The sequence below is a fragment of the Cupressus sempervirens genome, chromosome 5 (genome assembly GCF_028749045.1).
Source record: "Cupressus sempervirens isolate cs-2001-9-10 chromosome 5, ASM2874904v1, whole genome shotgun sequence".
Lineage (NCBI taxonomy): Eukaryota > Viridiplantae > Streptophyta > Pinopsida > Cupressales > Cupressaceae > Cupressus > Cupressus sempervirens.
Window position 1 is genome coordinate 931,834,768 of NC_143122.1, and position 144,179 is coordinate 931,978,946.

At 33.1% G+C, this 144,179-nt stretch overlaps 1 protein-coding gene across 10 annotated transcripts; it reads right to left on the minus strand.

Annotated features, from left to right (window-relative positions):
• Nucleotides 1-60,656: 60,656 nt before the first annotated feature.
• Nucleotides 60,657-96,954, minus strand: LOC149559009 (uncharacterized). 10 transcript variants are annotated; one of them, XR_016365104.1, is made up of 5 exons: nucleotides 96,793-96,954; nucleotides 83,813-83,899; nucleotides 62,420-62,488; nucleotides 61,493-61,657; nucleotides 60,657-60,955 (listed from the first exon to the last, which is right to left on the minus strand). XR_016365104.1 is itself a non-coding variant. In XM_089832961.1 (4 exons), the coding sequence occupies exons 3-4, from the start codon at nucleotides 61,625-61,627 to the stop codon at nucleotides 60,815-60,817; spliced, it is 276 nt and encodes a 91-aa protein (XP_089689087.1). In that variant the 5' UTR covers nucleotides 61,628-61,657; nucleotides 62,420-62,488; nucleotides 96,793-96,954; the 3' UTR covers nucleotides 60,657-60,814. The 10 variants fall into 10 exon arrangements, 8 of the variants coding, with proteins under 8 accessions (XP_089689087.1, XP_089689088.1, XP_089689084.1 ...); XM_089832961.1 differs by lacking the exon at nucleotides 83,813-83,899; XM_089832958.1 differs by lacking the exon at nucleotides 60,657-60,955 and having other exon boundaries at nucleotides 61,132-61,657.
• Nucleotides 96,955-144,179: the final 47,225 nt, after the last annotated feature.

Sequence of the window (144,179 nt, forward strand, 5' to 3'; positions counted from 1 at the left end):
GATAATATTCTTAGTTTCATTCTAATTCTAAGTAATGAGAACTCCCTCTATTAGTGTGAACTCCCTCCATCATCAATCTTTGATTTCAATTACTGCAATATCAAACTCTTTCTCTCTAATATCAACTCAAGTTCATTATCTCTCTTTGACATCTCTAACATATATAAGAAAATTATAAAATTATATATGACAAAAAACTCTCCCTATTAGACATAAAATTTATTTGAATAAAATTTCTCCAATGTATGACAACAATCTCTCCCTCTTTTATATCTTATGCCAAATATAGAATTTAATGAACTTCCATATATCTGATGTACCAATTCATATGCAATCTACCCTATACAATACTATATCAATTTGATTGATCTTCAACATGATTGGTTGATGCATCACTAAAATCTGATTAGTGAATTTTAGATAGGGGAATGACCTCTAGCTTACCTCTTAGATACAAAAATGCATCCTTAGGTAATGCCTTGGTGAATATGTCTACAAGATGTTATTTTGTATTTAAATATTCCAATCTTACTTCCTTTTCTTGAAACAATTATCTCAAGAAATTATACTTAATTGCAATGTGTGTGGTTTTAGTATGCATCACAAGATTCTTGCACTACTGTTATTACAGAAAACAACAACTGGATCCTTGATTTCTTCCTTTAGACCTGTCAAAAGTTGTTTGAACCAAACAATTGACTACTACAACAACATATTCTACTTCTAACATAGACTAAGAAATACAATTCTTCTTCTTTCTTGTCCAAGATACTAGTCTCTTTCCAAGAAATAATGCTCCACTACTAGTTCTCTTTGTATCATCAATGCTTCCTACCTAATCAACATCAGTGAGTGCTTTTGATTCAAAGTTGCCTCCTTTCTTTTACCACAAACCATAATCTTTAGTACCCTTTAGACACCTCATGATTCTTTTGATTGCCAACATATGATTTTCTTTAGGATTAATAGAGAATTTAGCCACCATTCCAATTGCTAGTGCTATATTAGGTCTTGTATGCACTAGATACTGATGTTTTCTAATCATTGAATTATATGTAGTCTAATCTACCTCTTTTGAATCACCATCTTTGGAAATCTTATGTCCAATAGACATAGATGTTCCATTAAGGGGTTTAGAATCCTCCATTCCAAACTTCTTCAGTATCTCCTTGATGTATTTAGATTGAATAATGTAGATACCATATTTCTTCTATTGAATCTACAAGCCAAAAAAGAATTTGATCTCTCCAAATATTGACATTTTAAATTCCTTACTCATTTCATCAGAGAAGGATTTGGATAGACCATCATTTCTAGTAAATAATGTATCATCCACAAAGATTTATGCCAATGCAATCTTCTTATCTAGTCCTTCTTTTATGTATAAATTGTTCTTATCATTAGTTCTTTGAAAACCAATCTTTATGAGATAATTGTGTAACCTTTTATACTATGCTCTAGGGTCTTGTTTGAGACCATACAAAGTTTTGTGTAGTCTATACACCATGTCCCTTTTGCTAGGATCGATGAAACCTTCTGGCTTCTCTATTTAGACTTCCTCTTCTAAGATTATAGTCAAGAATGTTGATTTCACATCCATATGATAGACTTTGGATCCTTTGTGTTTTGCATATGCAAGGAGTGTTCTAACACCTACAAGTCTAGCAACATGATAAAAAGCTTCTCCATATTCAATACCTTCCTCTTGAGCATAACCCTTGCAAACTAGCCTTGCCTTGTTTCTTGAAACTTCTCCATTCTCATTCAACTTATTTTTGAATACCAATTTTGTGCCAATTACATTGTTATCCTTGGGTCTAGGAACAAGAGTCCAAGTTTCATTCCTTTCTATCTGATCCATTTTTTCATTCATTTCTTCAATCCAACTTTCATTTTCTCATGCATCTTTTTCAGATCTAGGTTCAAATTTAGTAAGAAAACATGTACCTTTTAATCTGTTCCTTTTCATTGTACCAACTAAGTAATCTTCAATGATTTTCTTAGCTCCATTATGCCTTTTGATATATCCAGCAAGTTTCGGATCCTTCTTTTTGAAATTACTAGATTCACCATGATCTTCTAAATCATGCTTGGATACCACTAACTATGACATAGGTCCCATTAGAGTATGACTCAGTTTCCACTTGTTGAAACTCAGGTCCTTCTGATGACCAGGGTTGCATTGGTTGCAACTCGAGTTCAATAGGAGATTTTGGGGACTCAGATGGTTAATACTACTGACTCTCAATTGCATTGGATAAAGTATCGGGTTCATAGAAGATAAAATTTATGCATTTTTCAGGTTCCTTACTACTTTTTTCTTCACTCTTTTATGCAAATTCATCAATCTTCACATGTGCACTTTCTATAACTTTATGAGTAGATAGATTTAGACATTCATATGCTTTACTCTTATTGGAATATCCTAGAAATATTCCTTCATCACCTTTCACATCAAATTTTCCTTTTCTTGACTCCTTCTAAATATAACATTTTCTTCCAAATACTTTGAAGTAACAAACAATAGGTTTATATCCCTATCATAAGTCAGAAGATGTTTTCTTTGAATCTTTCTTCAACTATACTTAGTTCAAGGTATCAAATGCAATGTTGATTGCTTCTTTCTAGTATTTGGAAACAAAATTCTTCTCTATCATCAAGGTCCTTGACTAATCCATGATTGATCTATTCCTTATTTCAGCTATGTCATTCTACAAAGGTGTACTAGTTGCAGATACTTGTCTTCTAATTCCTCTTTTATTGCAGAATTCAGTGAATTCATTAGAAATTAATTCTCCTCCTTTGTCTGATCTTAAACATTTCAATTTCTTTCCTATTTGTTTCTCCACTCTAGCCAGATGCCATTTGAATTTTTGAAAAGCTTTTGATTTATCCTTCAAGTATATTACTATCATCATTCTAAAATAATCATCAATAAATAAAATAAAATACTTATCTCCATAGTATCTTTCTGTGCCAATAGGTCCACACAGTTTGTATGAACCAACTCCAACACTTCTTCAGAATGATTTTTTTTAAAAAAAAATTAAACTTGTCTTTCCCATCTTACCAATTTGACAATTTTTGCACATGCCCATGTCAAATTTATTGAGATTTGGAATGCCTCTAACCCTTTTTCTCTTTCTTATATTTACCAAGTTATCAAAGTTCACATGACATAACCTTTTATGCCATAACCAGTTTTCTTCTACTTGAGAAATGAAACACTAACTTTCATTTAGATCTAGGTAGAATAGATTACCTTTAGTTTTCTTGCCAATCCCAACTAGATTTACATTCTCATCTAGCAGATTGGCCTTTCCATTCATGAATTCTACCTTGAATCTAGTGTTACTAAATTGAGCCACACTAAGTAGATTATTCTTCAGTCCTTCAACCCAATAAGAATTATAACATTTGAGATTATTGGTTAGTGCAATACAATCTTTTCCTTTCACATGGGTAAATGCACAAACCTGTGTCACCTTTTATAAAGGAAAGTGATATCAGAATTTAAACTCTTCAACTTTAATGACATAAAAGCGGCATTTGTGTTTAGAATTTGAAGATGATATAAACTAACGAAATATGTAAAATTGGATGAAGTTTATGTCTGTAATTTTTATTTTTTAAATTGAATGAAAATTTTATTTATTTTTGAATTTTTAAAGTCTATTTTTAATTTTTTTAAATGCTAAAAATATAGAGTTTTTTCCTGTCAAACAAATATATGCATATGGTCATATTTTGGTTTGATTATGGAATATGTTAGAGTTGACATTTATACCTAGTGCACCAAAAAAGAAAAATTGAAATTTAGCTAATATTTTTCATGTTATAATTGGCCAAAGTCAAAGTTATCCAAAATTGATTTTTTTTCTCCCGTCAAACTTTTTCCATCAAATCTAAATATTTTTTTTTAAAAATTACGTATTCTTAGAGAAGACTCTCTCCTTTAGTGCAACATTAAAAATAATAATTTTTGAACATGATTTACTATTTTTTTTCTATTTTTGAATAGACATCTTCCTAAATCATAAAATACCTACTTGTAATATTTTCAAATTATATAAAATTATCCATAATCAAAATAATAAAAAAAATTATATGATCATAATCTTGACTCTGAGACCTACAGAAGTATATTTTTAGTTTTAAAAAAAAAAAAAAAAATTCATTTTAGTAGGTCAAATTGGCCTTCAAAGTGAGATGTTTATAGAAGTTTTTATTTTTTCTTGTGTGGCTACCACTTAGGATGCCACATAGATAATTATGCCCAAAACTATTTTGATCGTATCCCTTTTGGCCAAAAGGCTTTCGGCCATAACCCCCATCGGCTTATCAAATTGTCAGTGGTTAATTTGGAAGTTTGATATAAAATAAAATTTGTTTTTTCTTTATTTTCAATAAATATAGAAAACAATGAAAAATAAAAAAGCATTTTCAGAAGCCAATAATTTTTGAAGCCATTCTCAGTAATTATTTCACAGATTTAATCAGAACTGCAAAGGATTGAATATTTTTAAGGTGTTTTTTCCCATCTACTTATTTTTATGTATTTTATATTGAAGCATTAGCTGGTATTTAGTGAAATCTAAATTAAATTTTTTATTTCTATAGATTAAAGTATTCAATGGGTAGTCAAAGGAAAAGATAAAGGAAATATGATAGAATAAGAGATGACAAAATGAAAGGTCATACAAAATGTAACCAAAACCAACCTGCTAAAATTCTTGAAGAGGATCAGATTTAGAGAGAATGGAAGTAATAAAGAGGAAGAAATTAGCACTTCTAATAATAGAAAAAAATTAGAAGGCATAGCAAATTTGATGGATTAGATGAGGAACTACTTTTTAATCAAATTCCATCTAAAGATATGATAAATGATAACACTATTAGAAAGCATTGTCAAAACAAGTGGGATGAATATTTCAAAGATAAAAGTATATTTGGACAAGCATAATTATTTGACAAGTTATTTAGAAGAAAAGATATGAGACCTATTTTGGAGTTGTTGGGTGTTGATAACAGGAAAAACCATGTGCATAATATTAATAAAACAATAATTAAAAACTTGCAAAATGCTTATAACAAAATTGACAACACAACTCGAGGAGGTGATTTAGGTAATGCATGTAGAGCATTGATGGCTACTATATCTAGTAGAAAATTGACACATAGAAAATAGGTATGTGCAATTTTTGATGTACTACATATATCTAGAAGAACTGTTTAGAGATACATCAAGAGGAGAAATATGCTAGATGATAACATTGAGAATAATTGGGTCAATATTTGTAGAGTTCCTCAAAAAGATAGAATTTTTGAAGATGTAAAAAGACAAGTTATTGAATTTTGGACCACATGTTCTTTTGTTTCTTCCAATAGATGTGATACTATAGAAATTAAAGATCAAGAGACAGTGGCCAAAATTGAAAATCCAAAATATTTCATAGATATAACTCAAAGTGAATTATTTCAAACATTCAAGCAAGAATTTTCAAATGTCAAAATATGTCAAAGAATGTTTGAGAGTTTGCATCCTTCCCTTGTACACATAAATAAGATGCATGAAACTTGTTATCAAAATCATGTTGAATTTGGTCTACACTTGCAATCATATACAAAAGTTATGGCAGTACTTGATCCTAATTTGGTCATCCCTAGTAGTACAACACAATTTGTGAAGTCCATATTATGTGATAAATTAGAAGAGTTAGATGATTTCAAAGTCTAATGCATCAAAAATTAGTGTGAAGATTGTGGAGATTTACGTAAATTTTCAATGCAAATTGAGAATATTAATGAATTGACACCAATTTCATGGATGAGATATGAATATGAGACATACCAAAATAAGAAAGGAGATGAATCCAAAAAATTTGTATTGAAGGGGAGTGAATTGAGTTATGATGAGTTTATGACCAAGTTCCATCCATTGATATATCCACATATCCAACATTGTCATGGTGCATAATGGCAAGCTAAATAGTTTTGTGATTCCAAAAATTGTTTTCCACCTAATTGTATACTTTTAGTTGTAAATTTTTTTGAGAATTATACATTTGCACCTCAAATAGAGCTTTAAGGGAAATATTATCATTCTGAACAAGTTGCAATATTTGTGCAAGTGACCTATCAACATGCACAATTTGAGGTGGATGAGATAGAAAGGTTGGATGAAAATGAATGCATCATCATGAAAAGGGTTCATTTCTATATTTGTGATGATAGAGTTCATGGTAGGAGTTATGTGGCTCATTATTTTGCAATATTTTCTGAAGATCTTAGAAATCATGGAATAAATCTTTCAGAGCACTACATTTGGTCTGATGGATGTGCAGGTTGGTATACATGAACTCACACATTTATTTAACTAAATATTTTAACTTATATTTATTTGTACATGCCTATTTTGATTTGATACATGTACACAAATAATTGTTTCTACTTATCATTTCATGTTTATAGGACAATTCAAATCTACAAAAGAATTTAATTGGTTAGCAATGCAACATGCTAGAACCAATGTTAGGTTTTTATGAAATTTCTTTGAAATTGGACATGGAAAAGGGGAGCATGATGGACCAGGAGCATGTATAAAGTGTGTTCTTTGACAAAATGAACTTGCACATAAATATGAATTTAATGTGCATATATAATACTAGTAGCATATATTTTAAAGTATATATATGCATGTTGTATGTACATACAGGGAATAGGATAGAGAATGCAAATCAAATTGTTGAATGGAGAAAAGTTCATTTTGCTATTCGAGATACTGAATACAATAAGCGTTACTTTTGGGAAGTGAAAGGTGAACTTTATGTTTATTTTTAATGTATTTTTCAAATTCTTGAGTTTTTTATTAAATATTTGTTTTGAAATATGACAATTACTTTTCGTATTTGTAACAAATATAGATCTATCTGATCCTTAAAATTATCAAACAATTCCTAGTATTAGAATTTTACATTAAGTGATGACTATAGGAAACCATAAACCTCCAATAATGAAAGTAAGAGAGAAAACATGTTTTTGTGATGACTGCATTAAGAACAATCTAGTGAGTGTATGTGAAAATATTGTGAATGGATATGTTTCACATTGGGATTTGAAGGAGATAGTTAGAAAGCCTCCTTTTGAAGATGTTGACATTAACATTAGCATTCATGATCTTGTATATTCACCTAATTATGAGTGCATTTCTAATTTAGTTATGGCAGGTTTGTATGCATATACATATATATCTATATACACACACACACACACACACACACACACACACATGTATATTCATTCTAAAATTAATTTATATTTATCGACTTTTATATACATGTAGGAGATATTTTTGCAATTCAAGCCTTATTAGATTATGCAAAAAATGTGGACTATTATCTTTTAAGATGTACAAAAGCAAAATACGAGTTGCTACAAGGAACTATAGATGCTGATGAAAAATCATATCCAATTGGATCAGTTGTTATTGAAGCAACATATCATCAACAAACAAGGGTAATGGATAGTGTTATTGAATTTATTGAATATAAGCCTGGAGGGAAAGTTTTACATTACACTAACCATGTTATAGCAACAAAATTACAATTTGAAGCAATACAAAGAAGAGGACATCATGGAAATCAAAAATGGAAACTGTATATTAAAGAACATGAAAAACTTCTAGAGATAATAAAAGCTAGAGAGGATCCTAACAATACAATGTTTGTGGAGCTCTAGTTTACCTATGTACTTATTGTGGAGCTCTAATTCAGCTATGTCTATATAGCTCTTATACTTTCACATTTAGTGTTGATAGGATATTTGTTTTATAAATTTTTATACATTGGATCATTTATCTGGGATATGCAAAATTAGACATGTTTCAAGTTATTTTTATTCAATATTAGACATGGATATCTCATTTAAGACAACCTCTTAGGACCTCCTCTTAGGACTACCTATTACCTAACCTCCCCTTAAGACTGCCTATTAGAACATCCCCTTAGTACCACCTTTTAAGACAACCCCTTCTGTATGTGTATGTATTTATGTACATTGTTTATGTTTTCTTATGATTGTTAATGTTCTTATGTATTATGTAGATAATCTTAATGTTATTATATGTATTAACTTTTATTAATTAACTATTGTAACATGCATTCTTTAGGTCATACTCCTTATATGTTCTTATCTACATGTATATGTTATATTCTTACCTGTGCATTAATCTACATTCTTATATATGTATAATTTAGGATCTCCCCTTAAGACATGTCATTAAATATAGTTAATTATACTTAAATTAAGGCATTTTAAAAGACAATAGCATATACATAAACATGAATATTGAAAACATACATGTCTACATTTAACATGAACATATTTACATACATCTATGAAATACAATATACATTAATCTACATTCTTATGTATAATTTAGGATCTCCCCTTAAGATATGTCATTAAATATAGTTAATTAGACTTAGATTAAGACATCAAGATGAATAACATATACATATGCATGAATATTGAAAACATGAATTTAAGGCATTAAGATGAATAGCATATACATGAATAACACATACATAAACATAAAAGATTAAGACATTAAAAGATCAATAACATGTACATAAATATTAATAAAAATATGAATATTGAAAATATGTATTACATTCTTTATGTTTGTATATATTCTTTGTGTTCTTATATGTATTAGATTTAGTGATTAAATGTTGTAGTTCACATCATGTATTCTTTACTAGTACTCTTTATGTTCTTAAATATGTATTCTATAATAGCACATATTACATTCTTCATGTTTGTATGTATTCTTTGTGTTCATATATGTATTAAATTTAGTGATTAAATGTTGTCATTCACATCATGTATTCTTTAGTACTAGTATTCTTTATGTTATAATTTAAGACAAGCTCTTAGGACCTCCCCTTAAGACAACCTTTTAGGACTTCCCCTTAGGACTACCTATTACCTAACCTCCCTTTAAGACCACCTATTAAGACATCCCCTTAGTACCACCTTTTAGGACCTCTCCTTAAGACAACCCCTTTAGTATTTGTATGTATTTATATACATTATTTATGTTTTCTTATGATTGTTAATGCTCTTATTGATTTATATATATATAATTTTTATGTTCTTATATGATATATTCTTTATGTTTGTATATAATCATTATGTTCATATATGTATTAACTTTTATTAATTAAATGTTGTAGCAAGCATTATTTAAGTCATACTCTTTATATGTTCTTATGTACATGTATATGATATATTCTTACCTATGCATTAATCTACATTCTTATATATGTATAATTTAGGATCTCCCCTTAAGACATGTCATTAAATATAGTTAATTATACTTAGATTAAGGCATTAAAAACAATAACATATACATAAACATGAATATTGAAAACATACATGTTTAATTTTAACATGAACATATATACATATACATCTATGAAATAAAAAATACATTTTAATCTACATTCTTATGTATAATTTAGGATCTCCCCTTAAGACATGTCATTAAATATAGTTAATTACACTTAGATTAAGGCATTAAGATGAATAACATATACAAAAACATGAATAACACATACATAAACATAAAATATTAAGACATTAAAAGATAAATTTAACATGTACATAAGACATTAACTAGTAATTTTTATGTTCTTAACTATGTATTAAATTTATTGATTAAATATTGTAACACATACATTACAAAATAACACATGATCTATGAAATAAAAATATAAATATTGAAAACATACATATATTCAACATGAACATAAGACATGAACATAATATGTACATCTATGTAAAATAACACATCTATGAAATAATGTATGTACACATGTAAAATGTATCCAAAATACCATTTAAAATGTCTCCAAAATACCACATCAAATGTCTCTGAGATACCACATATATCAAATGTATCTAAAATAACATGTACATCCATATAAAATTTTTTGAAATAATCTACATGTATCTGAAATAACATACATATCCATATAAAAGTATCTAAAATAATACATGTATCTGAAATAACATACATCTCCAAATCGAAGTATCTAAAATGACATGTGTGTGTGTGTGTGTGTGTGTGTATAATATCCCAACATCAATGAAATAGACATGTGTAAACCAAGATCAACCACATCCCCCTCCTGATCCCTAACCCCAAAAGGCTCTATGATCTAGATTTGAACCCTATGTCAAATGAAAGAAATTTGTAAAATTATAAAATTATACATGTATACATGCATGTATTATATCATATGTACAATATATATATATATATATATATATATATATATATATATATATATATATATCAAGTATATAATAAAAAATACATAACATACCTGTGACTCATGTCGTGCAGGATCTGTTGGGGTTAGAAGATCTCCAAAATGTAATAGACTATCACTAAGACCCTATAGAATACACATGTACATGTACACAACTTAAATTGAATCACTCAAGAATATGTATGTATAGACCTAAGTACATACATATAAAAGATCTTGAGTAGGCTAAATAAATTGTATACATGTGTAAATTATAGTAACAAATAAATGTAAACATATATAAATTTACAATATTTACCGTAGCATCATATAATGCTCTACCAATCTGACTAATATATAAATCATTTAGTGATAGAGTAATATCTAAATCACAAAATGTAGGTTCTCTAAGGCCAGGCTATGTAGGAGCAGGTGTTGCTACATGATCCTAAGTAGGTGTGGGGATAGGTGTTGTGGGGATAGTTGTTGTATGACCCTTTGTAGGGGCAAGTGTTGTAGAATGTGTAGGGATATCCTTCTATCTCTATGAGGGTTATGATCCTACTGTGCATGACAAAATATGGCAGATGTGTCCACCAATGTCATGAAGAGGAATCCCCATGACTGTCAAGAAGGCCTGATATGAACCAAGAAGATTAGATGCTAAATAAGATGCCATATGATGCAATGCATCCACATATAATATAGCTGAAACCTCTAGTGGCGATGGTATATCTACTACCTCATATAGATCATCAGCTCTTGTGCTAAAGGATGCACTTGTCAAAATGGGACCATGAGATCATAACATATACCTGCCACATCTATTTAAAGATATCTCCTATAAGTGTGTGGCAATTGTGGCAATGCTAGAAAATATCTTACTCCTGATTGTATCATTAAGAATAGTTAAACTCACAATAGTCATCTGTGGACCTCTCGGCATGACCAAAATGTTTGGACCCACCATTGCCCATTTATTAATGGGCATAGGGGTGTCCATAGGTCTAAATCTCTCTAACATTCGATCGAGGCCCTATCCAGCATGACCTAGAAAACTTGTATAATCAACATCATGATGTAAATGAAATTTTGCAAACAATTATTTGCATAAATAAAGAGGAAACTCATCATTCTATGGCCGCTTGTGATGTGCAACTAACAATTGAGGATATATAAATAGAGAAATGATCTGATCTATACACTTCATCATGTAATAACCTCTAGCCCTAGACCTATCTATATAAAAGAGAGACATAGTCTTCACCATAGTAGTGGAGACCTCACCATGAATCTATGTATACTTCATAGTGCTAGTGACACTATGAGAAAGGGAAGAGTAAAATGTCTCAATACTAATAACATAAAATGGGTTGTATGTAGAGATCTCCTTGATCATTTGGCACAACTCATCTCAAATAGAAATAATCTTCACCCTATTAAGGAAAGTGGTAGAAGCCAACAGTGTAGAATCAAGATAGTCAAGAGCATGAGATAACCTAGCAGTAGTATCTACAAACAAACATTGTCTCTTAGAGGATTATGTCAGTCTATGTGCTATGCCTAACTTAGCACTACAACCCCCTCCTTCAACACTAGCCTCCCCTAAGGACGTAGGTGCTCCACTAGTACTAGATGCCATAATGATATATGTAAAGATCTCTAGCTATAAATGCAGAGTCAAGATATACATACATAAGTACATATAAAACTAAAATTTAAATTTAATTTAAAACATGTATGTATATAAATATGTACAAATTCAAATGTAACTAAAAATGTGCACATGTTATTTAGTACATCTAGCTCATGTATGTGAGCAAAAAATATGCATGTATGTTATTTAGTACATATAGGTTTAATATGTTAATGTTTTTAGCTATCTTGAGGTCTTAACAAGTTTTCAAAGTTTCATGTACATGTTATTATAGTTTCCAAGTTTTCTAAGTTTGAAGTTGGTTAAATTTTAAGTTTTCAAGATTGAACAACTAGAACTTATTATAGTTTAGTTCTACCTAATGTTTCAAGTTACATGTTAGTTATCTATATAGGTTTGTACTATGTTAATGTTTTATCAAGTGTAATTACTTTAGTTATCTAAGTCTCAACTTGAATTTTCTATGTTTGATCATGTAAAATCTACATTTGTGATTAAATGTACATATTTAATTTAAAAATACTATATAATTTTTTTTATCTTTAACATATCAAGATCTAACTAGATAAAGAAAATTAACTAGTCTAAATAATCAACTACTAAAAAACACTTAAAATATAATTAATTTAATTACTAAAACACTTTAAAACAATTAATTTAATTAGTGCTAACATGTAATAACTTAAAAATATAAAAAATAATAATAATAATAAATGCACTTAACTATTACAGTCAAAACACTCTAACTACTTGAAAACCATTGCAGTGAAGTAACCATGACAAGCAATTTTTTGGGTTTTATAAATCCACCAGGGTTATGGCCAAAACAATTTTGGCTGAAAGGGTTTCATCTATAACCCCCCCTGCTATGTCAGTGTGGAAAAGCACCATGTCTAGACAGTCATACATGTTTCAATCAAAACCATTATGATCGAAAGGGTTTTAGCCATAACCCTGTTGGATATCGCAAACATTGACACAATTTTGTGCTTTTACCCACATAAAATGGTTTTTCATTGCTAAATCTAACATTTTCACCATCATAATGTACCAAGTTCTTAAATTTAGATTTGTCACCAATAATAAGGTGAGAAAAACCACTATAAACAATCCATGTATCATTCTTATTCACATGTGAGATAAGTGTCATCTTATCATTCTCATCATCTAACTCATCCTTAATATCAATGTAGACCATTTCATCTTCATCACTACTATTAGAATCTTGAGCAATGTAACAAGATTTCTTACCTTTTTCTTTGTAGTCCTTGTAGGCATTGAAGTCCTTCTTGCCCTTGTACTTGTCATGCTGCTTTTCTTCTTTGCCTTCTATGTTTGGACACCTTGAGCAATGTGACCAACTTCTTTACAAGAAAAGAAGATCAAATGAATTTTTCCTTTGTACTTCCCTTTGCCCTTGGGAAATCATCTTCCAAGTAATGCTTCAATGAATTCAAGATCTTCATTAGAACTAGTTTCATCTTCACTATCAAATTTCCTTTTAGATTTTGTAACTTTCTTTTTGAGTGATAGCTTGGCTTGAAATGTAGACTCAAGATTGCTAGAGTTAGGAACGAAGTTATCATATTTATCTAACTCAAATGTAGTCAACCTTCATGCTAGTTCATCCAATGATATATCATTCTTGGGATTGCATTTCATCTATTGAATTGTTGAAACTATAATTTCATATATAGGAAGAAGTGTTCTGAGTACCTTGCAAACCATTTTCTCATCATCTATCTTTCCTTCCAAGGCTCTAATTTCACACACATTGGCTTTGATCCTTTCATAGCATTTTGAAATATTTTCATCTTCTCTCATCTTCATCTAATCAAATTTACCTCTGAGACTTTCTACCTTAGTTCTTCTTTCATTGTCATCTCCTCCATAGATGGCTTTGATCTTGATCCATATCTCATAAGCAGTACCACAATCTTTGACTTCATCAAATTTAGCATAGTTGAGACTTGAGGCAATATCAATCATCATAATGTTACGATTAGATTTTTTTTGTGATTTCTTCAATAGTCATAGTTCTAGCAGGTGCAACATACTTAGTTTTTAGGTACTATAAGCCAGAATCTCTAATGGTTGCCAAATGTAATCTCATGAGTTCTTTTCATCCCTTGAAGTTATCTCTGTTCAGCTTAGTGATCTCCCTTCTGTAAGACATCTTGATCTTTAGCTTATGTCCTTGAAACCTTCTCTACAACCACTAAAATATTTGATACCAATTTTTGGAAATATAAAAGGAGTAACTGAGATGGGAGGGGTGAATCATTTACCACAAAATTAAATCCTAGATCTCTTAGATGTCAATACATATCAAAACCAAACTCTACTAAAACTGAAATACTATTGTAACTCGATTAGCACTGAATCAACTTAGCAAACACTACGAATTATTTTTACTCGATAATTACTGAAGTAAATACTTCTTAAGATGTTTAATGAGATTAACCTTAATTAACTCATTTATAGAATCATAAATAAAATAACATTAAAATGTATGGCACCAGGATTTAATGTCAAAAGCCAATTTGGGAAAATCTAGCAATTGCAACTAGTTATTGTTTTCACTCTTCTGAAGTGAGCCCTATTAGGATCCAACCCTATTAAAGGTTGCAAAACACACTATTAGGTGTGGCCCTATTAAAGGATTTAATTTACCCTATTAGGATTGGCCTTGTTAGAGGTTTTCAAACACTTTAATCAAGAAAAGCCACCTTGTTAGAGGATTTCGCAAATAGCTATTAAGCTAACCAAATAGCTATTAAGCTAACTCTGTTAAGAAATTTGATACACTACTACAATTATTAAAGAGTATCAATGATATGACCTGATTGCTGATGCAACTATATTGTTGATTTTATATCTTTTTTCTAGCTTGAATACTTGATCCTCCTTGATTAGATAAAACTTTATAGCTCTGTCAGCTCAAGATACTCTACTATCCTTCCAATTCACTTCCTTGGTTTATCTTTTCAATCCCATGCTTCTATTTAATCCCACAACTTGAGCTTGTACTTATATCATTTACCTTGTGAAGTTGACTTGAATATACTTTCAAATATTCAATATTCAACATTTAAGTTAGATAGACTTAAGAAATAAATTCATTAAACTAAATATGCTGACTCAAGAAAATCCTTCATTAGCTAGCCCAACTCGGTTAACACTAATTCAGAAAAGACTTTCTTCATACTTTCTTTGTTAACCATGTGAACTTGGTTAAATCTACATCCTAAACTAAATTCCCTTTGTTAACCAAGTGAGCTCGGTTAACACTGCTTCCTTGCCAGCTTCTCTTTGGTGCCCGAGTGATCTTGTGAGACATTGTCTTCATGTAAACTTTCTTTGGTGCCCAAGTGAGCTTGGTTCTCAATTGACTGCTCAACAAATACGAGAAACTATCTTCATCGCCTAAGTGAGCTTGGCCGACACTAACTGGTAAAAACTTGACATTTTGTGTGACATCAAATACAATATACAATTGAACAATTATTTTCAACATTATCTAGTTGTGCTTTCCATTTTCTTGTATAGGACCAAGGTGAATATTGCATGATGAGATATACTTTTGTGAGCTTAGGGTAAGTTATCTATGTGTATGTTAGGAAGAGGCTTGCAATAGAGGCCAGATCCCTAAAGGGGTTGTAGTGCCTGCCCCTAGTTCATATTTTTTTATCATTGCTGAACTCTTTTAGGGCTAGATTTATGTTGTTGGTTAGCAGCAATCTTTTGAGATTATTAGATATTGTGCTATGGATTCAGTTTTTTATGTGATGAGATAACTTAGACTTTATATTTCATGTATACATGATGATTATTACATTGCTTTTAGTTGTTAATGATGATTAGTTAGATGGTTTATTATCATATGCATTTTATTATGGATACTTACCCCATACTTGCATGTGTATGGTGTGCATGTTTGCTTTGCGTGTTTGCTTTTGTATGGCGTGTCTGATGTGGTTAAGGAAGGGAGTCGTAGTCACCTGCTAGTCGGGATCTACACAATGCACCACTTCTTGCCATTGCCTGTTTATCTTGGTATATATTGTGCTTGTACATGCATGATTTTTATACAGGTTGCAGGTATTGGGTATCGACTTCCCTGAATTTCCAGGATGAGCATACCCTATCACACTATCTCAATGATAAGAGAGGGGAGATAAATTCTCAAGTCCAAATCCCAACCCTTTAAGCCATTTGTTCTAATTGGAAAATTAGGACAAGTACCCGAGTTGAGTACCCTCTGAATACATTGGATAACGTAATTCATGATATAAACCCTTGGTTTGATTTTGTATGTATTTTTGGCTATGATGGATTTTCATATTTTTACCTTGTGAGTCTTTGATGTATTTTCTATTAATTAAGCCTAATTAAAAGATTTAATTAATGGTTTAATTTAATGAAAAATTAATATAGTATTTTAATATTTATTTTATTTAATTAATTGAAAAATTAATTAAATAAAATAATTAAATTTGAAAATAAAAAGCTAAAAGTTTAAATTTGGAATGTGACAATATTTATTTTAATAATAAAATATTTGGGATTCATTTTTAAATAAATGACTAAATAATATTATGATTAAAGCTAATAAATATTTTAGCAATTAAGTTTTGGAAAATGAAATTTAAAAGTGGAAAATATATTTAAAATTATTAAAAGATTCTAGATCTCATGCGATTAAAATATGAATATATTAAGATTGAAAAGTGGAATTATTAAAGTTAGTGCATGAGATTTAATAAATTAATTAATTAAATTGGAAGAAGTAAATTAAATATTATTTTAATATTTTCTCACATAGGAGTTGGCAAATTCTTGGGAGTTGTCATGTAGACAACACTGGAGTTTGCACTCTAAGAATGCACTAGTTGTCTACACTTAGAAGTTAGCATTTTATTTGAGCACATGGTGTCTACAACCTTAAGACTTATCTAGAAGGTTGGAGAAGACTCATGCTTGGTTGTCATGCTTATCTTCTAGTTGTTTCTAGAGACACTGTAGATGCATCTTAGAGGCCTTTAAATAGAGGCTCTCCTAGTGTGTTTTGGGAAAGCTTAATGGAAGCTTAATTGAAGCTACAAGCTTCAAGCTTACATGCTCATAGTCTTCTTTATGCTCATATATTTCTACATGCTCATATATTTTCTATATGCTTCTATGTTTCTATAAGCACCTCTAGTCACTGGGAGGATTCATTTGGCTGGATCTTGGAGGAATTGCGAATGATAGAGAAGGAAGGGATTTTCTATGGACTTCTGAGGCATGGCAAAATTAGCATCAGTGTCCAGGTGCACTCGTGATAATCGCATATTCTCTTTGCACTATTTCTCTTCCTGTCTTTATCATGTCTATGTGTCTGAATACTCTTGTGATTGAATCTATAATTGAAAATTGGTATCTAGATATTCTATTTGGTTGCAAAGTAAACAATAGAAAATTCTAGATTCAATTAAGGAAGAAATTAGATCTAAACGGGTTTGGGTTCGAATTAGAATCAAATTGAAATAGATTTGAAAATGGTTTCAAAATTTATGGCCAAATCCATTAGTGAAATTATTGGATAAATTTAGAGAACAATTACCTTTAAGAGAAAATTTTTAATTCATCACAAAATTGTCCTGTCACTGCCCCTTGGATAGATCCGAACTCAGTCATTCATAATTTTTTATCAGGATCAAATTTATTCGATCGCTTCGGTCAGAATTAGCGCAACTTGGCCCTCTCCAACATATTTAAATTTCAGCCCGATCCAATAGTTCATTGGGGAGATATGGCTGTCGTACTGAGACTTTTTTATTCAATGACAAATATTTCTCCATTTTCCCATAACCAAGAGTTCTTTATGCTTAAATTTCACAAAAATAATATATCAAAGTATGAAATGAATTAAAGATATTATTGCAATCTTTCCTTATTAAAATCTTATTAATATGCATTAGTTTTATATGGTCTATTATCTAATCTAATTAAATCAAATTTAATTAAGATTAATTAATAGTAGAAGAAATATAGTTAATTATTAATCAATCTAAGTAAATGGATTAAAAGAAAAGAGATTTGAATATAGTTTATATAGTGAACTTTTTATAATGTATATTGAATACTATTAAACAGTTTTAGAGTTGTTTAATGAAGATGATAATGTTAAGAATTTGAAGATTATTCATGTTAAAATCTACAATGAGTCTTATTAGTTTGTGATAGGGATCTTTTTCAACAAATTTTATATAGACAAAATATTATTAAAACAATTAAAAAATGGAGTCTAATGGTTGATTTTAATATTGATTAAATAATTGTAAGATGATAATTTATATTATGTTGATTTAAATTTAGAAAATTCTAAATGATATTGGATTAAGATTGAATTATTATCTTATTGGTTAATACATTTGAATACCTTAATGGTATTAAGAGTTAGCTAATGAAGTTCTATGTAAAAGTTCTCTAGATTGATTATTTATAGTTGTGATAAGCTTATTATTTACTAATGTTTGTTTGGTCTAACAAACTATTAATAAATAATAGTGTAAATATTTTAAATAGTTATCAACTAATACGAACAGAGTTACTCTAAAGGAGATTAGTTAATGATTGAAGTACTGTAAAAGATATTAATCAAATTGAATTGGTTAATAATTTGGAGGAGTATTAATTAATTGAATCAACGTACATAGGGAAAACTTATTTGAGATAATAATACTTGGTATTGAGGATTTATTATAACTTGTTATTATTAAAATGTAAATGAGAACATTGTTGCAGAGTGATGTATGTGATCATTAAAGATTTAGTAGTAAGATTTCCAATATAGCTTGTCATTGAATATTAGCAAGTTATTATTATTATTGAACTATGAATATGAATATTTGTGTATGGCTAACTTTTAGTTATTAGTCAATTAATATTCATTGGGTTGATGGTTTGGTTGTGAAATTATTAATTAAATCAATTAACCAAAGTTAATTAGATTTAATTAATATTTAAGTTATGTAATGAAGATTTAATTCTTTTAATAAGATTGTAGATTATCTATATTGAAGTTGATAGGTCTTATTCTTATGACTTGAATTATGACTTTAGATATTATATGGTTGTCAACGATGATAACGATTAAATTAAAATAATCAAACTTTAGTAATACCTAATTAAGTTTCTAATTGAAAACTATTAGAATGTCAATAGGTCATGGAATTGTGTACCTATGTTAATTGATTGATTTAATTGATCATTTTAATAAAGTTATAATCTTCTTACTCGAAGATTGATAGTTGGCTTTCTTATAATTTAGACGAATAATGATCCTTGGGTTATGTTAAAAACTAAAGTAACATTATAGGAAAGTTAATCAAAGAGAACAAGTTGATTAAGGGTCAATGATGATCAGTTTAGTGAATATTTATCCTTAAGTTATTCTTAGAATGTAATTCTTAATAATGGAAGGATAATGCTATCGGGGAACAAATGGGTTGACATGTAGGTCAAATAATGAAACTTAGACACTTGAGGTATACTTGCAAATAGAAAACTGGAAAACCCTACACATTATTCAACTATGTGAATTTAGTAAACCAAAACATGTGTCTGCATCATGTAATTCTCTATGCTTCTTGTTTTGGGTTTTGGGTTGACTAGTGTTGACCAGTCCTAGGTTGTTACCAAAGGCTCGGGGGTTATGAGATGTGTTGGCATGTTGATCTTATTTGGTCTCGATCTTTATAAACCCAACCATGGTAATGTGATCGTATACTCTATGATATGTTTGTTATTGTTCATCAGTCTTCATGTGTGAAGCTGAGATGTATATATATCTGAGACACTTGAGCTAATCATTTTTGAGTCATCGATCAGTTATCCTTGGATTATTTTTTAATTTCCATGATGGGACTATAATGTAGATTTATTTTTTGATGATGTCATGTTGTGACATGTTTTGACTCAACCATTTTGGAGTCTTCGATCAGTATGATTTTGAGATATTATTGGTTGCTTGTTGAGAACCAATGGATATTGTGATTTATTTTGAGATATATTTTGGTTATTGAGAACCAATGGATACTTATGATTATCAGTGATGCCTTCAGTTGCCAATAGAGAGCTGTTATGGTCATGATTTTCTATGGATGTTGCTCATGGAGATTTGATGCTTTTATGCATATTTGATGCTTTTATCATGGATATTTGATGATTCTTATTGTGGAAATTTGATGATTCTTTTTATAGATTATCTTTTGGATTTTCTTTACAGTCGCTTGTACAAGACTGTGGTGATTTATGATTCCATGAGCTTTAGGGTAGGTTATCTACTTGTAGTGTCGAGAAGTGACTTGCAATGGGGGTCGGGGCCCTAAGTGGCTTCCAGGGTAACTCATTGTAAGTTTGGTTAATAAGTGATAACATTTACACACTAAATGGGGATTAAATAAACCTAAAAAGATAATTGTTTTGGTTCTCGCCCATGCCTTGAGTGCTTGTACAGGCTAGGATGGGAGTAGTGAGATGCATGGTTGCGACCTTGCATTCCATAGTATGCCTCGTCAGTATTAGAGGATACTAGTGGCCGCATGAGATCTGTATGGACCCATGGAGTTTAGCTAACTACCAGGGTAACTTGTACGAGATAAATGCGATGACACTTTTCCGCTTGCAGAGTAGGTTTCCTACATGTCATTGTGTGCCTCTGAGAATTAGAAGTCGATTTTGTGTGAATGGAACCTTTGAGTTAGTATACTTTTAGGATTCCTGGACTATAGAGATTTGTGCTATGTGATTTGGATAGCCTGTTTGGGACTTGAGATTATCTCCTCAGCATGGTGAGAGTGGACCATTTAGGTTCCACACGGTCGGGTGGTAGTGTTTTATCACTCTTATCATTTGAGATTCGTCCGAGACACCGTGGCTGGAGTATTCTTGGTTGGTATTTATCTTCATTATGTTCTTGGATCATTATGATTGATGAGATAACTTATGATGGATGTATTTACTAGTATGTTCTTGTATTGATGATTTGCATATGTTAGATGATGATATCTTATGTTTTACTTTGCATGTCAGTAGGATGTTTTTAGGAGTGACATTCCTACTATCTTAATAGCCGATGATCTCTTCGGTGCTTTGGAATGTTACGCACGGAGGGATGGCTAGGATCCATGCTGGTCTAATGATGCTATTTACGGTTGGGAGGAATCGTGCACTTAGTTATTTATGTTTGTGATATATGGTTATCTTTTATGATGAATGTCTATATCTTTTGTGATGATGTATCATGTATAATATGTGGTTTCATTTACTTTTAATTGCATCATGGATTAATGTTGGATGATGATGTACTTTATTTACATGGATGTTTATTCTTTTAAGCTTTTCATATCTTGTAACATGTATGGTGGATGATTGAGCAATCTAAAATGTAGTTACTAAAAGGACACTTGTATATTGTTTAAGAACATTGGATGTATCCTTGTTATTTCATTGTTAAGGATGTAATGTTAGATGAATAAGTTATGATTAGAAGTAATTCAACATTAAGGGATCTTAAATAATGTAATATGTTATGTTTACTTTCAATTGGATGTTACTATTGCTTCTACAAATGTTATGAATGGTTTATCTTTCATGTTTAAAAAAAAAATTGTTTGGTAAACTTAGTGAAATTCTTTGGATCCCTTGGCAGGGCATTACAGAGGTTGTCTGGGTAACCCATTGTAAGTTGTATTAATAAGTGATAACATTTCATTAATGGGGTAACTGAGTCATCTCTTTCCATAGTAAAAATATATATAATATTCAGAATAATAAAGACATTTTAATTATATATTATTATTTCAATAGTTTATTTCATTAGTTATTTAAATATTTTTAAATTATCTATTTAAATAGTTTGATTAAATGTGTGTATATTAATGTTTTGAATTATTAAATATGGAAGGCACTATTTCTATATTATTCATCAGAAATTTTCATTATATTATATGAAATAATAAAATTGTTTTACTCATTTATATTGTTTTCAATAGTTTCATATATTAATAATTTTTTATTGACTATTAATAATTTTTTAGATTAATAATTTATATTGATAGTCAGTTATTTCTAAGATTGTGGATTTATATTGATTTCTAATAGTTTTGTAGGTGTTTTGCATAATCATATGTTCTAGTAGATGATTGTTTACAATTATATTCAACAGATAGATGGAGATATATTTATTTTTTGTAATCATATAGAAGAAATTATATGCAATGCATCTTATAACTAGCAAAATGTTGAGGTTTTTTCTGATCAGGATAAATTTTAGGGTTTCTATGAGTAAAAGAACAAATCTGTGTCACCCTTTTACAAAGAACAAGGCTAACAAAAGTATAATTATTCACCTTCAATGACATAAAACTAGTAGTATTATTTAGAATTTCAAAATGAAGTAAACTAAATAGATTAAGTTTAGGATTATAATTATTAATAATTATTTGGAATAAGTATATATATTTTTTCCTAATTATTAAAGTCAATATTGTAACTGCAAAAAAATGCTGAAAATTGTACTCAAGATTGAGAAAAAGAGTCCTAGAACATAGAAAAATATATTATTAGATGTAACTCAATGTGACATATACATGAAATTTTGAGGTCATAATTCTTTGTCAATATTATAAACAAATATTGTAGATGTACATGAAATTGAATAGGTATTTGAAACATTTTAATTATAATCACCATACTAAATTTGATATTCATTTAGAGGTCATGTATAAGAAAAGAGAATAATCTAAGGATGCAATGTACCTCATAAATAGGTTAATCAATTGAAATAAAGTATTTTGAGGAATTTTTATTTTTTTTTAAATAATCCCATAAAAATTTGATGTGATATCCATAGTAGAATTGAGCAAGGGCTATGGTTTATATATTACTAAGATTCAAAATCTATATCTTCAAATCCAAATCCAAATGTCATTTAAAGTCATTAACAACATCATAAAATAAGACATTGTCTTTTGAAGAGGAAGAAGCTCTATGCCAGTTTCCTTAGATGTACATGGCATATAATTTAGGATTTGATAAATTTGATTGACAATTAATTAATTAGTTTGAAGTGATGCTAGACTATGTAGGCTTTCCCTTATTTTGTGAAAATATTGTATTTGATTTAATAGTTTATATACATAAAGTTTATGAAATATACTATGTATTTTTCTCATTTCTAATTAAGAATCTTTTAAAGTCTTTTTATAAGATAGAAGAGCTTTTATAACATGTAGGCTCAAGTTTGGCCTATTTTATTGTCATGACAAAAAAATTGGTTGTAAATTTCTATAATAATATTTATGAGATCCTAGTAGTTTATGGTCTTTAAATGATTTATTTAAATAAAATTCAAGTTTAGATTGTATGGTTGATGAATAGAATAAGTACACAAAGTACATCTAGCCATTCACAAATAAGAGAGCCCACTTTTCCAACTACTCAAAGAGGAAATCAAGATCCTATTATGAATAGATATGCACATGAGCAACAAAAATCCTCTTTTTCTAACATCACAAGGAACTTTTCCAACTACTCAAATAGGAAATCAAGATCTAGTTGTGAACGAGTATGCATATGAGCAACAACAATCCTCTTTTCTAACAACACAAGGAACTTTTCCAACTCCTCAAGGACGAAATCAAGATCTTATTGTGAAGCAATATGCATATGAGCAACAAAAATCCTCTTTTCCAACAACACAAGGAGGAAATCCAAATCTTCATATGAATGAGTATGCAGTAGTCTCAACATTTGAGCAACAACAACTTTCTTTTCCAACTTCACAAGGAAGAAATCTAGATCATCATGTGAATGGATTTGCAATAGTACAAACATCTAAGAAGTAATATAAAATAGCTATTTGTCATGAAAATGAATAGATTCTTAAGAGATGTGTTCTCAAAAATCTATTTATTTTTATGAGAAAATGGTTCTAAATCTTAATTACACAAAGCTGAATCACTAGTAAATTTGAACTCAATTTCGATGAAATGTGGTCAAAATTTTGACCATGTGGTTTTTGGAAAATTTTCTTATCAAAATTTTGACTAACTTGCATGTTGGTCAAAATTTTGACGAATACATTTGTCAAAACTTTTGTCTCTGCTAACTCTAATTTGCGATTTTTGGTCAAAAAATGTCAATAAATGGTTAAAATTTTGACCAATTCTTGGTCAAAAACTTTCAAGAATTGGTCAAAATTTCAACCAATTTTTGGTCAAAAACTGCCAAGAATTGGTCCTTGAAATTTCCACTAATGTTTGGTCAAAAACTTTCAAGAATTGGTGGAAATTTCAATAAATTCTTGGTGGAAATCCATGAGGTGATGGTCAAAATTTTGACCAAACTAAGTTGTTTTAAAAAAAATAGAGTGGGTGAATCCCCTAATGAATGCCTACCCATGGACTCTCTTTTAGATCATATGGAATATAATGGTTATGGAGATATGTCAAAGATAGAATAGTGGACACATATTTGGGATTAGGCTCTCACTAATCTAATTCAAGATTGTTATAATCACCATTTAATCATTTGAATAACACTCTTGTGAACAAAGAGGGTTAGTGATAATCTTAAATAATAGTTAATGACAATCTTGACTAACAGCTCTTGTGAACAAAGAGGGCAGCAATTAGCATACATTGACAATCTTAAATAACAATTAATGAAGGAAAGGTTTTTCACCATTCATTCAACATGTACTAACATCTTCCAACATGAACCCTAGAAACCATGTTGAATGAATGGTGAAAAACCTAATAGCAGAGTAATTGGCTATGTGTCCAAGATCACTAACATGGAAATTAAAATCGGGCATAGAAAATAGCAATCAATTGTGAGAAAAAGAAGAGAAACTAGTATCTCAATGAATTAAATACAATTAAAAATATAACTTATATACTATCAATGTTGTATCATAGTTAATGATAAAAATAAAAATATGGTGATCTAAGAACATTAGCAAGACAATCATAAATATAGTGTAAATTATGAAAACAATCATGTGAAGAATATAGTGATTCAATCTGGTTGGTCAATACAGCAACCCAAGCTCTACCTCAGTTTAGTGAAAAACTAGATGCTACATATTGAACACAAAGACCTATTTAAAAGGCCATTCCTATTTCCAAAAACCAATAAGGAGATAGCTACTTCAAGTGCAAAGTTTAATACCTATTAGTTTTTGTGTTTGAAGAATTAAATAAAAACAAGAGCATTGTAAGTGTTGAATGCACTATGCACTATTCAATTATTACTTGATTTACCTTAATAAGAAATAATAGTGGAAAAAATAGTTTTCTATCAGAATATTGTAAGTTTTTTGTAATTTTCCCTCTATTGTGTGAAGTCTGGATGATTAAGATTTTTAATTTGTAGTTTTAAAAGGAAATATTATAGATATCTCTCAATTATGTACGTTTAAGATTTCTTGATTTCAGCAATGTAAGCAATTTCACCACTTTCAATTCATCATCATTCCCAATTCAAGAAATATTCCACAATTTCAACATTATTTAAGATTTTTTAATTTAGGTTTGGACCATTAAAGATTTCAGCTCAATACTTTAGCTACCAACTTCTTTTTGCAAATATCTCTTACCTATCAACCAATCTAATACATTCACATATTCAAATTGGGCTCTCAACAGTGTATTAAAGCCACACTCTTGATTGTGTGGGTGGCAGCATCCATAGAATTCTTTGCCACCTACACCAACTCAATTGAAAATTTCAAATCAAAAATTACTGTGAAGGAAGGAGCATTACAAGTATTAATAGAAGAGATGAAACAATGTGTGGATTAAATAAACGAGGCCCAAGGTTCATTGAATGGAAATCAAAAGGAGTAGAACAAAACATTGGATTGGTGAAAATGTGTTATTATTCTCAAAAAGAAAATCTAGGTTTCTTATTATTACAATATTATCCCCAAACTAATCTGTCATCAAGATCACACACCCAATACTTCAAACCAAGGTTGCACAAGGATAGGGCTACTTGGTTACTTGGTGCAAGAGCATCAAGAGATGCCATGAAGGATTTGAATACATCAAGGAAAGAAGGAGTGATATTGGGTTTGGAGGACCTAACTATGAAATACTAAGGCCTATGTGGCTATGGATTGTAATGAATTCAAGAATGTAATCAAATGTCCTAATGGTCTTGGTAAGGACCATAGGACCAAAAGTTGTCATGTGGAACCTAAGATGCCAAATGGGATAAAATGGATGTAACAAGTCCTAAATAATGGAATAAGGTAATTTTTATCATAGGTAAATTGGTAGGAGTCTAGGGGTTTACATTTTAGAAGTTCACAAATTTTAAATTCAAATTCCTAATAGTTAGGTATTGGAGGGCATAAACAAATCTATTGTTTTTCAAATTGTAATGATCAGAACCAACTAGAATTGGCTAAGGAAGGTTGGAACAGGGTCTATAAATCTCCTAAAATGTGTTTAATGTAAGAGAGAGACAGAGATCTAAAGAGTTATACAAGAGATACATAGTGAAGTCAATAATAAATAATTTTCTTGAAAATTTAAGTTTGTCGCATGATTTATTGATTCATTTGAGTAATCAAACATTTTGATGTAGTTGCGAATTAATCTGAGATTTTAATACTAAATTGAATGTTCTACTAACAAAGTTCCATCAGAATTTCCATTTTGTGTTGCTGACAGATTCATTTCATGCTACTGCTTTTTTTGATTCGAAATGATTTTGATGGTAACTAGGGACATTCTATGAATGTTGTCTCTATTACACCTAGAATGGGCCATCTATAACATAAATGAGATATTACTAACCTAATATATGTAGGAAGTGTGGTTTGACTGGTGTACACCAAGAGAATTGACAAGTAAAGCTAATGAATTTGAAGCCAAGTAGCCTTAATAAGGGGTTTGTTTCATGTTGGAAGATGTCAGTACATGTTGAATGAATGGTGAAAAACATGATAGCAGAGTAATTGGCCTTTTTTATTGATGTAGACAAGCTTTTACCACAAACATGTTGAGTCTTTGCAAAAAACTTGGTGAGGTTTTAGGCATACTCTGTCAATGAAACAAATAAGTATGCCTAGGGGTAGTCCCACTAAATAACAGGATCTGATAGCACTAAATCAGCATGATATATTCTTTGCAATAATAGTACTAGGGAAACTTAATATATATGTGAAAGAAGTTATCCAACAAACCAAAAAATAGAAGATTAGCACTTTTCCAAAAATTCAGACTATTGGTAAAATTAAATCATGTTCATGTAAAAACTTTTGCACAAATAAATTTGTGCTAAATTCAAACAGTTGAGGAAACATCCAGTTCAAGAGAACTCTAGACTTAGTAGCAATGATGGTGGATTGTCCCAACAATTTGAATATAGGCTTTGAAAAAATGTTTGGTATAAACAAGAGAACTGCAGTTGTTGAAAGTATCACAATAGATTGTTGTATGTAAATGCCAAGCATATTGAATTATCTTGTTCCAAAAGCCTATCCACAAAATGTTCCTAGAATAGTTCCTATTCCTAGCTAGCCTCCCAGGATTGGTAAAACCATAGACAATGAAATGTCTGATTACACTTAGTCTATAGTCCATAGGCTAATAATCTTTAGCAAAAATGATAACTATCTCTTACTTCAGTCTCAAACTGTACAAACCTCTTAATAAATTGATGAAAATATGATGCCCATGTTGAACAATTTTCAAAAGGTAATGTCCATCTACTTGGAGCACACATAAATCACATCTAATTCATATTTCCTTTCATATCTTACTAAAGAGCATATATTTCCTGAAGAAAAACATTGCTATACATTAATATATTTTGATCTTTTATTCATCTTCATTAGTTGATGCATTAATCACATTAGTCATTGCTATCAGGATTAGTCAAGGCATGTTACTCATAGTACCTAAGTAACTTTCACCTTGTGACATCTCTTTGAGGAATTTTGAAAATAATTAAGATACTTTGTCTATAACTCCACATTTTGCAAACATCTAGGCCTTCTAGAAATTATAAGATCATTTTGGCTACATTTGAAAACATTAATCAACAACTTTCATATGTGCAAATATAAACATTAACTACAACATCCAATTTATTTATAGATATATTTTTCTATGAAGAAAGACCATGCCTAACAATATGAACATAGAACAAAATAATGAGACAATGGTTGCATTTTGGTCTCACTTCCAAAGAAAACCTGATAAATGTTATTGTCCTTGCAAAAAGTATAAGTGCTTAAAGAATCAAATAAGTCTAATCACAACAGCCTAGAGTCATTGTAGGCAACATGGTCACATTGAAGGGGGCCACAATTTTTGTCCATTACTAGATTTGGATTTCCTACTGGAGGACCATGGTAGTGTGAATATCAAAGCTGAGGATAACACTCCCACAAAAGAAGATGATAATGTGCTAGAGGACATGATTAAAGAAGATGGTATTGGAGCAGGTGATGAAGAGGCTCATAATGATGGTACTATCAAATCTAATAATGATGATGAAGATGGTCTTGATATACTTTTACTTGAGAAGGCACACAAGCCCTTATACAAAGGCTCCCAAACAACTCTACTCTTGACTATAGTGTTTTTGGTGAACTTAAAGGTTATGAATGGTTTACCCAATGTAGCAATGTCACGTATGCTAAGGTATGCCATTTTTTTCATCTTCAATGTTAGGATACAATTTCTATTTATTAAATTAACAATGCATATTTTTTGTTGTAGGTTGATAGGTGAGTTTTTGTTACCACTATCAAACATTTTTTCTCATTCATTCCAAGAACTATCTACCATTATGAATCAGATTGGAATGAAGTGTCAAATAATACATGCATGTCCCAATGATCACATTCTATATCATAATCAATATGAATTCACAATAGAATTCCCTAATTGTCATATTAGTAGATATTGATCAGATCAAATAACAAAAAAGGTGCCTCACAAGGTTCTTCGGTACATTCCCATTATTCCATGTCTTTAACTATTATTCAAGTGCACTAGCTTGGCACAATTTATGGATTACTATTCATGCAATAGAAGTCAAGATGACATTATGTGAATGACTATTGTTAGTTCTGCATTTAAAGAGATAGAAGAAACATGGTCACACTTTAAAGAAGAACCCCATAATCTGAAGCTTTCATTTGCAATGGACGGTGTCAATCCATATGGAGATATTAGATATGTTTACTCATTGTAGCCTATTTTTGTTATTAACAATAATATTCCTCCTTGGATGTCCATAAAGAGGGAGCACATAGTGTTGTCAATGATTATGCCAAGTTTTTTTTAATTTAATTGTTATTTAAATTAATTTATAAATAGTGCATGAAAATGATCATAATAATTATTTAATGTTTATGTTCATTCAATTACTAGGTAAGTACCAAATTAAAGATATGAAAATGTATATTGAGCTCCTAATTGATGAGTTGTTGAAGTTATGAAATGGCATCACTATGTATGACATCTATAGACCAATAGGACACCGACAATTTCAATTCCATGCAATGCTTGTATGGATAATACATGATGCCCCTAGGCTAACTCATTTTTGTGATATTTTATATTGTTAACATCACATATTTTTGGTCTATTATAGAGCTTACACATTACTATTGTATGCTTAAGTTACGCGTGATAATTGTACATGATCTTTTAGGTCTTTAAGGAAAGAGAAAATTTGTATGTCCAATTTGTGGTCCAAAGATGAAATCTTATCATTCGAGAAGTTTAGGAAAGTAGATGTTTGATGAGTTTAGGCACTTTCTCCACACTAATCATAGGTATCAAATTGTTAAAAAACATCTTTTCAATGGGAAAGAAGAGACATCATCAAGGCCACAAAGAATGAAACCTCATCTATGGAAGTTGGAATATAATCAACTAAATTGTCAAAGTAATGTCCAATTTGTCATCCAAAGTTTAAAATTTATATTTTGATATTGTCTTATATTTAGTAATGTTATAACTGATGCTCATGAAGGTCGTCAAGGCATCAATGACCAACTTCTTAGAGGAATGAAAAGTTATCCTAATCAATTTAGTAGGTTATCGTACTACAAGAATCTCTCAATCATGCATTTATTTGATGCTATACATATTGAAAAGAATGTAACAAAGACACTATGGAAAATGTTAGATGGAAGGCATGATTAAGAACAAATTGCCAAAAAAAAAATTGACATTCATAAATCCAATCATACACTAAAAGATTTCATTGAATCAAATAGTAATGGAGACCGTATAAATACAAGTGCCCTTCTTTGGTTATTAATAGAGCAACAAAGTGATGCATTCAAAAAAGTCATAAAAAAAGAAAAAATTCCAATAGGATTTGTTGCAAATATAAGCACTCTCTTATTAAAGAAAGATGATTTTGGGTCAAGGTTGAAAACACATGATTGGCATACCTTCGTCAAGGTAAGTCATGTTCTCTATTTATAGTATATTTGTAAAATTGAATGTACTACCTATTGCATTCTTTAATAATATAGTCCCTTCCAGACTAGTTCGACACCAGTATTAAACAAGTTATATATGATCTTGGAAAATACATGAGGTTAGAAGTGCTTTTTCTTAGATTTGTAGCTTTTTATTTGAAATCTATTGTATAATTTTATTTGAGGAGATTGAATTGTGTTGACCTATACAAACTAGGTCAATGTGGATGGTTGAGAGGCACTTGAAATTTATGAAGAGCTTGATTTGACAAAAAGCATATCTTGAGGGTTCTATGGTAGAGGGATATATGGTATACTAGACCATGGTGTACATTAGTGAATATCTTACAAAGTTTGTAGCAAATATCCATTTAGATCTCATTTGGGATCCCAACTCTAATGACAAATTCGAAGGGGAGTACCTGATGGGGAAAGGTAGATTGAGGAGAGTGAGAGGTAATTATAAATTATTATTTTTGTATTTTAATAATTCTTATCCATCATCAATATATATAAGTTGTTTCTAACTAGTGTAATTATTTTCTTTATAGTTGGTAATGAGTGGGATGCACTGCATTTGTATATTGTAAATAATTTTGATTAGATGATGGTATTTATTGAACAATCTCAAGAAAATGGTCACTCATTAAAATGGGATGGTGTTGCATCATTGGTTAAAGAAGCTCATCGTAATGGAGATCCTAATGTTATGTCAATGGTACTTGATCTAGTATATGGCTTAAGAGATACAAAGGTACGCATAAGATTACTAATCATGACACATAAGTTTAATATCAACTCACAGATCAATGCAAATAATCTTGACATGTTTGAATAATTGTAGGTCAAACATCAAAAAGCTATATACTACCATGGCTATAAATTTTGCACAAAAAAGTTAGATGAAATGAAAAAAACATGTGATTCCGAGATAAGTGTTGTCTTTTTTATCAACAATGTTTTGTCTAGAACTGACATACATCCTCAACAATCTAAAAATTGATATTATGACATTTTGGATGATGTACTTGAGTGTGAATTTAATTCATTAAAAATAGTTCTATTTTTTGTCAAATGGTACAAGCTACAGTTGAATCGAAATGATCTTGGTAGGATTGTTATTGAACATGATAGTGTATTTACTATGATTAATACAAGGTTATTTGAGCTAGTCAGAGATGAGCCCTATGTGCTTCCAAGCCAATGTGAGCTAAGAGGAAGGCCAATCAAGTATAATGTGATGGAATAAGAAGATATTGAAGAAGAACAAGATGAAGTAAATGATTATCAAAAATGACAATTACCTAGTGATGAAGAAGAAGAAGATGGTGATGATTTTGGTCATGCTGATGATAATGGTGATAATAATGATGATGATGTTGATGATGATCACGATCATGGTGATGAAGATGGTGATGATTATGGTGATGATGGTCATGATGATGCTAATGATTGGTCCACCTCATAATAGGTGTAACATAGTCATGCTCTAGGCCATGCTTAAGAATAGTATATTCAAACAAAGGACTATTTTTCCCACTTATAAGATGCATTTAATCTTTTCAACCTAGGGATGTATACTTGAAATGGTTGGCACAATATGTGCATTAGGTCTCTTCATAAGTCACTAAGCTTATGTTGCAACAAAGTAAAATGCAAGGAAAAGAACTTACACTGTTGTTACAAGAAACTAACACACTTAACTCTATGAATACTAGAAATAAAATGAAAGGCTAAAAAATATTCCAAGTTAGTTCATCCACTATAACTGTTCTCACATATGCTACAGGAACATTCATGAAGTGTGATGCTACAGGAAGGAACTTACAACTTCTACTTATGATACTAAGAATGCTTGGAAATAAATCTATACTAACCTAATCTAATCCACCTTCCAAGTGGGCCCCCTTGTTTGGCTTCACTAAAATACTAACACAAAATAGAAGCCAAAAACTATTTCATTACATTTCAAAAATTCATTACATAACATAGAACTATAAAAACACAACTCACTATAAAAGTTAACAATCTATTCTCATAAACTCTTTCTTCTAATTGGCTAAACTAACACAGTTGGGTTGATTTCTATATATAGGATATCAACACTTATTCCCATAATAGAAAAGTAAATAACCTAGCTTTAAATCCATAGGAGAGAAAGAAGGAAAACAACAACTCAAGGCGAGAAGAAGAAATAATGGCTTAAGGCGGGAATAATAAAGTCTAAACATACGCTTGCCATAGGAATAAATGTAGAGAAGGCAATAAGTCTTCATAGCTCCTCCATACTTTCTGTCATGTCTTTTGGAACCATTACAACTTTCTTCCACTGTGGCTTCTCCTTAGCATTCTCTTCTCCTTGAATGTTGTTGGCACTCATCTTTGAATTCTTCCAATCATCTTTCAGCTTCATTGCTAATAGGTTAGTTACTATGCAGAGACATGTTTGCAAATAATCATTTATCAAATTAAATTCAAATATAAGAACACACATCTTGATAATTATATGAAATAAATGTAATACTAGCAAAAGATGGCATAGTATCTACCCATAGGTTTATCATAGGTTCGGTAAACATAGGTCCTCAAATGTTTTGACAAAGATAAAATAGAGTATCAACAAAGTGTTTAAAAACTATCATGAAATAAAGGCAATATTTGGCCTCATCAGTGATGAAGATGATGATGATGGCGATGAAGATGGTGGTGGTGATGATGATGATCAAAGTGACAAGTATGATGATGGTGATGATGATGATGATGATGATGATGATCACATGGATGAAGATCATGATGATCAATGAAATTTCTAGGTAGGATCAATGTCAACTATGATGGGGTCATGTATGACCAAATTTTTCTTTCCAAACCATATGTGCAGATATAAACATTAAGTAGAACATGTCAAATATTTTTTTAGATATACACATTAGTTACACCAAATTTTTGGCTAACTTAAGACAAATGATTCACATATGCAATCTACTTTATTATTAATATATTTTTTTGGTAAGTCTATTACTTTAATTTTTCTACTGATTTCTAAGACTTACTAATCTTTTTCACAGAGTGACATGGATGCACCACCATGCACATGTAGGGATGCAACATCTCACACACCTTTAGTGGAGGTAAACATTAATTATTATAATTTTTAATGTTAATATAGAAATAAATGTTGTATTATTATGTTCTTTTCTTTATTGCTTTGGAGTTATTTTGATGAAATTTTATTGATATTTGATGTCACAAATGATACAAAAAAGCTAGAATGACAATTGATGAAATGCAATCTAAAATACAGGCATCATTTCTACATGACATCACCCTTAGTGTTGACCCTATGTTCATAGCCTAGATACTCAAACAAAGATACACCAATGAAATTTTTAACATTATAATTGAGGGTGACACAAGTGAGGAGGAAGAGGCACTGAGAAAAGAATTGGACTGTAGGGTCTAATCTTTGAAGGTAAGTAGTAATTCGACTAAAGCAATAATAGAAGTTCAATAGATGTTAGTATTTTATAGTATCTTATGAATCATGATCTCTAATTTTATGTGTGTTTGTATAGAAATATGTGATAGTTGTGACATCACATGGTGAACATAGTGAGGTTTGTAGCACACAACCTTCGTGTAAGTAACACTTTCTTTGTTTGTTTTCATCAACATTATAACACTTACATTTTTTTTTGGACACTTATAGCTAGTATCCCATTTGATCTTTATCCATTGCAAATATCTTTTCTAAAAATATTGCATTCTTTAGCTCATGATGAAGTCTAGACACCTCCTTTGGTTGACGGTCTAGTATTGCCTTGTACATTGTCGACAACAAGGATCATGCAAACATCCTCATCTATGCCCACTACAACTAGTGAAACCTTGTTTTGTTATATTTTGTAATGTGCTAATCATGCATTTTTTTTTGTTGGATGAATTTTGTACTCATGTACCTAAACGTACTAGAGTACAAAATTTGGTGATTAGTACTCTGGTAAATGTGGTTGATCTATTTCTTGGAGTAGCTTGTATGATTAATACTTTAGTTCCACCACCAATGAATAATTCCTTGTCACTGTCATTTTCAGCCTTATGTCTATATCACTATGTATAACTATAGATAAGAGGTTGGGGTGAATTGTATTGAAGACATTAGGATTTGTAAACCTGAGCTATTAAGCCTTGCATGTAAAACATACTTCTTTGGCTTTTCATTTGTATCTTTAATGGAAGCTTCTGTTTATGCATTTAAAATCCTATTGAAATTTTGTAAGCCTATAGATCATTGATTCTTTCCACTACCTGATAGTATGGATATCAACACATATTAAACTACTTTCTTTCACATGCACACTATTAGTCAAATCTATCTACTAGAAAAAAAACATACATACCAGAGTAGGTTCCTCCCAACATTATTAGTATTGGATGCTAACAAAAGAAAAGATAGTCAAAAACATTAAGGTACAGTGAAATTCACCATAAGTTGTGTGTTATATCTGCACTCTAGTTACAAACTAGAGAGAACAGTGATGCTTAAAGGATGTTTCTCGGGGACCCAAGTACTCTAGATGCAGTGTAAATCAACTATTTCAATTGTTGAAAAGTCATATTAAATGAAACATTAAATATGTTGTCTCCTATAGTGACATGCTTGAGGTATAAAACTCAAATGATGTGAAACTCTTTCTAGGGAAAATTGTATATGCTTTTTGAATCAACTTTTACCTTCTTGGCGATGGATCATTGACTACAAACCAAAAAATCGATTCAAAATACATATTCAAGTTTTTCTATGAAACTCTTGCACATACTATATGAACTGTGGAAAGCTCATGCCCATTATTAAAATGATGATTTATATTCACCCATTTGTGTACTACCGTCTATTGTTCTTGTAATGATAGATTTTGTATTCCATGACCTATGTGAATTGCTAGACATGTTCAATTGAGCAGTTCAAAATAATTTTACTACTATTCCATGTACAGGGGGTACGCAAAACATTATTTTACATGACTATTGTATACTTGTAAATAGTAACAAATGCCTCAATTAGAGAAATTGACAATGGATTGTCAGTGCACGTACTCTATCATTGGCACTTCATTGCTTTGTGTAAATGTTAAAGTGTACACTTGATGAGGTCAATTAACATTACAAGTATTTAATCCCATAGTAAGTGTCTCATGTCCAATGATCTATCACAAACCTCTACTAACAAAACCATCACAGAATCAGTTGCCATTTACTTATGGAAAAAACTATTATCACACACATAAAATAGAAGTTAAAAACAAAACCATTATATGTTATTGTATGTGTAAACCAAACTATGTCAATATCAAGTCTAGAATTGTTATACTGCATGCATCCACCAATGCCAATATGTGATCAATCACAATCTTTATCAACTCTAGCTCTACCTATATCACTACTCTGACCACTCATGCTAAAATATTCAATTCTAATATAATGTTGCAAATAAAAACACAACTTAATTGAGCGCTCCAAAGTTTAACTGCCAACTAACATAAAAGCTCTTGACCAAGGGCTTTCCAGAGGATATTACATGCTATGCTACCACGATGTGCAGCTCAATGCTAACCACTCTAATAGAACAATAAAACCTACAGAAGCCACATATTACATCATAAATAATCATAATTATGTATTAATATGAAAAAAATCAGTTTGTAAAAACCACAAAGTAGTGATTTCTAAATCATTGCCACCATAAAAATGAATTTGCAAAGAACATACTCATTGGATAGCCCATTTTCAACCTACATCCATTTTAGCTAGTCTCGTAACTTCCACTCACCTAGACTACTAATAAAACATAGAATTAAGCTACTTCATCAAGTTGCTCTGATCTCCTCATAGATTAAATTATTCCACTATTGTAAGGACCATTTCATTTAGTATTTTTTACTCACAAAAAATTACCAACTTCAAAATAATTCAGACTAGGACTACATCATAAGTATAAATCAAATATTTTTCAAAGAGTAGTCCTGACACAACTTTCCAATAATGTACATAGAGATGACTTTGACATTTCCTTTAATCTATATTCCATCAACAAAACATGTATCAAAAACTTTACAGAGTTCAAGTGGTATATGCACTAGTTTTAGTTCTCGGTGCTTCATTCTATTTACAAAGGCATTTTGTTCGTAACAATTAGAATTTATTATATATGATGTGTATACAACTTCTAGGGCACTCAATTCCACTTTAAGGCTAATTCAATGTGAACAAAATAAAATATTTACTTATGAGTATCTTTTTCTATTTATAAAGGCATTTTGTTTGTAGCAATCGAACTTTATTGTATATGAAATGTTTTAGACAACTGCTAGGGATCCAATTCCATTTTAAGGCTCATTCAATGTCAATAAAGAAAAATATTTTTTTTTCTAATTTCTTCATTTCTATTTACAAAGGGATTTTTTTCGTAGCAATCAAACTTTGTTGAATATAAAATTTTCATATAACTTCTAGGGCATTCTATTCCACTTTAAGGGTCATTAGATGTCAATAAAGTAAAATATTTTAAATCTTCAAACTCGTCATGAAGAATGGTAGTAAAAGAATAGTACAGTCTGTAAATGTCTTCCCTAATTCATCAGCAGATGTAACTAGTGATAAAATATATGCCAGATAGATCTTATTGTAGTCCTATTTTGTGCACTAATACATAGAGCTTTAGTTGATAGAGCAATAGAGAGTAGTAGTACTAAAGTTGATCCATTTCTTGGAGTAGTCAATGTGATTAGTATTGGTTCATATGTAGGGACATTGTTGCTGAACAAGAAAATTATATTTTTGTTAAAATTACGAAAGCTTCCAAGTGCTTTAAAATTGCTATTATTTAAAGTGTAAATTTAGTTTACTTTTACATTACTCGTTTTGGAATGATAATCCCTTTATGTTTTTGTAGGTAATAATATTTTCTTTGATCATCTTTTTGATATGACATTGAGACTATTTGGACCCACCATACGTAAAAGGTATGTAGTTTCATATCATTACTACATAATTTTTCTTTTCTTCCATTTATTGTACTATATTAAAGTTATTGATCTAATGATCTAATTTTTTTTTTAAAGTGAAATTTACAAGCTATGGAATTTTAAAATTAGTTGATTACATCTTTTGAGGAGAAATTAGGAAAAAACATTTTTGACAATGGCCTACTTCTAAAAAGAGCATCAAAGCATATAAAGATTGTGTGGGATCAATATAGAAGGGGTTTTAAGGAGAACCCAAAGTACGACCATCCTCTTATGATTCCATCAATGGAGTGGAATGAAATAATAGAAGATGCAAAGGAGAAAAGGCTATGTGAAAATAGAGTAAATGTAGTAGCACAGGGCAAAAAAAGGTATGTCATGATAGTATTAAGTAAATTGTAATCATGCACTAATCAGTGATATTTGTAAATATATAATCTAAGATGTTTTAAATTGTTCATAGACTGTAGGACACATCTGTGGCTACAAAAGCAAGACTACAAAAGGTTGGCCAACACAAACTTGGCTCTGGTGGCTATATGAATCTTCAGTCTCAACTTGTAAGTAGGAGCAATGAAATTTCATAGTTATTTTTTATATAAATAAATAATTTTGTTTAATGAAACCATACATGGAAAACTGACGATATTAAGGAAAAAATACAGGGCACAGAATTCAATGTGGAGCTCCTAGATGAAGATAGAAAAATTGTCTTGGAGGAAGGCTATAAAGTCATGGCTACACACCTGTGCGAAGAATATAAAAGCCTTGCTCAAGAATCCAGTGCACCAAATGATATCTCACAAGTAAATTGGTCAGATAAAAAGTAAATAAAATTTTAGTTTTAAACGTAAATTGACTGCATAACAATGTGCATAACATTTTACTACAGCCTTCATATCCTATCATAGAACCTACTCATGATGAAGGCCATGATGTACATTATAGTGTTGGTGGTATTAATTTTCTATTGGAAATTAATTATGCAATTATGAATACAATTTAATATCTTCAATTGCAATTTGACACATATCCTTTTTTTGAATATTTTAGAGCATGTTGAACATCATGGTAATTTGAGCCCCCTTTAGTGTAGTAGCCTCCTACTCCTCCAAAGAGAAGGAGCCATCATAATTTGACATTACATCTGCCAAAAGAGGAGGAGATTGAGGAAGATACGGATGCTCTTATGAGCATTTTTCTTAAGAGAGCTAAGAAAAACAAAAAGAAGAAATGATGTTTTAAAACTGCTCTTTGATAAACCTTGTTGGATAATGAAAGAACATTTTAAAGTAATTATCTATGAATGATGCATATTAATATTGATTTTTATTTTATTTTAATGAATATTGTTATGTGTTAATGAAGTCTTAATTAGTATTGTGTATTATTGAATTTTATATCATATTAATGAATGTTATGTGATTGTATTAATTGAATGTTGTAGTTCATAAATGGATGAATGAATGAATGAAGTATGTAATTAGATGATAATGGGTAATTTAGATTGATGTTAGGGAGAGGGGGGTGAGGCCAAATGAGCTTCCACCTTCACATGGTTGGCCTTGTTAAGTAGAGAATATTATAGTATTCTTGAAACCAAGTGAAGCTCAAACTAACATAACAAGGAATCGCAAAACCCAAATCCATCTACCTCTCATCTTCTCATCCCAATAAGTCATCTTTTCTGCCACTTTTATTTGGAAGGGCCTAAAGCCTAATCTATTCATCATCTACATATCCTAAAAACATAATGCTCCAAAGAAAAGAATGATGTGGTTGAATAACGCACACTATTTCTTTCACCCACTTTATTTGGATGCCAATTTCTTGCATCACCAAGTTGGGGTAGTGTAACTTGTAAGGTGTCCAAAATATGTGCTCATGTCTCTCCTCAACTAATGTAGAGTCTATAGCCTTAATCCACCAAAATCTTCTTAAGTGCCTAGTAGCACCCAACCCACTACAAGATGCCAAGCAAGGTTGCTAGTCTTTACCCAATGTTGACCTCTATCTCTCCAAGTGGACTCCACTTCTCTAAGGTCTTACCCCCTCTCTAGGGATCTTAGAAAACTTGGGTCAAATTAAGGCTTTAGGGACACTGGCCCTCAACTAGGCCAAATATGGAAAATTAGGAAAAATGCTTTCAAGGCTTCAAACAAAGACTAGTTTTGTCATTCCTAGTCCTATATGCCTTAGTTTTTATTGAATACAAATACAAGAACTCCACCACTTAACCTTTGATTCAAATATGACCCCATTTTCTAATAAGATTATCTAATATGAATTCTAAATCTCTTCCCACGATAGTGATTGGCTTTGACATAATTTTTGCTAAGTTCATTTTTGTGTATACAGGTTGGAATGGAGCATTGGGCTCACTAGGTTCACTAAAAATTTTGGCATGGTGCTCTCTAGAATATCCATGAGGTATGAAATTAATGCTATTGTAGTTTCAGCTAAAGTGGATGAAAAAATGATCTTCAACCCTAAAATTCCACTATAACAAAAAACAAAAAATTACTTACTCTATTCTTAAAACAATCACTTGGTTTTGCAATCTCATCACAAGCCTAGAGATGGACCTTTTGAAATGAACAATATGTTTACCATCCTCAATTCCATCCTTGTGAATGTCTTACTAACATACGGACTCTACTACAAAGTCCTTGTGCGGAGTCTTTGTTTTGGTGTTGTATGGATTGCCCCTTACCTTGACTTCTATATTTTTATGAATTTAATCTTGGAAAATAGTGCAATAATGATTTGGGTCACTGTATATTCCATCATTAGGATAAATGATGAACAATACATTGTTGAAAATTTACTTAATTCTTATGTTTACATCTGAAGTGTTTTAATGGGTCTAAAAAAATTTCCCAGGGCATAGGAATCACCATTGGTGGGGTTGTGTATATACTAGTCCACGATGGCCTTATTGATAGACATTTTCTTATTGGGCCACTCGACGATATTCCATACCTTCGAAAAGTAGTAGTGGCACATTAGGTTTGTGTTATAAACCCTCTTCTTATAGCCGGTTTAGTTTGGTACATGCCTTTTTAAAATCTTCAATTCATTCATAAGTCGAAATGTATATATTTGGGCAAAAAAGAAATATAACAAATTTGTGTTGATGCCACTACAGATTCTTCATGTAGATAAGTTTAATGGTATACCATTTGGTATCTTACTTGGACCTTCACTGGGTTTCTTTTTCCTTTCGGACTACATTCATGATTTTTTCTTTGGACCTTTCACTAGCCACTAATTACTAACCAAAGATAATGTTCTCAAAAATCTTATTAAATTGGGGTATGTAATGTTTATACACAATATTATACAATATATTTTTATCAATTATAACATTTTTTCTCAATATCTTTAACAATATTATTTCCTAATTACTTATTTCTAAAGATAAGTATTCTAAAATGTTTAGTAATTTACTAGTGTTGAGATTTTGGAATTTTAGGTTTATGAATAATTGATCTTATTTGATTTCATGTTATAAGTAAAGAAACATCTATTCTAGATACAATATTTGTAGAACACACATGCACACATGCATGTGTGACCCAATTTTTTGAGTTACTAGAGGAGATTCTTTTTTACTTTAAGGTTTAAACATAATGTAGAAACATAACTGGTGCATAAATAATAATAAGTTGATTTTAAATTTACATTATACAAACCAGAAACTATAATGAAATTAATTATATTATTTAGAGCATCTTTTGAATAAGCATATCACCTTTGTCTTTCTTGAATTTGATTTTTTGAGAAAACATTTAACCCCTTTTAGTCAAATAGAGGAGCAAGGTTCCTATAATTCTGCCATGGTATACTTCAATTTTGTTTGCTCTTGATTGTAGTTTTTTCCTATTTACTAAATGTATTTGTACTTATTTGTAATATAAATATTTTGTGTTTTGTTTGTTTGGATCTCTACTTTGGCAGCAATTTTCTTTAGCAGGAGTAGCTTTGTGTGGAGCTTTGTATCCTCTTGGTGGCTTTGATGGCCGACAATACTTGAAGTAAGTTCACATTTGCAATTTTTAAGTTGCATATATGTACATCCAAATAAGGTGATTTTGTAATCAATTTACATATCTTTGATGTGTTAGTGTTATTATATTCAGTCTAGCTATTTACTTTAGCTAGAAAGATATTGCTTTGTTGAAATTTAGAGGGAGTTATTCTCTGTAGTAATTTTTATGCAAAGCTTAGGAGGTGAGAGCTAAAGAAAATATTTATTCTATTTCAAGTCCCAGATATAACTGTACCAGATTCAACCAATTTGTAGTTAATGTGTCATCCATTTTTTAGCTCAAACTCTCCAGACATGGATCAAAATGCAAATTTCAAATCATGAAAGAAAATTAAAATTCATTGGTAGTTTTGGCCAACTCATATTGGAATTGAATGATGGAACTTTAGAATTTCCCAACACTCACACCAAACCCTTGGACTTTCTCAATTTGCATAAACATAAAGACAAAATAATGAATCGACTTCTTGCAAGGAATGCACTTTTATAACATTTTAGAGCCAGAGCTTATTCTTCACAAAAAATGCCATGTAGATTATTGGTTACACTTTTCACTTAAAAGACTTCATTTCTCATAAGGAAAATTTATGCTATATTTCATAGTTGAAAAATAATAGAGTCACTTTATTATTTTGTATGCTTCTTCCATGATAAGACATGAATTTTCATCTAAGTTCTTGACAATTGCCACATTTCCATCACCTAAGACATCTAAACTGGCAAACTGCCTAGTTTCTTTAGTAAACTTGTCATTATCATCTACAGGAGACAGTACTAGAATCTTATATTTCATGCCAATCAAAAAATCTTCTTGGCTATGGCCTGGGGCAGTATGAACCAGCCCTGTTCTAGATTCCATCGTTATGTAATCTCCACCCACAACAATAGGGCATTCCCTATTTTCTAAAGGATGGATATAACTACAATGTTCAAGATCTAAACCACAAAATGTTCCCAACACATCAAGCTCAACCCTCCATTTCAATTGTAGAGTACTAACTAAATCTACTACAACAATAATATGTTGGCTGCTTTCAAAAATAGGCTTTTTGACATCTTCTATAGTAGTATCTATAGATGATTTTTTTCTTACTTGGACTACTACATAAAGAAGCTAACCATTGACTACAATATTAACATTTCTACAAATTCTCCATGGGGTTATAGTCTAGATAGCTAAACCCAATCTGGGTAGAAGTCCTTTGTGAAAATCAAGAGCTATGTCTGCTAATTAATTAGCCACTTCGAAAATAGCATAAACACTTCTTGATATTTGTCACTCTAGATACTCCAACTTAGCCTCAGCCAAAGCCATGCCAGATGAGAGACTCCAATGAATCAGTTTCTAGCCTCTATGAATGTGGCCCTACAAAAACATTTACCCAAATACTTCAATCTGTGCAGCTTCATATTCTAGAGCAAGTGTCAGATAGGGATTGTCCCACTCTCCCCAACTCAGCCTCAATCAAAGTTGTGCTAGATGAGGGACTCCAATGAATCAGTTTTGGGCCTCTATAAATGTGGCCTTGTAAAAACATTTACCCAAATACTTCAATCTATAAAACTTCATATTCTAGAGCAAGTGTCACTTGGGATTGTCCCACTCTCCCCATATTCCATATCTCCTAAATGATTTCCTTTGAGCATCAACAATTTTCTCAACAAATTGAGCAACTCAATTTTTAGTTTAATATTGCCATTTTATGGAGTTTATGAGTTATTTAATTACTTAAATTCAATTGAATATCTTGATGATTATAGAATATATAAGGGGTCATGTTTGCATCTAATATATTCATGTCAAAGCATTTAATTTATCTACCAATGGGATGCCAACTTTGGGATAAAGAAACAAAACCATTTAATATTTAATGATTTAAAAAGCCATACAAGGCATTGCTTTTTGGTATGCACATAAAATAATGAAAGTAAATTACATTAATTTAATTAGATGGGAAAAAATTTCTATAGTCCATGCATAGTAATACCACTTTTAAATATAAGTGTGCATAATGTTAAGACTAATAGTAAACGCAGCCTCCTTATCTTGGTGTCATTATAATATTCATTAGCATGTTTAGTTTATTTTGTTTTAAAATTATTACCTTTTTTTCATGTTCTAAATCTATTATGTAGCAGCATAGCTATATTTAAGTTCTATGTAATGGCAGGTGGGTATTCTATTAAATAGAATGAAGTATCAAATGTTGTTTGGACAGGACATTGCAAAAGTTAAGGAATATAGAGAAACCAAAACACTTGATCATAAGATATTTTCTAACCAAATACTTGTCAACAAGGCTAGTTGATGCATTCCATCCAAAGTTTCTACCTAAAATTAGTAAGTTACAATCAACCGAGTACAGCATATTGACAAAAATATTATTAAATATCTACCTATTTCCCCTAAAACATTAGATCTAGCTTAAAACTCATCAACAGCTACTCCATCTCGAAGCACCTCATATGCATCTCTTGGCCTCGACTTTTTCATGCTGCAATAAAATGCACCTTATTTGATTGTGGGCTTTCTACTAAAATTGTGGTAACTTTAACCCATAAGACTACTTTGGTTTTCATTCCTTCAATTCCTGTTAATTTTCCTCTCAGCAAAATGCCTAACTCTCTTGTAGCATATATCACAACTAACGATAAAGGTATATAGAAAATAAGTTTTTCTCTCACTTCATCAAAATAATAATTGGTAGCATTTTTGGAGAATAGTCTTAGGGGAAGATTATAATCCTATAATAACTCTAGCAATGGTTTTTGCATTTTTCCTGCAAAATATAGATTGAATTTATATTTAAGCCTAGAGCTATACCAACATACAAATACAAAAGAATGTTCCAAAATAATCAAACACAATTGCATCTTATGATATATTACTAGTGATGCACTTGAAGTACAAATATTTTCAACCAAATTGAAGCAAATAATAGAGCTTTAACACTGACACATTATTAAGCAATTAAGATTCATGAAGGCATCTACTAAGCTTGCTTCTATTCGTAGATTTGTCTCCAATGTTTCAAGGGAATGATGGGATGTCATATCATTTTTGGTCTAAACTTGTTGCGACACAAGAAAAATGGCAACCTAAGGGTTTCAGTTTGGCTTGATTAAATCATTTTGTTAAGCTTATTGCACTGAACTAAGGATATTCAAATGAACACAAAATCTTTGTTGTTTTCATATGTTTGAATGGAATATATATATATATATATATATATATATATATATATATATATATATATGTATTTATGTATGTATGTATGTATGTATGTATGTATATGTATATGTATATGTATATGTATATGTATATGTATGTGTATGTGTATATGTATAGATATATATATACATATATATATACATACATATGTGTATATGTATGTATATATATATGTATATATATATATATACATATATATATGTATATGTATGTATATATATATGTATATACATATATACATATATATATGTACATATATATGTGTATATATATGTACATATATATACATATATATATGTACATATATATGTGTATATATATGTATATATATATATATATATATATATATGTGGTTTTCTATATATATATATATATATATATATATATATATGTGGTTTTCTTATGGTGCTTGAGATTGACTCCACTATTACATACATTTGGTAAACACTTTTTTTAGCATTTGTACGCTAATCAATTGAAATTGTAGAAGCTACTATGAACTTTGGAATATTTGATTGAGCTTAGTCTTTATTGTAGTCATATCCTTCTAGGCCAAAAGAAGTAGCCAACAACCTATTTCCTCCTAGGGCTATACATGTAACAGTTAAAGAGGATGCAATGCTACCCCTAATTGTTGAACATTGAAGAATTTCTCGGTCCATATAACTTAAATAAACAATGTTGACCAAGTTAAGATTAGAAACCTTATTCAACATGCTTTCACTTATTTTTTCCACTTCGGCTTCTACATCTTCACTCACATAGGAGATAGGAGCCCTCAACAAAGATGAAGATTGCCAGTTTGTGGTGCAAGTTAATCAATGAGGAGTTCTTAAAACATATTGTGCAATCAAAAAATATGAAGTGCCTCACACCCTTGTAAGTATTTCAATATTCTTAGCTTCTTTGAGGCATTCTATAAAACATTTCACATGCCTTACCTATGATTTGACATTTTGCATACATCCTACACTCTCTCATCTAGCTGATGATGGATTATAGAGAGTGATCTGAAATGATTATGCTAAAAAAACACACAATCAAATCCAAAACAAACTTGTATTACAAATGGATTGTGAAAATCTGATATTGTTAATTTTGCATGCATGTCTATCAGGAAAATCACAACTTAAACATATATATATGTATGTATGTATGTATAGTCAGTGTCCAAAAAGATTCCTAGATGACTATGTCCATTATAGATACTCACCCATATAGAAAGCATCAACATTTAGTCTAGACAAACAATAGTGCTCTGTTACACTGGACTGATGCACTCTTGCATCATCTACTCTAATGTAGGAAGAGGCATAATGCCTAGCATACCTCACAAATACTCAAAAGTCTCTTTGGGAAGAGGCTTAGTGAAAATACATGCAATCTACTCTTTGGTACTTACATACTCCAATCTAATCTCCTTTTCTACAACTTTTTATCTCACCATGTGATACTTGATAGAAATGTGCTTAGTCTTAGAATGCAACAGTGGATTCTTTGACATATTTACTAGGCTTGTGTTGTCACAATGTATGACAATAGGTTCACTGAATTCTATCCTTATATCCTTCAGCATCTACTTGATGCAAACAACTTGATTACAATTATTTGCTGCTACAACATATTCTGCTTCTGATGTACTTTGTGAGGTATAGTCCTGCTTCTTGCTTAGCCAAGAAACTAATCTACCTCCAAGAAAGAAGGCTCCACCATTAGTTCTCTTTCTGTCATCCATATTGCTTGTCAATCAGCATTAGTATAAGAATATAAAGTGAAATCATTAGATCTTTCATACCACAATCCAAACTCTAGTGTTTCTTTCAGATATCTAAATATCCTTTTGACTACTTCATAATGTGCTTCTCTGGGGTTAGCTTAAAATCTTGCAACAATTCTCACTCCATTTGCTATATTGGACCTTGTGTGAGTCAGATATTGCAATCCTTCAATCATAGATCTATACTTCTTCTATTCAATGGTAGGTGTCTCATCCTTTGTAGATAACTTGTGTCCAGTTACCATAGGTGTTCCAATGAGTTTACATGTTTCCAAACCAAACCTTTTCAATAGATCTTTCCAACACTTAGTCTAAGAAATAAAAATTCCTTCTTGTTTTGAGCAACCTTTACATACCAGTCTTGCTTTGTTCCTTACAGCTTCACCTTGTTCATTCATCTTGTTCTTGAATACCCATTTTGTTCCTATCACATCCCTATCTGTTGGTCTAGGCACTAATTCCCATGTCTCATTCTTCGCTATCTTATCCAATTCCTCTTTCATGGCTTGTTTCCAATAATCATCTTTACGTGCTTCATATGTATTCTTTGGTTCAACTTGAGATATCAAACATAGTTCTCTGTTGATTCTACTTCTTGTCATCACACCTTTATCTCTGCTTTCGATGATCTGCTCAAGTGGATGATTTTTTGTCATAATCTTACCCAAAGTAAGAGTTGTTATCTCAACTCTTAGCATTGTTGAAGGTTTTGAGCTTTGTTCTTACCTTAGCTCTCCTTCATTCTACAAATCATTTTTAGTCTCAAAGAATACTTCATCATTTCTTGGTTTAGTAACAACATTCTCATCATTTGAATTGTAGTCAACTATTCTTTCTTGTATCCTAAATTTCTCATCAACTCTCATAGTCTTAGTTCTTAGATTATAACATTTATAAGTCTTTCTTTTCAATGAATAAAAAATAAATGTACCTTCATCATTTCTAGCATCAAATTTACCAATATCATCATCTCTTTTGATATAATATTTACTACCAAAACTTCTAAAATACTTAACTGTAGGTGAGTGACCAAATCATAGTTCATAAAGGGTCTTGTTTGTGTCTTTCTTGACTTGCACTCTGTTCATAGTGTAGACTATTGTATTGACAGCTTCTCTCCAAAACATCGTAGATACATCATTCTCAGCTAACATAGCTCATGTTGCTTCTTTTACTAGACTGTTTCTTCAATCTGCAATGCCATTTTGTTCAAGTTTTCTCAGAGCTAACAATTCTGCCTTTTGATTCCATTAGCTTCACAAAAGATGTTAAACTCTTTTGAGGTAAATTCTCCTCCTCTATCTGATCTTAAACATTTAATCTTCATACCTGATTCATTAACAACTCTATTCTTGAATATCTTGAACTTATCAAATGCGAGTTTTAGTTTCTAGATTAGATTGTGTAGTTTTTTACCATCAACATTTTGGATCATACTAAATGATCCATCATCAGGATGCCAGAGAACACAAAAAATGACAAATTCTTCATTTTTTGTTCTTCATGTTCTCTGGCATCTTGATGATGGATCATGTAATATGATTCGAAATGTTAATGGTAAAAAACTACACACAATCTAATCCAGAAACTAAAACTCATATTCATAGATTGTGGAAATCTCATAGATCTTATCAAATACCTTAGATTTTTTTTTAAGAAATGCTACCCACATCAATCTAGAAAATTCATCAACTAAAATCATGAAATATCTTTCACGGTAGAATCCTTTAGCCTTTGTAGGACTACTAAGATCTATATGTATAATCTCCTATTTAGTTATATTAGTAAACTTTTTACTGGGAAAACAAGTTATGTTATGCTTTTCCAATACACACTCCTTGTAAATTGTGTTAGTAGGCTTTATAATCTTAGACAAATCTCTAATCTCTAACTACAAACATACCACTAGTCTTCACAATGCTATCAAAGTTTATATGAAAAAATCTTTATGCCATAACCAACTATCATCTACCTTTGCAACCAAACATGTCATTTCAGTAAGATTCAACTGAAATACATTATCTCTAGATTTGGTTCTTGTTCCAATTACCTTTTCATCTTTGTCTCTGATCATGCATGTCTTCTCTATGAATTGTAACTGATAACATTTATCCACTAATTGTCCAACACTCAAAAGATTTTGCTTCAAACCATCAACAAAATATACATCCTCAGTGTTAGTCTTAGCATCAAGAGTTATAGATCCAATAACTTTAACTTGACATGTTGCATTGTTTCCAACTCTGACAATGCCTCCACCATGACTTTTGAAGTTAAAAAACTTGTTCATATCACCTTTCATATGATGTGAATAACCACTATCAATTATCCAATCAGATTTTTTATCAACCTATGATAACAAAACCATTTTCTTTGGAATTTCTTCTTTAATAGCTACAAATATAATTTCATCATAAGTAGCATTTACTGCTTATTCATCAAAATCATCTTCTTCATTTCCATACAAACATTCTCTATCTCTTCTAAGTTTGAAATTTCCTCTATACTTTTTCTCTCTTTTAGGACACTTAGATGCATAATGACCAAATTGATTACAAGTCCAACATTTAAATATTTTCTTACCATCTTTTTCTTTTCTTACTAGGAAGGCTACTTCTATCTTTTCGTCCTCGTCTGATCTGCTACTACTAGTAAAGTCTCCTCTAGCACTTATGCTCCTTAATAAACTAGGTCAAATATTTAGCGCACTAAAAGTTGGTTATGTTCTGGTTAATTCTCCAAACTGTCTAAGCTCATTCTCAACTACTTCAAGTCTTCCAAGTAATGTTTCCTTTGTGAATTATATTTGGTACAAGAACTCAACAACTACATCATTTGAACTACTAACTTAAATGGTGGTGTTAAGCTCTTCAATATCTTCCATATCACCTCATCATCTTTCTTGGTTCCTCCTTGAGATCTAATACCTACAGTAATTTCTAATATCCTACCGACAAATATTCTTATGGATTCATCTTCCATCATCTTAGCATCTTGAAATGCACAAATCTAGCTCTGTAACTTCAATTTCTTAAAATGTTCATCTCCTTCAAAACTATTTTCCAAAGCTTTCCAAATCATATGAGAAGTAATAAGTGACTTTATCTGGTTGTACTCAATTTCAAGAAATGCATACAATAGTGCTTCTTTAGCTCTCATGTCACACATGAAAAGTTCCCTTTCTTCCTCAGTACAAGTTTCCAAATCTTTCTTAGCAATGGTTGTCTTTTCTGATTTTGTCAAAATCCAATATCCTAGACCCATACATAGTAGATGTGTCTTCATCTTTTCCTCCCAATTGTCATAATTTGTTCCATCAAACTTCAAACTATCCTTTCTAGATACGTTTTCCATGGATCTTTCAAATTTGTTAAACTTTATCTTAAAGGACCTAATGCTTTGATACCAATTGTTAGAAACAATAGTCCACAAAGATAACTAAGAAGGGGAGCAGGGGGAGTGAATTAGTTATCCAATAATCAAAACATTTATCCACCTTAAATAATCTCAACCATTCAACCAAAGTAAATAGCAACCATAAGATTCACATACACAATTACACCAAATATGTTAGCTAGGAAAACTCTTGATCAAAGGGAAAACCCTAGTGGGAATGATGCCCACAAGATGATGTACTAATATAAATATTCCTTCTTAGAGGACAAAAACTGTTAGGAGTCTATTACAACATTTTGTACATATGAGTCCCTGTTAGGAGACTTTGAATCCTTGTTGGAAGATTCCAACCCTATTAGGAGTTGTGCCAACCCTGTTAGGAGTTGTAAAAGACAGAAGGACTCATTGTCCAAATAGCTTTCAGGGCAAGATCACCGAACTCACTGTCCAACTAATCTCTCAACTTTTTTTTTGCAGAATAATTGTATGTACGAAATTTTAACTTCTTTCCTCTGTCTTGTCAACTAGACCAATCATTGATTGACCTTATAGACTAGGTCATGAACCTTGCATCCAAGTTTTAAACTTTGGATCTCACAATAAAACCTTGGCAATGAAGTTTCCTTCACCTTCTCTCTACTCTTCTTATATTCACATTTTTCTCTTTGTGATGCTCACAATCATTCACATTCATCCATACATAACAAAGGAAAATTTCCTTCCTTTATATAGATTCCATAAAACAATTTCCTAAGTTAGTTGTTACACCTTCTCAATTAATTATTATAGGATCACTTTAAGAACACGTTACACTTAGGGATAACATTAATCTTTTGCCTTGTAACTTTAATAACTTTCTATACACATAACATTATGATGAGTGAGCTTAGCTACATCATCTCTAGAATGTTTTCTTCACATCTTTAACTTCAGCTTCATTGAATAACAACTTTGCTAAGAGATATAGCAAGTTTACCAGAACATGCTTCTATAAACTCTATCTCAAAATAGTCTTCACCAAAACTTGCATAACATCTTCCAAACTTACTATCTTGTGCTTCTAAGGTTAGCTACATATACTAGACACTTAGTGGTATCTCCTTTTAACCTCACTTTGTGAAAATGCTCGACTATCTATCCATACCAACTTGATCTTTCTATTGTTCTTCTGTCAAAAACCATAGAAAACTGCTATGTTGACATCAATAAAAAAAACAGTTATGAATGTAACATATCATCATGATAATAATCTAATCCTATTTCTACAATACTCCTCCATGGGAATGTCATTAGCATTCATGCTTCCAACACTCACGTCTCCATTTTCACTTCCAAGGTCGGGAAGTTGAGATTACATCATCTTACACATACCTTGGGGTTAAGTTTTCTAGATATCGTTTCAACTTGAGATCTGTCATTCAACCTCAGATCAGTAAAGGGTTGGGTTCCCTTGCCATGCTCCAGAGACAATGCTTCAAACACAACTTTTAGGACACATCATCTAAGCTATCCCTTCTGGATTCCTTAGTAAGACCCATAGTGCTCTATGGTTTGGTGGGATGGGGTCCTTCCCTTTTGGACTTAGATTGGACCATGATCAAGTGCACCCAAAATCTACTCCTCCATTGGATTATTAGATGTCATAGATCTATCCCCCATAGTGTTATTTTGGCTGAGTTTAGAGATCACCCTTTTAGGCATGTAGCCATTTTTTACTTGATCTAGTTTCTCCACCATCTTCATGGCTTTGTAGACTCAGCTAAAGGCCAACATAGATACCCTTACTTAGGCTACTACTCTTTAGTTGCTATTGCAGATTCTAATCTAGCAACTAGAGCCCGTTGTTGGTATGCTCGAGCTACTATCCTACTGAGATTAGTTGGGATTGATATCAATTATCTCCGTCCCTACCAGTTCTCATTGTACGCTCTTGCTTATCTCCTCCCCTCTCAGTAAGAGTTGAACAGGCATGTTAGACTTGACATCTACATGTAGTATATTATACAAACCTGGGTTGATCCTCTAGGGGGACTACATCTAAGGATGGCATTCTACACTGAGCACTTCTTAGATTTTTGAGATGGGATTATTGTATGCCCTAATGACTTACATAGATATTGAACATACACCTTGTGTATCTCCCTTGGTTCCTTCAGAGTGGGCTTGCATTGACTCTAAATCCAGGTCAATCACCATATTACTAGAGAGGATCAGGTTTGTAGACTTTGTACCTTAGTAGAGGCAAAATCTAAGATCCATTTCCTTTTCAAATGCTGCATATAATATGAAATTAGGAGATTTTATTGTCTTTTTTGATATTGCAGATCCCTCTCAGATTTGTTCAGGTACACAAATCAACGTTGCATTACGCTCTATCTTCGTGAGTCCTTACAACTTCGTGACCATACTTTGCAACTATCATTTCCCATGAGTCAGACCTAGACGCAACTTACTATGACCTTCTTCTTGCCCTTAGCTCTAGCTCGGGGTGTCAAGCGACCATGCAATTTCCCTAACATGGGTCATTCCAAATTAGTGAGACCCCACAGTGGACCTCTTCACTAGCAACACTCCTGTCATAGCACTAAACCACACCACAAGGCCTCTAGTAGCCACTAGCCATATTTGTCATTGTTGGACTTTTTCCTTTTTGAAGATAGATACCTAATATTTTCTATGATGTCTCATGCTTTCTTTTCCATTTATTATGATTGTTCTTCTATGGACATCGTTTGGTGCTCTGTTTGTATGCTAACTTCTTGGTTGTAAGCTTCCATTCCTATAGACCCAAGTTGTGGTCTTTTGTTGGACATTAATAAATTTATCTTATATTATCTACTTTGCTACTTCCAGCTCATACTATCTCTATCCATGTCTTCTTTCCTTCTGGTTTGTCATTTCCATTACTTGGTGTTGGTGTTCGTGTTCGTGTTTGTGTTGGTGTTGGTGTTGGTGTCCTAGTTTTGCAATTCTTACTAATGTACCCAACTTTGAGACAACTAAAATATACTATCTCTCCATTTAGCCATTTCTTGTAATTTCCCCTAAAATGTGTCTTCATGCAGTTCTCTAGATTGTGTCCATACTCTCCACAATAGTGACAACTATACCATGTGTTGTAATCCCAATGGTAGGAGTTGTCTTTCTTTGATGTACGAGTTTGTTTTTTAGGTGACCAGTGTGACTTCTTCTTAAGTCTACACTCATAATCTCTATGTCCATACTTTTGACAATTGTAGCAATGACCTTGGAATCTAGATACCTTCCTGGCTGAGTCATTGTTCTTTGATCTACATTCATGTGTTTAATGTCTTATTTTCTTGCAGTTAAAATAATTACCTCTTAACTTAGGTTTAGAGATTTTCTTACCACTTTTTCTTCTGCATATATTGGTTGTGTGTCCAATTTTCCCATAGTGATAATATGCAGGTTTTCCTTTTGATTTTGCATTCCTTTGCTCTCCACTTTTAGATGATTCTCCTTCTTCACTTGATGAAGATTGTTTGTTGTATCCAAGTCTAGAGGTGTCTTTTGCTCTAGGTGACTTCCCTTAACTTTTGACAGAGTAACGCATGTATATGTTTGTGTGGAACATATGCATACTAAGGAACAACACAAAAAAGGACAACTAAAATTATGATGCCTTCACAATAATTTAATAAAGTTTGAATGGTAAATTCGACATTGGTAATCCTGAAAACATAAATATTTTCTACATACAATGCATTCACATGCCAAGATGATCTCCAAGAATTTGAGCATAAAATTGGTGATTGACCAAGTTTGACCCAACTAGGCAACTTTTGCCAATGTATGACAACTTTTGCCCAATCCTTGGCAACTTTTTACACACACCTAGAATGACTCCTTAAGAACTCAAACACACTCTAGGGACTTTATTTTAGTCCTTTATTCTTCATTGGTTAGGGTAAGATCACTTACAAGCTAAAAATGATGAGGGTTTAGCCAAACCCTAGGTGCTCCTACACCATTCTCCCCCTGCAAAAAATAAGTTAGGTTTATTTGAACTTTTTGAAATCACTTTCTACTATCCAAGTAGCCTTTGATTTAGGTTGGTTTTTCCATTTCACTTAAAATTGTCGAAACCCCATAATTTTTAGGTATAAGCATGTCCTTTTCTTATCATCAAACATCTCAATACTCTTTGTTTTGAATGTTTGTTCTATTTCCCCCACCATTTATGCAACCTCATCCCTTATATTATTGTTCTCAATGAACATCTCCATGAATTCCTTGGCTTTATCCTTCAGTCTGCTCAATGTAAACTTATTTGATTTCTCCATTCAAAAATGCTAACTTAACATCCATCTAATACCATTAAACTTCTTAGTTGTTGCATAAGCCATGAATGTTCTTACTGCTTCCATTCTGGCAACAAGGGAAAATGTCTCGTCATAATCTACACCTTCTTGCTTTGAATACCCTTTACATACCAATCTTTCTTTATTCCTAGCAATTTTACCTTATTCATTCATTTTATTTCTTAATACCCATTTAGTTCGTACAACATTCTTGTCTTTAGGCCTAGGAACCAATTCTCATGTCTCATTCTTCACAATTTGATCTAGTTCTTCCTTCATTGCTTGAATCCAATGATCATCCTCGAATGCCTCATTTGCACTTTTAGGTTCAACTTGAGAAATCGAATATAATTCCTCATGTACTTCATTTCTTGTCATCACTCCTTTTTCTTTGCTTCCAATGATCTGATCATCAAGGTGATTCTTTGTCAAATTCATGTTTGGTGTAGGAGTTTCTATTTCAACTCTTTTTCTCTTGGTTCAGATCTCTGTTCTTTTCTTTGTTCAAAAACTTAAACAACAATCTACAAATCATTGTTAGTCTCAAGGAAAACTTCAATATTTTCTCTAGAAGTTTTAGGATTATCTTCTTCTTCATCATCAAAAATATAATCCAACATTCTCTCTTTAACTCCAAAATTTTCATCTACTTTCACATTTGCACACTCAACAATTGTCTTAGTTCTATGATTAAAGCATCTATCAGCTTTGTTTTTCAATGAATAACCAAATAACATACCTTCATCTCTTCTTGGATCAAACTTACCAATATCATCATCTATCTTTATGTAACATTTACTTCCAAAGATTTTGAAATACTTTACTGATGGTGCATGTCCAAACCATAATTCATAAAGAGTCTTGTGTGTACTTTTTATGATCTATACTCAATTCATGGTGTATACTATTGTGTTGACTTCTTCCCTCTAAAATGTCTTGGATACATCATTCTCAAACATCATTGCTCTTGTTTGCTTCAGTTACAAACCTATTCCTTCTTTCTACAATTCCATTTTTATCAGGAGTCTTGGGTGATGATAACTATCTTTTAATGTCATTTTCTTCACAAAAGATTTTAGACTCTCTAGAAGTAAACTCTCCACCTCTATCTGATCTTAAACATTTTTTCTTTACAAGTTATTCATTTTCAACTCTATTCTTGAACAACTTGAACTTTTCAAATGCTTCAGAATTTTCTTTAAGAAATGTTACCCACACCATTCTAGTGAAATCGTCAACAAAAATTATAAAGCACATTTCTCCATAGAATCCTCTTATTCAAGTAGGACCACTCAAGTCTGTATGTACAGTCTCCAACTTTGTTGTGGTAGTGAACTTCTTGCTGGGAAAAGAAACCATCTTATGTTTAGCCATAATACATTTTTTGCAAATGATATTAGTAGGCTTCATGATTCTAGGTAAATCGTTGACAACAAATGTGCTACTAGCCTTATGTGACAGAACATTCTATGCCACAACCAATTGTTATCCACCTTTGCAACCAAATAAGTCATCTAAGTAGGATTCAATTGAAACACGTTACCTCTGGATCTTGTACTAGTTCCAATCAACTTACCATCTTTTTCTTTGATAATGCATGTCTTCTATGTGAATTGCACCTGATAGCCTTTATCAACCAATTGTCCAACACTTAGTAGGTTATGCTTTAGTCCATCAACAAAATAAACATCATCAATATTAGTCTTTCGGTCAAGAGTAATAGATTATATTTCTGTGATGTGACAAGTTGCATTGTTACCAACTCTAACAATTCCTCCATCGTGATTTTTAAACTTGACAAACTTATTCATATCTCCAGTCATATGATTTGAATATCCACTGTCTATAATCCAATCAAATTTTTTTTCAACTTGTGAAACTGGGGCTTTTTCTTCTTTAATTTCATTTTCAAAGTTATCTTCTTTTAGAGCCTCAAATCCTAATTTATCATCACTTTCACTCTGAACTCTTTCCTCAATTCATCATCTTCATTTGCATACAATCTCTAGGTCTTCTAGGTTTGAAATTCTTCTTGTACTTTTTCTCTCTTTTAGGATGCTTAGAAGCATAATGACCAAATTCATTGCAAGTCCAAAATTTAAAAAACTCCTTACCATCTGGCTCTCTTCTTACAAGCAAGGCTATTCCTTCTTCAATTTTTCTATCTTCTTCCAATCTTGATCTATTGTTGTTGGCATAGTCTCTACTAGTGCTTGCACTTCTTGATAAAGAAGGACGAACACTTAATGCACTAAAAGTTGTTTCCACTTTGGGAAATTCTTCAAATTGCTTCAAGCTTACTTTTGTTGCATCCAAACAATCTAATCTTCTTCTTTACATCCTTGACAAGACTTAATTCATACAACAATTTAAGATATTCTACCAACATCGCTTCTCACAGATTCATCTTCCATCATGTTAACATCTTGAAACAAACATATCCAATTTTGTAGTCTAATTCTTTTAGCATGCTTATCACCTTCAAAAGAAGTTTCTAAGGTTGTCCAAATTTTATGAGATGTCTCTAGTGATTTTATTTGACTATATTCATTTTCAAGAAGAGCTAACAATAATTTCTCTATGGAAAGCATACTGCACATAAACATATCTTCATTGCATTTCTCTAGTTTGCTTTCTTCCACAATCTCTCTTTCATTCTTTTTCATCGGCCAATATCTTGGACCCATACGTAGCAAATGAGTCTTTATCTTCTCCTTCTAGTTGTCATAGATAACTCCATCAAATTTAGAAATTTCATTTTTGAAGTGACATGTCATTGATCTCCCAAAGTTGTTAAGCTTTCTCTTCAACGACCTAATACTCTAATACCAATAATTAGAAAGTAAAGTCCATCAAGATAACTGAGGGGGGGTGAATCAGTTATCCAACTATTAAAACATTTATTAACCTTATTAATCCTTAAGTATGTGATCAATATAATCAATAACCATAAGAAAATACTCATACACAATAACACCAAATATGTTAACTAGGGAAACCCTTGATCAAAGGGAAAACCCCAATGGGAATCGTACACACAAAATGATGTACTAATATTAAAGTTCCTTGTTAGAGGATGGACTTTGTTAGGAGCCAATGAAATGCATTCAATACATATTAGGCCCTATTAGGAGAGTTTGAATCCCTAATAGGAGATTCCAACCCTGTTAGGAGTTGTGGTAGGCAAATGGATCCATAGTCCAAACAACTTCAAGGTCAAGACCATCAAACTCACTGTTCAACTACTCTCTACATTATTCCTTGTAGAATAATAGAAATGTATAGTTACTTCTTTGTCCTCGGACCAGACCAAACCTCTTCTGATCTTGATACCAGATCACAAACTTCACATCCAATAATCCTTTGGATTGCTTACTTGTATTTACCAAACACTCTGCTCTTACTCATTGGATCTCAATCAAAATTGCATACTTAGAAACAAGGAAAATACCTTCCTTTATACCATATCCTCAAAATGATTCCTAAGTTCAACTGTGAGGCTTTCCCGATTAATCATAATAGGACCTCTTTAAGATAATCAATTATTTTACAATTACACAACACTGTTGGCTCATAGTCTTTACAACTTCTCACATGTGTGGCCTCTAACCTTGCGCACTTGCTGACATCATCATTAGGTTGTCTACTATAACTGTTCAACATTTCATATCACAATTCTATCTTTGTTAGGAGATACAATCCAAACATCAAACACTACCTCTCAAGTACTTTGTCTGTATATTGTCCTTTGTAAATCAAGAATATCTCCTTCATGTCTTCAAATCTTTGAACGCACTCTTTTCCACTTTGTTAGGACACAATGTAGAGCATATCCTAAACTGCACTTGACCTTATCATCAATAATAAATCTAGACGACCTCATTCTCTATTTGTTACTTTGCCAATTTTTGTAAAAACAATACTAAGTTGACATCAATGACAAACACAGTCATGAATGTGAGATTAACAATCTCCCAAGTGCTCTAGTAATGCTTAGGATACTCCTCCAAAGGAATACCATTAGCATTCATGCTACAGAAAGAGGGTAAGAATGTCAAATTCACCAAAATGTTTAGGGGTAAAAGGGAGACACTTTAATAGGATTGTAAGTCTCCTCTTTTCCAAGCCACTAAACCCTTCAAATATGTATGTGAGAGAAAGAGTGGAATTTTCAAATATGATTCCACTTATGATCCAAATTAGATTAGTTAGGACCCAAAAGGAAGAAGGGTGCTAATACTAAACTTGTAAAGAGGAATGCAACACAAGGAAATGTAGTCTTTGGCCCTTGATAGGATAATGTGAATGTGAAATTGAACTAATTGCTTAAATAATGCAAATCTAGATGCTTTATGAATACAACTAGCCTAATTAAGATAGAGATCTAACGTAAAGATATGAAAGGCTCACCTCAAAAAGTAGAAGATGTAATATGGCTATGAAACTCGTAGATCTAAACTGTTTTCGAATATCCTTCCATGTATCTTGGAACAAAATGACAAAAGGAACAAAACCCAAAAATCTCCTAAAAAATGGAGACTGGAGGACTCAGTAGACTTGAGAAGATGCACTACAACCAGGTTGATCTAGTCTGATGACCTGAAACTAACTTCTCTAGAAATCTCCCAAAAAGTAGGTTTCAGATTTGTAAACCTTTCGTTGATATACTACAAATCAACACAAAAAAGAAGGGTTTGTGGTTGGGATTTCATAAGGGCTTGACTTGATCAAGCCCTAGGTTAAGGAATTAACTGTAAATTGAAATGTAATTAATAAAGGAAATCCTTGCATGTAGTAGATGTGAATAATATCAAATGAAAGATACAATTACCTTTGAAGATGAAACTGACTTTTGATAAATGATCAATTATGTAAGTGTAATAGTTGTAACTCAAAGAAAGTATAAGAAAATCAAAGAAGTAAAAACCTCATGTATTGAAATGTATGTGAAATGCCATGGATGAATAATGGAAGAGCTTGGATGGATTCGAATGATGGATCTTCTCCTTAGAGCCAAACTCCACTACCACCTTGAAGGAAGAAGCTTGATACAGGAAGAATATGCTTAGACTTGAATGCTTAAAGATGCTTACTTGAAGAACACCTTGAATACTTGTTTGTGGACGTGAGATAACTTGAGAATGAGATATGAAAATGAAACCCCCAAGCCTTCTTTTATACTAGTTTTTGGGTGGGAAAACAACTCAAGCCAACAAGGGAGGTAATTAAATTAATTGGTTAACTCCTAAATTTTCGAGCCCCACACCCCTCAATCACCAAGGACTAGGTCGACTTGGGTCCACTTAGTCTCAAACCAAGTCAACCTAGGTCCACCTAGTCCCAGACCATGTTAACCTGGGTTGACCAGTCTAGACCAGGTTGACCCAGGTTGACATGGTTCTAAAGCATTGGACAAGAAGGCAACAGAAAGTGTCAGAAGGTGGTGCAAGTGAAACCAAAAGATAGCGAACTGAACATAAGATATGGTCAAAAGAGTATCGAAACAACACCTAGAAGACCATGTTGGAAAGAAAAAGATGACAAAGAGGAGCAAAATGGAGGAGAGGAGAAAAAGAAACTGAAACCATACTAAGGAGGGCTAATAAGTATCAAAATGAAGTACATCCTTTTTAAGATGATACATAAAGACTATAATGTGAGATTAAATGATTTTATGATGGAATGGACCTTGTGTATATCTTCTCTTAATTTCTTTTAGAACTTCAATAATATAAAGTTTATCAATAAAGTAAAATAGTTTGAAAAGAACTATTGCTTTTCAAAGTTCCGATTATGGAAGAACCTACGATGAGGATAATATATTTTCTATGTAGACTTCCAATTTCTTGTCCTAAAGCAATTGTCGAGGACAGATTTTGAATAGCACAATGAGAACTTACAAAAGTACAACTCGATGCATTTCAAAAGCAAGTTTTACACTATTACGTAAGAGGGAGATTTGTGGATATTTTAATTCTTGTACTTTGTTTTACATTCACTTAATGAAATTTTGATTTTTGTATGGACTGTAGGAAGGTTCTAAGCTTAAATATTATTTAATTTTTAATTTAACAATAAGATCCATTTTAGTGTAGGTGGAACAGACTTCAGAAGAAAATAGAAGGAAACCCAATTTAGCAAAATGAAATGAGTAAACTTCTTAGCTAGAGGAAAGGACCTAGTACTTGAACATGTTCTATTGTTGTGATAGAAGCTATTGATTTGATACCACATTTATACTTGATGATGTGGACTTAAAATATTATGTGTAGACAACTTGTCAAGTAAGCTGCTATAAAAAAATTAAAGTGATTTAAAATTTTCACATAACATTTTAATAAGCACACAGTTAAGGTGCTGACATACTTGACATTTTGTAAACTAAAATATATTCAAATATTTATTCTATCATCTGAACAGTTCAGGGTAAGTTTAGAGACCACATTATAAGTACTCAAAACAGGTCCCATGGGAGGGGTTACTGCTCAACAAAGAACAGTCACAGGAAACCAAATCCTGATCAATGATCATCAATCCAGAAAATAAGATCTCTGAAATATTTGAAATAAACTGATATCTTCTACAAAAGGGAGGATATAAGTGAAAGCAAGCATGTAAGGCAGGGGGGAGGGTTTGAATGTTGGCAGCACATAAACGAACCAAAAAAGTACCTGCAAAAAGTGAACCGTTCAGAAAGCATAGAAGACATTCTCAGGGAGTGCTAATATAACCCTTAGACAATAAAAAAAGATATAATAAATGCATAGTACTTGATTCAGAAGAAGATAGATATTTCTAATCATACACTAAAAAGAAAATAGAATCTTAAAAACCTTAAACCCCAATGTAGCTTTAGAAAGTGTAATAAATAACCTATTATATCACTATTTGGAATTCTTTTACATAGGTAATTTAAAGTCACCATCTTCCTACTGCTTAGGGAATATGTTAAGAAGGTGATATAAGAGCAGCGGTGCTAATACTGTGGCAGGCACACCACCTACACACAGCACAATCCACTGAGTGGTGGGGAGCAGCTGCATATATGCTACACTAAGGACTGCGTAAACCAAGGACAATGCTGCACAACATAGAATGATGCGGATCAAGTGCTCCACTTTTGGAGATTTATGACAGCCAGTAAGAAAAGTCATGGCAACCATCATCGCAGCGAAAAGAGCAAAAGTGTCTGTGATAGTGAAAAATACCAAAGCTTTTTTGTCTCCTCTACCAGCAGCCTCCATACGTGGAAGCACTTTCAGCATCATAATGAAGCTCCCTACCACCAACCCCATTGTCATTTTCAGCTGGATGTCAAAATTACTCCTCCTGTTGTACAACATAGCTCTACTCTCTTCCTCCTTCAGACCCCCCTGTACATGCAGGAAGATTTAAAATATTAAATATTGATAGCCAATGGAAACACATCTAAATCATGGAATCATGATTACTACACAGAAACAGAGTGCCTCAAGAAAATGCAAAACTAGAATAAGTTCAAAAGATAGATAACAGGAGTAAGATATGCACACTGTTTTGAAGAGTCGCCACCAGAAATTAAATATACAATAGAAAGGTTGTACTTATCTACACGAGGAAAAATGATCTCTTAAAAACTTATCTTTGATGATGATCTGCGACCATTATATTATTATAGATCTGATTCTCTACGAAATATATTGAAAAATAAAGATGATGAAACTGGTAATACTTATTTTGAATAGAGTACACTAATTAGAGATATCGTTAGAAAATTAAAAAATGAAAGCTAATCAAATTTGGAAATGTTTAGGATTTATAATATGAAGAAAACTGTTATTAGAAATTATTAAAAAAATCAAGTTTGAATCAACAGAACATGGGAAGCAATTCAAAAATAAAATAAAATATTGATTCAAAAACCAAATTTTAGAAAATAAAGTTGAAATAAAGCATTCCAAGGTAATTCAAGTAAGCCTCTATATACCTGTAAACAACTAAATAAGAGAATTGATCTAGAACCATTTGAATTTTACTTATATTTGATGTCAACTGATTATTACTTTGAAATAAGAGACAAATAATTGTATCTATAAATCACAACAAAAAATTGTTTAACATCTAATCCAAATCTCTCTATCTACTAGCACTTGTACCTGACAGGTCTAAGGGTTACGCTGATTGTCAAATATTTCTCTCATGTTTACAATACACTCCTTACATACCTGCACAGCAATTCCACTTCTCCGCCAAATTAAACATTTGTAAGGTTGAGTAACCATATGATTTCAAAATTAAAGGAATAATGATCTTAAGCAAAGTCCATCTTAATATCTAGAAGGATGGGGGAAATGTCATACGCAAAGACAAAAAGAGTTAAAAACTCTGAAAGCCGCATATAAAACAACCACTATTTAGAAAAAAGAAATTTGTCCAACCATTCTATTGTGCTGCAAAATTCTAGAAATATTTCTTCCTCTTTGTTGTAAGTAGAAATTTTATTTTGGAAAACAATCAGACAAGTTGTATAAATTAAAGAGATATCAAAGCAGGCTACTGATAATTTCAGTCATAAGAATGATTTGAAGGAGAGTGAGTAGAGTATTTTCTATGTTTTAATCTTTGTATCCAGTAGTTATTCCCTCTAAAAAAAAAGATGTTAAAATGTCATAACACACCATGCCCCATCTCCATATGATGGCTTGATTTGTTTATAATTATAAGAAATAAAATTTTATTGTTGTATTGAATAACACACAATGCCCTATCTTCCATATGATGGCATGCTATTGTTTATTATTGAAAATAATAATAAAATATTGTTATATTAAAGACGGGATTTGTGCACCATTATTGACAAGACACCTTTTCTCCCAAGACAAGAGTAGAGAGATTGAGCGAAGAAATATATGAAGAATTTCCTTTCCAAATCTGGCATGAAATCATGGAATAAACTTTTTCAATGGGATGGATTCCATCCCTAAAGACATAGGCACTGGTATCATTCCAAATCGTATATTGTAGTGTTTTGTACTTCCACATCTTGTGTTTAAAAACAATCCTAACCCACAGCATGCTAAGCTTGCATTCTTAAATAATGCATCCAGAAATTTACATGAAATTTATTTCTTCTTTAAGCCACCCAATCCTTAAAATCTTTTCAAACAAAAAGCTCTTATGTTTGAGAAATTGGGTAAGAGTGTAATTTACCACAGGCTTCTGGGTTCTGAATTATGTTGATAAAATAATCATAAGTTTTGAGATGGATGATGGTTACTCCAGCCAATTTTTTACTGAGGTGCTCCACAAGTGAATTCAATGCAGTGTTATATGTCATAACCACCTGATTTGCGCTTTCCAAATATGCATCTTTGGCAATGCTATATTCAAAAAAGTCTTGTATAAAGAGTACATCCCACTGCTGGAATGTCGACTACAAAGAATTGTTTTACCCTGACTTGATAAAGCCCCTGTCAAGCTGCATTTCAATTATCATATGCTTCTTACAAAAAATTGTAGTCTTTCTTCAAGATAATATGTAGAGTGGGAAATTTGAAACACACACCTATGTACTGATCAAATTTGGAGAGGAGCAATGCAACAAACTGTTGAAGAGAAAGTGGTGTTTTGGAAAGCTGTATTGGCAATATAGGCACAGCATTATCATTACCTCCAATCGTAATATAATATAAAGAGTTTCTTATGTAGGATTTCGCTTGTGCAACTCCAGGTGGGTGTGTCTTTCTCAAGATATAAGAAAAGTGTTGGAACTGAAATATTTAGCAACTCAGCATGATAATATTTGGCAAGATTGAAGAGGATTAGAGGGACACAGGGAAAGTTCTAATTGAATTAATACAATAAATGGAATGCTTAATTTTAAAAAGCACCCAGAAACAAATGTGCTACCATGCCATAACTCTTTGGTGGAATGATAAATTTTGCATCATCAAAAATACAATTTCCTAATTTGAGTATTTATTTGTTAGAATTTTTTTTAATTATAGTATTTTTTCCTAGTGAGGGAAACAACTATTCCTGTTTTTAAGATGTAAAAGTTGTGGTATATAAGAATGAGCAAAAATAGTTATTCAATTGATATAGGATATAGCAATTTATGAGAGTTTGGAGGAAGAAATCAGTTCTGATTAAGTCAATTGAGGAGTCTAAATGATCAAGCTCAAAGGTAGACTAAAAGCTTTATCAACAAAATATCTAGCAACTAAACAAACAAAGAAGCAACAAAGACTAAAACAAAAGAAAAACCCACAAAGACCCAAAAAGAGATAGAGGCCTAAAGATATAAGGCTATGTTTGGTTGCAAGAAGATGAGGGGCAGAATAGGGTTTCGAGAGCCAAAACCTAGTTATGGAGGAAAAAAGGGGCGTTTGGATCATCAAACACAGAACCCAGTTTCTGGTTTCTTCTTCCAATTTTACTCCAAAAATGGAAGAAACATCTTCCACCAAATAGGTGGAAGTTGAAATGAAAACCCAAATTTGGGTTTTTATGAATGGGTTTGAATTAAACCATTGGGTCCGCGGAATTTGCCTTAGGATTTTGTAAAATCAAAAATGCATTTCGGAAGACAAGGGTTTCTAGCGCCGTTGTTGTTGTTGTGGCAAATTTCTAGGAATACGAGGGTTTCTAGCGAGTTTGTTGCGGCTATTGTTGTGGCAAGTTTGTTGTGGTTGTTGTTGTGGTGAGTTTGTCGTGGCTGTGGTTGTGGCTGGGGTTTCTCTGCTTTGGACAACGGTGGTGACTTTGAAGACAACTCTCTACTCCCACCAATCTCTGCAGACACGGTTCTTTTCTCTCATCCACATTTGCATTTTGGGTTTTTTTTGTTCATTCAATCTAAGGCTGACTATGCATTTTGGGTTTTTTTCTTTACATTGAAGACATATATTAATTCAAAACGATAACAATTTGTTGTGGCGAATTTGTTGTGGCTGTGGTTGTGGCTGCGGTTTCTCTACTTTGGACGACAACAACGGCTTTGAACACAACTCTCTTCTCCCACCAATCTCTGCATGCACGGTTCTCTTCTCCCACCCACATTTGCATTTTGGGTTTTTTTTGTTCATTCAATCTAAGGCTGACTATGCATTTTGGGTTTTCTTCTTTACATTAAAGACATATATCAGTTCAAAACGATAATAGTTTGTTGCAAGTCTGCTTAGAATAATAGTTAATATATGCTCAATAATGAGTTCCAGTATGTGCTCATGCCATTACCTCTGATTACCTGTATATATCATAGTTGAAGCTCTAATTACCTGTACCAATAGCAATGAAATGTACAAGTATATCAATAGCTTTTATCTATACATAGTTCACCTATACATCGTTTATCATGGTTCCATTTCTATCTGCTATCTACTTAGCAAACTAGTCAATATGTGCTCACTAATGAGTTCTAGTATAGTGCTGTGAGAGATCAATGCAATACCATTAATCAAAGCGAATCATGCCAATGAAATGAACAACTAAACTATGTAACAATTTCTTACCAGTAATGAGTTCTAGTATAGTACTGTGAGAGATCAATGCAATACCATTAAAGAGAGCCAAGTCGTAAACTTTGTATGGATCAACTATGTATAGATCAATGGCAATCAGGGCTTTTATCTATAAATAGTTTATGATGTCGTAAACTATGTATAGATCAATGCCAATCTTGGCTTTGATCTATACACAGTTCATGCACACACAATTTATGAGGTCATAAACTATGTATAGATCATTGCAATTCCATTAAACACAGCCAAATCATAAACTATGTATAGATCATTGCAAATTCATTAAACTCAACCCAGTCATAAACTATGTATGGATGTACCTAAATATAAGCGTTTATGCCTATGACCCTATTCACATGTTTTAGTTTTGCACTGGGAAAGGGCAGATACTAAATCCGTCCGTCCGATATTTATATAGTATACTGTATACATGGCAGATCAATGACAATTATAGCTTTTATCTATACATAGTTGACCTATACATAGTTTATAATGGTTCTGTTTGTATTTGCTATCTACTTAGTAAAACAATCAATATATATTGTAACAGTTTGTTTGAAATCTGCTTAGGAAAACAGTAAATATGTGCTTAGTAATGAGATCAATGCAAATCATGTCAATGTAATGAGCAACTAAACTATGTATACATCAACTATACATAGTTTATGAGGTCATAAACTATGTATAGATCAATGCAGAAAGAAACCCTATTCCCACATGCCAACAATGCTCCTTTTCATCTTCTAAAAGATGAGCCTCAATTTCAGCAAACCCAATGGTTTATGAAAACACGTTCATAAAAACCCAAATTCAGGTTATAATTTGTACTTGTGTATGTGTACATACATACATGTGTTTGTACATTTATAAATGTGTGTGTGTACATACATACATGTGTCTATACATTTATAAACGTGTGTACGTACATACATACATACATGCATACATGTGTGTGTATGTACATGCATACATACATGTGGGTGCACATACATACATACATACACACATACATCTGTATATACATATAGACAAATGGAATCAGTATTATGCTTTCATTGGTAGAGACAGATTACATGGAGTAGAATGACACATTATTGTAATTTGTTCATTATGGGCTTATGATCCTCAGTAGTTGGTACTCCTTATTGTATTTAAATAAATAATTGACTTCCTAATGCAATGAGGCTAGCAAATAATCATGTTGTATCTCGATAAGTGATAGTTGATATCTCATAATTGATAGTGTTTAAATTGTCCATGTTTCAGGCCACTGATGGATCCTATGGACAGTATAGAGGTTCAAGGATGCATAGTTAGGAAGACCACATACACCCACATTCTCACAATTCTTTTTGCTTTTGTTGGCATAGCCAATGTACTGGTAGCCCAAGAAGGTAGTCAAATGGGTAAACGAATAAGAAACGGAAATTCCTTTTGTAGAGACATTATTCATTCCAATGAGGTGGATTGTCATAATCAGATTCGGATGAGTAGGGCAGCCTTCTTTTCTCTAGCTCGTATTCTTAGGCTGAAAGGAAGCTTGAGAGATACAATCCACTTGAAGTTAGAGGAACAACTAGTGATGTTCCTCCACACTCTTGGGCACAATCTAAGGAACCGCAAGATTGCCCATAACTTTGGGCACTCAAGAGAGATAGTTAGTCGGTACTTCCACAAGGTGTTGACGGCTATCTTAGCCCTTCACAGGCATTACTTCATACCACCTGGTCCAGGGACTCCCAAAATTAGTGGGAAGGATCGTTTTGAACTGTTCTTCAAGGTAAGTCGTGCATTGTTACAAGTTTATTGTCTAGATTGTTGTCCTTATCTTATTATTACTTGAGCATACATTTGATCAGTGTATCATATCCCATGGGATTGCATTGGAGATATCGATGGAACCCATATTCCAGTGCGAGTCGATGTCGACATACAAGGTAAATATCATGATAGAAAAGGGAACCTGTCACAAAATGTTATGGTTGTCTGCTCCTTTGATTGTAAGTTTCAGTACTGCCTTGCTGGTTGGGAAGGCTCTGTTGCAGATAGCCGTGTTCTAGCCTCAGCTCTATCTAGATCAAATCCACTTGTAGTTCCCACTGGTAAGCCAAATCACATTTTAATATACTCAAGGGTATGCTAAATGTTTCAAGTATTGACAATATACTTTCTTTATGTAGGAAAATATTTTCTAGTGGATGTTGGATACCCAAATGCACCTGGATTTCTCGCTCCTTATCGGTGTACATGCCACCACTTGAAAGAGTGGTCAAGAGATAACCCAATAAACTCTGCAAATGAGTTGTTCAACCATCGACACTCCTCTCTTAGAAATGCAGTAGAACATACGTTTGGTATTCTAAAGCAGCATTTTCCAATCTTAAGACATGCAATGTCTTATGATATCATGACACAATCCTATATTGTTTTAGCATGTTGCATACTTCACAATTTCATTACAATAGAGGATGGTCTTCTATCGGAACTAGCTATTGAAGAGGAAGATGATTGTGATGGGAAAGAGGTACCACTGCTTGAGGCATATGGGTTGTCTCAAGAGGATAGAAATGGGTGGGCCCAATTTCAAGAAGATATAGCAAGTAGGAGTGGGAAGATTATAGATCCCAAGAATAAATGATTTATTAGAAGGCAATGTGCTGTATATGATTAAATTGATGTATGCATATACAATGATGGTGTGTGATTTCACTATTCTGATATCAATCCTTGCTACATTCCAATTAAATAAAAAGAGCATTAACTTTCAATTTTACACCTACTTTATGTACAAAAACTCTTGATCATATCTGCTATACACAGTCAAACTTAAAATGTAGAGTACATTGTTTTAAATGTAAGAAAGCACAATTGTTATACATCTTTGCATTGAGAAAGTACAATAACATGGATCATAATGGGGCTCACAACTATTTACCCGCCATTGATATCACCATTTTTTCTTGCTGGTAGTTTTGTTGATGCTGATGTGTTATCATCAATTATTGCAACTTGCACACCAAGCCTTTGTAAATGATATTTTGTGCACAAATCTTCCATCCACCACCATAGTTCTCATACCCTTAAAAATGCGGCAATGAAAGTGAAAGTGCTTCCAACACCTAGCTTACTAACTAAACTGATCTCACCATTCATGAGCTCCACCAAATATCTGCATAAACAGTGTAAAGATACATCCCTGAACATGTAATGCAATTCCAACCCCTATGTCCTCCACACTTACAATTAAATTTATAGTATCTGATTATTTGGAAAAGTTTGAATTGACTGGTACAGCAGGCTGATGATGTGTATCATCTAATAGGAATAGCTTAAATGTCTCCCAACTATTCCTCCTATCCGCTGCCTCAAAACAACTCAAACTGTCATATGCTGTAGCTGAATAATGTTTATCATCTTCAGTTAAATGCTTTCAAGTTTATTAAATGTTAGCCTCATTGTATTAGGATGTATTAAAAAATGATATTCAAAGTTTATCGTCTTCAATTTTAAATGAAATACAGCAAAGAGTATCAAATGATGAAGATCATAAGCCCACTAATAACAAGAGAACAATGAATTCGCTGAAAATCCCATTTTTTTGATGTTACTCCTTGCTACATACCATTTAAATTTAAAGAACAGTAACTTTCAATTTCAATCGTATGATTACTTTAAATTGTAATACGTTTACCTATTTAGTATGTTAGCCTTGTTCCATTACAATGTATTACAAATTGATATTTAAAGTTTATCACCTTCAAATTTAAATGAAATACAAGGAGTACACAATGGCATATACTGAGCTCATGATGAGCATGGACGAATCTGATCATGTGAACCAGATGTGTTCTCCCATTACTTTGAGTGATATAGATGGATCCCTCACTATGAGCAACAAATCTTCTTCAAAGAAGAAGATGTGGACAAAACCGACGGAGCATAAGTTTCTAGACTTGCTCCTCGAACAAGTTCATCTCGGACAAAAAGGTGAAGGTGGTTTTAAAAAAGAAGCCTGGACTGTCGAAAGGACATTCAATGCAGGGATGAACTTGAATATATCACAAGATCATTTTAAAAATAAGCTGAAAACATGGAAAGTAGGATATAGAGTAATGACGGACTTGAAAAATACAAGTGGGTTAGCTTGGAATGAAGAAACTCAAACTGTGGATGCTAAGGATTCTGTGTGGGATGAGCTTTTGAGGGTAGGATGATCTTTGTACTCTTTTGATTGAAGAAATTTTCCCTTCTTATTTTAGTAATGAAAAACTAACAACCTAATCCATCTATTAATGCTTACATGTAAAAGAGAGAATTCAAAAATGCAAAAATGTATAAGAGGTCACCTTTCCAATATTTCAATGAGTTGACTGTAATTGTTGGCAATTACATTGTTGAAGGGTTTGCAACTACAACACCCCTTGATGTTGAAGAAGGGCACCCTATGAATGATGCATTCCACATGCTTGATGAGGATGATACCAATTGTGGTACACCTCTTGACAGCCAACCAAATTTTGATGAAGAGTTATATCATTCCAATCAGTCAAGTGCAAGATGTAGAGGGACTCCTCCACCATCATCATCAAGAAGGGGAAAGAGGAAGAAGACAATTGTGGCTGCATCATTGGATGTGATATGCGCAACTATGAAGAAACTGAAAGATGGCCTCAGTAAGCCTCGGATTGTAAAAGTGGATAAATCTGAAGAGGATAATGTTTTGAGTGCCACATATACCACTCTCAAAGCTGTCCCTAAACTGAGTTGAGTAGTTTTCCTCAAAGCACATGACACCTTCATGCTTCAATGTGAAAGAGCCAAAGAGTTCTTAATGATGGATGAGGCAAAGAGAGTGGACTAGATTGCAATGACATTTGGTATGATTTAGATATTTCAGCTACTGACTAGATTGCAATGACATATGCTGCATGATTGCTCTGTTCAATGGTTTTGCATTGAACTCTGATAGCACTAAACTGGAACTATATTGATCTCACAGCACTATATTGGAACTCATTACTGAGCACATTTTGAGTATTTCATTGGCATTGGTATGATTGACATCTGAAGTAATTCCAATTTATGAGTTGCCTCTGTTTAATTGTTTTGCATGGATCAGTTTATGAGTTGCCTCTGTTTAATGTTTGGCATTGATCAATACATAGTTTAGTTGTTCATTTCATTGGCATGATTGGCATTGATCACTACATAGTTTTGTTGTTCATTTCATTGGCATGATTGGCAATGATCAATACATATTTAGTTGTTCATTTTATTGCCATTGGATCTCTCATAGCACTATATTGAAACTCATTGCTGAGCACATCTTGACTGTTTTTCTAAGCAGACTGGCAAGAAACTGTTACACAGTTCAGTTGTTCACTTCATTGGCATTGGTATGATTGACATTTGAAGTAATTCCAATATATGAGTTTCCTATGTTGAATGGTTTTGCATGGATCTATACATAATATATCCATAGTTTAGTTGTTCAAACTGTTACAGCATATAGTGACATTTTTGCTAAGTAGATAGCAAATAGAAATATAACCATGATAAACTATGTATAGGTCAACTATGTATAGATAAAAGCTATGATTGTCATTGATCTATACATATTTGATCCATACATAGTTTACCACTTGGCTTTATTTAATGGTATTGCATTGATCTCTCACACCACTAAAATGGAACCAATTACTGGCAAGAAATTGTTACATAGTTTAGTGGTTCATTGCATTGGCATTGGCATAATTGGCATCTGAAGTAATTCCAGTTAATGAGTTTCCTATGTTTAATGGTTTTGCATGGATCTATACATACTTGATATATCCATATTTTAGTTGTTCATTTCATTGGCATGATTGGCATTGATCAATACGTAGTTTAGCCATTCATTTCATTGGCATGGCATGATTGACATTGATCAATACATAGTTTAGTTGTTCATTTCATTGGCATTGGTATGATTAGCATCTGAAGTAATTCCAGTTTATGAGTTTCCTATGTTGAATGGTTTTGCATGGATCTATACATGATATCTCCATAGTTTAGTTGTTCGTTTCATTGGCATGATTCACTTTGATTAATGGTATTGCATTGATCTCTCACAACACTATACTAGAACTCATTAGTGAGCACATATAGACTATTTTGCTAAACAAATTCTAAAGAAACTGTTACAACATATATTGACTGTTTTGCTAAGCAGATAGTAGATAGAAATAGAACCATGATAAACTATGCATAGGTCAACTATGTATAGATAAAAGCCATGATTGTCATTAATCTGCCATGTATACTACATAAATATAGGACGGACATCCATACATAGTTTATGAGTTGGCTGTGTTTAATGGTATTGCATTGATCTCTACATAGTTTATGACCTCATTCCTATGTTGAATGGTTTTGCATGAATCTATACATACTTGATATATATCCATAGTTTAGTTGTTCATTTTATTGGCATGATTTGCTTTGATTAATAGTATTGCATTGATCTCTCACAGCACTATACTGGAACTATCATTAGTGAGCACATATTGACTATTTTGCTAAACAGATTCTAAACAAACTGTTATTAGAATATTTCTAATAATGCTCTATCTATCATATGTAGATAGTTTCTATTTCTTGTTAGTTTCTATTTTCTATATATACATTTTGTATATATGAGCTTGTAAGCTCGTTGTAATTCATTTATTGATTATTCAATACAAAAGATAATCTTTCGATTATTTTATGGTATTAGAGAAAATACTTCAAATTTTTTTGAAAATTTGAAATTATTTGTTATGATTTTTCGAAATTATTTTTGATCTTTCACAAACAACCCGGCTAGGGTTTTTGATCACGTTTTCGGTGGTATTTGGCGTGGAAAAATCTTAGTCGTTTATCTCTACAACTCATGTTTTGGATCTATGGCCTAACCGCGACTTCTACACCTTTTTTTTTCTCCTAATCATGATTTTCTGCATATCTCATATTTCTAGGAACAATCGCAGCTTCAAAGGCTTCCAATCGCGGCCACAAATCAAGCCCAGTCCACACGATCTGATCACAAACAAGATCTCCATGAAATCGCGATTTCTTGGTGATGCCTTTTTATAAAAATATGTCTCTCTGATTTCTTTGCTCCAAGCTTGCCTGTCCGTGCCTCATTGGGAGTTCTTCACAACCCAACACATGTCTAAGTTCACAAGAAGTTCTTTGTGAAAACAAACCAGTCGTTCTCTGTCTGCAAAACTCCATTTTTTTTGCAGATTCAACCTTTCTAGCTGACAACTAGGGTTTTGCTCGAAACCCTATTTTTTGGTCCGGAAAAAAAATTGAACGCAGATTCATGATGGGTTTTTCAAGAGCTCAACTGGGTTGTCATCCATTTTTTCTAGGTGCATCGATTTTCATGTCTCAATTTTTGAGCTAGTGGATCCAAAAATCGATAGCATATTCCATCTAAGTTTTTTGAGCTCTTTTCTGGGTCACTCTCTGATTCTTCTAGGTACTTGTCATTTTTTTCCAGGTCAGCCTAAACATTGCCTTGAACTTCATGCAAATGGCATCCGTGACCAACCTGATGCTAGAAGACAGTCAATGGTTTAATGGCACCAATTACAACCACTAGAAGCAACACATGTTAACCATCTTTGAGTATCGTCCTTTGGATGCACTTGTTCTAGGTACAAAAACTCATCCTGCCCCCACTAGCACGCTCAATGGAACCTCCGTTACAACAGATCAAGATAAGTTTGATGATCAGAATTGCGAAGCTGTTATGCTTCTCAAGTTCTCTGTTACAGATGATTAGCTACCTCAGATTCCCTCTAGCAAGTCGGCTGCAGACATCTGGAAATATTCAAAGGAGTTTGTGTTCTACACTTTTATGGCTAAAAGCCCTTCCGATTCAGCCTGATCCTCTGCTTGGTATATTGACTCTGGATGTCATTTCTCTCATCGGCGTGACTTGTTTATGGATTTCTATCCATACATTGATTCAGTTGTGTTTCACGGAGGAGAGGAGTTCAAAATTAATGGCTGAGGAAATGTTCAAATACAATCTAGTGAACTTGTCATCTCATCTTTCTCAATGTCTGCTACGTTCCTGGTATGGCAATCAATCTTCTCTCTGAGTCAAATCACGTGAAATTCTCCTCAGTTGGATGTGGTGTTCAGTGCCCACAAATGCTCTATTACTGATCAAGAGACTCGTCTTACTATTGCTATCGGTCTAGAGGATCATGGCCTATATTGGCTTATTAACCCTGGCGATTCTCCTAAAATAGCTATGGCAGCTCATGATTTATCTCTCAGCACTTTGTGGCATCAGAGATATGGACATCTCAACATCCAATATCTCTCTTAGCTATCTCGGGAAGAACTTGTTTCTAGACTACCTCCAATTCAGCTGCAACATCTTGGAGTATGTGACACTTGTCAACCTGGCAAACAACATCGGACTCCCTTCAAAGATGGAGATCCTTGGCGTGCCTCTCAAGTATTTCAATTACTTCATGCTGATATTTGTGGTCCTATGAATACATATTCAGTTACTAGTTGCAAATATTTTTTGCTTATTGTTGATGATTTTAGTAGAAAAATGTAGGTGTACTTTCTTAAACAAAAATCAGATACACATAGTACATTTCAGAATTTTAAGTTGTTGGTTGAAAACAAGTCTGGCTGCAGTATCATTTCACTAAGAAAAGATAATGGGGGGAATTTTGTTCTCATGCATTCTCCGATTTTTGTGCTAAACATGGCATCAAGCACTAATTCACCACACCTTACACTCCTCAGCAAAACAACGTTGTTGAGCGTCGCAATCTTACGATTGTTGAGATGGCTCGTTCTATGTTACAACGCAAGAGTGTTCCTAATAAGTATTGGGTAGAAGCAGTGTTTACTGTTGTCTATCTTCTGAATCGTTCCCCTACTTAGGCTGTCAAGAACAAAACTCCCGAAGAATTGTGGTCTGGTTGTAAGCCTAAGATCAGCCACCTGAAGATTTTTGGCTTTCTTGCCTATGTCTGGATTCATGATGCTAAATGTTCCAAATTAGATTCTAAGACTCAAAACTCATGATGACAGGGTATAGTGACAACCATAAGGCCTCCAAATTGATAGATATTGACACTAATCATCTTATCTTTAGTCGTGATGTTGTTTTTGATGAAACTCGAGGACCGTTTCTGTCCTCTTTTGAGCAATGTTTTGAGGAACAGCCTCACAGTGTTTCCCTTCTTTAGCACCTGGGACACCTGATGTTGATCATGTTGAGACTCTTGAGAATGATCTTCCTCCTATTGTTGCTCCTATACCTCTTCTAGCTCCTCCAGAGATCAGCTCTTCTACTCTTTGACCCAAATGGTAGGTTAAAACTATTAGTGATCTAAGGGATGGTGAGCTCATCGAAGGTAGAGTTTCTCGAAATAAGCACAAAAAAACAATTAACTTTTCTCTTATGGCTAACATTCATAGTGTTTATGAGCCCCAAACTTATTTCGAGGCTAAAGGTATTCTTGAATGCGAATAGGCTATGGAAGCTGAACTTCAAAGCATTCAAAAAAATCAAACTTGGGTTCTTTCTGATCTTCCTGCAGGGAAGAAGACCGTTAGCTGCAAATGGGTATACAAGGTCAAATATAAAGTTGATGGCATCTTAGACAAGTATAAGGCTCGTCTTGTTGCTCAAGGGTTCTCACAAAGGGAAGGTATTGACTATGAGGAGACTTTTGCTCCTACAGCTAAAATGAGTACCATACAGCTTGTTCTTGCTTTAGCAACTCAGTTCGGTTGGAAAGTTCATCAGATGGACGTCAAGAGTGCTTTTTTGAATGGTGACTTACAGGAAGAGGTCTACATGATGCAACCTTCTGGATTTTAAAGTTGCTGGTTAGGAACACAAAGTTTGTAAACTTGTCAAAGCTCTCTATGGTTTGAAACAAGCTCCTTGGGCTTGCTATATGAAAATTGATAAATATTTAATCGACCATGGTTTTCAGCGGAATCCATCGGATTCAAACCTATATATAAAACATGTAAGTGATAATGTCTTGCTTATCGTTGTTTAGGTCGATGATTTGATCATCACTGGAAGTTCAGCACATTTCATCACAAAAATCAAACAAGATTTGTGCAGCACTTTTGATATGACAGATTTGGGACTCTTGCACTATTGTCCCGGAATTGAGGTTTGGCAGATTGTAGTATCTTTCTTTCTCAATCCAAGTATGCTAGAAGTCCTCTAGACAAGTTCAAAATGCAGGATTGCAAACCTACTCTCACTTCTATGGAACCTAGGCTCCAATTATCCGCTTAATCCGATTCACCTGTTGTAGATGAATCCTTGTTTAGACAACTAGTGGGTAGTCTCATTTTCCTTACTGCCACCAGACCTAACATTAGTTTTGCTGTAAGCTATGTCGCCCGCTTTATGACAGCACCCAAGATTGATCATTGGACAACTGCAAAGCGTGTCCTATGCTATGTGAGTGGTACTCTTGATTATGATCTTCTATACACTGAGAAGTCTAATTCTACACTACGTGGCTACATAGATTCAGATTGGGTTGGCTCTGTTGATGATCGTAAGTCTACCGCCAGATATGTGTTTAATTTAAGATCTGTTGTTGTGACATGGACTAGTAAGAAGCAACAAGCATTGGCCTTGTCTTCGACTAAAGCATAGTATCAGGGAGTAGTTAAGAAAGCTTGTGAGGTAGTCTGGCTTCGGCGGATGCTTGCAGATATGCATGTTCCTCAATCAGGACCGACTTCTATATTCTGTGATAATCAGGGAGTACTCAAACTGGCAAAGAATCCGATTTTCCATGAATGAACCAAGCATGTCGAAACACATTGTCATTACATTCGTCAACTGGTTGAAGACAAATCTATTCAGTTGTTGTATGTTCTCACCTTAGAGCAATCTACTGATATCTTCACCAAGTCTCTTAGTTCTGATAAATTTGTAAAATTCAGGTAGGCTATTGGTGTTACTGATAGATTAAGCATTATTGAAGGGTATTAGAATATTTCTAATAATGCTCTGTCTATCATATGTAGATAGTTTCAATTTTCTGTTAGTTCCTATTTTCTGTATATACCTTTTGTATATATGAGCTTGTAAGCTCATTGTAATTCATTCATTGATTATTCAATACACAAGATAATCTTTCGATTATTTTAACTGTTACAGCATATATCACTATTTTGCTAAACAGATTCGAAACAAACAGTTACAGCATATATTGACTGTTTTGCTAAGTAGATAACAGATAGAAATAGAACCATGATAAACTATGTATAGGTCAACTATCTATAAATAAAAGTCATGATCGCCAATGATTTATGCATATTTGATCCATACATAGTTTACCACTTGGCTTTATTTAATGGTATTGCATTGATCTCTCACAGCACTATACTGGAACTTATTACTGAGTACATTTTGATTATTTCATTGGCATTGGTATGATTGGCATATAAAGTAATTCTATTTTATAAGTTGCCTTTGGTATGATTGGTATGATTGGTATGATTGGCATCTGAAGTAATTCTATTTTATTATTGGCACTATGATATATACAAGTAATCAGAGGTAATCACGTGAGCACATACTGGAACTCATTATTGAGCACATATCGAGCACATATTGACTATGTATAGATAAAAGCCATGACTACCATTGATCTATACATAGTTGATCCATACAAAGTTTATGACTTGGCTCTGTTTAATGGTATTGCATTAATCTCTCACAGCACTAAACTAGAACTAATCTATGCAGAGTTTAGTGGTTCATTTCATTGGCAAGATTGGCATTGGTCAATACATAGTTTAGTTGTTCATTTCATTGGAATGATTGGTATTGGTCAGTACATAGTTTAGTCATTCATTTCAGTGGCATTGGTGTGATTTTCATCTAAAGTAATTCCAATTTTTGACTTGGCTTTATTTAGTGGTATTGCATTGATGTATATATGTACATAGACATGTATGTATGTATGTATGTATGTACACATATGTATGTACGTATGTGTGTATGTATGTACACACATGTATGTACGTATGTATACATACTTGATCTATGCATAGTTTAGTTGTCCATTTCATTGGCATGATTGGCATTGGTCAATGACTCAATACATAGCTTAGTTGTTCATTTCATTGCCATTCACACGATTGGCATGTGAAGTAATTCCAAATGGTTAGTTGGCTTTGTTTAATGGTATTGCATTGATCTCTCACAACACTATACTGGAACTCATTACTGAGCACATTTTTACTATTTTGCTAAGCATACTTGATGTATACATATCTGATCTATACATAGTTTATGATCTCATGAACATTTGGTATAGTTGTTCATTGCATTGTTAATTAGAGCTATAATTGAATCATACATACGTGGAATACAGGAGGAGTGGCAAATGATGAATGCTCAATTGTAGAACTTGAGAGCATATGCTGATAGAAATGTGATTTGGTAGATGATTGTACAGTTCACAATTCTATCCTATGTTCTATCTATAGTCCTCATTTGCTTGCATATATTTTTATTTCTTGTCTTTTTGTCCCTATTTGATTTTCTATGTATGTTCTCGCTGACAAGATTATCAAAAGTATTGAGGATTTCTGATAGATGATTGTAAAGTGCATGATTCTGTCCCATGTTATATGTATATTCCTAATTTGTTTGGATATCTTTTTATTTCTTGTCTTTTTTTCGCAATTTGATTTCCTATGTATGTGCTTCTTGACAAAATTGTCAACAATATTGACAAAGTGTCTTTCTTTTGTATTTTTTTTATTGCTCTTGATTTGTTGATATTGCGAGACCACACATGCTGATAAAAAATGAGCTATCTGATGATTGTTTACTGTGTATGTTTGTAAACGGTCAATATTTCTGAGGCTGCTCCTTGGTGTATTCCATTAAAATATAATCAAGTTTTAATTTTTCAAACATGTTTAGTTCGTATATGCAGGATTGACCATCTAACAATACAAACAATAATAGAAAGATTGAGCAACATGAGAGGGTTGCTCATCGAATGTGGGGCATAAGGGTATAGAGCATGGATTTTCCAGTGTTTTCGTATTTAACTGTGTGTTTTCACACCACCATTTACATCATGGATATTGTTCTTTCTCATCAGTTCATGGATATTGTTTTTCTATCTTCTATCTTATGCTACATATGTAACATTGAATTATTGACTACGTACCTAATTTAAACATATTTGGATCACATTCATAATTTGAACATATTTTGATGACATTGTTATTTGAATGTTGGCATCTGTTTGATCTATACATAGTTTATATATGTAGTATTGACCATCTAACAATACAAACAGTAATGGGAAGAATGAGCAGCATGAGAGGGTTGCTTGCCGAATGTGGGGCATAATGGTATAGAGCATCGATTTCCTAGTGTTCTTATTTTTTAAGAGCTAAGTCACAAGGTTCAAGTTCGAGTTCAACAACTATGAAGTTCGACAACGCAAAAAGATTGAAAAAAATTGACGATAAATTCATCTTATATAATTTTTCAAAAATATATAAATATATATGATCACAATTCCCAACTATGGGACAGTTTATAACTTTGTACAAATGATTGCAAGTATGATCATTTTTTACTTTTCTTTGCTAATAAATAGAATTAAAATAAAAAATAATAATCATTTTATTTATTCTTTACTAATAAAAATAAAACTGTGAATATTCAAAGGCAAGAGCCTACAACACAACGGTAAATTGTGAGCCTCCTATGTGGGAGGTCTTAGGTTTGAATCTACTCAAGATTAATACTTAATAATAATAATTAATGCAACACATAATAATAATAATGAATCTTGCCTTTAGCCTCTTACCAAAAAAAAAAAAAAAAAAATTGTGAATATTCAAGAATTAAAAATAATAATAATGTAGTCTAATTATAAATAAATTAGTAATCATAAATATTAAATTAAATATTAATACTTTACTCATTATAATACTTGTGTTTCACTAATAAAATAAGATTAAAAAAATTTACTTCAAATTCCAATTCCAATTCGAAAATGAACAACCAAACATAAGAAAAAGATATTCCCAATCATATTCCATTCCAATTCCAATTTCTAAATTGGCAACCAAACACAGAATATGGATTTGTATATTCATCTTCCGTGTCAACCAAACGGTCCAACTATCTTCCTAAAACGCATAACCAGGTTTTCGAAAACCTAGTTATGAGACAAATTCATCTTCCCCAACCAAACGGGGCCTAAGAGAAAAGGTCTTAACCTCCTTGCACTCCTGATTTCGACATATTCAAGAAAGAGCCTTTCTTCTAGATAGATCGCGCCAATGCCAAAGTAATAAGACCTTCTATTTCTCTTGTTGCCCTCATTTCATTCATCTTTCTTGCTTTTGACTCTTCTATCTTTGAGTTTGTCTTGTAATTTCGTTCATCCTTCTTTCTTTTGACTCTTCTATGTTCGAGTTTGTCTTGTAAGATTTGGTGAGACCCTGATGTCCTATCCATCATGTCCTTTCTGAAATTAACAATTTCAGCATGTTTTCTGTTAATTTAAACTGGATTACTTATGGCATTGGCAATAGCATATAGAACAACTTTCTTAGAAATTTGTAAGTTATATAAGAATAATTTATATTAACTAATATATTGGTACATTTTACTCACCATTTATGCTTTTTTTTTCACTTATTTAAATCAAAGCAGCAGCAATCATAACACATGGACGATTGGACTGTAAACTTCCAATCTGGTAAGATTTTAAAATGGAGGGTTGTTGCTGAAGGAAAATGATTGAAAAGCAGAACACATACAGACAAAGCAAGAAATCGCAAGGCTAATTGGTTTGAAAAGAAAGAATTGCATAATTCCTTCCAAGGGGCATTTTTGAGAAACCTTTGAAACTGTGAACTTGAAGTCTTGAAGGATAAATAGTTCGATGATGATCGATGCAAAAAGGTTTTTTTTTTTCTTTAGACTCGAGCAAATTTTCAATTTTAGAAAAAGGTAAAATTTTCATGTATCATTTAAGAGTTGAGTTTAACCCCTTTCATTTGATTTTATTAGTAAGATATTGTTTTTGTGAAACTTTGAACCTTGTCATAACACCATAGACTTCTACTGCCCAGAAATTGGGCCTTTGACATTGAGTAGGGAGTTGGAGAGCAGGGCTGGGGGCAGAGCATGAGTTTTTGTGAAACTTTGGACCTTGTCATAGCACCATCGACTTCTACTGCCCAGATATTGGGCCTTCGCCGCTGAGTAGGGAGTTGCAGAGTAGGGCTGGGGGCAGAGCATTAGTCATGGCAAAATAGAGCATACAAATTAATGAAACATCGTTTTGTACAAAATAATTATACAGTTTTAGAGGAGCAACAATTTTTTACATTACAAGAAGCTTATCCACATGATCTCTGCTGCACGTGTTGGCTTCATTAGTAACTCAAATTTCAATTTATATCAGTTATGCGGAGCATATAAACAGACTATTGTACCTTTCTTCTGGTCAGCCTATTTCATATGATCATCAAGATAACCATCAAAACAATAAGTCCTTTAGTTCTGAATGGAATAATACACAGGTCTTATACACAGGTGTTACCCTCAAGTCCACGTTGTAAAATTAATGAAATACCCCTTAACAATAAATAAGATGAAATGGAATTTCACTTTATAAAAATAACAAAACTGAATTTATCATAATAACAAGAGAGTTTTGTGTTAAAATTGATATGGGAACAGAGAGATGAATTTAGATTAGTTTGCAAGCCAAGGATAAAAGCATGATTCTATTTAAAGTAATATCTCAAACCTTGATTGTATTTGCAAAACAAAAAACTAAAGCAGATAAAAAATTTACATGACCAACCTGGTCCAGACTATAGTTGATTAATAGCCACATGGATCACAAGAATTGTGCTCTGCCAGATATGTATAAGCACATTAAAAGCGATTTTGGTAATAAAAATTATTCATGGGTCATTCTTTATATGCAACATTCCATTCTACTCCATATGATGAGTGGAAGAGTAAATTTCAACTCATTTGGCAGGCTTTTTCTTAAAGATCATAGTGGTCAAAGGTTGATTTTTCTCTACTCTAATATAAGCTGATTATTTACCACTTTTTTTGTGTGAATGAGGGCAGTCACAGAATGGTAACTTTCTTTCTTGAAAGCAATGAGCTGTCGTGTTCATCTTTAAGCAGAAAACATTAGGCATGTTGATACAGGAACCAAGAAGCAATAACTGCATAAAGAATTAGTAAAAGTGGAGAACTTTATCATCCATCTTATCCTGACTTCATTTGTAAGGGGAAGACATATGAAGTGAAGGGCAAAAATTAGTAAGAGCGGAGAAATTTATTTTGAATCTGTTTTGCTGTAGATGAATGCAGGGGAAATATAATACTATTTAAACTAAATGCTTGTTAAAACTGTTTAACCAAAATGTGCCATTTCATATTTAATAGTTTTCTCAATCTATCCCAACCATCTCTTCCTCATCCTGAAGCTGTTTCTTTTTCTTTTAATCAACACTCTGTTTCCTGTGGTGTCCGTCAACAGTTAAATGTCAGCATCGTGGAAATATCAAGTCCATGCAATTTGTGCAACTGGGCCCGTCATTAGGCATCCTTCAAGGCACAAGGGAGTGAAGCACATCAGCAACCTGATCTATGAATCTACCAATTTTGGGATCATAGTTCTCAACTGCATCCATTTAAGAGTTTCAAAAGTTTTTCGACAAATCCATTTGGAAATATCTGCAGTCATCGTATTCTATGAGAGAACATCTCTTTGAAGCATTTTTTCAAACAGATGACATGCATTGTACATATAATATTTAAGGTGAAAACCCCAAATCATTGTCACAAATAGTGGTGGCCTGGTAGCCCAAGCACAAAGAGAGAAGTGCAAAGATATGAAGTTTCCAGAAGATGTACGACAATAACACAAATTTTACTATGCAAAAGATATTTCTATGAGTCACATAAGTATAGTACCATGTCTTCTTCAAATAGATCACAAAGCCATGTGTAGAAGTTCTGGTGCAGCCTCTCACCTGCTGTCCTGTAGGTAGCAATGCAACCCAATTGACATGGGACAAATTGGAAAACCAATGACACTCAACAGTATGTGGAAGTAAGGGTTTCAAGCACACCTGTAGGGGATGGAGCCTTTAAAAGGAGAGTGATTTTGCCAGACGCAACAATGACTACTATATAAATAGTTGCTATTGGCGTTCATTTTGCCCTGACCATTGATGGTGGTAAATCTTCAGGTGGCCCCAATGCTTATCTCCTTACCTAACTGTTGTTGGCGAGAGATGACAATGTGCCATGGAAATAGTATGGTGTTGTTAAGTAGCTCAGTGGCCTCTGTCCTCTGCAACCAGGGCGGTCATTTGCAAGCAGTACAGTGGCAGGATAAGGCACAGACAACATGGTTGCCATGAAAACACTCTAAAATGCCTTCCCGATGTCCATCATTCGAGCTTGGAGTATTTTCCAGCATGGATGTGACAATTCCTGAACTGCAAGGTTTTTCCCAACCTGAACAGGACACTTCCAAGTGGAGGATCCCCTAATAGATAGCCTATCAGCTAAATATATACTAAAAAATTATAACATGCACACGTTTTGGAGATAGAAAACTACCGCTAAAGTTATTACTTGCAAACATTGTGGAGAGAATATCAAGTTGTCACAGTTATGCCTAGTGTGGTCACTGGTGAACTATTGTTTTAAAAGGCATCATTAGCACTTTATATTGTTATAGTTCTTATTGGCTAACTGCAACCCCCTTTTATTGATTTTTGGCATTAACATAGGTTTTGCTAGAGCAATTATGTTGCATTTATTATATGCAGGTGGGTTTGCAAGCACCCTTGAAATTGGCCATATGATCAATTTTATCATTTAACAGGCTACCTATTTCAAGAATGAGAGACATATAAGCCTAAACAAAGACTTTGGGAATAGAGATGGAGTATACTTACATCTCAGGCATGTGCAACTGTTTGGTGTTACAAAGCTCTCTTATAAACGAATCCACCACTTCTAGAGGAGCAAGTTGGGCTAATAAACTGCATTTGTATTCTCACGAGAATGTTAAAAGAAATCAGTAAGTGTACAGCACAGAGATGATAGTCATTGGGATCTAGCAGCAGCATGAATGCAATAGAAGTTTATTATTTGCAATATGTCATTGTTATATGATTTATGATCTTCTTCATGTTTAAAGTCCGCCTTCAGTGTTATGCATCTAAACATTTAGCATATATAATATTATAAACATATTGCAAATCTGAAACTGAAAACAATATATTACATCTACAAATGTTATCATTGTTCTTGTTCTGAAAAACCATTGTTATAACTCAGTTTTTTCAGACTTACTATAAATATTAAATAATATTAAAAAACAATTTCATGTACTCAAGCACCCCCGTCCCCTATTTTGAAAATTAGATACACGTGTACCCAAAGTACCCAAGTACCACCATCCTCATGCAACCTTGTCAATTACAGAAATGGAAGAAAGGGATAAGGAAACTGGGGCTTTTAAGATTTCTGAATGTTATAACAAATATGAGAATTTCAAGACTCTATAAACATTCCATGAACATCTAAGATTGACAAGAAATATTATATAAACTAGTGAACAAGGAGATCATTAAAGTTTTTGATGGATACAAGATGAACCTATGGATGTCAAAGCCACCAAATCTTTTGACAGGTACCACATAAGAAAAAGGGAAGAAGAAATGGACACAGAATTAGAATCTCAACCAAAATCAAATGGTGGTCAAATTGTGAAGCCGAAGGAGCATCCCTGAAAAAAGAAAACTCAGAAGTTACCATTGAAGAAAAATAGAAAAGAAAGCAATTGGTTGTGACTTGCAACATCCTAATCATCATGTGATGAGAGAGGAATGAGAATTTCAAGATGTTGAAGAAGATTCTTCCTCCATAATGGTGATGTCCAAGAAACATCAACCCATTTTTCAGGTATGGAAATAATTGAAACACATAATGATGACAATGGATGGAGGTAATTAGACTATGTCACAATGATCCAAAAGATATTAGTTTTTCTATTGCAGTGATTAAGTCAACTGCGTTTGTCCCCAATGAGGAGAAATCGGATGTTTATCATGAAATCCCTACTAAAATTTGGGAGATGAAGGTTATACTCTATAGACTGTGGCATAAGGATCCTTTTATTCAAGTTGAAGGACATTCACATGTAGTGGATTGAGATTGTGCTGAATTTGATAGGAAAACTGAACACGCTGCTGCAATTTTAAAGAAACAAGTCAATCGCTCAGCTAAAATTATGGATCTTCACAATTCAAAGCAATTTATTAGAAAGAGGTACTTTAACAAGGTGAATGGTATAAAAGGCAGGTTCAAAGTTTATCTTCATTGGCATCCACTTTGTGGTAAAAAGAGGCTAGAGAAATGGAGAAATATTATTGTGGCTCCAAAGAAATTTACAAAAGAGCAAACACAAAAGGGTAACAAGTCGAAGCAACACCAACTCGACCATGTTCTTGATGGTAGTACCACTCAAGCAAAAGTTTTTTAAGATACAAGGTACTTGGTTCAATCAATTATTGATGGACATAATGTTTGCATACTTGCGAATGGGCAAATTGGCTAAAGTAAACCTATCGTTGTTTATGCTTCAGTGTAATGTCCTCGATGCAATTAAATAATCAATTAGTTATGTCTCAAGTCCATTTTTTTTTTTCTGTAAGTGTTGGTCATGTTGTCACTTTTGTCAACCCTTAGGAGTTTATCTAAAGGGGTATTTAATACGGGCTCAAAAGTTGTTGAAGGTATGTGAATTCGGTATTTTCTTTGTATCTGTGAATACTTATTGGATTTCTATTATCTGTCATTTTGGAGGTGAAAGATCCTCCCTAATTGGCTTCGACAATTTTGGTGGGAGAACTCCTCACCCAATTCTTTTCTTGGTTCAATCTTGTCGTAATGAACATCTAATTGACGTAATCTGAAGTGCTATCATTATTTACAAATTTCCTCTTGCATGTGCGAATCTTAATTTCCATTTGAGATATATCTTCTTGTCATTGGCAATCTAATCCACAACTTGCACCCCCATATCTAAGTAGGAAATACATAGTATTCATTATGTCATACGATGAAATTAGTAGGTAGTACAAAGCTGGTATAGAGGTGGTATGGAGCTAGTAGGGAGGTGTTCCAGTGTTAGTACAGAAGTGGTATAGAGCTAGTACGAAGATGGTATAGATCTGGTATGGTGCTAGTATAGAGGTGGTACAATACTAATACAGAGGTAGTACACACGTACTAGATAGGTATCAAGCTACCAATGAAGGCGAAGTAGTCGTACAGAGTTGGCATTGATCACCATATAGCTAAGGAGGCTTTGGGGTACATTATAGTGGTATCAAAGTTGTTGATCTTGCAATCTTGTTGGGTAATGTTAGATGCAAAAAAAAAAAAAAGATGATGACATTGCTATGGAAATTAACAAGAAGGTAACAACAACAACTTAGTGAAACTTTGGTTAAAGGACAATGACGACTTGGTGAAGGGACAACAACGAATTGGCAAAACCTTTTAACTTTTGGCCGGAGGAAGGACAAATGGACGAAACAATGGGCAAGGTGATAGTTTTCTCAATGAGGTCTCACACAAAACAATCCCGCAATGATGCCAAGATTTCCCTAAAGACATGAACAACGCGAAGAACAAGAACCTACTTTCTTGGAAATGCAAGATCAGTTCAATCAAGAATGGTTTAACGTTGGGTTTGGAGCAGAATTACCCTTCAACAATTATGTGGATTTGTGGATGAGATATTCTAGGAGACATGGCCACTAAAATGATGACCTCACACAAAAAATAGGTAAGGTAAATCTATCATCCTTTGATGGATCTGAATCAATCTCTGAACGAGCTTGGGTACAAAAGACAAACACATACTTCTAGCTTAACCCGGTGTTGGAGGATGAGGCAGTCAAGTTTGCTGCACTTCACAGGGAAAGAGTCACTCATGTATGATTGTATCATGGAATGGTCACCCTGGGCCACAATCAAGTAACTTCATAGGCCAAGTTTATAGAGAGGCTTATAGAATGCTTCAACAAAAAGGATCTAGATCTTTATTTTACGGAGTTGGCACAGTTGGGGCAAACCACATTAGTCAATGGTTATATTGCAAAATTCTAGAGGTTGTTTGTGCTAGCGACAGATATCACAAAGAAGTATCAGATTGTGTTTTTTATGGATGGGCTAATAAAGGTTTTGAAAGGTTGGGTAAAAGGGTTCAACCCCAACACGTTCACTGTAGTAGTTAAGAAAGCATGGGACATGCCCACATCTTCTTCCAAGAATTACATGCATGCCCCACCACCACCCCCACAAGAGGACAAAGACAAGGAGACAAATAAGAAGAATCCATCTTTGGACGAGGCCACACATTAGGAGCTCTAAAGGAGGAAGCTTTGTTTCACTTTCAAGGAGCCTTAGGGACCAAGCTATTGTTGTCTCAACAATGGAAAAATTGACCACATTGAGGTGTTACGTGAAGACAAGGAATAAAGTAAAGATACCAAAAGTATGGGAGGAAGACACTAATCATGCAGAGAGGATTGACACACTTGTACAAAAGGTAGCTTCCATTGCTACACTCTCAGTAACTTCTGGAAGCAATATACTTTGGGTTCACGGCACACTTCACGAGAAGTCACAGTCATGCTTATAGTTGTGCTACACTCAATTTCATTAATTGATCATTGGTCTCTAAAAGGGCTTTACATAGAGTTGATCACGGGGGTATTGAGATCGAGGTGGCGAGAGGAACTTTACTACCTTGTACTCATGTGACTCCTCAGCTAAGCATTTCCATGGGAAACTATGCAGTGACAGATGATTCGTGTTAGACCTATACAAAATAGATGTCATACTCGACATTCAATGGATGGAGACCCTTGACCAATGCACAAAAAGTTTCAAGAGGATGGATTTTTCATTTGAGGTGACAACAAAAAGTCGATGCTAAGAGAGATGTCAACTAGAGGACCCAAGGAAGTCACAATCAAGAAGATAGAGGCAATTTTTAGACAAAATATGACCCAAACATGTAACTTCAACACTGCGGAGATGAGGATAAACATGATGGTCAACACTTTACTCGAGGTGTCTACCCTTAACCCTTCATTTCAGTCTTTGAATGAGTGGAGGGCTCATTTGTTGGTAAAGTACTTCAAGAACATTTTTGTATTTTTGTTGTAGGACTACTACATACAGGTAGATGGATATAGATTAGTTTATTATATCATTTACTACCACAGTAAAATCTACTTGGTACCCAACTCCAAATTGAAGATGATGAACACAAGAGAGATTAATAATCCTCCTTTAGCGAGATTCTTAGGATCGAAGTTGTGATTTCTTGAGGGCAAGCAATCTCTGAGTGGGCAGCATTGTAATGTCCCTGATGCAATTTAATTATCTCACAAGCCCATTTTTATTTTTATTTTTTGTAGGTGTTGGTCGTGTCAGCACTTTTGTAAACCCTTTGGAGCTTATCTGAAGGGGTATTTAATGACTCATAGGTGGTTGAAGGTACACAAATTCGATATTTTCTTTGTATCTACATATTCCTATTGGAGTTCTGCTATTCTCCATTTTGAACTTGAAAGATCCTCCTTACTTAAATTCCACAATTTTGGTGGGAGAAATCCTCACCCTATTCTGCTCTTAGTTCAATCACTGATGTAGTGTGAAATGATATCATTATTTACATATTTCCTCTTGAATGTGCAAATCTTCATTTCCATCTAAAATCTATCATTTTAACATTAACAATCTAATCCACAACTTGCATCCTTATATCTGAGTATAGATAATGTAGTATTCATTATGTGAAAAGACCACTAACAATGGAATTAGGAGGTTGTACGAAGAGGGTATAGAGGTAGTATGGTGTTGATATGAAGCTAATACGGAGGTGGTATGAAGCTAGTGTTAGAATATATAGTCCACCAATATAACTAAGGGGGGTGAATCAATTATCAAACTATTATCACAATTATCAACCTTAAACAAACTTAACCATATGAGCAATATAATCAGAAACCACAACAAGATACTCATGCACAATAACACCAAATATGTTAACTAGGGAACCCCTTGATCAGAGGGAAAACCCCAGTGGAGATGGTACCCACAAGATGATGTACTAATATAAATATTCTTTGTTAGACGATGGACCCTGTTAGGAGTCTATACCAACATTCAGTACATATTAGTCCCTGTGAGGAGTTGTGGAAGACAGTTGGACCTACTGTCCAAATAGCTTCAAGGGCAAGACCAATGAACTCACTATCCAAATGATCTCTGTATTATTCCTTGCAGAATAATTGAAATGAATAGTACTTCCTTTGTCCTATCAACCAAACCTCTGCTCCTTCTGATCTTGTAACCAGATCGCAAAACTTGCATCCAATAATCCCTTGGATCGCTTACTCGCATTCAATAAACACTCTACTCCTTTTCGCACTTCGCACTTCGCACTTCATACAACAATCACAACACATTACAAACAAGGAAAACATCTTTCCTTTATACTATATCTTCAAAATCATTCCTTGAGTCAGCCTAGAGGCTTTCCCAATTAATTATAATAAGATAATTAATTAATTACAATTACAATAGCATTGTTGCTCCACAGTCTATACAACTTCTCACACGTGCGATACTAGGGCTTGCACATCGGCTGACGTCATCATCAGCATGTCTTATGTCACTGACTAACCATGCATCTTCTTATTACATCTCAGATGAAAGATATAATACAAACATCAGAAACTACTTTCCAAGCATTCTATCTCTATATTGCTCTTAGTAAATCAAGTACAACTTTCATACATCTTCGACCTACGCATTGCACATTAAACCTCGCCATCAAGACAGTGCAGAACATGTCCATGACTGCACATCACGAAACAAGCACAACCTTGTCTGTACAACTAAGATTTGTCTGTGCTACTCTTTCAATCTTCACAGACTTACTACTATGTTGACATCAATGACAAACACAATCATGAATGCAACATGTCAATACTCTCCAATGCTTAGGATACTCCCCCAATGTAGTATCATTAACATTCATGCTAACAGCTAGTACATAGGTGGTATGGTGCTAGTACAAAAGTAGTATAGAGGTGGTACAGTGCTAGTATGGAGGTAGTACAGAGGTAGTATGTGGGGAGTACAAAGGTATCAAGCTTCCAATGGAGATGAAGTAGTTTTATGGAGTTGGTATTGGTCGGCATACAGTTGAGGAGGCTTTCGGGTATATTACATTCAAATAGAAACCCAAGTCTTACCCCAAGGGCGGCTTGGAAGTTATTTAAAATTCTGAGACAAAAAAATAAAAAGTTCTCTTTGTGCAAAAGAATGCAAAGAAAATGACACTTAAAATCAGAAAAGAATCAATGAGATGGAAATGTTGGAAAATAATGCTACTGTATCTACAAATGAAGAGCTTGAAGATATTGTGTCTAAAAGTATACAAGGGCAACACTCTAATGAGGATCAACTGAAAGAGTGATAAAGAATCAGCAAATTCTTTTTCAGTTTTGGTAAATATGGTTAGTGCACTAGCTTTTGAAGAGCGGCATATAACTTAACAAACCACAGGCTGACCATTTCTATGAGTGGTTCAGAGAGAGGAAACGAAAAGACCTTGAAGTCTGTAAACGTACCCCAATTAGACTCTAATTTTCATACAACCTGCACGCCACAGCCTTTTAGAATCGCTATTGTTCAAAGGAATATAAATGTTTTGCATTGGTGCACCTTCCAGAGAATGATTTTGAAGGTAATGACCAAGAATGGCTAAGAATATTAAATGATGGTAATGCTAAACAAAAACCTTGTCACAGTTGCATGGAAATAAGCTTGAGGAGTTGATAATTTCTTTTGAAAAGGAACTTACCAAAATTTAAGCAGGTTGGTGTTTTGATGGTCTTGTGATAGATTCAATGAGAGTTTCTGTGGATAAAAAAATCTCAATTGGTGGTTGCTTGGAAGGAGCTGATAATTCTAGGAAGACAAGTCAGTCCCATACTTTAAAGTACTCCTCAAATATCAGATTGTTGTATGTGCAGTGGCAATAAAGATTCAATTTCATATACAGATGTCAGGGTTAGGAATTTATGTCTATTGTCAGAAAAATTCTTATCAAGTCAACTAGTTAAAAAATCTGAGTATGTGGTACTATAGCTGTTGCACATGGATTGGATATCTCTTCCTTCTCGAAATGAAATTTATGTCCATGGTCACAGTTCTCATCAAGTGAACCTGTTAAAAATATCTGATTATGTGGTTCTATAACTACTATAAGTGGATTAGAACCTCACTAAAGGATTTGGTTCTACCTTATCAAGAGATGGAAAACCATGATGGTGGAACACCCAGTGATGTAATGAGACAAATAATTCCAGCATGTGGTAAATCTTGCAGTCGCATGCCCTTCTTTTTCTTTTGAAAGATACAAGTATGAGAGAAGACAAGGACATGATTTGAATGTATCCCTTTGAGCATCACATTTACACTTGGGCAACACAGTGAGTTGTCAAGGTTTTCAAGAACAAGTAAGAAACTGAAATGGTCCCTATCACAACCAATCTTCCATTTGGTTGCTGGGTGTGATGAAGTTATAAGTCTCATCCTTGCAAATTTTCCACCAAAAAGATGAGACTAGAAAATGCACAGCAAATGGAATCACAGAAAGAAGAGACAAGTCCCTAAGCAAGTCAATTTTCCACCAAGAGGATCATAAAAAGGATAACAAGAGAAAATGTGAATGAAGTCATCTGTTTAGTGCCACATTCGTTGTCAAGATGTATAGAAGAGTAAAGTCATCTTAAATTGCCATTAAATAAAATGTTCAAATATAATACAAGTGGATGATTCAAGTGCAAGGGTCTATGAAAAATCAATGAAGGCTGATGAAGTCAAGGAAGTAGTTATCAGATCCAAGCAGCATAGGGTCTATTTTCCTTATTTTTATACCTTTCGAGCTAGGAAAATTGCTAAGTCAAGGTCAAGTGAGGAAAACAACAAAAAAATCATTAACGTTCAAGGAAAGGGGGAAATGACTTTTGGAAGTAAGGGGTACGATTAGGTAGTGTCTAAATAGCCAACTAAAGTAGATAAAGAGATTTTGGCAAAAAATGAAGTGTTCACATTGGTTATATATATGTTTCAGTTTTCTGTTTAGACATTGTCATGCAACTAGAATAGTGTCAAGTACATGTGGTGAAATTAGAATAGGATCAAGTACTTGCATTTACAATGAAAGTTGATATCTCTAGATGGAATAGAGTAGGTCCCTTTGGATTATAAACATACATCAAGCCAATGAGCATGTATCCAACTTAAAGTTGCAAGTCTGCAAGTAGGAACCTTGCAGCCACCTCTATGATCTTTTTGCAATCTTAGCATACATGGTTTCTTTGCTTTTTAGAGGATATGGGGCATTTCGCGATTTCATAAAACACTCATCAACATTACCCATGGCACTTTGCAAGAAGTTGTTCCCTTTCCTGCAACATAGAAGGAGTTTGTGAGCACAATTCTAGGGATTACATTGATTGCCAACACAATGTTGATACCACCAAAACACAATATTTTGTCTCCTCTGGTATGAAATCCATATATATATAACTAGTTGGTATGGTAAATAGTTTGGTTAAGTACTCAAAAGTTGCACCATGGATTTCAAAGAATGTACATCTTGTAGTAGATTTCTTTTCATGTTGAAGTAGTTTAGTTGAGTGAAAGTAATTGTGGATATTTGCTTGTATGACTCAAAAAACTCGAGGCAACTAGCCTCTTGCTGACGGTAGGAGTGCCTTGTGTGTCTAGCCGATGATTGAAAGCACTTATCTTCAATTGATATTCAATCTTTTGCATCAATTTGATGGCATTAGGGAGCGGGTATTGATTTGAAAACCATTTGAATATTCCTTAGAAGCTTGTACTAGGTGGGCGGAGTCGCTGATTGAGTTTCATAGTAGAGTCCAAGTCCATCCATGATTCCTTGCATTCATAGATAGTACTAGTAGTCAAATTTAGCAAGTTTAAGTTGAAGTGAAAGTTGGAAAATCAAACTAAAGTTTCACTGCATATTGTGAAACTAAATCTTTAGTATTGCAAGCATTTGATATCCATGAATGAATAGCATAAGTCCTCTAAGTGGTAACCAACAAATCATATTGTTTCACTAAGAAAGTATCCACAAATTGAAGGAACCTTGAAGTCATTTCATGATCTTACTTTGCAAGCTTAGCATGAGAGATGACCTTATATAAAGAGAGGATTGAGCATCTAAGTGTTCCACTTTGAAACATTCTGTGTTTTATTCTGCATGTTGTAGTGGACTAAAACCCACACCAAAAGGTCTCAAAGATTATAATAAAGGGATCATTTTGAGAGCTTCTTTACATCTCAATATTGGTAATTGTGACATTCTCAGCCTTTTCCACACATTGGGGATAGCCAAAAGAAAAGTTTAATCGTGTGAAAAATTCAATTGGCATTGTTTGTCTTCAAAGAGATGCTTGATTTTTACGCAAGGAGGTCTCTTTGTATTGCAACTTTATTTCTGAGCAAGGGAAAGCAAGAGGCCAATGATGAAAAAATGCCCGACCCTCTATGGGCATTAATGCCCAACATTATCCGAATTCCACCTTCACCTTTTGGAAAAATCCTTTGGGATATCAAGCCAATTGATGGAACTTGACAAAATATGAAAAAATAAAACAACTTAAAAGGGGCCAAAATGTTGGTGGAAATGATTGAGTTTGATTGAGATTGCCCAAGATGGATGGGAGTCTGACCTTGCTTGGGCATTTTGCCCAAATCTTGGTGATTTCCGCTCCTTTTGGCCCAAAATTTTTATGTGAACATGGAATCAACATGGACTTAGCCAAATTGAACAAGAGGAAATTGAATGGGCTGGAGATATAATTAAAACGATCAATTTGGTTTTTAGAAAAATGTCCAAGATGGGTCAGAATCTGACCCATGTGCGAATGAAATTTCTTCCCTAAAAATTGGGTATGAGTTGGAAGCATGGGTCAAATTGGAGAAGGATGGATGAGGTTTTGAGTAAAAGAATCTGATTGAAAGTGTTTTTGTGAGACGATTTGAGTTTTCTGTTAAGGAAAGAACAACGCTTTCCATGAAAAGAACATCAGTTGATAAAACACTAGCAGCATGAAAGAGATATTGACTCCCACAGGATTTATTCACTATTCTTGAAGAGTTTGTTCACTGTTTCCAAGGTCCATTAACTGTTCTTGTAGGTGTATTCACTATTCCATAGAAGATATAATATATTCATTGTCATGAAGGATTCACCTTCATGAGATCTGCATCCACTGCTGTTTTGAGGGTCACATTCACTGTTCTATCAGACACTGTGACTGTCCTATCAACTATTAACTATTCCATCAAATAGAATCATTAATTTAAGCTCATTCACTCTCTCAGGAATCCATTCACTGATCTGTGTTAATAGTTTATTCACTGTCAACAGATGAGATCTATGTACTAATAAAAGGAAATAGAGATCTAAACATATGTTTTGAGGAAGACATTTTCATTTAAGTCGAAGTTCTATATTCGTTTTTGGAAATAATTTCTCCCTTGCCAACTATTTCCACTGCCTCAGTCCAAACTGCTGCTTGCACCAACTCTATGGAATTTTCTGCCAACTATATGGAATTTTCCGCCAACTCTCAGTCCAGACTTTACGGACTGGCATACATTCACAGCTTGCAATCCGATTACGAACTTGGGAGCTCCAAGTTACTCAACCACTGATATGATCTTGTCTTCACATTTATGTAGTTCTTAACCAATAAGTTACTTGAACAACACGTATGCAATGTAACCTCTTCAGTATGGTTATAAATACAGGGGGGCCAATATCTAATGTTAAGGGATGTGTGTAATCAAAGAATTTGAGAGAACTCAGAAGTCTGTAGAGTTCATTTGAAATATAATCAGAGAAAATTATGTTTCTGTAGAAAACATACATTGTGAGACCATGTAATTGCATTGTGAGAGAGCATAGAGATTACTGAGAATGCTATAGAGTTCATATTTTGGATATTCTGTTCTCAATTAATAGAACTGTTGTTTGTAAGCTGTAGCATACTGTTATCTACATGTTGTGTTTAGCCTAGTTTATAGTTGGCTCTGTTTTATTTTAGTACCCTATTTTATTGCGATTCCCCTATTCCCTTCATTTGTAATTGGTACTATTTTTGCATATTTTACCGTGACACTTACAATCACTGTATGGGTCGAAGAGTACAATGACTATGATTGTCTATCACCATTCTTAAACAAGTAAATGACTATGTTCATCTTCAATAATCATAATTATTCTGTACTGTAATTATGAAGCATAAAATTACTATTTGTGGCCACTTTTAACCTGCGTGCAGTGCATAGCGGTTCTGACACAGCTGCAAGGGATGCAATTTACCATGATTAGGTTATTCTGAACATGGGTTGTCTGACATTTCTAGCAGCTTTAGCTGTTATAGATTTCAATTGTAATATGCATAGCTTGAGGCTGTTTATTCTTCCACTGCATCCAATGCATCCATAACTGTCAATGAAAAGGTCAAATTTATTCAAAAAGGGTTTTTGTTTACATGGATTTTCCAACTCATTTTGTCATTGTAGACACCTCCAAGCACAACTAGCTTATATATGTTTTATTATATATAAAATTTGGCTAGCGAGGCACCAATTAGAAATTTGAATTAAGGTAACAAAAATATCCTCACAAATTTAGAAATTTAAAGTTTGGTTAATCTCTAACTGTCATTGAACTGAATGTAAAACTAACAGTCATTTTAAAATCCACCATAGCTTTTTCCAGTATGTTTTACAGACCGTAGTGAGCTCGGGACCATGACCCATAAACACATCTCCTATATAGAAGAGATTACAAGGGACTAACCTCCATCAAATACTTACACACATATATATATCAGTAGAAAAAGTCCCGTAATGATGCTGCATGCTTTTATACTGATATCTGTAACAACTAAATAATAGCAATCGTGCAACCCTCCAAGCCGTAATCCCTCTCAAGTATGGTAGTTTCCCCATTCAATAGCCTATCATAAACCTTGCAGTAACGTATGCAAAGCATGCGGCAAATGACGGGGAGGAAAGCGTTGCTACTGCTTCTTTTTTATGCAAGCCTTATTATCCCCATTTTTTCCCCTCCCCACCATTTTGCTGGTACTGGTATACTTGCATACGATTATGAAAAAATACACACAAGAGATTCCCACAATTTCACAGAATGCTAATTTTAAAATGCCATATACATAAATGGCCAGATGCTCACAGAAGAAATTTGAAATAGGGCAAGGATAATATTCTCATAAATTTAGCAATTTAAGTTTTGGTTAATCTCTATGACTAAGTACTTCCTGGAATTGAAGAAAATAAAACCGGATTAATATATGAAAAGGAACACAAACTAACAAAGAGTTTCGAAAGAATGGGGAATGCTGAATCCAGGAGCCTCGCCCAACTCTGCCACATTTCCATCTTACATAAATAAAATTTGTAGGTTATTAACGGGGGCTCTTTAATTTCAGGCGATAAATTGTAGTAAGAAAAATGATGGAAATCAGACAGAACAACAGGATAATCTTGCATGCATGATTCGAGAGAGATCAAGGATACATATATTGTTGATTAGGTAACGTTGAGAAACACAAACTTGACAGAATCCCCTGCATTGTGCATAAATGGAAAATATGAAATTTGTTTAACATTCAGCAAGTTATATGCGATGTGCAGTACGTGTTAGTACTACCTGTCAACAATTACACTAATAATTAGCTGAGAAGAGAAGATCAAAGAAGAAAGAAACCTGCCCAGTGAACTGCACCTTCTCTTTACAATGCCCCGAAAATCTGTAGGACAAACAAACACTGCTTTAAAAAGGTTTAAGGAACTAAAGCTACAGACGATTCTTCCCTTGCAGCTCTAAAAATTTCACATACTCTCTGGTCATGGAAGCGTCGTAGACAAAATGTCTATTTATTGATATTTATTAATTATTTAATATGAAATTAAAATTGGCAATTTCATTCTATTATAATTTATAAATGATTAATTAATTACCATACATTCCGTTGTGTCACTTGTCAAGCAGAAACTTTTATACCCACTTCCTTAAAAATAGAGCAGGTGCTGCTGAGATTCTGTAGGAATATTTAGAGGAAAGCAATCCCATGAATTTTGAAATTGAATCCTCTTTAAATCACCTTCTAAATCTAGTTGTCTCATAAATTTTAAAAATAAAGAGATTAATTCATTTTGGTGGGAAGTTGAAGAGCTTTTTGACAAATAACAAAATCCTTCCCTAAGTTGGTGGGGCTAATTCCAGCCCCACCCCATTTTCACCCCCTTACGTTGAGGTCCCATGGGCACTCGCTTCCATAAAAGTATAGTGGGTGCCGCTAAGATTTTTAGGCATATTTAAAAAGGGAAGTTGTCCTATGGATTTATATGTGAATCCACTTTAAAAATTAGCCCTTGAATTCAAAGAAGATAATTGTCTCATGAATTTTGAAAATAAAAAAATATATTTCTTCATAAATTTGTTTAGTGGGAAAATGAAGAGTAGGATTGACAAATGGCAGAAATCTTCCCTAAGTTGGTGGGGCTAAATCTAGCCCCAGCCCATTTTGACCTGGTCAAATTGAGAGGGCTAAAAATCTAGGCCTCCTATTTTGTAGGAAAAGATTCCAATTAAAGCTTTAGCCGCTTTTAAAATATTACCATGGAGCCACTTGATCCACGAAAATAGAGCCCAAGCCCCTCCCATAGGACCCCTGCCTTAAACTACGAGGGGTAAAAAGTCGAGGCTCCTATTTTATAGGAAAAGATAATAAACCTTTAGCCCCCCTTAAAATGTTATAATGGGGTCACCACTCCACAAAAATAGAGCCCAAGCCCTCCCATGAGACCCCTGTCTTAGTGTGGCATAGGTTTAAATTCCAATTTGTATCTAACATACACCAACTTCTCTTTTAGGCGTTACAGTGTTTTCATTTTACAATGGAGGGAAATAGAAATATCATTTATTGTTTATGTCGTTTCAATGTTCTCATTGTCATTTCAGTTACTCCCTGGTACTCTGAAAATTTATTGTTGCTTTTGCTCCTCATTGATTGATTCACTGTTGCATAATGGAGATTCTAGCTAGCTTATGACCACCTCTTTTAAATGGGTTTTCATCTATATTTGACATTTTTTCTCATAGGAGAGATGGAGGAGAAGAAGTTAGAAAGAGAAAAAAATTGAAGAGGGGTAAAAAAAATGATCAAGATCATTCATTTTCGTTCTCTAAACCAATGCCAGGAGGCTTTTTTTTTGGATGAATAGTCCCTTTCTATTAATAAAGTAATATACTAGTTACAAATTCACAAAAATGGGGCCCAAGGATACAAGACCATCCTACAAGAGTTCACATGGTCGAAGCCAGATACAATAACTATTCATCTAAAAAACATTTAAGCAGTCCCTCAAGCTGCAAGAGCAGTGCCAACTGAGGGAGATGGTTCATCACATTCATTAAAACCCCAGGCATCCTTAGGATTGGCAGGCGAACTAGGAATAGTCCTGCCATCAACACCATCATCAGCAACTTGTTCATTATCTTTCTCTTCCGCTCATGACGAAGAGATAGCCAAATTCAGGCAGAAAGGCCATTTGGAGCTAGGAACACTAGGAGGAGCAGTAGGAGGGAGAACCATAGGAACCAGGGACCAACTAGAGTTGCGGTGAGTTGGAGAAGCTGAGTGGCCCCGTCAACCATCATCGCTTCCACTTGGAGAGTGGTGGCGAGGAGCCTAGAAGTGTGGTGTGCAAGTGGCGATGAGCAGAAGAACTATGATCCCAATGGCAGCCCTAGGGCAGAGTATGGTCAACAAATTCAGGAGGCACTCTAGCGACCATGCAAGATGTGTTACCCTAGTGATTAAGTAGCTCCTAAAGGTGAGCCACCTCTAGAGCCACCTTGTTAGCTTGGACCTGTATCTGTAACATGGCATTATTACAAATGCATGCTTTAGTGTACATAGCAACATTGATAAAAAGAAAGTTGTGAGTGAAAAGAACATCCTTCCATAAAGTAAACAAAATCTCCATCTTGAAAGTATGCCAAATCTAGGCAAATCTCCTAGGGATCCTGGGGGGAATCACCCAGCACAATCATGTGCCAAGAAAAGGGTTATGGCCTGAAAGGCTTGAAAAAATCATATATCCAATTCTAATAATTCTGAGCACGCCTACAAAACCAAAAAATATGCAGAAAAAGACTTAGGATTCCCACAAAAAGGATAGCAAGGATTTGGAGCACCAAGATGCTTGAGTAGGGGCCCAAGGGGAAGCCCTTGAAACAACAAGCACTAGACAAAATGAGCTATCCTTGGCTCAGTGATAACACTCCAAATAGTGTCAAATCACATTCTCTAATGATAAGTAGAAGACTGAAGATGCCAGCATTGGTTGAGGGTATCCATCATAGGAAGATAAGGAGAAAGCCAACAATGTCCTCAGTTAGGCTTGTAATTGATGAAGGGTGTGGCATGATACCACTTCCAATCTTTCCACCAAGGTTGCACAGACAGGATGCCCACCTTGTGCAAATGATCTAGAAGGGCAAAGAGCAGAAGATCAAAAGTCTGTTGATCTAGATGAATAAGACACAACTAGACCTGAATATCCTCCCAAGATCTAAGACTCATGGAGATCCTAGAGAAATCCTTTGGAGTCTTGATGTCATTTGAAAAAATGCAGAGCACTGGCACCTTGAGTCTTGGCTAAAGGAACACCCTAAATGGCAAACAACGATGACCAAAGGTTCTGTTGATTTAAAGAAAGCCCATCACAAAACCCATATCCAAGGCCAAAAAGTTTTTTAAATTAATAAGACTTTTTTATTTATTAATTTACTCAAATAAATAGATTAAAATATTATAATACAATTATATAAACTTATAATTATAATATTAATATTGATAAAAAGGGTGCATTATGTAAGATTGAAAAAAAAAAGTTTGTTTTTCCATACTATTATATATTAGATTGGTCTTCATATCCTTCTCATTATGTGAGAGCTTGTTCATCTCTAGGGCCAGGAGACTTATTAATTAATAAGACTTTTTATTTATTAATATATTCAAATAAATAGATTAAAATATTATATTAAAATTATATAAACTTATAATTATTATACTAATATTGATAAAAAGGGTGCATTATTTAAGATTAATTAGTCGGTTGATTTATCATTACATATTATGAAATTACTTATCATTTTTTTTTCAATATGTTTAAACATATTTTAATAGACATTAATTACAAGAGATTGAAAAAAAAATGTTTATTTTTTAATACTATTATATATTAGTGTAATAATTATAGGAATTTTTACAAATTAAATTAGAAAAAAACTTTTTGGATCAAGCATCTCTTATAATTAATTATAATAGCTACAATTAGAAATATCATAATCATTATTTTTAAAATTATTGTTATTAAGATTCTTCATCATCCTTTTAAAATGCAAGGCACAACTACTCTAAAATTACAATTATAGATAGTGTAATAATAGATAGATATCTTTCTAATGAGTCTGATTATGAAAATAAGCTTCTCCAAAGAATATATCTGGGTTTTATATATTATCATAGTTAATCTATAATAGTAAATTATAATCAATTGAATATATATATATATATATATATATATATATATATATATATATATATATATATATATATATATATATATATATATATATATATCAATTGAATATATAATATTTTATGGTATATATATATATATATACCTCAAAAATATGTTTAATGTAATAGATTCCCTTTCAAAAGTTTTTAAAAAAATTGTCTTACCACTTATATCAAATTAATACAATCAAAATATATGTTTTTTATTCAAATAATTAGAGTTTTGATTTGCATTAGCAGTAGCAACATTATAATTTGAAATAGAGAAAAGGTTGTAGTGGGACTTATATAGAGAGAGAAGCAAAGAGTTTTCAAAGCTTTAATTTTTATAATATATAATTTGTTAATCAAGTATTAAATGAAAACATCTCTCTCATGTCTCTTTATCTCTCATTATCTTCCTATGTGTCTACCTCTCTCTCACCCTCATCTCCTTGTATCACTCTCTCACATATTCTCTCCTATAATTTCTCATCTATTTACTCTACTCTTCCTATCCTCATCACCATCTCCATTTTTTTTTGCTTCAATTGTGCTCTTTTTTCTATTTAACTCATATCTGTATGCTTCTACTTTGACCTTTCTTCAATGTCCCTCCTCTCTTAACATTGCTTCCCCATTATGACCTCTCTCCACCACGGCCACCTATTCAATGCCATAATTATTCTTTTTATCCCTCTACCTCATTTGACTCCTCGTCCTCATTCTCTCTCTAAATTTATCCCCTTCCCCCTTCTCCTTTTGTTTCATGTTCATCCCCCTCTCACCATCTATTCCCCCTAGCCACCATATATCTCTACCTCGTGTATGTCTCCCCCCCCCCCCCTCTCTCTCTCCAATTGTATCCATTCAATAACCTAATTATTTTTCTCTCCCTACCTCATCTCTTTCCCCATCCCTATTGTCTCTTACCACCTGCATCTCCATTTATCTTACCCCCAAATACCATATTTTCCCCCTAATTACCATTTGCATCTCTCTCTCTCTCTCTCTCTCTCTCCCCCCCCGCCCCCCCCCCCCTTGTCTCACTCTCTCTCACACATCTCCCCTCCTGCATGTCTCTTTATCTCTAAAAGTTTCTCTCCATGTCTATCTGTTGACATATTAGTCAAGATTGTTATTAGTGACACACATTTATTCAGATTTTGTACAGCTACTAAGCTCATTGAACAATTTACAGTGTTTGTCATGTAATTCAATAGCCACCTAGCTTCTATAGTTTCTAGTAAGTCCTTTGGACTAATTCTAGTGGTTACGAAGCATATTCAGTTAGTGTGAAGTTCAATAGTTCAAACCGAGCATTTCAGTGTATACCAAGTTTATCAGTGGTTAAAGAGTTTGCAGTTCATGTGATGTGAGGCCTATTTTTATCGAGCATTGTAGTATCTATTGAGTTCATAGTTTAGGTGATGCAAAGCCAGTGTTAACCAATCTACTTCATGGTAACCAAGTGATTTAGTATTTGCCAAGCTTACACAATCTCTACCGAGTCACTAGTGCAAATCAAGTTCAAGACTACTTGAAAGTGATCAGTATGAATTGAGCTTCTATTTCTACCAAGAGCATGATGATGCCAAGCAATGATAGTGGATGTCAAGATCAGAACCTCACTGAGTTAGTCTTTAGAACCCAAGTATCTTCATGTGAGCTGACTTTGTAATATTTGTGTTAACTTGTGTCATGGCCAACTTTGTAATTTTGTAAATTGGATTGGTATGTATATGTGATGTATTGTATCATATCCAATGTATGGAATGTAATGAATGTGTAATGCAAGTGCAAGAATGCAAATGTGAAATGAATGCAGCAGATAAAGAATTGTAAAGGCCATATCAGTACAAGGAGCAACAGTGACAAATCTATCACAGAAGGTGATTAGTACACTAAGGAATCTCTATCATCAAACTTAGTTGCATACCAAAGATCTACTGCTTCATCCTAACAAGTGAACCAGTCAAAATCCTTTAACAAGGTAGACCTAACAATATTTTATAAATCTCTTTACCAAGTGCATACTCTATTGTGTGTTTGTAAATCTTCTCACAAGGTGGACCTAACAGTCCTATTTGCTCCTAACAGGATAGATCATCAAAAGTGATCAATGCAAACCTTAATAGGCCAACTTTATGATGTAGTACTAAAGTTTGTGGGTATCATCCCCACCCTAGTTTTACTTTCTATTTGGAAGGTTTCTGGGTCACCAAATCTTTGTGTTCAAGTGTTATGGATGCATTCATGTTTTCAGTTTCTCATGCATGCAATTAGATCAGATGTGAAGAGTTAAATGCTAATTGGTTTATTGGATTAATTATTGAATTGGTAGAAGTTTTAGAAGTTATTGATTCACCCCTCCCCTCTCAGTAACTTAGCATAGTCTTGAATATTTCCAACAATTGGTATCAGAGCTTTGTGGTTCTTAGGAGAAAGTTTAATAGCTTGAGAAAAGATCAAGGATATGGAGATTTTCAAACTTGACAAAGCTATTGACAATGAAAAGTTGGATCTGGAAATGGCCATTACCCAACTCAAGAAAGCTAAGGAGAAACTTTCCCAATCTCTGAAAAGAAGAAAGGAACTTGCAAATGAAATGAATGATCATCTCTACATTGAAGAAAGAATTGAAGACTTTCACCCTTCAAGCAGTTCAGATGAAGCAAATGATGCAATCAAAGAACTCCTAGAGGAGAATGGTTACCTACAAGAAGAAGTAAGAAAGCTGAAAAGAGAACAAGAAATTCAGTCAGTTAGGTTATTTGAAGTCTTTGAATAGAGAAACAAGATAAAAGAAGAAATGGATGGAAGGAACAATGAAATCTAGAACCAATCCCTTTAGCATGCAGACCTTATTGATCGGCTCTCTAATGCAAATGAGGAAATCATGAGCCAAAGATAAATTAATGAAAGATTAAGGAATGATTTAAATTTTGAAAGATAAATCAATGAAAGAATAAAAAATGAGTTGAGATCTGAAAAGAAAATCAGTGAAAGACTGATAAATGACCTAAACACTAAGAAGCAAATTAATTAAAGAATGATGGAATCTCAAGTAGACATGAATCAACTAAATGAGCAAAATCTCTATAGACAAAAAGGAAAAGTAAGAATTGGATACAAAGAAGAAGGTGAATCCTCGAAACAAGCTGCTCAAAGGAATCAAAGACCTACTTGCAATCACTGTGGTAAGATAGCTCATACATCAAACAAATGTTGGAGCAATGGAAAAGAAAAATTCAATAGAAAATGTTACAATTGCAATCAGCATGGTCACAAGGCTAATGAATGCAAAGGCCAAAATTTGAAGGCAATTGTCATAAATGTAAGAAACATAAACACAAGGCATTGGAATGCACAACAAAGACATTGAATCTTGCAGAGCAAATTGTGAAAGCAATATTTGGTTGGGATTACAATACTTGGTGTAGATGTCATTACTGTGGAGAATTTGGACACATTGGTATGAATTGTGTTAAACATCATATGAGGAAAAGAGATACCACTATAAGATGTTTCATTTGTACAAAACTTGGTCATCTTGCCAAGAATTTTATGAATACTAGTAAAACTAAAGATAAGAAGAAGGCAAAGGCTGATAGTATTTGAAAGCAGATGAGACAACAATGGATTCCTAAGTCTACTGAGGATACTGGTCTAAGTAATGATGGTCAAGTCACTCAAGAATTGGGCAACTCTACCACTTCTAATTAAGTTCTTAGGGAAGAACTAGAACCAATCTATCAAAGAAGACATCATAATCAGTTCTAGTTGAAAGGTGACAAAGATCCAAATCTGTATGTAAGATACAAAGGGATCACTAAGAAAGATCTACGTCAGCTATTACCGAGTTACCTTCTCTACCAAGTAAGGTTGGGTCATAGACTCTACCAAACAAGGTCGAGAGTAATGAAGGCACGTATGGTTACTAAGTCATGAAGACTTCACTAAGTGATCAATAAAGAGTAATGGATGACAGTCTATCAAGGATTATGGTAACTCATCTACCACCATATTGAGCATTAATGGCAAAATTTTGACAAAAGAAACGGAAGAAAATTCATTTTTCACCATGAATTTTTGAAGTGTTGTTGCGAAAAAGCTATTTTTTGTGCGATCAAGTGACTTGAGCAAATTTCCTACAATCGTTTTGAAAGTTCTCTCAAGCTACTGAGTGAAAATGACATCCAGTAGTGGCAAGGTGAAGAAAGGTTCTGACATGTTGGTTCGAGGTGTTGAATGGAAGGTGCTAGATTTTGAGTTCGTGCCTACGATTACAGAAACCCTAGACCCCAACAAAGCTCAATCACAAATCCCTCCCAAGGTACTTCTTGTTAATGACATTTGAACTCATTTTAAATGTGCAATTCAAGAAATTGGTACTCTTGATATGGATGATGCCCTAGCTCAGTTGTGTGTTGATGGAACCCTAAAACCCAGACATAAACATTTGGAAACAAAAGGATTAACTCATATTCCCCATACGCCCTGAGAGTTTCAAATAAAATGGATTAGGTATATCCTTAGTAGGGTGCATAATGGACAACTATGGTTAGAGCAGCCAATATTGATAATCAAGAAAATGATTTATCAAATCATTGGCCTTCCCATGCTCACCAAAGCCAAAATGACCAAAACCCTAGGTCAAGCAAGAATTGTAAAAGAAAACTCTAGTCGAGTGGGATGACAGAGGCATGAAAATAAGCAATGTTACAGATGCAGAACTAAAGTTTGCTATTCATGTTAGAGCTCATAAGATATATAGTTCAAGTTGTCTTAATAGTGTATCTTGTGAAGCTATGGATTTGGCATATAAAGTGGTTAAGAATAATTTATCTTATGACCTTGTCAAGTTATTATCGAGGCAATTCAATAAGAATATGGAAAGCATTAGAACCTCCAAGAATACCAGTGCAAATTTGATTCTTTGTTAACATGTTTATTCTTTTATGTTCAAAATTCTTTCCATTCCAAAGGCACTATAGTCTAGAGAAAGGATGTGCTAGTATTGTACCAAATAAATGAATACATTGCAAAAATGGGAGAAAATTATGGCAGCATCATGGACAACTATTTCAATGTGTTTAAAGACAAAATGAACAATAGGTTCAAGATACCTAAGAAGTTAGTTGAAGACTACAAGGATGATGTGTGTTTCATGGTTGATTGTGATAGGGTATACATCCAGGCAGTCAAACCTAGAATTGTGTGGGTCAAGAGGAGGATAACCAAACTGAAATCTAGTGCACCTCTCATGTTAACTGAGGGTAAAGGTGAAGATAAAGAATAGGTAGAGGATGAAGAAGAATTAGAAGAAGAAGAAGAGCCTTTGAAGAAAAAGGGCAAGGTGATCATCACCAAGCCTGCAAAGGCATCCACTGTAGTCTTCACAAGGAGGTCTCAGAAGAAAGGAGGTGACATTGTTCTTAGCAGACCTCCACCGACCTTTTAAGAAAAATTGAAGCAAATGGAAGAAAGCTTTGGAGTAAAAAATTTCAAATCTTTGAAGTATGAGACAAGGACAGAGGCAAAGCATAAACAAGTTGAAGAACTGGTGCTAAACAAAATGGGAAAATGGAAGTACTCACCAGACTAGATCGCCTCTCAAATCTCTAATGAATTGCTAGAGAAAATAAAGCCAAGATGAGATTTCACCATGCAAATAGTAAAGGAAATTTATGCACAAATCTTGAGGAAGTTACTACTGAGCATAAAAGATGCTGAGTTAAAAGAGTCTTTAAAGAAAAATGAAGATAAAATGACTCTAAGGTTTAATGCCTGTTTAGTTTTGATTAAGGATATAGAGCATGTAGTTAAGAATGCTACAAACACTTGGAAGAATATTTATTTGCTACATAGGCCAAGTGATTTCCCAGTGGATGTAAAGGATGATGAAGAAGAAGAAGGCAAGGATAGAGGTAGAGTACAAACAAGTTGAAGAGCTAGTGCTAAACAAAATGGGAAAATGGAAGTACTCACCAAATCAGATCGCCTCTCAAATCTCTAATGAATTGTTAGAGAAAATAAAGCCAAGATGGGATTTTTCCATGCAAATAGTAAAAGACATTTATGCACAAACCCTGAGGCAGTTACTATTGAGCATAACAGATGCTGAGTTAAAAGAGTCTTTAAATAAAAATGAAGATAAAATGACTTTAAGGTTTAATACCTATTTAGTTTTGATTAAGGATATAGAGCATGTAGTTAAGAATGCTACAAACACTTGGAATAATATTCATTTGCTAAATAAACCAAGTGATTTCCTAGTGGATGTAAAGGATGATGAAGGATCAACTCATCATGTTACTATTGATTATGAAGAGTACAAGGAGCAAGAAGCCAAAGAAAAGGAAGATGAAGAGGATCAAGGCGAAGAAGCCATCGAGGAAGATAAACAAAATGATTAGGAGACTAACCCAGTCAAGATAGCAGTTGCAGTCATTGCCTCACTTCCTCACTCCCTGAGCAAATCTTTGACTACATCAAGTATGGAGACAACTTCAACAAGTTTGGTTATGACTACTTCAGATACATCAAATATCCAATCACTCTTTGCCCCAACATAGCTCAGCATATTATTAACAAAAGTGACTTCCACTTCATCAACTAAGCTATAGACTTTCTCTTCATCTACTAAATTAAGTTCTTTAGTCATCACCTCTCTAATTTTGACTTCTTCAGTTTTGAGTGCATCCGTGGTAAGCTCCCCAATTTTGTCTACTTCACTTTTGGATTCTACAATTTTGACTTCATCAATTTTGGATTCTTCTAGCATCTCTATAAGTATTCCACCAGTTAGTGCTATAATAGTTTTTACTACAAGCCCAAGTATGTATACTATTGTTTCTATTCCAAGTATTAAGGCAATAAGTGCAAGGACAGTTGAACCTAAGGTTCATCTGCTTACAAAATTTTTGAAAGGAAAAGAGATAGAAGAAGATATAGACTTGGATGAGGAAATAGAAATTTCCAAATGGGATATCTGCAATCTTTCTATAGACCAAATGCACATATTTGGCGAACTCATCCAGAAAAAGGCCATGCAACAAAGATTGAGAGAGGAGAGAGATAGAGAATACAAAATTATAGATGTCGCCAAGAATATTTTGACTAAGGCTATTGGAATTGAGGTTGATTCTTCTCAATCTATTTTGTTTTAGCTTGGAAAGGTAATCCAAAAGTTCAAAGAGGACACTGAGGGATAGGAGAAATTGGTTGAAAAGGCTGAAAACAAGTTCAATAATAAAGTGTTGGAGCACATTTCTTAGCACATAGCTATTAATCAAGTTGAGCTTTCAACAATTTTGGTCAATCTTGAGGCATCCTGTTCAAACGTGTCATCACTTTTTGCAAAGCTATGTGATGTCACTGAGTATACCAAGGAAGTTAAGGGCAAGTTGTCCAAAATTGATACTGATCTCAAGGCAAGTGCTCAGCAGTTGTAACTTGACCCCAATTCAAGCTTTGCACATTTTAAGAAAATCAAAATTTTGACAAACATGCAAGCAGAGTTGTTAAGAGAAGAAGCTAGGATCCGCTCAATATTAGTTGATATACAAAATATGATCCTTCTAGTCATGGATTCTATGTAGAAATGCATTGTATATTCAAAGAACCTAATCTAGGATAAAAACTTCTCTGTTACTGATCACATGATTCAATTATTAGTAGAAGTGTAAATTGCCATTCATACATGTAAGGTACTACAAGAAAGCTAGGATAAAACTCTGGCAATTACCCTCAAGGTACACTCTAAATTTTTATCTCATTTTGGTGTCTCCATGTAAATATGTTGAATAAATCTTTGGCATTACTATCAAAAAGGGGGAGAAGAGAAGAGTTATAAAGAAAAAATGAGAAAGAAGAGATGAGATATGAGAAGAGAAGAGTTACAGGGAGATATGTATATAAGAGAAAAGTTACATGTACATAATAGATCACATAGTATGGGGTAGATATATGCTATGGTGTAGATATATTCTGTATATATCTTACAAAGATCAAATTTTGAAAAAACTCAAAAATAGACCAAGCTAGTATCACATGGTGATGAATACAAGGTATTCAGTTTTGGGCCAATAAGTGACACACACTTATTCAGATTTTGTACAACTACCAAGCTCATTGAATAGTTTATAGTGTTTGTCTTGTAATTTAGTAGCCACCGAGCTTCTATAGTTGCTATCGAGTCCTTTGGACTAATTCCAGTGGTTACTGAGCAGATTCAGTTAGTGTGAAGTTTAGCAGTTTAAACTAAGCATTTTAGTGTATACCAAGTTTATCAATGGTTACCGAGTTCGTAGTTCATGTGATGTGAAGCCTATGTTTACTGAGCATTGCAGTATCTACTGAGTTCATTGTTCAGGTGATGCAAAGCTAGTGTTAACTAAGCTACTTCATGGTAACCAAGTGATTTAGTGTTTGCCAAGCTTACATAATATCTACCGAGTCACCAATGCAAACCAAGTTCAATACTACTTGAAAGTGATCAGTATGAATCGAGCTACTACCTCTACCAAGAGCATGATGATGCCAAACAATGACAGTGGATGTTGATTATTAGAACCTCACCAAGTTAGTCTTTAGAACCCGAGTTTCTTCATGTGGGCTAACTTTGTAATATTTTTGTTAACTTGTGTCATGGCCAACTTTGTAATTTTGTAAATTGGATTGGTATATATATGTGATGTATTGTATCATATCCAATGTATGGAATGCAATGAATGTGTAATGCAAGTGCAAGAATGTGAATGTGAAATGAATGTAGTAGATAAAGAATTGTACAAGCCATATCAGTACAAGGAGCAGTAGTGAAAAATATATTACATAAGGTGATCAATACACTAAGGAATCTCTATCAGTAAACTCAATTGCATACTAGAGATCTACTGCTTCATCCTATCAAGTGAACTAGTCAAAATTCTTTAACAAGGTAGACCTACCAATCTTTTCTAAATCTCTTTGCTGAGTGCATACTTCATTGTATATTTATAAATCCTCTCACAAGGTGGACCTAGTAGTCTTATTTGCTCCTAATAGGGAAGATCATTAGAAGTGATCAATGTAAGCCTTAATAGGCTAACTTTATGTTGCAGTACTAATGTTTGTGGGTATCATCCCCACCCCAGTTTTACTTTCTATTTGGAAGGTTTCTCGGTCACCAAATCTTTGTGTTCAAGTGTTATGGAGGCTTTCATGTTTTCAATTTCTCATGCATGCAATTAGATCAGATGTGAAGAGTTAAATGTTAATTGGTTTATTGGATTAAGAATTGAATTGGTAGAAGTTTTAAAGTTACTGATTCACCCCTCCCCTCTCAATAACTTACCATGGTCTTGAATATTTCCAACACTATCTTGTGTCTTTCATCCTTTCCCACTTCTCTTCCATCCCTTCCTATTACTACCACCCACTCTCATGTATCTTTACCTCTCACGGACCCTAGTTATCCTCTTTCTCTCCATACCCCATCTCTCCCCCTCTCCCTTTTTCCATCTCCCCACTCTAACCCCCCTCCCCTTGCTCTCTCTCTCTTCCTCTCTCCCCCTCTCTCTCATGCTTGATTTTATTTCTAAATTTCATTTGCATTACAATATCTAACATTTTCATCTAATTTTTTATTTTACTTTTCAATTTCAAAAGTTTGATGTTATAGTCTTAGCTTCATTATTTAATTACATCATTACAGTTTAATGATATTAATCAACTTTAATTTAACTATTCACCATTATTTTAATAAATAGATATCTATATAAAGACAAATCATAAAATTTAAAATTTAATTTATTAAATTTCAGTTTAAGGGATGTCTATATTTAACTTAAAATAATAAATAAATTTGAAATAAAATTTTTGAACACTTATGTGAAAGATGTTGTGTGCAATAATTTCCAAAATGAAATTGTATAATTTTTAGTAATTCATAATCTTAACTAATTTAATTTTATTAAAATTTATACTCAATTATAAATTATTCAAAGGACAAAGAGGAAATGCATAATTATTATGATTTTATTTTTATGTGAATGTGCATATGGTATAATGTATGGTTGGTCCAAAAGTAATATTGAAAGTGATGAATTTTAATTTAAAACATTAATCTCATCACTATTATAATTTAATATAAAAAATCAATAAATCAAAATTTATTATAGAAACATCATTATGTTTTATACTTGTAGCTTAATTTTGTTTAGCTTTATTAATATTAAAATTTGAGATTGTACTACATAATCTATTATCTAATTAAAATACCATTTTATGACATTTATATGTCCATCTTAAATAAGAAGAGAGATTTCTAAATTTAAAAAACATGTAATCCTTTGAAAATGGTATCTGCATAATATTCTTAAAATATGTCTAGTAAGAATTATGTAAAATATTCTTATAACATAGGGTTTTCTTTCTTTGTAATGAAGTTATTTTTGGCTTTCCTAGGAGTGGAACTTGAGTCGAATGAGGAGTAGTAGTAGAAGAGGAAGAATAATGATAATTGAAACTATTGTAAACTAGGTGATCAACATGTAAGAAGTGACTATTGTCCACGTAAGCTAGTAGCGTAGCCATTGTATTACAATTGCGTAGAGGTGGCCGAGTGGTCGAAGCTAGGGAGCATAGTGCATACCTAACTAGACTATTGTACTACAGGTGTGGAGCTTGTGGTGATGTGGCAAAAGTTTCATGAACACTTTACTGGCTAGGAGGATTGCCATGACATTTGAGGTGGGATTCAAATCGGTGATCTTGAGCTTGTCAAAATATGATTTTTTGTCAAAGCTCTAAATTGTCCTAATCTAGACACCTCTAGAGACATATGAGTTGAAGCCATGGCCTTTCATTTGGTCCTCTCATTGGTTGTTCCATGGATGGAGGTGTTAGGGTTTAAAGGGAAAAGAAGGCACCCATGTGGGTTAGCATATTGTAATTCCTCATTTGCAATGATAATAAGAAGCCCATATTTTATTCTTTCAAATTGTTGTCATTTTTTTGCTTATCTTATGTGTTTATGGTATCAAGGGGAATACCCTTCATCAAGTGGTATTAGAGCTAGAGTTCTTGAGTGTATGGATAATTTGTTGACTATCAGGCAGTTCACACCAAGACTGTGGGTTGGGTTAAGTGTGTAGACAAATCACCGATTGTGGGGTAGTTTGCACTAGGGTTTCAATGGAAGCATGAAAATGCCTCCACAAAGAGAGCATGGTGGAAGAGTTGTAGGTTTTATAGTTGAGGGTTTTAAAGCCCTCTAGAGACATATGCAAGCATTAGAAGAACAAATGTGTAGAGGAATAAATCTTGTCATAAGAGATGAAAGCAAGGATGAGGATGAAGAAGAAGAAAATGTTGAAGTAGAGGAAATTCTTAACCCAAAGGAAGAGAGACTTTTTAAGGCCATCTCCAAGATTTGAAAAAGACCTAAGTTTAAGGTTCCCACATTTTAGGAAATCTTAATCCAAAGGAGTTGGTCGATTGGATCAATAAGTTGGAGGAATAATTTGAGCATGAAGATATTGAGGATCTTGATAGGGTCAAGTTTGCAAAGGATAAATTGAAGGGAAATGCAAAGATCTAGTGGCAGGGGATTCAGTTGGAGCAAAATAGAAGAGAAGAGGACAAAAAAACTAGATGGAACTATTGGACATATAAGAGGAGTAACTAAGAGGGGAGGGGTGAATTAGTTACCACTAAAATAATTCCAAATCCCTTAGACATCAATACAAACTTTTTATTAACTCAAATCCCTACACAACTTAGTTAGTACTAGAGATTCATTGTAACTCAGTTAACAAAGTGATCTTGAGATATTAATGTGTATTAACCTTTAGTAACTTAGTTGCAAAAATATATAGTAATATGTAAATAACATGAACACATGAGACACCAAGATTTAGCGTGGAAACCCAATTTGGGAAAACCACCAATGCAACTAGTTACATCTTTTCATTCTTATGAAGAGAGCTCTATTAGGAGCCAACCCTATTAAAGGTTACAAAACACACTGCTAGGTGTGACCCTATTAAAGGATTTGAATCACCAGGTGTTAGGAGTAGCCTTGTTAGAGGTCTTAAGACACTTCAATCTAGAAATGTCACCTAGTTAGAGGATTTACAAAATGACTATTAAGTCAACTCTGTTAAGAGATTTCTTCACTATTACAATTGTTAGAGAGTAATGTAATGATTGACCTAGTTGATGAATCAACTAATTTACCAATTCAAATCACTACTCTAGTTTATACTCTAGATCCTTCCTGATTAGAATATTCTTTGTAGCTCCATGGAAGTTCTACCCTTAATCAGATATCCTTCTTTATTCACATCTTATCTTCTTTCACAACTTCCATATTTCAATCCACAATTTGACCTTTCATATATATGAAACCCAATGTCAAGTCAACTTTAATATCCTTTTGAACAAACAAATAACATCTACTAAGTTAGCTTGTATAAACCAAAAACTATTTTTTTAAAGGTTGATTGACACTAAAACTAGGTCACTCAATTACCACTAAGTTCCTTGGTAACCAACCTGACTCAGTTTACATTGAACTCCTTGGTAACTGACCTAACTCAGTTTACACAAGAATCCTTCAATGACCAACCTAGCTTGGCTTACACTTGATCATTGAACTTGGCTTCTTTTGAAATTATGCATGGTTGATACTAGAGTCTTTTGAGCTTGATTACTACTGGTAGTGCTCAATTAGAGAGTAACGTTTGTGTAACATCAATGACAACATACAATTGAATGATTGTTATCAACAATCTCCTTCTTTAGCATTGATAAAAACACAATATGTCATTATGTAAAGAAATCTTAAAGAAAATAGAATGATTTAGAATATCCTTAGTTTCATTCTGATTCTTCAAGCATGAGAACTCCCTCTGACATTCTCCCTTTGATATCTTATCTCCAAACTCCATTTGATCAAGTTCTCCCTCTTGTTGATATACAAACGTCTTCCTCTGATTCATGACTCTTGCTGATATACAAATGTCTTCCTCTGATTCATGAAATTAATAAAACTCTCCCTCAATTATTTTGATATTAACATGACATATTAAATCTCTCCCTCTTTGACATCAAATGCCAAAGACTTAATACAATGAGTATACAATGTACCTAATGTATTGATTCATAAGCAATGAGCCCTAGAAATCTTTCCATCAACTTGATAGATCTTCAATGTAGTATGATTGATGCATCACTAATTTATACTCTAGTGAGCATTAGATAGGGGAATGACCCTTAGTTTACCTCTTAGATACAAAAATGCATCCTTAGGTAATGGCTTGGTAAATGTGTTAGCAACTTGCTTCTTTGTGTTAACATATTCCAATCTCACCTCTTTATCTTGAACTAATTCTCTCAGAAATTGATACTTGATTGCAATATGTTTTGTCTTAGTGTGCATCACTAGATTCTTGGATATATTGATTGCACTTGTGTTATCATAGTAGATGACAATTGGTTCCTTAATTTCTTCCTTCATTCCTGACAATAGTTACTTAATTTAGACTATGTTAGAACAATTAATTGTTGCAACAACATATTCTACCTTTGTTGTAGACTAAGAGATGCAATTCTTCTTTTTGCTTGTCTATAATACTAACCTCTTTGCAAGAAATAATTCTCCTCCACTGGTGCTCTTCCTATCATCAATGCTTCCATCCCAATCTGCATCAGTAAAGGATTTGAACTCAAAGTTTCCTCCTTTCTTGTACCATAGACTATAGTCTTGTATGCCTTTTAGATATCTCATAATTCTCTTGACTACGATGATATGATTTTCTCTGAGGCTTGTAGAAAATCTTGCAACTATACCAATTGCTAATGCAATATCAGGTCTTATGTGAACAACATACTAAAGTTTTTGAATCATGGATCTATAGGTAGTCTGATTTACCACTTTTGAATCATCATTCCTAGATAGCTTATGTCCAATAGACATAGGTGTACCAACGAGTTTGGAATCTTCCATTCCAAAGGTCTTCAATATGTCCTTAATATATTTTGATTAAGGTAGATGTCATCCTTCATTTGATGTACTTGCAATCCAACAAAGAATTTTATTTCTCTAAGCATTAACATTTCAAATTCTTTCCTCATTTCTTCATAGAATGATTTGCATAAGTCATCATGTCTTGTAAATAATATATCATCCACAAATATTTCTCCTAACAATATCTTATTATGTGGTCCTTCTTTAATATACTAACTACTATTACCATTGGTTCTTTGAAAACCAATCTTTATTAGATATCCATGCAACCTCTCATACCATGCTTTAGGAGCTTGTTTTAGATCATATAAAGTTTTGTGTAACTTGCATACCATGTTTCTTTTATTTGGATCAATGAAACCTTCAAGCTGATCAATGTAAACTTCTTCCTTTAGAATTCCATTCAAGAAAGTTGATTTTACATACATTTGATACACTTTGAATCCTTTAAATGCAACATATGCAAGCAGTGTTCTAACTCCTTCAAGTCTAGCAACAAGAGAAAATGTTTCTCCATAGTATATACTTTCTTCTTGAGCATATCCTTTACACACCAGGCTTGGCTTATTCCTTGATACATCCCCATTTTCATTCAATTTTTTTTTCTGAATACCCACTTTGTACCAATTACATTTTTGTCCTTGGGTCTAGGAACAAGAGTCTGGGTATTGTTCCTTTGAATTTTTTCAATCTCTTCATTCATTGCTTCTATCCAACTTTCATTATTTAATACATCTTTAATAGTTCTAGGTTCAAATTCATTAAGAAAACATGTACCTTTTAGTTTATTCCTTGTGATTATGCCTCCTATCTAATCTCCAATTATTTTCTCAAGTGCATGATGCCTTCTGACATATCTAGCAAGTATAGATACTTTCCTTCTAGATTCTAGGCTTGATTCACTTGGTTCACCATGCTCAAAGGTTTTGTGAATTTCTAGACTTTACTCAGTTCCCATTGTTTGAGACTTGGTTCCCATAGTCTGTGACTTGAGTTCCTCTATATGAGACTCAGTTAGAATTATCTCCAACTCAAGTTGCTCTAGTTGTAACTTGGGTTGCTCTAGTTGCAACTTGGGTTGTATAATCTGCTGCGGTGGAGCAATCTATTGGAGTGGAGCAATCTGTTGTTTCCCAATCACATTTTCTTGTACCTTTGGTAATGTATTAGACTCAAACTAAACAAACTTTTTGTAGTCTTTAGGTTCCTTGCTACTTTTTTCTTCACTCTTTTCTACAAACTCATCAATTTTTACATGTACACTTTCTATAACCTTATGAGTAACAAAATTCAAACATTTATATGCTTTTCTCTTTTTGGACCCTAGAAATATGCCTTCATTGGTTTTTACATCAAACTTTCCTTTCCTTGTCTCCTTCAAGATATAACATTTTCTTCCAAATACTTTGAAATAATAGACATTAGGTTTATAGCCATGCCATAATTCATAAGGAGTTTGATCTATACCTTTCTTTACTTGAACTCAATTCAAGGTATGAATTGTTATGCTGATTGCTTCTTTCCAGTATTTGGATATGACATTTTTCTCTATCATAAGTGTTCTTGCACAATCCATGATCGATCTATTTCTTTTTTCTTCTATGTCATTCTACTGAGGTGTACCAGAAGCATATAATTGTCTTTTGATTCCTCTTTCATTGCAAAATTAATTGAATTCATTAGAGATGAATTCTCCTCCTCTGTTTGACCTTAGATATTTTAAGTTCTTTCCTATTTCTTTTTCAACTCTAGCTAGATACCACTTGAATTGTTCTAAAGCTTCAGATTTATCTTTCAAGTACATTATTATCATCATCCTAGAATAATCATCAAAAAAAAAAAATGAAATATTTGTCTCCACTATAGCTTTCAATACCTATTGGTCCATAAAGATCTATATGAACTAGTTCCAAGACTTCTCTACTATTGTACTTCTTACTTCTAAAGCTAGTATATAACCTCAAAAATTATTTCATTATTAGTAATTGGGTGTATAAGTTGTCATTGATTACTTTTCCCCACTCAATTTTATCTTACATGTTAAAAAAGGTCTTAACGAAGAGGATCATCCATGACTAGTTGTGATAATTTTTGAGTATGCAAAGCATGATGTTAGTGTTGAGCATGTTGAGGTTGGGGCTAAACAAAATGTGATAGTAGATGATGTGGCACTATCAGGTAAAGAAAAATCCATGTTATGTTCTTTAGATTAATGAAATACATATAACATATAAAAAAACATTTAGAATTAAACCCATTTATTTCTTAATGTAGGGCCACATTAGCCTTGTCCTCAAAAAAAGAAGAGGAATCCTCATGCCATAAGATCAGAACCACAAGAGCCACAAGAGAATGCCGAAGATAGTCACAATGTGCCTATAAGCCTATACCTTCAACAAAAGAAAAAGAAAAAGAAAAGAAGAAATGAATGTTAAAAACCTTGTTTGGTGATGAATGTGTTGATGAATTTTTTATGAATGTTTCTTATTAATGAACTTTATGTTATGTTATTATGTGATTATAATGATTGAAATGTTGACAAATTATTGATTAATGTTTATACATATTAATGAATTATATGTCATGTTAATAAATGTTATGTGAATATAATGATTGATGTATTCACAAATTATTGATGAATGTTTGTATGTATTAATTAATTGTATGTCATGTTAATGAATGTTATGTGATTATAATGATTTAATGATATACTTCTTAAATGAATGAATGAAATATTTACTTAGTTTTTAATGGAGAATTTAGAGTGATTATAAGGGTGGAGAGGCAAAATGAGCTTCCACCTTCATGTGATTGGCCTTGTTAAGCATAGAATATGAAATGATTCTTGAAACCAAGTGAAGCTCAAACTAAACCTATCAAAACTAAACACCAATATGTGGTCCCATCAATTCTTCACAAATGACTTACCAACTTGACACTTGAATAAACCTTCACTAAATCATCATAACACCTTCTAAATAGGATCAGATGAATCAAACTCATTTGTTGATTACAAAGGTTTTATGAACAAACTCCCAATGGAAGCTTCACCATTTCCATCACACAAACCTGAAGGGATATTTGGATCTCTAATTCACCATGCCCTCCATGAATGTAATCAGAATACCCAATCCCACAAACATTTAAAATCACTTCACTTCCACTCATGAAGCACCCAATGAAATTAGATTCTTCAAAGGAACTATCAACTCATATCCTATTCAGTCATCACATTAACAATAAGACCTATTAGGTAGTTCATGATAATGTTACTCTACCCACCTAATGCTCATCCCTTGAATCAAATTGACAAATCTAAATCCATATTAAGATTTTCTTCATGTAGCCTTTCAAACATGATAGATGAATGTGCATACTTTTTTGGAACCAAAGGGTCTTTCTTTTCACAATTTTATTTGAATGTCATATTGTGACTGTGGCATAATAGTGACACATGAAAGGATCCAAACCTTCCTAACACACACTTCAAACCAAATAAATAACCTCAATGCACTTCAAGGTCAATCATAGTGTTTTATTTTCAACCATATAGATCTCACCTTTAATGACTCAAAATATTTCTTATGACTGTCACTATTATGGTCAAGACAATATGATAATGTCTTTTCTACACAAGGACTCAAAATAACTTAAAAGGAATTTTGATCCAATGTGAGGGTTCATCTCATTAAAATTAATGAAATAATAAGATACTTTCATTTCTTCCATGCTGACATACAGATGTATCTAATTGACTCCTTTGGTCATCACCAAACTCCATCTAACATAGCTTTCTCAACTTTATAAAAATAACTAATCTTATTGCCTGAAGATAATATTCTATTATGAGATTGTACACATGCAAAGGTATTTTAGGGGGAAGACGGCTTGTGAATATTCTTCCTTGGCATTGTGAATACTCCATCATGCTCACTACTCTTCATTTAGTCAGATATCTTCATTTTCATCATCCCAGTTGCATACATTTGTAAACCCACCAAGTATGCCACCCAAAGACACTCTTCTATATTGGCAACAACAACATATCCAATCTTCATTCTTGGAGCATAAACAACCTCCATGATCTTTTCATGACCCATCACCAACACCATTGCATATTTTTCATTGACATAATTTCTTCTACCAAATTGTCACTAACCTCATGCCATTCATTTTGGCATTCTATGTCTTCATTAACCATCAAGGTTACATCATTATCCTCCATACTCTCTATCATAGGGGTACTCTCTTCCATTGTACCCTTCTCCTTACTTAAAGGATTCATCATTATCCCAAACACCACTAACTTATCATACTCAAGCCCTATAGGACTTTCTTCCTTGTTGTCCTCACTAGCACCTTTTTCTTCCACATCTGCTTCAACACCTTGAACCTCTTCAACACTAGGTTCTTCATCTTCTTCACAATTTCATCTTCCTCTCTATGGCATCAAGCCTCATTATCTATCTCTTTCTCTGTAGTATATCTCTACCTCCTTTCCTCACACAATTTTTTCCTCTTCTCTTCTTGCTCTCTTTTCTTCTTTCCATTACTCAATGATCCCTTCAATTCTTTGTATGGTTTAAGCATATTTCTTTCTAATTTTATCAAACCCATATTTGTCTTTCCTAGACTTCCTCTTAACCTTCACCAACTTGCAAGGATCTAATCCCTTTCTCTGATACCACTATGATGCAAAGTATAGTGGTTCAACACATTTGTCCCATGTACAAGGACATATTCTTTAACTATTCTAGTGACATACAAATTCTCACATGAAACATATCCTCTTAAACCACTAAATTGATTGAACCAACACCAAGTCCCTTAACTAATCATCAAATCACTTAATGACTCTATTAAGACCTATTAATGGTTAGAGCCTATCATAAAAAACTCCATCCAACCACCATGTTTCACATATTGGTTTTCCATCAATCTTTGATCACTCCTAAGTACCGATCACATAACAATTTACTAGTTATCATCCCTTTCTTCTTATCACAACTTCATCCTTCAAATGTGTCCTTATTCCACAAACTAGGACTCTTGAACCCTTGACAATTGTTTCTGTACAAACAAATATCATTTAGGGGCATTCACCATGCTTTCATCCACAAACAAATATGATTTAGGTACTAACAGATCAACCATGAAAGAACCATTTTAAAGTGTTGTTATATCATTCAAAACATATAAATATGCAAAAACTTTCCCTTAATTGATGCTCAAAATTCATTTGACCATTACACTTAACATTGGGCTTTGACATCTTTTATAGACCAATACAATCTACTGAAACTAACCTTCACCTTTGTAACTATCCTATAAAAATAATATACTGATTTTGTTTCTTAATCCCTTAGTGAATTTTACAATTTACACCATTTTTGCAACTTTAACATCTATTTCTTATTCCATTACATCAAATAACCTCTTATTACCCCTTGAGATTCAAACATCAACTATACTCTAAACCTATCCTTGAACCCATCTATTAGCTCTTGTTAGGCCTATTTTTTTATATTGGCAACCTTTAACATTTTGACATGTTTTGTATTCAAACTTAATTTGAATGGCTCTAATGGCCATGGTTACTTTTTTTTATGACCTTAAAGTTCTTATCAATTTTCAACTGCTTTTTGGATCACCTTGTGACCCTAGTGTTCCTTTGAAGCCCTTGCACCAACCCCTCATACATGTATGTCCTTAAATTTGAACCATTGGACCATAAATATATCAATACCCTCTCTATCAATTGAAATTTGAACCATCTAGCCAATGAGAGAGGTATTTGATGATATTTTTAAGGGGATTGCATTTAGATGTTGACAATATTGTCAAGCAACATTGAAAACGTTTTGCATTTTGTAACAAATTACATCCAAACCATTTTAGACCTCATACAATAGGTATAATATGACTTGAAAATGTTCCCAACACCTAAGAACACCAAATTCTACCCTTACCCCGTTGACCAGTTTGACCATGATGGCTTATATATGCAACTCAGGCCAATGGTTTTGCAATTTGGGTCCTTATTACATATCACTTCCTCCATAAATCTATATTTTGGATTAATTTGTTTCATCTGTCTTGGTTTCAGGAAATACAAAAGGAGGCCCTAGTTCAATATGCAATCTCAATTGATATGCATAGGACATTAAGTGGAGCTAAAAATCGCAACATGTTTGCATTTTTGATATAGGTCATTAATGTAAACCTATTGCATTTTTTTAACTCCACTTATTGTCCTTGCATATGGAGTGTTGTTGCATGTGCATTCTCAATTTAGAGTGGTTGAATATTATATTGGATGGGAGAGAGAGAGAAACCAAAGATATATGGATGCTTAAGTGGCTACAGATAATGATTCTTCACTATTTACATTGTAGTTCTATCGTTGAGTTCCTTTTTTAACTAGTGCAACATTCTACATTTTGATGTTATTAAAAGTAATGTTTTGTTTCCTTTGTTAAAATGAGTCATGCCTTCATTCACTAAAATTGATCTTTGCTAATTGAAACCATATTGGTAACATGTTGATCTTAGTCTTCTTAAAGTTGTTAGAATGCTAATTGATCATGATTTCATTGTATTTGGTTGCAAGGTACCAAGTAGCATACCTAAATGAGAAATTGAGGTTGTAGGGTCAAGAAATCATCTCTCCATAATTTGAGGGTAATTCCAGGTATGGAATGAATTTATTTATGGTTTGAATCTTGAAGGGAAGTATTGATGACAATATTTTTTTTAAGATTCCTACATAATGTTGTTTTGTTAGATGTTTGGTGTTGAATGAGGGACGTCGATTGATGATCTTCTCCTTCTTATTCCAATTGGACAATATTTGATACTGAACCCCTAATAAAATCCTTAACTTTGTCAAACTTATGAAAGACAACTAAACATGTGGAACATCACTCACCTATCAAACTAGAAAATGCATTCCCCCACTCTTAAATCAATAGGGACACTTACTCCCCATAGACCAACAATTGTCTTACCTTAGATAATCAAACAAATAGTATTCTTACACTCCTAATGCTGCCATCATGATCGTCACCAATTACATTGGATCACCAAACAAATAGGATTCTTATGAATTTGTTTTTTTTTTAAATTAGGGCTTTTGTCAAAGTTTCGACAAGGCTTGTTGTCGATGGCATGGTAAGGTCATCGATAAGAATCTCCTAATCATTGATGTTTCAACATGGCTTGCCGTCATGGGCATGTCAAGCTCATCAATAAAAATCTCCTAAATGTTGAATTTTTGATGATGCATGTCATAATCATTGAAGTTTTGACATTTTGTAGGAGTGGTTTGGCATTGCCTCATGATAGAATTGGGATCATTTTCAACGGGGTTGTCCATCGATACATTGACAGCCCTAGATTTTGTTAAAATTATAGTGGCACAAATTTTTGACCATTTTTTATTGAAATATCGACCAACACTAATAAAAAATTATGTCCAAATTTACTAGTGTTCATACCCTCAAGAAAGTACTTTCCATCAACAAAATGTATTCAACTAGTACTACATACATTTTCTTCTTTGTCCTTCAATGGCTTCCACTTATGTTTCACTCCATCCTTTGTTAGACTAGTGTATGTATTTGCACACCCATCATGTACAACATGCCTAGAAAACTGTCATGGCCTACTGAGCAACATATGGCATATATCCATAGGTATGATATCACAAAGCACCTCATCCTAATAGCCTCTAATTTTGAACTTCACTAGGTACTTCTCATTGACCATGACCTTGTGGTCATCCTGCACCCACGAAATATAATATGGACGTTGGTATTTTTGCCTCTTGAGATTTATTGTTGTGACCATGGGTAAGTGCACAAAGTTGTGATACCAAAAGGGGGTATAAGATGCCACTTTTTTGTTGAAACCAACAATTTTTGAACTTTGAAGAGAATTTGAAGATAGCTACACTAAAAATTTAAAGATATTACTACAAACAAAAGTTGTAGTCCTTTGAATCTATTTTCTAAACTACTAATTTGTTTTGAATTTGGTAGAGTTAAAGGCCCTCAAAAAGGGGGGCCACAAAAAGTGGTATTCTTTTATTAGTAAAACATAACATAGTGCAAAGTGTTGTCTCACTAAAATTTTAATTTTGTTTTAGAAATTCTTTAATTACTTTGGTAATAAGTTAACTGACACCATGTAGTTTATCCCTTAATTTGGGGGTAATTTTTTAATGTGTGTGTGTGTGTGTGTGTGTGTGTGTGTGTGTGTGTGTGTGCGTGTGCGTGTGTGTAAATGTGAAATATCTATGTGCCACCCCTACAAATCACTGAGAAAAAATGAAAAAAAAAAAATTCTATTTTTTAAACGTGTAGAATGGAGTCTAGTTTCTTAAAAACTAACTTATTACAAAATTAGACAAAGGATCTAAAATCTAACCCCCGAATACTACCCATTAGTTTTAGAGAGAAAATGGACATACATTGAAAAAACCTTATAGTTGTAAGGCTTAAAATATTCTAAATTAAAAATAAATTATATTTTTATATAGCTAACACATAGATCTACAATATTATGTAACCTAATTTTATTAATATTTAAGCACAATCAAATGAGGTGGACAACACACTAGAGAAAACATGTGTTTTTGGTATGCTTACTAGAAATCACATTTGAGACTAGTATGAAACTTTCAAATCTTTGGTTGGATCTCTTATTCAAATCCAAGCCTTAAGTTTGGTGAATTTTAATGCATTATGAAGCACATACACACTATATAAATAATAGTGCATACACACTACTAAGGACATTTTACATAGCCAAAAGAGAGGGGGGGAGGTAGAGGAGATAGGAAGAGAGAGAGGATATGATGGAGAGGAACAAATAGAGTGAGTGTGTGTGTGTGTATGTGAGAGAGAGAGAGAGAGAGAGAGAGAGAGAGAGAGAGAGAGAGAGAGAGAGAGAGAGAGAGAGAGAGATATTGGACAAGATGTGGAGAGAGATGGAGAGAAAGGGTGGATATAATGGAAATAAGAAGAGAGATTTTGGGTAGGATGTCCAGATAAGATGATATAGAGTGGATATGACGAAGAGAGAGCTTGACTAATAGACAAAGAGGAAGATAATGAGATGCAATGATGGGATGAAGAGTGATCTAGCACAAGATAGGAATATAGAGAGGATTTGGGAAATATCTAGTATGAGAGAGAGAGAGAGAGAGAGAGAGAGAGAGAGAGAGAGAGAGAGAGGATAGCATGGAGAGAGTATGAAAGAGCATGATTTGTGGAGAAAGGCAGAGAGGCTCAAATAGGATAGAGAGAGAGTGAGAGAGAATAAAATAGGAAGAGAGAGAGGGATAGATATGATGGAGAGAGTGAGAAAGAATGAGATAGGGATGGAGAAGGATATATATGATGGAGAGAGTGAGAGAAAATGATATAGGATAGAGAGAGAAGGGGGTAGGAAGATCTATAGGGGATAGGATGGATAGGAAGGGATAAAAAATGTGTATTTACATAGCAAGCTCGAGCTATGTAAATAGGCAAAAAATCACTCAAACAACAATGTGATTGTTAAGACATGCCAAAATTGTCCATTTCACAATCTATTATGTTAGGTTTTTATGACATAAATGTGGATTTCATGGTATTGGAAGTCACAAAAGATTATTATTGGTGTTGGAAGTACCAAAATCAACCATTTTCTACACTATTTCAGCTATTAATAAACATTACAACATATTTGAGGTTAATGGACTAATTTTTAAATGTATATTGTGATTATAGAGACAAATTGTATTCTAGTTTGGCAAGTTGTTATATATTGTATTCATATATATCATTGTAAGTCATATGTTTAAATGATTCAATGTTCAAAATGTTGTAATCCCTATGTTTGAATGATTTGACATGTAGACATCATCATCATGCCAAGGAAGAAACCAAAAATTTCAAACACCAAAAGAGAAGGAGAGAGATTTGGCAATTAAAAGGGAAAAAATAAGAGTATTGGAAAGACAAAGAGAACAAATTAGACTCTTATGATAAAAAAGACAATTTAATTGTGAAGGTACGCAATCTTCCAATATTGGAGTCACATCATCACCTCATGTTGAAGAGACACCATATTTTATGTTCGTGGGTGCACACATCATCATGTCATGTTGAAGGCACAACATCAACATACCACCAAGGTGATATTCCATCTTTTGTATCTTATTGCCAAGGCACATCATCTTTGGTTGAAGGTATGTAACTTATGCACAATTATGTTGATGCTCAAAATGTTGAGACCACTAAAGAGATTAGAACACTTTCTACAATTCATTTTAGAAAGCCAAGATATTTGATTGAAATTGATACTAATATTTTGTAATCAATGCTTGATAAGATTCCAAAGCACACTTGTCAAAGAAAAGTTAATTGTATGTGGAGATTATTCTTTGAAGAATTAAATATAATAGAAAGATGTCAATTATTTGTTGAAATAATGAGTAATTTGAAATTTAGACCCATCATGAATGTTCTTGGGCTAAGAAAAATGGATGAGTCAAACAAAAAAAACATTGTAAAGAATCTAATGAGTGCATATGACAAAGTGGGTTCTAAGTTATGCAACAAAGATAGTAATATCACAAGATGCATACTTACATCAACAATGGTAAGAACTCAAATGGAGAAAGATCAACTCATTAGAAGAACACAAAAAATAATGTAACTAGGTAGAGGTACTCTAATGAGAGCCATTAGAAGGTTAGAAAGAGTGCAAGATCCAACAAAAAATGAGTTATGGTCATTTAGTGGTAGACTACCATAGAAGGATAAAGAAATTAGTGAAGCTTTGCAATTCTTGATTGAAGATTTTAGGAAGAATAACACATTCATTTTTCCTAATCAAAGAGGTGTGGTAAGAAGGAGGATTAATAGTAAAAACTATGATCTACATGTGAAACATGTTAGGATTAACCATGGACATAAATAATAATTACATGCAAATATAACTAATATCAGAAAGTAATAAACCATATAGAAGAGAACACAAGACACATGGATTTAATGTGGTTCACCCAAACTTTGGGCTACATCTACCAACAAGAAGTCCAATATTATTATTATCCAGTGATTACAATTTGCAATCCCTTACATCTCAATACCACTGCAAGAATCTACAATCTCATAATACATTATGAAGTCCCTAACCCTAAGTCATTCTAGACAAGATTTTTTTGCTTACAAATGAGGGCTAGAATAAGTCATCCAATAGAAAAATAATAGTTGGTGCCTTTTAGAATAGTAGAATCATGTTTGGCTTCAAGAGCACTACCCTAAAAAAAACCCCTACAAGGGTGTTGCCTCTTGACCCCTCCCTATACCGTGATAGGGAGCACATGCGAGGTGCTGCCCACAAACCCCCATAGAAATAATTTGGGGAGAAACTGTGTCAAATAAACCTCTGAGTCTGATAACGCTCCACATCACAACAAAACATTTTTTGGATTCAACTCAGACTCAATTCTTTGCAAAATTTGATCGTGTGCATCCTCAAATTAAAATTAGTCAAAGATATTTTCAAATGGGTAGACCTTTTTATGTGAAGATAAATTTCTCTCTCTCTCTCTCTCTCTCTCTCTCTCTCACACACACACACACACACACACACACACACACACACACACACACACACACACACACATGCGCGCGCGCACACACACACACACAACTTATTTTTGTAGGGTTCATATTGAATTTTCTACCAATTTTGCAGGCTTATATGTGTGTTTTTGCATTCTAACTTTGTTATGTAGGAGTGTAACATAAATGAGCCACCTATAACTTCAAGAGAATTCATTTATACCATTCTACGTGAAAGAGGGGGCGATCAATTATTTTACAAGTTGTCATGCTTGAATGGTACATGCCTCAATTGTTGTGGTTTGCAATGCTTATCAACTTGTCAACATACAGATAGTACACATGCAATTGGAAATGAAATAGTAGATTTTGGAAAATATAAGACTGTGACATAAACTCTAAAAGATGGGAAAGAAGATAAAAGATATGATTTAGTGATTAAAATATTTGAGTGTACGAGTTTAGGAAGATATTTAATGAAAAATAATTTATGAGTATGCAAGGAATGCACATAGGGTGTGATGATTGGATTTGTAGTTCAAGTTGTGCAAGGACACATTTGCATTATAAACCATTGTCTTAGTTTTGGATTTCACAAAGAACTACACACTACAACAACAAAATGAGTTGCAAGCAAAGTATTATACTTCTCAATAGGTTTCCATATTTGTTTATTTAACATTTGTCCATTCACCTACAAGTATAGAAGAGGACAAGAAGATATTGAGGGAGTACCATTTTTACATTATTAATGATCAATCACATTCTATAGAGTTTGTCCATGGTTTCTTTCAACTATTTTATGGCAATTTTGCTAACAGGGGCATATCATATTGTAACACATCATTTGGTCAAATAATTGTACATCTCAATTCAAGATAGAATGAATATTTTATTGGTTGAGCCAGATGCATAGTTTGACTAGTATCCAATATATGTGAAATTTCACAAAGGCTGGTCATGGAAAGGGAGAACATGATGGTGCAAGTGCATGTAGCAAAAGAGCCTTATCTCATGAAGAATTAAAATACAAAGATGGAGAAAAATTTTTAGATGCAAAAAGTATCATTAACTAGCAGAACACAACAATGGGTCCAGTTAAGAAAGGTGAGTCTATAGTTCAAATATTTTTTTGGTTGATAGATAATACTAATATTGCACCATATAAGGATTGTTGTACACTAATAGGATTGAGTGAGCTATAGTCTTTTAGAAGCTCTGATGCAGGTTCATGGAGTATCCACACACGACAAATGACATGCTTTTTTCAATCTATTTAGAGGAATATTGGGATCGATGCAAGTCAACTAAATGGGTGGATGAATGTCATTTACAAATTTTGGTCCCATTTGACACTTATAATCCCCTTGAACATTGGAAATTGTAGAGATAGAATCATCAATTGACTTAAATCACTTGTATGATTTGGTCCAACTAGGTAATATTTATATCAATGTAAATTTAATATGTAACTTTGTACTTTTAGCTAACTAATTGGTAAATTAATGAGCACATTACGTTTCTATCATTGTAGGACATGTTTTTTTTGTACTGCCACCTAAAGACAATGAAGAAGGGACATATTATTATTTGTGTTACTGTGTCTAGGAAAAAGATTAATTGGATCACTCAATTATAGATGGTGAGGGTTTAGAATACCATATAGGTGCAGTGGTGGTAATAGATACATGACTTAGAAGATATGGTATGAAGAACCCTAGCTTGTGGTTATTTGAGGATTGGCAAATACAGAGGAAGATTCTTCATTATTCAAACCTTGTCATTGCATCAAATGTCCACTTGATCAAATATAGAGAAAAACCATGTAACAAGACTCTTTGGAAGGTTTGAGAGTCAGATCATGAGGTAATACTTGTTAGAATATATAGTCCACTAATATAAGGGCGAACCCACAATAATGGGTTCCACTTTAGTGGGATGAACAAACTTAGAAAAGTTGCAAAATTTTTGAAATTCAATACACCGTACGTTCGTGCCAACCTCACTGATATGTTCACGCAAACATATAAGAGACGCATGTTCGTGTGAACATATTAAGGAATGTTCGCATGAACATATGTTCACGTGAACATTTAGCGCATGGATTTTTGACAGTTAAAAACACTTTTCCAACTTTTTCCAATTCATTTTCACGATGAGTACTATTCATTTTGAGCGTTCGAGCGAATGTGTGATTTGTGCTACCTCCGCCAGTGTCATCCTATCACTTTCATTCTGATTCTCATCATCAGGTATGTCAAAATATTATTAATTTAATGTTTTCAATGTTTTTAAAGTATTTTTTTATGTTATCAATGTAGATTTTAATTTTTTCAATGCATTTTAAAAATGTTTTTAAAGCATATTTGAATGTTATTTACGTTTTTAATGGTTTTGAAAGCATATCTAAATGTTAATTTAATATTTTTATTGTTTATTTATATTAATTTAGAAAACAAAAAAATATTATATAGAAAACATTAGAAAACACTAGGAAAAATAGTAAAAAAATTTATAATATAAAATTTAGGAAAAACATTAGAAAACAAATTTAGAAAAAAATTACGAAAACATTAGAGAATTTATAATTTAATATAAAATTTAGAAAAAAAAAGTAAAAAAACATTAGAAAATTTAGAAAAAACATAACAAAAATATTAGAAAATTTAGAAAAGACATTACAGAAACATTAGAAAATTTATAATTTAATATAAAATTTAGAAAACAAATTTATAAAAGATATTTAAAAAAATTAGAAAATTTAGAAAAAACATTAAAAAAATTAGAAAATTTCGAAAAAACATTAAATTTTTTTAGAAAATTTAGAAAAAAAATTCAGAAAACAAATTTAGAAAAACCATTACAAAAATATTAGAGAATTTATAATTTAATATAAAATTTAGAAAAAATATTTTAAAAAATTAAAAAATAAATTTAGAAAAACATTAGAAAAAATATTAGAAAATTTATAATTTAATATAAAATTTAGAAAATAATTTTAAAAAAAACATTGCAAAAACATTATAAAATTTAGAATTTAATATAAAATTTAGAAAACAAATTTAGAAAAAACATTATGAAAACATTAGAAAATTTATAATTTAATATAAATTTTAGAATTTTTTTTTAGAGAAAACATTAGAAAAACATTATAAAATTTATAATAATATAAATTTTAGAAAACAAATTAAAAAAAAAAATTAGAAAAATATTAGAAAATTTATAATAATATAAAATTTAGAAATTTTTTTTAGAAAAACATTAGAAAAAATATTAATTTTTTAAAGGAAAACATTACAAAATTTATAATAATATAAATTTTAGAAAACAAGTTAAAAAAAAATTAAAATATATATATGTTAATGTTAAATGTAGACATGTATGTTTTCGATATTAATGTTTATGTATATATGTCAAATTCACTTTAATGTCTTAATCTTAGAAGTTTAATTAAATGACATATCTTAAGGGTCTAGATCCTAAATTGTACATGTAAAAATATAGATTAGAATGTATAATTTTTTTATTTTGAACATAGATGTACATGTATACTTGTTCATGGTTAAAAGTAGATGTATGTACATGTTTTTAATAAATTCACATTTTTATATGTATAATTTGTGTATATGTTAACTATTTATCTTAATTTATCTTATAACTAAGTGTAATTAACTATATTTAATAACAGATGTCTTAAGGGGAGATCCTAAATTATACATAAGAATGTAGATTAAAATATATATTTCATTTCATAAATGTACATGTAAATATGTTCATGTGTTAGATATAGACGTGCATACATATGTTTTCAATATTCATGTTTAAATGTACATATGTTATTATTTTTAATGTCTTAATAATTAGAAGTATATAATTAACTATATAATTCAATGATATGTCTTAAGGGGAGATCCTAAATTATACATATATAAGAATGTAGATTAATTTGCATATCCGAGTATGAATACAACATATATGTACATCCAAACCCTAACCCTAACCTAACCAAACCCTAACCTTAACCATTATCCAAACCCTAACCCTAACCTTGATCTTAAAATTTAATTTCTAAACCCAAGATTATAAATGATAATAAATACGCTAAATCATAATCTTGAACCAAATCATAAACTTCATATGCTAAGTTCCCTTATCCTAAATTCTTAACCATGGACCTTAATATTAACCCCTAAATTTAATGCTAGAAATTATGTAAGTTTGTGTAAACCCTAACAATTTCATAAGGTCTTAAATCTTACCCTAAAATTGAGCCTAATTACACTAAAACCCTATTTCAAAACCTAATTGAGGCCTAACTTACATAAAATTAAAACAAGTTGACCCTAATCCTAAATTTTTAAAAATTACATTTGAGATACATGCAGATACATTCAAATAGATGTACATACATGAAGTATGACCCTTGTTTTAAATTATATATATGTAACCCAACTTGAAACCTAAACCTCGAAACATTATCATTTAAGAGGAATATAAATAATTTATTACCCTTTAATTGAATTCTCTAATAATACCCCCCAAAGTATAATAAAATCCTAGAACAATAAATTAACTCTAACCATAACTAAACTCTCAACTTTAAAGTTATCTTATACTTATATGCAAATTAATCTAGGTCTGGATGTGTTATAGATTATCTAGGTCCATGATGTGTGATGTATGTTCAATTACATGTGTATAATTTTTAATGTTAAAAATAAAAAATTGTATGTACAGTAGGTAGTTTAGCTCTTCATACATTTCTACAGATATGGCTTCACATGATCAGCTTGATGCAGCTCTTGGTGCAACACCTGATGTAGTTCCTACTGCGACTCCTTTTGCGGCATAGGTTGATGCGGTTCCTATTGTAGCACCTAATGTAGTTCTTGATCTGGCTCCTCATGCAGCTCATTATGAGGCTCATGCTATAGCTTCTGGTGGGGCTCTTCATGTACCTTGACATAGGGCTCGTCATGCAGCTCATGTTTCGGCTCCTAGTGCAGCTCTTGGTGGTGTAGGTCCTACCGTGGCTCCTATTCCAGGTCAGGCTACACCTGCAGCTCCTACTGGAGGTCCTACTACACCACCTCCATGCATCGATATCAATGCTTTATTTGCATTTTTAGAGTAGGAAGTTGCTAGACTGCAACACTCTAAATTGACCTCTAATGATGGTCTTTATAGAGACATATGTACTATGATATGTAAGAGTTTACATGATTTGATAGCTAGGTTTAGAGCTCACCATTCATTTACTCCTGCCATTTACACGAACTCCTTGATAATTCATTTGATACTTTCACAAAGCACACTTGATGCAAGCTCCAACACCATCATGTTCACCTTTTTCATGGCCACTCTTGAAGAAATTCCATATGTGTTTTATATTCTCATTGCGATGATATCTACAAAATGCATAAAATGGTCTAGATGATTTAAACTATGTGGCACATCCATTAGACAAAACATAATGTTTATCAACATTTATGTTTCTTTCTTTCAAATAAGAAAAGAACATAGTGAATGTCATGTTCTTTATCATCACTTGTATAACAATGATATTCCTTTATAATTACTCGTGCTTGAACTATACTCTGAACACCATCCAAATCTAATTGTGCATGTCTATAACAAACATGTACCATAATAGTGACCTACTTATTAAAGTAATAATTTGATTGAATTTCTTTATGATGAACGAAGGAATAGTTCTCTGCAAAATCAACAACTGATAGAATTGTTCCAAGTGGGAAATTATCTCTCAGAGTTTGAAACTATTGTACTTGCCACTTTGCAAAAAATGCATGACGAATATAAGGTTGAATCAATTTCTTAAATCTATCCATAAATGTTAGAACAGGCAATTCCTCTTCAACATATTCCAACCTTTTTTTTTTCTTTCTCCAACTTTGTTTCATTCTTGACATACTTGTAACTTTTGCAATTCAATATTTTTGTTACATCAATATTTTTAGTTTTCAAAGGAAATAGAGCCAATTCACCACATGTTTCACATAATCCTTTGATGCAATTTATTTGACCAGCTGGATCATCTATGTTGTCACACAAAATGGATGATATAAACTCACTTCTCCTACTAGGAGGAGCAACATGAAAACCATATGTGTCTTCTACAAACTTTTGAAATACCTGATAGTGGAGATCAAACTCCATATGATGACGACAACAACATGTTTCAAACACTTTGTTTGACCTCACAAAGTATGGCTTCAATTTTTCAAACAATGTTTGCCCAACTTTTACATTAGGATGTTCATTGCAAAATGACACATATAGCTCATGTTGTGTTGTGTCCAACCAATGTTTTGTATTATGTTCATATTAACTAGGTGCAATCCTATGCTTGATAACATCTCTACTATTTGATGAAGGACGAGTGTTATCAATCCAAAATGATATGAATAAATTTTTTAATAACTCTTCAATCCTATCAGAACGAGGTGCTCTACACATGATTTCCCAATTGTCCTCCATAGTACTATCATCCACAATTAATCTTCTCTTAACAGATTCTCTCATTGTTTTCCTACTAAAACCCATTTCAAATGAAATTGAAGATATTTGTCTATTTTGGGTCATATTCTTACTTACAACAAACATCAACATCACTTTTCTTGCCACAGACTTATCTTTAGTTCAAGAGTGTTTTCCTATGTTTCTCAAACCTTGTTTAACATTTTCAATCATATCAGTTTGCATGTTAGAAAATCTTCTCTTTTTTGATGTTGTGTCTACACCTAACAATTTCAATGCCTCTTGCAAATTCTTTTGTGTAAGCAAATGTGAAAGCAACTGAGCTTGTTCAAGTGTTTCAGTGTTATCAAATTGAGTCATAATTTCTCTTACCTTCTTATTCATTGACCTTCTCTTAGACAAACTTAATGATTGAACACTAGCTGCAAGTTTTCTCAATTTATCCACATCCATTTTAAGTAAATGATCTAAATTCTTATGAGAAATACTATTCTTTATAGATTGGGCAATATTGAAGAGTTCATCCATACCAATTCTTGCACCTAATCTCAACCCTTCTCTGACTTCTGTTGCTGGAATTTCTATAGGGATCGATCTTGAGCCTTCTCCAACATCCATTGTTTGAGATTTTGTAGGGAAAGATTCTAACCCTTCTCCAACTTCTGTTATTTGAACCTCTGTAGGGAGTGATCTTGAGCCTTCTTCAACATTCATTGTTTAATATTTTGTAGGGAGTGTTCTTGACCTCTCTCCCATATGCACTACTTCTACTTCTGTTGAGCCTTCTTCAACATTTCTTTCACCTTGTTTAATTCGACGATAACGTGCCTCAGTCTTCTGAATATTTCTTTGTTCTGCTTCATTAGATCTTTTTCTAGCATATTTGTTTTTCCTTACTTTCTTGTTTCCCATTATAAAAAAAAATAAAAAAATTATCCCTTTCCTCAAGATAAATTTTGCACAATAACTAGATCAAAAAATCACTTTATGAATTTGTCTATCACTGTCAATACTTTTAAATTGTTTGACAGAAATCAATAGAATGCAATCGTCTGCAACAAGGCATAAATATTCTTCATTATATGACTAAAATCTATGAGTCACATTCTTTACATGTGGAAAAGCATCAAATCCTTCTTAAGCCATTATTGAATCACAAACAAATAACATGGTGTGAATACTAGAATGTTTCTCCTAAAAAATAAAATTTTCTTTCTTATAAAATATATAATTGTTTTGTCTCTTTAATTTTTTCGTTCTTATTGTAGGACTAGAAAAATGGGTTAAATGCATAACATACTATGAGAAATCACGAAACTCAATCAACATACATTAGCACCTACTAGTCTACCATGAAAGCCAAACTAATCAAAAGAAGAAAACACAAGGTTAGAAACCCCATCTTTCGTTTGTAGCTCCCATGTCCTTCTTTCTTCTCCAAATGATCTAGCTCCAAAGTTTCCTAAAATGCAAATTTTGAGTGTTTTGAGTGATTTAGAGTGTTTCCTAAGATCTTGGGATGCAATGCAAGGTGTGGAAGTGCAGATTAGTGTTCTGGAACCTAGAATGAAACACCTAATTACCAAGTGCACCCAAAATCTACCAAGTGTTCCCTGAAACTACCAACTGCACCCATGAAGTGTGCAGTTGGTAAAACAAGGTTACAATTGGTAAAAGAGGTCAAAACTTGATAATTAAGATGTTGGTATGCAAGATATGAGTGTTTTTGGGATTTTGAAGTGTTTAGGGATGTTATGCAATGTGAGGAAATGCTAAATGACCTAGGGTTTTGATATGCAAAGTTCAAATGTCCTAGGTATGTTATGCAAGTGCAAATGTAAGGTGTCATTTTGAAGGTATGCAAGATGAAGATTATGATATGAAAAATGAAGGTTAGGGTTATGTTTTGGACTTGGTAAGGATACTAAAGGTAGGTGTACGCAAAGTGGACTATGCAAGGGATGGCTTCCTAGGGTTGATAATGATGTTTAGGCTATGCAAAATGAGGATAGGTGATCAAGAAGACAAGTTGGTTGATGGACAATTTGATAGGGTTTGATAGTGAAAATGATGCTAGGGTTTGAACAATGCAATATGAGGGGGATATACCACTAGGGTGAGTCAAAAATGACATTTAGAAATATGATTATGCTAATGATAGCTTGGTATACATAAGGTTTTTTGAACTTAGGTGAAATCTTTACAAGGTATTAACCTAAGAGTTTAACATTATGCCAATAGACTTTGGATCTTGACCAAAAAAATGACAAAAAAAGATAAGATCAAAATGACAAAGCCAAATATACCTTGACATAGGTAGCGTTTGACCAAAGAAAATGATAAAATGACCATGATCAAGATCCATCATCCATTGACACAATGTAATACTCTAGAGTTCATACTTTTGTTTAGATTTTTGACTAAAGTTCAAAGGTTTTGGGGTTCAAAATGATGTTCAAGTGACTCAAAATGGTGATGATGCTGATTAGATATGTGATATGCAAAGGTTTTAAGGTGCAAAATGAGATTTTGGGTGCAAGATGTAGTTTTGGGTCAAGTGCAGAATGAGGAGGTGCAAAGGCTTCTAGATGCAGTTTTGGGGTCCTAAAGTGCAATTTGGAGGCCCAAAATGGTCATGCAAGTGCCTAAATGTATTTTGGAAGTACCAAGTGCACTCCAACAATACCAACTGCACCCATGTTGTAGTTGGGGCTCAAAAGGGTGCAATTGGTAGTTTCTGGGCGTAGTTGGGAAGCTAAGATGAACATCTACTGATTCAGAATGGTATGGTTGCCAAGTTGATATGTGAGGAAGCTAAGATGCTAGGGTTGATGTTATGATGGGTTGGGAGATGTAGAATAGAGTTTATGACCTAAGGAATGATGTCCTAAGTGAAGACAATGAAGACTAGGAGGTGCAGAATGCAAATCAGGGTATGCTGATGCAAGGGACCTATCTAGGTACCTAAGGACACTTTTGAAGGCTCAAAATGCTGTCTGGAAGCCCAAACTGGGTTCTCAGACTATCAAGTGCACTCAAAAAGTACCAGCTACACCCATGGTTTAGTTGGGCCTCAGAAGGGTGTAGTTGGTAGTTTCAGAGCACAGTTGGGAAGCTAGGTTGAAACTAAGGCAATTCTAAGAGCTATGTTTTCCAAATTGATGCCACAGTGAGGTAAACAATAAAGGACAATGTTGAGACCATAATGAATGCTCAAAATGATGTGTAGGACATTTAGAATGATGGTTAAAGTGGTCAAGATGAGGGTTGGGCATGCAAAGATGCAAGATGGAAGATGCAAAGTGATGATTTTGTAGGTGAAATGCAAAGGATGCAAGCTTAAATGCTAATGATTGCAATGTGAATATGAGGGATACTAAAAAGGTGCAATATGAAGTCTATATGATGCAAGTATGAGGCTCAAACTATGGAGAATGCAAGTGGATGCTATGCAAGAGTGAAATCTATGTTTTGCCAAGCACATTTAGGAGCACAAGTTGCCATGTTTTCCAAGGTTTTAACGTATTGAACCAAAGTTTGTGATGTTTTGACAATGTTTAAAGTTTTGACAAGGTTTTGAAAGTTTCCAAGGTGTAAATTTGAATGTTGGATTTTATCTTGATTATGTTTTACACACACGCAAGACACATTAAGACAAGAATAGCTGTTGTTAACAATGAACAGTCACACCACGACCTAGGCTTTAGGACTATATCCATTGAATTCCTACTTGAACCAAAGTTCAGCCATGCTTATCCAAAGCAAACAACTTAGGACCTTGGCACCATAGGTTCCCCCTTACAACACACTCACTTCTCAGGGCTACCAAGATTCGCTTCCCAAGGGGCATGACTTCCCAAGGGACTGTTGTCTCTACTAAGGACTACGAGAATGTAGGATGTCTTCACGGGCATGGGTGACCCCTTGAGCCAGTGGATAGAAAGGATTTTGTCCACTAAAACATGGTTTTTAGTAAGGGCACTCCGTTCAGCAAGTGAGTGATAAATTTCCTTAGAAGGTCTCCCAGCCCCGAGAACTGGGGTTTGATGCACCACAAGGGTACTGGAGGAGAGCTATCACTCAGCAATACTGTCGACATGGCTTTCACCGTAATCGAGTTTTATATAGTGGCTGGAATGTTGACCTGGCTTTTGTCCCATTACCGCTCTGAGGTCATCCCCTAGCATACCCAATATCAAGTATCTTGGTCCAAGGCAGGCCTCCTATATAAGTTACATGGATTTCTCTTACACCCAAGATCCACAAATGGCGAGGGGAGAGGATATGTCCAATGCAACTCCTAGGGATTTAAACACTGTAGACACACTAGGAAAAAAATAAAAAGTTCATTTTAAGCACCAAACGAAGTGTTATTTAATCTAATAAATCCACACACATGGTTTTGACAAACACACAATGGTCTTCGACAACGTCTTGCAAAGCAAGCATTAGTAGTTTGTTATGATCATGTCTTCATCCCACGATTGCCACATGCTGCAAGGAGATCATTAGTAACACAAAATCATTTAATCTATGTTCTAGAAGGAAATGAAAATCTTAGATGAAGATTCTGTGTTATGTATGTGCTCACTGTGAACTAGGTGTGCTCTGACAAAGCATATTACACCCCAGAAGGCCAAAATGGCTCAGAACACCGCCAAGTGTGACCAAACAGTGCAGACTGCATCAATGATGCAGTTGGGGCCCAGTTGGGCGTAGTTGGTAATGTGAGATGCTAAGTTATTTAATATCCAAATAAAAGAAATGTACTTATAAAAAATCAATTAAAAGGAAATATAGTTTTACATTTGATGTTCCTCCAAAGAAAACTTATATTACAAAATTTGAAATATTAAATTAGTTTAAGTTCATTATTTTTTTAAAAATATATATTTTAAAAATAAATGAACCTTCTAAAATATGACATCACATATAAATACATATGTAGCATTTTTTCCTAGAAGAAACCTTACAAAATTTAATTGAAAAATAGTTATCTCTTACAAATATGTTACTTTTCATTTCTCCCTTATAAACAAATTCAATATTTTAAAAAATGAAAAAATCAATAAGAATATACATTTCTTAACACCATGAATGTGTTACTAATTTTTAATTTAACTTCAATGCATCCGTTAAACAACTTCACTAATGAAAGAAAGAAATAAATAATTTAGATGTACAATTTTTTTACCAAATTGTGAACGAAGATAGGAAGAACATTAATTTGCAGATATTGAGAAATCTCTCAACTACCTTCGATTTGACTTCTGCGAATGAAATTCATGGCAAAGACAAGCAATGCACTACTAGGTTGATGTCAAATAACTTTACAAATTGATCTTTTAAAGGTTTTTTTTACTGTTCGCATGAACAAAATGGCTCTAGGCATGTTTAGGTGAACAAGCCCCTTAAATTTCCTAGTGGCCATGAAATTTTATTGGGCATGTTCACTCAAACATATGTTCGTGTGAACATATCTAATATGTTTGCGCGAACGCCTTGTTCGGGCGAACGTGTAAAATTATGAAAATTTTAACCCTTTTTTCATTTTTTTCCACTTTTTTGACTCCCATAATTGCAGGAGAATGATCTCCTACTGTAAAATAAAAAATGTTAAAATATGCTGCTCAGAGAAAGCTTTCCAATGACTATAATTGTAATACATATTTTAGTCATTAAGACTTTCAAATATGAGTTTAACTCATTATAGGTTCATTACCGATTGAACATCAACTGACTTTGACACCTCGGGAAAATTATTAAATCAGGTCAATTTTTTTAAAAAAAATATGTAGGAACTAGCTTATTGAGATGCCTTTCTATTCAATTTTTTTTTTAGGTTTATGATAAATTGACTTCAAATTATCTATGTCAAATGGAACGTATGTCTAAATTATGATTCGTGTCACTTTAAAACTTGATAAACTATACAATATTCAACCAAAATAAATGAAACCAAGTGCATCCTCTAGATATTGATGTTACAAATCTAACGCCAAAAGAATTACTTCATTATCATTAAAAAAAAAAAGTTATGTATGTAAAATGGACTATCACTCTTTAAAAGTATTGAATTTTATTATGTACCACTTTTTAGAGGAGATAAAAAAAATTGACATAAATAAATTCTTTTTTTAAAATTAAAAAATATGGTTACAAAGTAGGAACAAAGTACTCAAAATCACTAGTTTATGTCATCTTGAAATTATTTATAGTTTTGGAGATATAGTCACTTGAACGTGATGTTTCTTGCAAAAATATTGATTTCAGTGTTAAAATTGGTCAAAAAGTGGAACCCATTATTGTGAGATCACCCATAACTAAGAAGAAGGGGGGAGGGGGGGCTGAATCAATTATCAAACTAATATCACAATTATCAACCTTATTAACTTTAACCATATGAGAAATATAATCAAAAACCACAACAAGATATTCATACACAATAACACTAGATATGTTAACTAGGGAAACCCTTGATCAGAGGGAAAACCCTAGTGGGGATGGTAGCCACAAGATGTACTAATTTAAATCTTCCTTGTTAGAGGATGGACCCTATTAAGAGTCTATGTATATATTTAGTACATATGAGTCCCTATTAGGAGACTTTGAATCCTAGTTAGGAGGTTCCAACCCTGTTAGGAGCTATATCAACCCTGTTAGGAGTTGTGGAAGATAAATGGACCCACTGTCCAAACAACTTCAAGGGTAAGACCAATGAACCCACTGTCCAAATGATCTTTGTATTATTCTTTGTAGAATAATAGAAATGAAATGTACTTCCTTCCTATTCTTTTTTCATGTCAACCAAACCTCTTCTTCTTTTGATTTTGTACAAGTAGATCACAAAACTTGCATCCAATAATCCCTTGGATAACTTACACACATTCCTCAAACACTCTGCTCCTTTTTACACTTTTCACTTCATGCAACAATCACAACATATTAAAAACAAAGAAAAACATCTTTCCTTTATACCATATCTTCAAAATAATTCCTTGAGCCAACCTTGAGGCTTTCCCAATTAATTATAATAAGATAATTAATTAAATATAATTACAATAGCACTTTCAACTCACAATCTATACATAACTTCTCACATGTGATACTAGGGCTTGCACACTTGTTGACACCACCAACAGACTATCCTCTACTACTACTTGACTATGCATCTTCTTACTATTGGACAAACCACCAATGTTCCCCTTCAAGGTTTGTGACATGGCTTAACCATTTCTTGTGTTCTATAAGTCTAGTGGTTGTATTAGGCATTGACAAGTTGATCTTTTGGTGAAACAATAACTCTAGCTTGTAATAAGTGGTATCAAAGCTTGGTCACAAGCTTGAATCTCCTTCAGTAATGTTGTGGGGGGGATTGTTGGACTAACCATGAACATTCCCCTTTAGGATTTGTGGCATGGCATAACCACCTCCTATGTTCTATAAGTCTAGTGGTTGTATTAGGCATTGACAGGTTGACCTTTTGGTGCAACGACAACTCTATCTTGTAACACTTATTGCATCTCAGATGTAAGATAGTGAACAAAAATTAGGAACTTCTTTCCCAATACTCTATCTCTGAACTACTCTCTCTAAATCAAGTACAACTTCTATACGTCTTTGACTTATACTTTGTGCAATAAACCACGTCATCAAGACATTTTACTAAACATGTCCATAACTATGCATCACTACACAATCAAACCATTGTCTGTATGACTAAGATCTATGTTTGCTACTCAACCAGTCTTTACAAAAACCATACTATGTTGACATCAATGACAAACATAGTCATGAATGCAATATGTAAATGCTCTCCAATACTTAGGATACTCCCCCAAAGAAGTATCATCAATATTCATGCTAACAATACTTGAGGCAATACTTGAGACAATAAAGGGTAGAGCATATTCGGATGGTTCATTGGATTAGATGTAATTAAAAAATCATGTGATTAACAAAGTTTATAAGTTTCATATATTTTTTGGGCCAAGACTAGAGGTTTTCTCTCCTTAACTCTTTCCTACCCATGCATTAAACAGAGCTAAGTTGTAAATAAACATTCATAATATTAATATAAAGAGATGAATGTTATTGTGATTTTGCAATCAGGATTCCATTCTATAGATTTTTGAAACACATTCATTGCATTGATACAAAGACATTCATTTCACTTTCATATGTAAATAAATCCATCATGTAGAGTAGGATAGGTTATTTCATGTGTTCAAGTCTTTTGATATTATTAAATGTAATAAAGGCCTATTATGTGTAGTGAAAAGTTACTAAATTGAGAATTTTTTAATTTGTCCATTGTGAGACAATTCTGTTAGTTCCATTAGGTCCAATTATCTAGGTAAATGCTAGGGGACATCTTGTTTTGTTCACTAAGCATTGGGAATGCTTTTGTGCATTTTGTGCCAAGGTGTCCCCAAGTGCACTAAGTCAAACCAAACAACAATTTTTGAAGGGTGATATCTTGGACCTCATGATGGTTACCAAAGTTTTGTGAAGTGCACAAGTAAGGTGTTCCCAAGGTGTAAGTGAATGTAGCTCCATTATTTGATCATCCTCATAGTTTGGTTTTGGCAAACATGTTTCAATTAACACAAAATCTTACTTTTTTGTGCAATTGAAAGTTGCTAAATGGAGCATCTTTCAATCTGTTCATCGTGAGACCATTCTATCAGCTTTTTTAGGTCCTGTTTGCTAGGTAAACACTAGGGTACATCCTATTTCCCTCACCAAGAATTAGGAATTCTTTTGTGCATGCCATACCTAGGTGTCCCCAAGATGCACTAAGTCAAACCAAACAACAATTTTTGAAGGGAAATATCTTGTACCTTGTGATGATTACCAAAGTTCCATAAAGTCCACAAGTAAGGTGTTCCCAAGATGTAAGTGTGTGCAACTCTATTTTTTGATGGTCCTCATGGTTTGGTTTTGCAAACACATTTCAATTGATACAAAATTTTGTTTTTTTTGCACAGTGGAAAGTTGCTAAATGGAGCATCTTCAATCTGTGCATCATGAGACCATTCTACTAGCTTCATTAGGTCTAATTGGTTAGGTAAATGCAATGGGACATCCCATTTCACTCATTGAGCATCAAGAATGCTTTCAGGCATGTTGTACCCAAGTGTCCCCAAGACGCACTAAGTCAAACCAAACAACAATTTTTGAAGGGCGATATCTTGGACATCATGATGGTTACCAAAGTTATGTGAAGTTCACAAGTAAGATGTTTCCAAGGTGTAAGTTCATGTAGCTCCAGTCCTCACAATTTTCTTTTTGGAAAACATGTTACAATTGACACAAAATCTTATTTTTTTGCGTAGTAGAAAGTTGCTAAATGGAGCATCTTTCAATTTGTTCATTGTGAAACTATTTAGTTAGCTCTGTTAAGTCCTATTGGCTAGGTAAATGCTAGGGGATATTCTATTTCCCTCACCAAGCATCGATAATTCTTTTGTGCATGGTGTACCTAGGTGTCTTCAAGATGCACTAACTCAAACCAAACAACGATTTTTGAAACGATATATCTTGGACCTTGTGATGGTTACCAAAATTTTGTTAAGGAGACAAGTAAGATTTTCCCAAGGTATGCATGTAGCTCCAATTTTTTATTGTCCTTACAGTTTGGTTTTGGTAAACACATTTTAGTTGACACAAAATCTTGCTTTTTTGCGTAATGGAAAATTTCTAAATGCAACATCTTTCAATCCGTGCATTGTGAGACCATTCCATTAGCTCCAATTGACTAGAAAAAAACTAGGGGATGTCCCATTTCCCTCACTAAGCATCATGGATGCTTTCATGCATGTCATACCTAGATGTCCCCAACATGCACTAAGTCAAATCAAACAACAATTTTTGAAGGGTGATATCTAGGACCTCATGATGGTTACCAAATTTTTGTGAAGTACACAAGTAGGGTGTTCCCAAGATGTAAGTGTGTATAGCTCTAGTTTTTGATGGTCGTCATAGTTTGATTTTGGAGAACATGTTTCAGTTGACACAAAATCTTTCTTTTTTGCATAGTGGAAAGTTGGTAAATGGATCATCTTTCAATCTATGCATCGTGAGACCATTTTGTTAGCTCTGTTAGGTTTGGTTGGCCCGGTAAATGATAGGGGGCATCTTGTTTCACTTATTGACCATCAAAAATTCTTTCATGAATGTTGTACCTAGGTGTCCCCAAGATTCACAAAGTAAAACCAAACAAAGATTTTTGAAGGGCAAGATCTTGGACCTCATGGTGGTTACTGAAGTTCTATGAAGTGAAAAAGTAAGGTGTTACCAAGGTGTAAGTGTATTTAGCTCTATTTTTTGATGGTCCTCAAGGTTTGGTTTTGGTGAACATGTTTTAGTTGATTCAAAATCTTTCTTTTTTGTGAAGTGGAAAGTTGCTAAATGGACCATCTTTCAATTCATTCACTATGAGACCATTGTATTGGCTCCGTTAGGTTTGGTTGGTTGGATAAACACAAAGGATATCTTGTTTCCCTCATTGAGTAGAAAAAATGCTTTCATGCATGTCATACCTAGGTGTGCCCAATAGCTTGTGAGTATTGCACCATGACTATTGGTTATGTGGGAATATACAAAGCACATGAACTATTTGAAAAAATTCCTTCAAAGATGTGAACTATATGGAAGAAGAGATGACATGTTGGGAAGTGTTTGATAGATTTATCCAATGCAATTAAGGAGCCATGGGTGATGCATCCAAATTATTTGGTACAATGTGAGGAGGAATGAATCAGCCTTGATGATAGAGTTAGTTGAAGATAATTTATTTAATCACCTTCAAATATAATTGAAAGAAATGGCATTGATCTCCCTTACTCATACATGTGAAAAATATGGAATCATGAATAACAATGGAATTTAAAACAAGAGAGGGACATCCACCATACATTCAAACCATTCATGTAGAAATAGACACAAATTTCAATAAAGAATTCAGCCAACATAAAGGTACTGAACTTTGTAAACTATTGATCTCTAAACACACACACATTCCCATATGTCTAACATAATATCCATTATGAAATTTCTTAATTTTCTAGAATATTGCATCTTAAAATTCACAATTATCAAATTTTAGTATCCAATCAACTAATCCCATAATACAAGCATCAAATCCAATGTTATAACAAAAACTCAAAGTTGTTTCCATAAGGTCTAATAATGCCAATATCCAACTCACACGTGTAAAATATGGAATCATGCATAACATAGGAATTTAAAAAGAGAGAGATACATCTACCATACATCCAAACCTATAGCACTAGACACAAATTTCAACAAAGAATTCAACCAACATAAATGTACTAAACTTTGTAAACTATTGATCTGTAAACACACAAACATTCCAATAGGTCTA

Bases quoted from the DNA above. Each gene is read 5' to 3' on its own strand.
- LOC149559009 (XM_089832956.1), bottom strand. From the start codon at position 61,627: ATGTTGTACAACAGGAGGAGTAATTTTGACATCCAGCTGAAAATGACA.